The sequence below is a fragment of the Eretmochelys imbricata genome, chromosome 14 (assembly GCF_965152235.1).
Source record: "Eretmochelys imbricata isolate rEreImb1 chromosome 14, rEreImb1.hap1, whole genome shotgun sequence".
Lineage (NCBI taxonomy): Eukaryota > Metazoa > Chordata > Testudines > Cheloniidae > Eretmochelys > Eretmochelys imbricata.
Genome location: NC_135585.1, coordinates 47,559,474 through 47,701,341, shown reverse-complemented (window position 1 = coordinate 47,701,341; position 141,868 = coordinate 47,559,474). Strand labels below are relative to the sequence as shown.

General features: G+C 52.8%; 2 protein-coding genes across 4 annotated transcripts; both read right to left on the bottom strand.

Moving 5' to 3' along the window:
* Positions 1-28,327: 28,327 nt before the first annotated feature.
* On the bottom strand, positions 28,328-50,795 carry LOC144275043 (E3 ubiquitin-protein ligase TRIM39-like). Its single transcript, XM_077834143.1, has 6 exons — positions 50,375-50,795; positions 48,622-48,717; positions 44,865-45,095; positions 44,360-44,382; positions 44,157-44,260; positions 28,328-30,593 (listed from the first exon to the last, which is right to left on the bottom strand). Exons 1-6 carry the CDS (start codon positions 50,789-50,791, stop codon positions 30,034-30,036), a joined length of 1,431 nt encoding a protein of 476 aa, XP_077690269.1. The 5' UTR covers positions 50,792-50,795; the 3' UTR covers positions 28,328-30,033.
* A 34,965-nt stretch (positions 50,796-85,760) lies between these two features.
* LOC144275047 (E3 ubiquitin-protein ligase TRIM39-like) lies at positions 85,761-117,413 on the bottom strand. 3 transcript variants are annotated; one of them, XM_077834146.1, is made up of 6 exons: positions 116,982-117,413; positions 108,141-108,251; positions 105,063-105,293; positions 104,549-104,571; positions 104,346-104,449; positions 85,761-88,197 (listed from the first exon to the last, which is right to left on the bottom strand). In XM_077834146.1, the coding sequence occupies exons 1-6, from the start codon at positions 117,399-117,401 to the stop codon at positions 87,638-87,640; spliced, it is 1,449 nt and encodes a 482-aa protein (XP_077690272.1). In that variant the 5' UTR covers positions 117,402-117,413; the 3' UTR covers positions 85,761-87,637. The 3 variants fall into 3 exon arrangements, with proteins under 3 accessions (XP_077690272.1, XP_077690273.1, XP_077690274.1); XM_077834147.1 differs by having other exon boundaries at positions 108,141-108,236; XM_077834148.1 differs by lacking the exon at positions 108,141-108,251.
* Between the last annotated feature and the right edge of the window lie 24,455 nt (positions 117,414-141,868).

The following is a 141,868-nucleotide window of genomic DNA, read 5'->3' as shown; positions in this document are numbered from 1 at the left end:
GTTTAATTCCCTGCACCCTGTAGAAGCAGAGAAAGGAGGTGGGGTTTGCCCAATTCCATTGCCGGCCAGGAAGCAGAATGCCCCAACCTGGGAACCGGGTAGTGAGCTCCAGAGCCAATATGGACCACATGCGCCCCCCTCATGTCTGCAGACCTGGCCAGGGAATGGCAGAGTATCTGGACCTCAGGCACTGTTCCAAAGAAGCACATTGTCACTGAGCCAAGTTGCGGCTACTTGCTGCACAAGTAGAAAATCAAAGACACCCCCCCTGCCTCCGTCTCACAACTGTGGTGAGAATATCCAAACCTTCGAACACACTGTAACACAGTGCCCCCAGACTGGAGTCAAAGGTGAAATGGGTGATTTCCACAACATCACAGAGGAGGCCTTGGAATGGCTCCTGGATCGACAAGGGCATCTACAGAACGCTCCTCCACAGACGCCCCATGAGAGAGACTGTGTGAGCTTGTCCCGCCTCCCACAAGTTGAATTGCTGCAGCAGAAGAAAAGTCTCCGAGGAGCGAGGAGCGTCTGGGATGGGGCCTGGGCCATGAGTCTCCTTGTCCTTGTCAGGCTGCAGGTTGGATTCCATGTGAAGAAACCAAGGAGCTGCAGAGGCCATAGCCAGCAACTAGAGAAATCACTTAGCTGAGGGAAGAGACCTTTGGTCTGTCAGCTCCAACCCCCTCCCCCCACAACAGTACACGCACACTCCTCTAGCCGCTGAGGTGCAGGAGATCTCTCTGCTTGAACCAGGACAGGGTCCCCTGTCGTCTCTGTGCCCTGCACAGCAGAGTGGGCCTGCTCACACACATTAGAGATCCATTTCCAGCCCATCCTGGCCCCTGCCATAAATTGCCTTCCCGAAAGAGCCACTGGAGACTTTGGTCCCTCTGCATCTGCCACCTTTTAATAAAGGGGCTTCCCTGAGCCCTGGGACCCTGAAAGCCTCCTGGGGAATGAACTGCCTAGGCCACAGCAGCTCTCTTCCCCGCCCTTTGGGGCACTAGACGCCATTGTACTGCCAGGACTTGGAGGCTGGCTCTGGGCAATCTGCTCGAGCCTCATGTACTCTTGGTTTTAGGTCTTTGGAAAATTCTTCTCCGTCGGGCAGAGAAGATCCTTCGTGCAGACAGCATTGCTGGCCATCCACGACCCCCTGCTGCGTGTCAGCCAGGCTGGGCTGGTGCTGGTCTACTCCCTCCTGGGGGAAGCCCAGCAACTGATGGGGGACACGGTAAGCAGCTGCAATCGACTCAGAAGCTTGGGGTGGGGCCCAGGGCCTCCTTCCCATCCTCTCGCCATTCGCTGGCCTGGTAGCAAGGAGCCTAGTGGGGACTTCTGGCCTTCATGGACTTCGGTTCTTAGGATGTGGTGCTCTGCTATCACTCCTGGGAAGGACAGGAGAGTCCCCTAAGTGCCCTCTGGGAACCTTTCCTGCCCCACAGAGCTGCACCCATTTCCCCATGGCCTAGTGTCCATGTCACCGGAGCCAACATCAAGAGTTGCTCCCATCCCTGGCATCCTGGGAGGCCAAGGACTGACTGGTGATGGTGACTGACTGAGGCACATGGGCATGGAAAGCTGGTCTTGCTGCTGGTAGGGCTGGACCCGCTCTTGAGAGATTGGGAGGATTCAGTCGTCAGGGGCTGCTGACCTGCCCCATTCACCAGGGCTGCCATCCTGTGGTTTCAGCTTTTGTCACTGGGGTGTCTTGGGGAAAGGTATCAAGCTCTCCCCATCCCACTTCACTGCTGCCAGAATCCCTCCCTCCCCCCGCCACCCTTCTAGAGCCCCCTCCCTGCCCTACCTGGGTGGGGATGGAGGTAGAGGTGGAAGAGAGGGTTCTCCGAACTTGAGCCGTGTCCCCAGGTGGGTTGGAGGTGGAACAGCTGTCAGGGGCACTGATGGGGAAGTGGCAGGAGCTCACCCTACAAGGAGGGGGGTTGGCACTGAAGGTCACTAGAGAGGACAGCAAGCCTCCATCCTGGGGGTCAGGAGGGTGAATCTACCACTCAGACATGAGCAGCTGCTGGGTGGAAATGATGGTGCTGGTTCCAGGTGCCCTTAATCCTCCCTGATTCCTGGGGAGTGTCTCAGTCTCTGACATGTTCTCGTTCCCCTGCAGCATGAGGATGTCACAGCCAAGGTCATGGGCCAGCTTCACATAATTCGGCACTTGCACCAGATGCCCGAGGCACTGCAAGGGCTGTGGCTCATCTGATGCTCTTCAAGGTTCCCCTCCCTGTTCAGCAAGTCCCGCTCCCTGCTGCAGGTACTGCTGTGTCTCACTGTAAATGGGGGGCTAGTGGAAGCAGAAATGGAGGCCCCTGGCACGCACAGGAACTCTCTCCCCTCTCTGTGGAGCTGTGTCCTTCCCGCAGCCCCCCAGATACCTTCATCTGGGGCAGGAGCTCTTTCCCTCACACCCATATCCCTCCCCTCTTTCTTTGATCTCGCCCCCATCCCATTTCCCGTGCTCCCAGGCAGAGATCTTCCTGCCCCATATGGCGCAGAAAGACCTTTGCGTCAGGGCTACAGACTGTCTGCCCAACTGAAGCTCAGGAAGCTCCACATTTGAGGAGGTGAGGATGGGACAGAGGCTCCGGGCTAGCTTCATCTCCTGCCCTTTATTCTTCCTTTGGCCCTTCTCTGGGCTCTCAGAGTCTGACATGAAGAGGAGCCTCCTCCCCGCATGTCTTCTAGGCGCTGGCATGTGTGACAGCCTCCCAGATGGGTGCAGTCAGAAGCTGAAGCACCTCAGGGAGCAGTGGGGACAGGTCCCTTGTCCTAGGAAGCCAAGCAGTGGTAGTTCTCAAAGAGGCTGAGAGGGAAGAGCCCGCTCCCTCTTGGAGGTAAGAGCCATTGACTTCTTTGGGCAAAATGGGTTTCTTGGGGGAGAAATGGGATCCCTGCTGCATAGCCTGGCTGGGAGCTTCCCCCATCCCTGGGACAGAGACATCTTCATCAATGTGCCACCCTTGTTTTTTTCCAAGCAAGAGGCTCCCCAGAGAACTCCTCCTCAAACCTGTTCTCCTGGGAGCGTTTCTGGGGGGAGGCTCCCGTCCCTCAGTCTCCAACTCCATCATGCAGTCTCTTTCACCTAACATCTCCGCTCTCCAGCTCCACTTCCCGCAGCAGGACAAACGGACCTTCAGCTCTTGGAGAACAGACTCTGACCTCCTTCTGATCAGCAATGGGGTTTCACCATCCCCTCAGCAAACCTGTCAGCCGGGCTGGAGCGGATTTGAAGGAGGAGGGTATCTAACAGGGTAGCTTGGCCTATGGCTGCCTAGCCTGGGGCTAGGCCAAATTGATGACCAAGTGAGCCCCACCTGAGAGGAAACAAGGGAAAACAGCAGCAAAAGTCCAGAAGCAGAGCCAGCTGTTCAGTCGACGGCCTTGGGCCAAACCCTGGAGTCCAGGGTAGGACTGGCTTCTCTCACCATCCCTAAGGAAGGGGACATAGAAGACCATAGAAACCCAAGAAGGGCAGGCCGAACCGAAATCAGGCTGAGGAAGAACTCCCTACGAGGGTGGAAGGCCTTGTTTCTGTTCAAGACATTTTGGGACTTTGTTTGCAAGGAGCACGAGCCAGGAAGGAGTGGAGTAAAGGACAGTCACCTGGTTGGAGGGCTGAGTTCCCAGCCAACAAACTGCAAGAGTGAGTATGAGCGGGGTTGCTAGCCCAGCGAGAAAGCAATGACACGATGCCTGGCCAGCATCTAGCGGTGAGTGAACTCTGGTACACACCCAAATTGGCTGTGTCTAGAGCCCTGTGTAGGCTCTTCTGTGGGAAGTTCCCATGGGTCAATGGGGCCAGAATCTCTCCTGCTCCTTTGGTCTCATTGGGTTTCCCACGAGATGTCTCGTGAACTGCCCTTGGACTCTGGGCCCAGCACTGCTCAGAAATTATTCGCTACCTTCAGAGTGACAGGGCACAGCTCAGCCTGTTGGGTAGGCTGGAGACTCACACTTCACTCGAACACACAACACTGAGGTGGTTTGGGAAGCATAGTAACAAAGAAGAGATTTAAGTGATACTAAGCAAGAGAAGGAGACACATTTCAAAGAGACAAACAAAACACAACACACTTTGTAGTGACTAAAACTGAATCTTAACAAGTCACAATCTTTGCCTTAGCAGTTTCCAGACTAACATCTCAGCTTTCCTAAGAGACCTTCTTTGATGTCCCTGTAGGGTAGAAAATCTCTGTCGAATCCGCTGATTTGATTGCTTCGTCTTCTGGTTTCAGACCCTCTGTTCTCCTTCTGGGCTGCCGGGACCCTGATTGTAACATCTCTCTGGCCCAGCCTCTTACACAGATGTGTGCTGCAGCCAGCCCAGCGCAGGGAGCAATGGGGATAGATGATCTCCTCCTGTCAGACCAAGCAACAGGGGTCCCCTTGAGGCTTAGATGGAAGATCCCAGGCATCTCCTAGAGGTAAGAACCGTCCACTCTTCTGGACACTTGGGGCTGTTGCAAGAAAGAGGAGGCTCCTGTTCCATAGCCTATTTGTCTTCATGACTGTGTTTTTTTCTTCTCAGAGGATGCATCTGGGACCCTGGAGATTGTTTCGTGCAGGAGGTTTGAGCGGGGAGAGATCACTCACTGTCCTGACCCATGGGTCATTAACCCGGGTCTGCAGGGTTCCTGGGAGCAGCCACCCTCCAGCACGCCACCTGGAAGCCTACGAAAAACTGCTTATCTAGGACTGACGAAGTCCAGACCCAGTTTGAGGCTCCTATTGGCAGAGTCCCAGAGCAGCTAATCGGCCCCCGGGACCTCCTTAAACCAGCAGCAGGAAGAAGAAGCTGTCTGAACAGCTGAGCTCCTCCCCGGCTCTGGACCATGTGTTGGCTGTTCCTGCTCCCACTCCCCAGGCTTGATTTCCTGGCATCCTGACTCGGGGTGACTCACCTGACTTGAGGTTCTGAACACAATTTGGTCTTTTGCTTCTGCTCTTCCAGTGTCCTGACCCAGCTGACTCTCGACTCCTGTCTTGTGAGTGTGGACTCTGCCTCTGACCACTAGGTCTCGCTGCCCATGACCCGGCCATGACACTGACTTTTCTACAATTCCTCCAATGCCCTTTTCTGCTCTCCAGCTCTGCTCTCCCAGCAAGACACACCGATCCCTGGCTCCCAGAGTCCTGCTTGCCTGCTAGTCAAGGGCTCAGGGGGAGTGCTTGTCTTGCTCCCTCCCCCACCACAGCTGCTTGTCCTCGGGGACTCTCCCTAGCGCAGAGGAGAATCCGTCCTGGCAGCAATTCAGGAAGTCACAGAAGGGACGGTCTGCTCAGCTCCCTCTGCAATGCCACTGCCCGAGACCATTACGAGTGGGTCCCCAGTGACTGCGCCGGCAGCTCCTTGAGAGACTCCTGGGGCAGGGCAGTCGTGTTTCCCGGTGACCGCGGGAAGCCATGCAGAGAGTGCGGCATTGAGGAGACTCTCCTGCTGTCCCAAAGGGTTTCTGTTCTCCTGCACAGTCAGACCGTGGGGCCAGGCTACAGAATGGGGAAGAGCTGGTTGGTGATGAGTCGGAGGATTCACCATACAGGTGGCAGCAGCTGCAGATCCTGGAGTCCCTGTGGTCGGGTTACCATGCGTCCGGAGTTTCCCGGACATGTCTGGCTTTTTGGGTGTTAAATCGCCCTCCGGGAGGAATTTGTAAAATTCTGAAAAGGTCGAGGATTTCCCTCCCAATGCAGCACTCTGGGGGAGGAGGGGGAGCTGCGCACTCTGCGGGGGGTCACGGCACTGTGTCTGGCTCCGCACCCCAGACACACTGCTCTGAGCAGCAGGGTACATGGGCCGGGGGGCTGGAGAAGGGGCATGGGGTCCCAAGGGACAGTTAGGGGACAGGGAGCAGGAGGGGTTGGATGGGTGAGGGGTTCTGGGGGGAGCCTGTCAGGGGGTGGGCATATGAAGAGGGGTCGGGGGAGTCAAGGAAGAGAGAGCGGGGGGGGGTTGGATGGGACGGAAGTTCGGGGGGGGGAATCAGGGGCAGGGAACAGGGGGGATTAGATGGGATGGGGGTTCTGCGGGGGCAGTCAGGGGACAGGGAGTGGTTGGATGGGTGTGGGAGAGCCGGGGGTCTGTCAGGGGGCGGAGGTGCGGATAGGGGGCAGGGCAGTCAGGGGACAGGTAGGGGGTGGAGTTCTAGGGGGGCAGTTAGGGTGGAGGGGTCTAAGGAGGGGGCAGTTGGAGACAGGGAGAAGGAAGGCTTAGATAGAGGGCAGGGTCCTGGGAGGGGGCGATCAGGGGACAAGGAGCAGGGGGGGTTGGATTGGTTGGCGGTTCTGTGGGGGGCAGTCAGGGGGCAGGAAGTGGGAGGGAGTAGATAGGTGGCAGGGCTACCACTTCCTCCCCCCCTCGGAGTGTCCTCTTTTTTGAAAGTTCAAATATGGTAACCCTACCCTATAGGCCCAGCCTCCACCCCCGAGAGTTCAGGCGAACCTCCCCCTGTTCTCAGGGAGTCTTTGGCTTTGGCGGCTGGGCCTGCCTGCCGAGACAGAGGACTCAGTGTTTCCATCAGGCTGCTCAGCTGCAAATACAGCCACCCAAAGACGGGAAGAATGGAAGCGAAAGAGCAAAGCTGGACCCTTCGCTGAGCTCCTGTGATCAAGTGAGCCCAGCCTGGGAGAGAGGAGGGAAAGCTCCAAGGTGGCTGGTGGCTGCAGGGAGCCAGGGGAGGAGAAATAAATGGTTCACGATGAATCCTACGGGCTTTGTCTTGTGTGGTGAAGGGTTTCAAATGGGTCTAGTTACTACCACATTCAACTTTACAATCGCTGTGTCTGACTGAAGGGCAGGTCTAGAAAGGGCAGAGGTCACTCGAGGAGCTTCAAGTCTCCGATTCTGTCCCTATTGCCTGCTTTGACCAGCTGATCTCAACCCAAGACCTCCCTCAGGTGGTCGCAGTGGTGAGCTCTTTCCCTCTTTTTCTGGATTAGCCGCCAGCATGGGGACAGGATACATGTGGCCAAGGAAATGGAGAGGCATGGGGGTGACTTGCAGAGGCATGCAGATAACTTGCAGAGTTGCCTGTTCATGCAGTTCCTATGGGGGAAGCACGGTAGGGTACCGTGCACTCAGGGGCACCATTTCAAATTTTGGTGGTGGAGGGGAGGATAATTTCACCCTGATTCCAGGGGCTACTTAGGCACCTGAAAACTCTAGTGTTGTGACAGATAACTTAGCAATGAGCTGACAGGAACACTTGCCAGACTGCTTTCCGGGGAAGACAGCTATAAGAATGGATCCAGGGAATGGTTCTGTATCTCTGAGCTGTTTGGACACTTTCAGGGAACATTCCCGATGAGAGACAGAGATCCCCAAAGTTATCCTGGGTAACCCTGAGAGACTTATGGAAAACTAGCAGATCCCACATCTCTGCTGTCACTTTGCACTGACAAACTCGGACTGTCCGAACCTGTTCATGTATTTTACCTGCTTTAACTTCTCAAGAACTTTCACATATAAAAGAAAGAAAATTAAAGAAATGACATAGTTACACCAATATAGGGCTGTAGCATAAACCCGACCTCAGAGTTGTCGCATTGAAATGGAATTATTCACAGCAGTAATTAAAGTGAAACATGCACGTAAGTGTTTCCAGGCCCAAGTTTAAGGCCACAGTTTATGAGAGGTGCAGACGCAAGAAGAGAAGAGCTGTGCAAAAACTGAAATGCCACTGGGAACCTGGCCCAAACAATGCATCATGAAAAATAAACTCATCTTGTTATTCAGTAACAGAGCTGGTTCAAAAGTGTTTTACACTGACAATGCAACCTTTTAACTAAAAATGCCGCTTTGGATTACATTGATCATTTGAAAAAAGTTACCTCTTTAAAAAAAACATTTTGGATTTCTCTGCCCACTTCAGAGAGAACATGGAGTTTTTCCCACCAAAACGAAACAAAAATTTGATAAAATTAAAAACATTTCCAAATAAGTTTGAAGAATATGGGGGGGGAGTGGTTTCTTCTTCAATTTTCATGAACCTCTCCACCCTCGCTATTTTTGACCACTTCTAATTGTGAATAAATGTCTGTCTGTACATGAATGATAAATATGTCTGCTACTGAAACATTTACAAACAATGGCTCTGATGAGGAGCACTGAGGTCACATTACGCAGAGAAACACCCAGGCCTGCAGGGTTCATATTCTCAAAGACATAAATCGCCCCAGGACGGGAATGTCACACACAACACAGCGTGACTGGCCCGGGTTGGTTAGGTGCATGTTTTGCTGTTGCTGGCAAATTGTGCTGTTTTGAGGTGGGGGGGAGTTATATCTGAAAGGAGTTCTTCATCCTCTCCCACTCTCACCCAGGGGTCCCGGAACAGGGGAGACCAGGGCCCACCACTTTTTACTGGCCATAAGTGTGAGCGACTGGATGATGGGGGAGAGAAGGGAGTGGGGGGGCACTGTTTTGGGGGCAAGGGTTGGCTTGAAGTGGGAGCTCAGGGAGAAAGGCGGTGTGAGGGGGGGCCTCAGGGAAAGGGGCTGTTTGAGGGGGCAGGTCCTTGAGGAGAAGGGGTGGCACAGGGGCTGGGCAACAGTTTGGGTGCCAGCAGCCCCCACCACTTTTAGGAAGCTTTTGCCCATCCTTCCCTCATCCCAAATTAATTTGTTGCAGTAAGAAAACTTTGAGCAACAAGGAGACTTAGAGACCCACAATATAACAGCCAAAATCCTCACCTGCCCCTCGAGCTGGGCAAACAGAATTGTTTGGTTCCTGACAATTCCAAAAAAGAGATGGAAAAAAACGGTTTCAGGTTGAACAAAACTAACATTTTTCCAAATTTTTGATGAACTAAAAAGCTTTAAAAACAAACAAACAAAAAGACCCAGGAACATTTCAAGGGTTGTAACTTTTTGAATTTTTAAAATAAAATTGAAGGACATTTTTAAACAAAAAATTGTTTCAAACTGAAAAATCAAAATGGTTTGTTTGGAAAGCGTCTAAACGAAATGCTTCGACTTTTTAAGAACTGTGGGGAGGGTCTGGTCGTGAACAATTCAGCAGACCGGATACGAATTCGCAAACAGGTCTCCTTCATCTTTCTCCAGGGCGGGGTCTCGATTCCTGTTTCTGGTTCCCTGGGCCTGGTCCCCGTCCCTGTCACACACCACGGGGAGCTCAGATTCCTGGGAATCCTGCCGACTTCCAGGCTGCGGGGAGGGATGAGTCAGCAGCTTCCTGACGACGAGTCGCGAGTAGGCAAACACTTTCCCTCTACCTTTCCAAAACCCACATAGGTATAGTAAGATCAGCACCCCCACCGCTGCCACCACTCCACGCACCAGGAGACGATTCCAGGACGCTGGCTCTGAAACAAAAGAGAGAGAAAGGCCCCATGACTAAGGGACTTCGTTAAATCATCCCACTGCTGCCATGAGGATCCCAGAAGATGAAGACGTTCCTGGGATACAGGAAGAGCTGAGCTGGGTCGTGCACACATAGGCACCACTCAGAGCAGCGGGAATGAGATAATGAGATCCTTATAACCAAAACCATGAAGAGCCTGGCAATACATTGAGATCAACAGTCCACAGTGGAGAGTCCCAGCAGCCCTGACCCATGGGGCGCAGCTGGGACTCTCCATGTTAGGGCATGGGCAGGGTAGTGGGGGGATGGCAGTTGAGGGGTGCTGGGGGTATTAGGGGCCATTGCTAATGAGGCTGGGGCAGTGGGGAGGGGAGGGGAGGGGACATTTCTCCACTTGCTGCCCACTCCATCTGGGAGAAGCTGCGCCAGGGGCCAGTCCCAGTTCACACCCGTGCAGTGCGTCTGCACTCGGGGTTTGCAGTGGGGCACCGACATGGCTGAGACACTGCTGTGCCAGGGACCAGAGCCCCTCCCCTCACCGGGGTTATGGATCAATAATTACAGGGTCACTGGAGCAGGGGAGCTGGACTCTGGGCTCCCAGCAGGGGCCCAACCCACTGGTCTGCAGAGTCAGTCTCACTCCCACGCTCTGGCCCATGCCCATGGCAGTGTTTAGACATACAGGGTGTCTTCAGCAAGAGAGACTGAGGGAGCCCCACACCAGACACCTGGAGCCCAGTGGTTCCAGCCCTAACCTCGGGGGGGGACCCATATTTCAGTTCCTGCCCCACATCCCACGGGGGGATGGAACCAGGGGCTCCCCGCTGAGGGCCCAGCCACGGGGCTAAAGGCTGGAAGGGAAGCGGCGGCACCTTTCTGTTCATTGAAACTCGTCAGCAAACTCAACATGGATTCGCGAATCGTTTCTGTCGACCCAAAATATAATTTTGCAGCAAATAAACTATTTACCCCCCAAATTACATGCAGCTTGACTTCAACTTAAAAGCCGAAATCCCAGTGACTTGCAGTGAGTTACTGTCAACACCTCCAGAAATGCACAGTTACGGGCAGGGCAGGCTCAGGACATCAGCTATGAAACACTCCAGAGCTGCTGTTAAATTTGCCTTGGGTAGAAAAATTTCCCCACAGGCTCCCATAGCTCTTTTACTGAAGGCTGCGAGGAAAAAGATATGGCCAGTCATAATTAGTGACACTAACAAGGAACTAGTCTGAATGAAAGAGACCTTGGAAGAGACTAGCTGCAGAGTTATGTGAATTCAGGGGACATCTTTACCTGGTAGTTGTGGAGTATTTTTCCAGGTAGGTAGAAAGAGTGTACTTGAAAGACATAACAGACCAGAGTGTTACAGAGCAAGTGAAGTGCACTTTTGGGCATTTCGGGGTTCCAGAAGACCTTGTGACAGAGCATGGACCACAATTCATAGAAGTACAATTTTATTTATCTCAACAAAATATGATTTTCCTCATATTACTAGAAGCCCATATTACTCACAAGCAAATGGAGATGCTGAGAGCTGTACAGACAGCCAAGAATATCCTTCAGCAGGGAGATCCATTCTTTGCTCTACTGAGTTATAGATCAACCCCAACAGCAGCTACTGGATATAGTGCAGCACAACTCCTGATGGGAAGATGACTCAGAACTACCCTCCCAACTTCTCCAAAGTTGTCAGACACGTAGAGAATAGCCAAATCGAATAAAAAGGGGAAAAAAAGTTTACAAACACTTTTACAACAGATATCACTTTGAAAACTACCAGGCCTAGAACCTGGTGACCATGTTTGTGTCAAACTGGATGGAGAAAAAGAATGGAATACTCCAGCTGTTGTAAAGAAAAAGAATTCAACACACTGATTGTATGTGATCAAGACCGAGAGAGGAGAGTTCAACAGAAACTGTCAACATCTACAGTTTGTTCCTCAGAAAGAACAATCAACTGAGCAAACTCTGCAGATGGTGGATGCAGAACAAGAAGATGACTCAAGGATTCCAGACTGACCACAGTCAGTCAGTGGAACTAATGGACAGCCAGATGACCAAGCTGTTACCTGTTCGGGTCATGTAATTAGAAGACCAGTACCATTCAGAGACACCTACCAGACTGATCCACACTGAACTTCAAAGACAGTGCGATAATGTAAACATTATAAATGGTAGAAATGTAGAACTTAAAGGGGGAGATGTAATGGAACGCTAAACTGTATTATGCTGTTCAACCACTAGGTAGCGCTGGGTAAAAATACGATATTTAAGCTGACCTTAGCCATAGTTGGTAGAAAATTAAAGGATTTTGTGATGAACACTTCTGGTGTGTATCTGGCTGAGAGGGAAGCTCTGTAGCCAGCCCATATCTGCTACAGAACCACCACACCAATGATGAAAGCCCAGTGCTATCGACTACCTCTGCTATGGCCAACGAGTTCTTCTGAACTATGACATGCTGAAGACTATGGGGGATTTTACCCATGACATGTGCTACATAGAGACTTGGGGAATCAAACTCCTGGTTTCTTCATACTTCAGTGACGAGAATAAAATTATTGCCAAGGGCCTTGCAGATTTCCTTGTGGCAGCAGGGCAGGAAGTACCCCCCACCCCACCCCAGCTGCAGAACATGACCAAGTGTCAGCCATGGTCAAGCCGACCTTTGAATACAGGTTGGCTCTTGGGGGGAAGAGTGGGAATGTGTCAAGAGGGCTGGCCCTTGTACAGGAGTTAGGGAGAGGCTACCTCTGACAGGCTCCTGGAAGGGAGAACCAGCCAACCCAGACCAACCTGGAAGTAATTAAATCCCTAGGTGGCTAGTTGGCAGCTAAATAGCTAATGAGCCTGATAAAGGGTTACCAGGGCTCAGCTGAAGGAATCCGAGGGATAGGAAGCTGCTGAGGAGAGGAGCTCCCAGGAGAGTTCACCAGAGCAAGGAGCCCGGAAGGGGTGCTCCTAGAGTAGTGGTCCCCAAACTGTGGGTTGTGCCCCCCTAGAGGGTGTGGAAGAATATTTGGGGGGCATGGCAGGGCCTGGACCAGCCCCCATGGGTGGTGGGAAGGGAACGCCACCCAGCCCTGCTCTGCCCCCAGCTCTACTCTGGCCCCATCCTAAACCCCAGCTGCAGCTCCAGCCCCAACCGTGCTTCCACTCCCAGCTGAAGCCCGCGGCTCCTGGACCCAAATGCCGTTCCACTCCCAGCCGTGGCCCGCGGCTCCTGGCCCCAGTTGCAGCCCCGTTCCTGGCCCAACTCCTGACCTCAGCTCCCGACCGCAGCTCCTGGGGTGGGGGCACAAACCAGGTAAGGGAGGGCATGACCAAAAAAGTCTGGGAACCACTGTCCTAGACAGAGGAGCTCCCTTAAGAGGGAGGAGCTGCCAGAGATGACAATGACAGCAGCAGCTGTAGCAGGACAGAGCCCTGGAGAGCTGCCCCTGGCTGGAGAAAGTGGACTCAGAGAATAAAGGCACAGTCTGAAATCACCCCAGCTCCGGGAAGGAGGGCTGAGGACTCCTGTCTTGAGGACAGTGAGGAGCTTGAGTGAGAGCTGGAGGCTGGAGCAGAGTGAAGGAAAAGATTTTATTTTGGGGTTTACTTGGACTCAGAGCAGGCCCCAGGAGGGGATATTTCTCTCAGATCTTTTTGACTGTAAGACTTAATTTAAGGAGTACTGAAGATGGTAAACTGAGGCAAGATGCTTGCCAAGACACCCTGAAACAGCTGAGGGTGATACCTGAGGGCGCGTCCCCGTGATGAGTCTACAAAACTGGAAGCCATTTAACAGAACTGCTGCCCCTTCCCCATGCAGACAGAGCCTCGCTATCTTCAGTCTGTCTGGGTGGGCCCCTCACCCCAGGGTCTGACCCCAACAGATCCTGCATCACAGAGTGGGAACCTGGAGAGAACACAGCAAAGGGTTTTGGGCCACCCCCCTGGCTTCCACACTGAACTTCCACACCTGTCCCAGCTCCCAGGCTGCTCCCGCTTCCCCACAACTTCCAGCTCCCCTCATCCTCAGGCTGCCTCTGCCCTGTCCTGTTCCCTGGGGGGGTGACCCAGAGCCCAGTATGGAGCCATCAGGGTCACTACAATACTGTCTACCACACCCAGAAGAGAGGCACAGGGTGGGCTCAGGGAGTGGCTGGTCCCACAATGGGACCCCCGTCTCCCCACCTCCAATGTTTGCTGCTGCCCTTGCTGGGCCTTGTCTGCACTCAGACCAGGAGCCCTGTGGGGCTGGCAGCCCCTTGTTCTGTCTCTGCAGTGCCTGGCTTACTCGTGAGCACTATACGAATGAAAACACTCACTGCCCAGCCCCGAAGGGCTGCATGACAGCACGGGGCCTTCCCCATTGCACACGGGGACCCTGGGGCGCAGGGAGCCCTGGTTACTCTGCCCCACACATTCACCCAGCGACTCCCCTGAGCTGCCGGACCCGGGTCCCTGGGGTCAGAGCGCGGGCAGTCGAGTGGCACTGTCCGGCCGGGGCTGCTGGGGTGGGTGGCAGGAAAGGGTTAATCCCAGCTTGGTGGCGCTTTGCTGCCCGGCCCTGGCTGGTCTCTGCCCCCCGGCAGCTGGCTGGGGAGGAGAAGCCTTCAGGTGCAGACTGTATTTTCATGAACACACTGACTCTGCCTAGGTATCCAGCAGACAGGGCTGTGTTGCCAAAGTGATCAACTGTGGCTGGTGCTGGATTACAGATCACTTCAGTATTGAATGTGGGGGTAATGAAATTGTGTTATCTTTACTGTATGAGTAAAGGGCAGCAGAGTAGCACTTAGCCTGTTCTGATTGAGGGGGTCACCCTCCCCTGAAGTGAACATGCTAAGCAGGGGGCTTCAATGCCAGACCCCAGTGAAGGTGAAGGGGGGGTGGGCACAGGTGTGCTTGCTGGGCAGTGTGGACTTTACCCAAGAGTCCTAGGGCTTGGCTACACTTGTACGTTATACCGCAATAAAGCCGCCCAGTGCGCTCTACCTCACTCCCCATCCACACTGACAAGGCACGCCAGTGCGCTGTCAGCTCTCAGTGTGGACAGACTGCGGCGCGTTCCCTCGTGCACTCTCCGAAGGCTGGTTTAACCCAAAGCGCTCTACAGCTGCAAGTGTAGCCAAGCTCCTAGGCACGGTTTAACTTGCTGCTCTCCACTGTTCAAAGACAGAACTAACTAAGGCTCCAACTGGAGTCTTTTGTTTTGTTAAGTGACCAGTAGAGCTGAAATCACTTGTTGTGGGTCAGTGTTTCGGCCCAGCCTGCTTCAGCAAAGAAGTTCCCCCACTACGGGCTTGGCTACACTGGCAGATGTAGAGCGCTGGGAGTGAAACCAGCCTTCGGAGAGCGCGGCAGGGAAATGCTGCCGAGTGTTCACACTGGCGGCTGCAAGCGCACTGGCATGGCCACATTAGCAGCTCGTGCAACACCACAGAGAGCAGTGCATTGTGGGAGCTATCGCAGTGTGCAAGTGGCTGCAGCCTGCTTTTCAAATGGGGAGGGGTGGAGTGTGACAGGGAGTGTGTTGTGTGTATGTGGGGGGAGAGACAGTGTGTTCTGGGGGGCTGAGAGCTTGTCAGCAGGCTGTCTTCTCTGTTCAGACAGCAGCAGACCCCCGCCCCCGCCTCTGTCTCTCTCACACCCTCACAGCAGCAGCATTCCACACTCATGGTTTGCTTTGCCCCAGAGCAGAGGCAGCCGGCTGTCAGAAACGGAGCTTTGAAAGGAGATATCCACATGCCTGCAGCCGATTTCAAAACAATGACAAGAGTGGCCATTTGATTTCAGGGGATTATGGGATATTTCCGGAGGCCAATCACAGCGCAGTAATGCAACACCTAGTTCACACTGACACCTGGGCGTTTCAGCCGGGGCGCAGCGAGCGTTATGCTTCTGTGGAGGTGGATTACCAGGGGTGCTCCAGCTGCAGAATCCAGGTGCTCTACGTGCCTTGCCAGTGTGGACACCTCAGGAGTTAGGGCGCCCGGGGCTGCTTTAATGCTCTCTAACTTGCAAGTGTAGCCAAGCCCTAGGAGTTGAAAATCACTAAGAGCAGCGTAGAAGCTCAGGAGACTGATCTGCAGAGGTTATAGCAGAGAAGCAGGTGATGGCTGGCAGGGCGGCCGGTGGAGTGGGCCAGTGGGGTGTGCGGCAGGGTGGTGACACCAGAGCAAGTGCTTGGACAGCGGAGCAACCAAGGTGCCTTCTTCCTCCCCCTGCACTCCCCCAGGGTGGGAGGTGAGCTCACACAGATGCACCCCTGAACCCTGAGTCTTCACTGACCAAGGACAACCACTGTGAGTGGGGTGGGGTGAGGGAGCAGAGAGGGGCACAGCAAAGGAACTTTTGGTTGTAGAACTCCAGAACATGAGGCAGAAGACACTGACCAACGTACACTGGAGAGGGTGTTTTGCTCACGGTTTTATGTTTATGAATCCTGCGTGTGGCATTTTCCTTAGTCAATGCCGGGTGACTTCCCTCCTCTCATTTAAAGTTTCTTTTCTACCATCGACACCAACTCTGTGGGTGCTCCAGGGCTGGAGCAACCATGGAATAAAAATAGAGGGTGCTCAGCACCTACTGGCAGCCCCACCGATCAGCTCTGCCCCGACCCGCAATGCTTCCTGCCCACTGGTGGCCCGGAGACCAGCTCCTCCCCCATCCTCCCAGTGCCTCCCACCTGCCACAGATCAGCTGTTCAGAAGCTGTTCCCAGAAGCTGGGAATGGGTGACAGGGGATGGATCACTTGATGATCACCTTTTCTGTTCATTCCCTCTGGGGCACCTGGCATTGGCCACTGTTGGAAGACAGAATACTGGGCTAGATGGACCTTTGCTCCCACAGGGGATGCCTGTTCTTATGGTCTTAAGTTCTTGCTGCCCACTCCACCTGCCAGACGGGTTGCAGGTGCACAAAGAGCCGTCAGCCCTGTTCTCTCTATTACCTGTTGGAACTTGCAGTTTTGGAGCGAAAAAAGTTCGGATCTTTTCCCATTATCCACAACCCCCAGTGCTCATCCCCTCTGAAAACCAGGCCCTTTTCGTTTAGGTGCCTATCTTTAGGCAGCCAGGTGTGAATGTTTGTCCTTGTATTGATGGGGGATAAACCTGGTGTCCTTAAGGGGTTTAATTAAGCAAAGTCAACAGCATTTCTTACCTTGCATCCCTGGGCAGCCTCCTCAATGGGAACCACAGTGTGAGACTTGTGGTCCCGGGATTTCTCATGCACGCAGCAAATAGTTTCTCCATCATCCTCACAGAAGCGTTTGAGATGTTCCTCGTGTCTCTCACACAGATCCTCCTTTTGCCCTTTTCCTGGTTTTAACCCCAGTTGTTTGATCTTTTGTATGATGTTGTTCAACTGTGTGTTGATTTGGAACTCCCTTTTCTGGAACTGGGCTCTGCACTGGGGACAGGTCAGGGGTGTCCCCGTTCCCTTCTCCTCACTGTACCGGGTGACGCAGGCTCGGCAGAAGTTGTGCCCACACGCGATAGTCACCGGCTCCATCAGATATTCCAGGCAGATGGAGCAAATAGCTTCATCTTGTATTTCCCCTGCTGTAGCTGCAGTGGCCATGGCAGCTGGGTGAGCATCTGTTCTCTCTGCCCTTGGCTGTGCAGTGTGGGCTTGTGCTGACACTGGGAGGGGCCGCCTGCAAGTATCTGCTAGTCCCAGCCACAGAAGGAGAAGAAGAAAAAGGAGGAGCCAGGAGGGGGAGAAAACAGGAAAGTGAAACTGAAGGAGAGTAAAAGAGGGGGAAGGACAGGGAGAGGGCAGGAGAGAAGGAATGAATGGAGGTGAGGAGAAGGGATGGGAGAACAGGGGGCAATGGAGAGAGGGGGAAGAATATGAACCAATCTGATGTGTATTGCTGGAAGGCTGGAAGGGAGAGCATATCCCCTGCCCCACAGGCAGGAACTGTCTAACCCACCCCAACACTCCCTGGGGATTGAAGTGGGGACCTACAGCGCTTAGCACAAGTCTCTATAGCTGGAGCTAAAGAGTCAGTCTGTGAAGTTCAGAGCTGTAAAAACCCACAAAATAAGGTCTGGATGAAGCATGGTCTGAGGATGCTTCCCTCCCCCTCCCCCCCCCCCCCCCCGCCCAGAGACCAGGATGAAGCCCTAGCAGTTCGGTTTACTGGGCCCTGCCTCAGCTGGATGTGGTGATTTCTCCGGAGCCCTTCCAGCCCCACATTTCTATCCGTGAGCTCTGGCCTGTCTGAGACTCTCCGGGCCTTGGAGCCTGACCCGGCGCCCCTTGCAGTCAATGGTTAGATTCCCATTGGCCGTTGGATCTGGCCCTCGTGCACATCCCATCACCTGTGTATTGCACTCAGGGCCACTCAGGGCCACACTTTTGCGCCCTAAGAAACTTCCACCTTGTGCCCCCCCCCCCCCACTCCTTTCCCCTCCCCGCATACTGCTTCACTGCGGTACAAAGTGGCAATGACAATATCAATATGACAAATGTCAACAACACATGCATATCGGCACGTAAACAGACACACTCAAATACTGAACATACCCACACAATGGACACAACGTATTCGCGAAGTGATGCAGCAGCACTTGCCAGAGTCTGAGATCTGAAACAACTCCACAGACATCGTGAGCCTCAGTCGACAACCTCCGAAAACGAGTCAACGTAGCACGATAACCAGCCTGTCAGAACGGGTGACGGCCACGCGCAATGAGGAAAACGACATCCCACACACACACGCACACACACATGAACACACACACACAGAGCGGGAGGTTTCCATGTTTGGTAACTATGATGCCTCATGGTGCCCGCTTGTCTCTGCATTGACCAGCTGTGGCTCCAGGTGAGCACTTCCCATAGAAATCCTGAGACGGGTAAACTGCCCCAAGAAATTTGAAAATGTCCTGGGCCAAATGTAGAATGAGGGGGGCAGGCAGGGGTCTCCGAGGCTGCTCGCTATGGGGAGCTGGGGCACCAGCGGGAAGGCTGCGGGGGGCACACGGGGAGGCAGTGGCAGGTACCCAGGTACCCTCAGGCTTTGGGCAAGGAGTCCCGCTCCATCCCCCTAGCGCCTGCCTTCAGCTCCCATCTGGTCTCACCACAGCCCTGCTCCATGAACAGTCCCACCATAGGGGGACGAGCCTGTCCCACCTCATGGGCCCGTGGGGGCTGTGCTCTGCCCCAGAGCAGACTGGGCCCCGTGCTCTCTGCCCCGGAGGGGGATGGCCTGGCTCCCTCCAGGGCCGAATTAACTTTTTGTGGGCCTGGTGCCAAACATATTTGTGGGCCCCCCCGGGGAATGAAGAGGCCAGGGGCAAGAGCACAGCGGGCAGGGTACATTTGATTTAAATCATGACTTAAATCACTAGTTAGGAAGAATTGATTTAATCATGGGTTTCTACATAAAAGTGCATTCTTGTTGGTTGTTATAATCTTAATACATATTCTTCACAACTCAGAGGCAGATGTAGGTTTCATTTCTAGAAGGCACTCACTATACATTTGTAAACCGTGATTTATTTTGAAAACTTTTCAGATGAGTTTTACAGCTATATCAGAAAATGAATGATTGTTTGGTTATTTCATTTGTCAAGATAATTGAAGCAGTTATTTATGAAGTCATTGGAAGGTGAACTATCTCCAATTCAAGAGGTTAATCATGAATATTTGGAGGATTTTCTTGCCAGGCTGTATTAAGAGGAGAACACTACCAGACAGACATTTAAATCGTTTCATTTAACTAAAACAACAACGTTAAGTATTTTTTTCTTCAACAGCAAACATAATATTTTAATAAAAAAGCATATGTCCATCACTTCTCACATTTATTTCCAGACTTCTTCTCCTTTTCCAGATCTATTCTGCCCCCAACAATCTTCTATTCATTGAACTTTTTGAAACTTTTCACTTTTAAAGAGAGGTAAAGGGTTGACCCTGTGTACACAAATTTGCAGAGGGACAATAGAGTTGAGGTCTGTTATTTCTCACCGCTATACATTATTTATTTATTTAAAAACATGTTTGCTGTTAACAAGCATGTTACCTCTGGAGACACAAATCCACAGTTTGAGAACTGCAAAACTAAGCATCTCTGATGGTATCTTCCAGACTGAGCACTGAATCCCATTGGGTAGATAGAAAAATTAACTTAAAGAATCTATACAGAAGCCCCTGGAACCCCATAAGATTGGGTCCCTAATCCATGAACTATTAGAACTTATTTACAAAACTTTTCTTAAAGATTACAATTATATATTGTCTCATACTATAGAATTAGAATTTATAATCCCTATTCCATGATATAATGTATCTTAATTAAAACTATCTTTAGATAGTTTTTTCCCTCAAAAATCCAAGTTAAATTAAAATTAAAATTAAAATCTAATTTTTTTATTTTTTTCTTAAAGTCATTGATTTTTATCCACCCTGCCAGCTGGGCATGGTGGGGGGGAAGGATTGGTCCCCAGCTGGAGCGAGGCAGGGGCCAGGGGAAAGATGAGCACAGTGGGTCATGGTGGGAGAATTAGTCCCTGCTGACTGGAGCAAGGCATGGGCCGGAGGCAAAAGCACAGCGGGGTGGGAGCTAGGGTTGGTCCTTGGAGCAAGGGAGGGGCTGGGAGTAAACTGCAAGTGCAGCAGGGCTGGGGAGGGGGTAAACAGGATCCCTCCCTCACCCCTGCCCACATAGAGCTGGTATCTACCTTCTCCCTGGTTCTAGCCCATTCTCTTCATCTCTCTCTGCACCGAGCTGACGGTGGGGGTGCAGGGTCTGGGAGGGAGTTAGGGTGCAGGAGCAGGCTGGGGGTTGGGGTTCAGGGTCTGGCCAGCAGCTAGAATGAGGGAGGGGGCTCAGGGCTGGGGCTGGAGGTTGGTGTGTGGAGTGCTTACCTGGGGCAGCTCCCGTTCGGTGTGAGGGGTGCAGGTGGGTATGTGGGGGGCCGGGTTCAGGAGCTCCCATTTGGTGCTCAGGGTGGTGGCGGGGATGTGCAGGAGTCAGGGCATGAGGTGGGGGGGCTGGGTATATGTGGGGGTGCAGGAGTCAGGACTGGGGGCTGTGTGTGTGTGAGGGGGGTTCAGAAGTCAGGGCATGGGGTGTGGGGGGTGCAGGAGTCAGGGCAGAGGGCTGGGTGTGTGTGAGGAGGTGCATGAGTCAGGGATGGGCTCATGGGGGTGTGTGGGGGGTGCAGGGGTCGGGGCTCGGAGGTTTGGGGGGTGCAGGGGTCAGGGATGGGAGGTGTGGGGGGTGCAGGAGTCAGGACAGAGGACAGAGGACTCAGGGGTAGAGGAGTCAGGGCAGAGGGCTGGGGGTGTGGGCTTGGGTCTTGGGGATGCTCCCAGTCCCCTGCCCTGAGAGGCTCATGGCAGGGGGCTGGAGGGGATATGTCCCAATTCCACCCCTTTCCCCAAGGCCCCGCTCCTGCCTCTTCTCCGCTTCCTCCCTCTCCCTCTTGCAGGCAACAGCGGATGGGTGGCAGGGAGGGAGAGGGAGTGAGGGGGGAGGCGGGAACCCAGCACGCTGGGGAAGAGGCAGGGGACGGGGGAGCTTGGCGGCCGGCACAGCCTGCCCTGTTGAAGCAGGACAGAGCCCCGGGAGCCGCAGCACCAAGCTTCTGCCCCAGCAGGGGAGAGCAGGGGACGGAGAAGAGCGGCTGCTGGGGCCCCTTCGGAGTGGGGGCCTGGCGCATTAGCTGGCGCCATGGTAAATCTGCTACTGCCCGCGGTGCTGCCCCGCCCGCCGCAGTGAAAGCTGGACCCGCCCCGCCCCTCCCCGCCGGTCCGTCCCCCGGCTCCGTGCACTGCACAGTGGCCAGGCAGCGCCCCTGCTCCTCGGAGAGAAGACAAGTTAAAATGTAAAAAAAAATTGAGGGCCCCGCTTTTTGGTGCCCCCAAATCTTGGCGCCCTGGGCCATCGCCTAGTTCGCCTAAGGGTTGCACCGGCCCTGAGTGCACTGTGCGTCGTTAGGGGCCTAGCGACCCCCTGGGTTATTGTTACAGGGAGACACTGAGCTGAGCTCACAGAGTTCTGTCTTGTCCGTTAAATCTCCTCTGGGCTTCCGCCATCCTGCCCCTGAAAATGAAAATGTCAGAAAGTAACAACAGCCCTGGGGCTGCTCCGAGTGACTCTGCAGAGACCCTGCGAGTTCTCCCGCTCCCGAGGCTGAAGTGCAAACCCCAGCCCAAGCCAGGTCCCAGATAAGACGCAGGCTGCATCTCTCAGTCTGAATGTGGCACACCCCAGGTAACTGAAGAGGAAGGAGCAGAGGGAAACTAACAATGTGATTTTATCGGCTATTCTTTCATCTGGTCACATTATTTTTTTCCAAGAAAATAGGCTCAGTCCAGTGAGAACAAGGGAGAAAAATAGCATTTCAAAACGAAGGGGAACAGGTATCAAGACACCCTAGTTAATGTCTAGCTCTACCCACCATTCCCAGGGGATTCTAACCACACACTAACCCACAGAAAGCTTCCAACCAACACTACAAAAAGAAGGATTCTGCGTGGACTCCTCCTGAAGGTCGAAACAACAGACTGGACTTCTAGAGAGAGTGCTTCCACCGACATGCATGGGCTGAAATTGTGGAAAAGCAGCATCACTTGCCCCATGACCTCAGCCGTGCAGAACACAATGCCATCCACAGCCTCAGAAACAACTCTGACATAATCAAAAAGGCTGACAAAGGAGGTGCTGTCATCATGAATAGCTCAGAATATGAACGAGAGGCTGCCAGACAACTCTCTGACACCACATTCTACAGGCCATTACCTTCTGACGCCACTGAGGATTATTAAAAGAAACTACACAATCTGCTCAAGAAACTCCCTAAAGAAGCACAGGAACAAATCTACACTGACACACCCCTAGAGCCCCAACAAGGGGTATTCTGTCTGCCACCCAAAATCCATAATCCTGGGAATCCTGGACACCCCATCATCTCCAGCATTGGCACCCTGACAGCAGGATTGTCTGGCTATGTGGACTCTCTCCTCAGGCCCTGCGCTACCAGCACTCCCAGCTATCTTCAAGATACCACTGACTTCCTGAGGAAACTACAATCCTTTGGTGATCTTCCAGAAAACACCATCCTAGCCACTATGGACGTAGAAGCCCTCTACACCAACATTCCACACATAGATGGACTACAAGCCATCAGGAATAGCATCCCCAATACTATCACGGCAAACCTGGTGGCTGAACTTTGTGACTTTGTCCTCACCCACAGCTATTTCAGATTTGGGGACAATTTATACCTTCAAGTCAGTGGGATTGCTATGGGTAGCCGCATGGCCCCACAGTATGCCAGCATTTTTATGGCTGACTTAGAACAACGCTTCCTCAGCTTCGTCCCCTAATGCCCCTACTCCACTTGTGCTACACTGATGACATCTTCATCATCTGGACCCATAGAAAAGAAGCCCTTGAGGAATTCCTCCAGGATTTCAACAATTTCTACCCCACCATCAACCTCAGCCTGGACCAGTCCACACAAGAGGTCCACTTCCTAGACACTACAGTGTTAATAAGTGGTGGTCACATAAACACCACCTTACTGACTGCTATACTTACCTACATGCCTCCAGCTTTCATCCAGACCAAATCACATGATCCATTTTTTACAGCCAAGCTCTAAGATACAACCGCATTTTCTCCAATCCCTCAGACAGAGACAAACACCTACAGGATCTCTATCAAGCATTCTTAAAACTACAATACTCACCTGTTGAAGTGAAGAAACAGATTTACAGAGCCAGAAGGGTACCCAGAAGTCACCTACTACAAGACAGGCCCAACAAAGAAAGTAACAGAACGCCACTAGCCGTCACCTACAGCCCCCAACTAAAAGCTCGCCAGCACATCATCAATGATCTGCAACCTATCCTGAAGGACAATCCCTCACTCTCACAGACTTTGGGAGACAGGCCAGTCCTTACTTACAGACAGCCCCCCAGTCTAAAGCAAATACTCACCAGCAACTACACACCACACAACAAAAACACTAACCCAGCAACCAAACCCTGCAACACACCCCGGTGCCAACTCTGTCCACATATCGATTCAAGGGACACCATTATAGGACCTAACCACAGCAGCCACACCATCAAGGGCTCATTCACCTGCACATCTACCAATGTGATATATGCCATCATGTGCCAGCAATGCCCCTCAGCCGTGTACATTGGCCAAACCGGACAGCCTCTACGCAAAAGAATAAATGGACACAAAACTGACATCAGGAATTATAACATTAAAAAACCAGTAGGAGAACACTTCAATCTCCCTGGTCACTCAATAACAGACCTAAAAGTGGCAATTCTTCAACAAAAAAACTTCCAAAACAGTCTCCAACATGAAACTGCAGAATTGGAATTAATTTGCAAACTGGACACCATCACATTAGGCCTGAATAAAGACTGAATTAGGGCTGGTTGGGTCCTTACAAAACCTAAAACTAATTTGCCCCATACTAATTTCCCCCTACTATTACTCACACTTTCTTGTCAACTGTTTGAAACGGGCCACTCTCATTAACACTACAAAAGTGATGTTTCCTCCCTTTGTATCCTACTATTAGTTGAATTGTCTCGTTAGACTGACCTCACACTTGGCAGGCAACTCCCATCTTTTCATGTATTTATACCTGCTCCTGTATTTTCCACTCCATGCATCTGATGAAGTGGGTTCTAGCCCACGAAAGCTTATGCTCAAATAAATGTGTTAGTCTCTAAGGTGCCACAAGGACTCCTCGTTGTTTTTGCTGATACAGACTAACACGGCGACCACTCTGAAACCTCCCCTCCCTCATCGTTTATGATCCTGCTGAGATGACGACCTTGGGTAACAGCAGCAGAAAGGTGCAGGTGGCGAGCAGTGGGTACAAAGGGTAAGAGTTTATTGAGCTCCAGAGGGGAGCCTCTGAGGTCAGAGTCTCCTTTTTTATTGCACATCATTGAACTATTGTCTGACAGATGGGCCCTGAGCCAGGGCACCAGCGACGCGGAGCCTGTGTGCCCCAGAACACACTGACGGGAACAGTCATTAAACACCCCGCTGCCTGTGCTGACCGAGCTCAGGGGATCTGAGACGCTTCAGGTGCGGCTCTGAAGGGAGTTCCAGGGTGAGGTGCATAATTCCCTGCTCCGCTACAGACTCCCTGTGTGGCCTTAGGCAAGTCACTTAGGCCCAGAGTTTCCAAGGTGTTTTGATGTCTCAAGAATCAGATAGGCTCCAAGTGGAATTTTCAAAGATGCCTGGGCATCTTAGCTTCCAATGGGAGTTAGGCACCTAGGTGCTTTTGAAAATCCCACTAGATGCCTAACTACATCTTTAGTTGACTACGGACATTCAAAACTTTGCCCCTTAGTCTCTGTGCCAGATTTGCAAAGCTACTTATGCTCCTAAAGATGCAGACTGGAGCCTAGTGGGACTTTCAAAAGTGCCTGCGTGAGTTAGGTGCCTGACTCCCCGTGAATTCCCTTTAGCTCCTGCCCCTTCTGCATTCGTCCCATGCATATTCCATCGACGGCGCTTGCCAGCAGGAATGTCCATGCAAACAAAGGATTTCTACTAAATGTTATAAAATATTCCTGGGAAGCAATCTCTGAACATTTAGGCCCTGATGCAACAAGGCCCTTAAGTATGTGTATAACTTACAGCATGCAAGGAACCCCACCGAAGCATGAATCCCAAATATTTGCACCAAAAACCTGTTTCTAAGAGTTAAATTCAGCCAATCAAGAAACAGAAACAATCCCATGTGACCTGTGTGTCCAATCATAACTAAGCTCACAGAAATCAATGTATTTGACAAATGCATTTGAGGAAATAAATCTGAGTAAATTGTGATCAGCGTGTGGGCAGCTGACAAAGGGGAACAGAAGCTGAGCTCACTGGACACGTCACATTCTGCACATGATTTCCCCAGCTCTGCTTTCAGCCCTTCTGTTCTCCCCCGGCCCCTGCCCCACCCGGTCTGGGTCTCTTGCCTTTTATTTATGCCTTTGCTCTGCCTGGAGAATTACTGGTGTTACTATTATTCCGTATTATTTCTGTAGCCCCCTCAGTGCCCTGGGCATGTCGTATGGTCCCTGCCCTGGGTGCTCCCAAGCGGGGTTGGGCTCAGGGGCTCACTAATGGGTGTATGGAAGGAGAAGTCTGCAGGCCCAGGGCAATAGGTCAGGGTGGGCGTCCAGGCATGGAGGGCAGGTGCAAAGATAAAAAAATATGGGGTGGGGTATAGGCTAGGTGAGAGGCTGAGGTGGGGAGAGGGTTGAAGAGCTTCCTGGGCTCCCATGTCCCATTCACCCATCCTGGGCCCCTCGCTCACACAACCTTGGGGCTGGGTTCTCCCTCTCCTTCCCCTGGCCCAGCTACCGACTGCCCTTCCCCAGCTCTCCCCACTCCCCGTCCCCACCGCTCCCTCCATCGCGCTGGGACCAGTTTCCCTGACACAGCTAAGTTGGCAGCACAAAGCAGCCCGTACAGCAGGGCCTGGCGCTCTCACTCTTGGCCCCTGTGGCTGTTTCACTCCTCGCCATGGGCAATGAGTCCCTAGGGCAGTAAATGCCGGGACATTCCCTGTTGCTCACTGGCCCCATCGAACTCACTGGGATCCTGGGCTCAGCTTGTCTTTGGGAGTCAGACCATGCAGTTATTGGTCCTGAGGGGACCTGGGAATCCCCCCAAGCCAGGCCTGGAGCCGAGCCCACCAGGCTTCTCCGGGAGGCTGTGGGGGAGGCTTTAAAATGAGGGGACTTAGGTCTCCTCCCCTAGAACATTCTGAAATCCCGCTGCAATTTTCTGAATTTGACACAATAATAAAAAAGAAGTTGAGGTCAAACATTGTAAGTGCCCAAGTGGGACCCTGTGCGGGGGAAGCAGCCTGTGGTGAGCTGGCCGAGTCGTTTGGGGGAGTTTTCAAAGGTGCCTGGGCACCTCGCTCCCAATGGGAGTTAGGCACCTAAGTGCTTTTGACAATCCCACTAGATGCCAAGCTACATCTTTAGGTGTCTACAGACCTTCTGAAATCTGCCCCTTAGTCTCTGTGCCACATTTGCAAAGTTATTTAGGCTCCTAAAGATGCAGACAGGAGCCTAGTAGGACGTTCACACCTGCCTTGTAAGCCGATTTATATATTTTTAAAATTATGTAAAAGAGTGGACTGGAAACAGGAAGCGTTTAACAGTTTCCCTCTGTTCCACACTATCACCATCATAAGAAAAGTGTATTTATCTAAGAATATCAACTTTATTCATACTCTTTTGAATAGAGAAACAACCCAGAACTCTTGGATCAATAGCCCTCAAAAGCAAATACTTTCTAAAATTAAAAACAAAATGTCGCCCTTCTTTTGCGATGTTCTTCAGGAGGCAGCAAACACTTTTCGTCGTTGTCCAGTGTGGGATGGGGCTGCCCCTTGCCCAGCCTGGGGCAGGAGTGGTGACTGCGGAGGGCGGGGGAGGGCAGGGTGTCACAACACTCACCCAAGCCCCAGCTGCTCAGGTCCCTCACCTCCCTTGTGGTGGGTGACAGAAGCCGGGGGCGGGGGGAGGGGGGCTGCTGTCACGTGTGCACCTCCTTCCCTGCTGCTGCCCCTCACCATAGCATCACTGGGGGTGGGGGATGGGGCATCTCCTTGCCAAGCCTGGGGCAGGAGAGGTGACTGCGGCCGGGGGCACGAGTCCAACACAGACCCATGCCCCAGCTGCTCAGGTCCAGACTCCAGGAAGCCTCCTCGGAGTCGGAGTCGTCTCCCAGTAGGTGCCGGGGGGCTGGGGGCTGCCATCACATGTGCACCTCCTCCTCTCCCCCCTCCGCAGGCGCAGCGGCCACCTCAGCCTGCCGCCCGCGCCGGTCCCTGTGTTGTAGCCAGCAGCGGCCGGTGAGGGAGCACTGCGCGGAGCAGCTGGCGGGGCCGGGGGCGCTCCAGGGGAGGCCCATGGGGACAGCAGGTGGGGCTGGGGCAGAGACCTGGCCCCAAACATTGGTGGACCCAGGCTCCCAGGCCCTGAATATTGCTGGAGCACGAGCACCACGGGCCCCTATAACTCGCCGACCCTCCAAGGTGTGTTTATGCAAGTTCTCAGTTGCAGAAATTTGTCCTGTATTTATTTACTGCTGAAAAACACCATAAGTTAGATTCTGACTGTGTGGAGACATCAGCTATTACAGAAACCACATTATAATGTTTACTTTGCTTACTATAGATGGGATTATAATAAAAATGTCATAGGAAAGATCCAAATGAGAACTCTAGCCTGTGTTCTTGCACATAGGTTGTTAAACCCTGGGAATTGCTGAGAGCAGATTTAATCGGGCTCTATCCAGTATCCCAGAAGCGATACCAGTATGTACTGACAGCTACAGATGATTTTTCAAAATAGGTAGAAGAATTTCCACTTAGAACTATGAAAGCACATGAGGTGGAGAAGAAGACATGTGAAATGATATATTAACATGGCTGTCCAGAGCAGATACTGGCAGATCTAGGTTCAGAATTGAATAACGAGGTAACAGTTTACATTTGGTGTTATTTTCACTATATGGTCAATTACACAATCATGGCGGTGTGACACATCGCTTCAGCAGACCATGCCACCTAGACAGCAGCAGACTGGATAAAAACACAGATGAATCCATCACAAGATAATTTTAGGGTATTTATTTTCAAATAATCAGCGTAAGTTTAGGGCACTCTGCCATGGATGGCATATTGTGAATAAATCTTCAAAACTGAATTATGACATTGAAAATGTTCATAATGCATCACGTTTAAAACAAACAGTAGTCCTAGCAATGCCATGTGATGTGCCTCCCCTCACACGCTGCTCAGCCAGCTCTTCAAGAAATTAGGTTCAATCGCTAATATCAAGGAATTTGACCAATCGGTCACTATTTTTACAGAAAAAAGGAGTATACTGGAAAACACAGTGAGCATTTCCACTAAATGCATCCGATGAAGTGAGCTGTAGCTCACCGAAGCTCATGCTCAGATAAATTGGTTAGTCTCTAAGGTGCCACCAGTACTCCTCTTCTTTTTGCGAATACAGACTAACACGGCTGCTCCTCTGAAACCTATTTTTACAGAGCATTCCAGAAGGTGGTGGACAGAACCCAGAGGAATGGTGATGAATTTCCTGGAGCAACTTTCTTTTCTTTGTACTCTAAACCTCACATGACAACAAAAATAGCACCCTTTCGACTGATTTATGGCCGAGAAGAAAGGTCTCCCAATAAAACTTCACCAAATTTCATGTTTTGTGTCATTAAGTGCCAGCATATTAAGTTAATTTGTGATGATTCAGTAAAGGAATACAACCCTCTTCTCTATTTCTTTCTCAAACTACATTTGTTGTGTCCTTATAACCAAGAACGTGGAAAGCCTGGCAGTACTTTGAAATCAACAGTGCACACTCAAAGTACATTGCCTGCAAATAATATTTCTAAAGAAAAATAAATCAAAAAAATGAGATTGTAGAAGACATTTTTGTATTTCGCAGGGGTAGGCAACCTATGGCACGTGTGCCAAAGGCAGCATGCGAGCTGATTTTCAGTGGCACTCAGACTGCCCGGGTCCTGGCCACCGGTCCGGGGAGCTCTGCATTTTAATTTAATTGTAAATGAAGCTTCTGAAACATTTTAAAAACCTTATTTACTTTACATACAACAATAGTTTAGTTATATATTATTGACTTATAGAAAGAGACCTCCTAAAAATGTTAAAATATATTACTGGCACGTGAAACCTTAATTTAGAGTCACTAAATGAAGACTCGGCACACCACTTCTGAACAGTTACCGACCCCTGGTATCTAAGAAGACAGCATTTGAGGTTGGGGACCGCGTTTTGTGAGAAAAAGAAAGGAAGGGTCATATCTTGATTACCGATTATGTGCAGCTAGAAAGTGAATTAATGCTGACAGAACTTCAAAGAATATTATATAATCTTGTATGAGATAATTTAAATATATTGCTTCATTAATTCTATCATTTTTTCACCTATTAATTTTCAAAGGTGTAGTGCAGGAGGTGGGTGTATGTGCCCTGCCTTCCAGAGAGAACCAGTCAAGACAATAAAGAGGACCGGGGGGAGAGAGAGAGAGAGCAGCTGCACATGTGTGTAGTTGTGATGTTTATGACACATGTACATTGTAACTGAACAACCCCATCTGACAATTTAATAGTTTATTTTGTGAAGATAAATATTTTGGATTTCTTGAAATTCCACAGTTGAAATACAAATGACGTTATTTAGAGAAGTTAAACTTCAATACAGATTTGAGGGAAGAATCAGAAAATAAATGTAAATTATTCCATTTCTAAAAATATGTTTAGATGCTTGTTTCTGAAATACTGTTGAAATGTAAATTGAAATATTCTTGTATTTACACCTTGTTACAATAATATTTTCTAAATTAGAATAATCTTTTTTCTTTCCTATTTTAAATTGAGATTTCACAGGGGTAGAAAATTCTGGCAGGAGTGAATGACCCCATCCCCCACCATCTGCTGCCCCTGGGGCAGGGGACGGGGCAAGGTGAGGGCTGGGGGTTGCCAGGTGTCTGGTTTTCGACTGGACCCTCCAGTGGAAAAGGGAAACTGGCAGCGTCCGGTCAGCACAAAAACTCCAGTAGCTGCAGTAACTGCCCCCCCCACAGGGGAGCGGGAGGAGCAGCAGCGCTGGGGGGTCGGTCTGTGCCGCGGGGTCACTGTCAGGGACCGAGATTCCCCCCGGCCGGAGCCGGGACCGGGCAGATGATCAGGGGAGCCGCGTTTGTACCCCCAGCGTTGAGACCGGGACAGAAATAAGGGCGGAGCGTCCCGGAGAAGGTGTCAGTGAACGTGAAGAGATGGGACCCGTCAGTCACATTGTAAAACGAGACCTCGCCCGCCTCATAGTCCAGGAAAATCCCCACCCGGCCGGGCCGGACGCTCACAGGGAGAGGGGTCGAGGGGGAGGTGAGGGCTGTGAATTCCCCGTCCCTCAGCCACACGACCCAGAATCCATTCCCAGGTGAGAAAGAGCTCTCCCCCTTCCTGCTCACAGATTCTCTACAAACCCCCAGAGTCCATCTCGTCTTGTCTCCCACCCCCACCTCCCAGTAACGCCTCCCGCCCGCGAACCCCTCAGCACCCAGCACTTCAGGGAACGTATCAAATCTCTCAGGCTTGTCGGGCAGATCCTGGCGTGTGTCTCCGTGTCTCACACGTTTCTGATCCTCAGACAGGACGAGGTAGGGATGAGCCGTGTCTGGATCCAGAGTCACGTCCACTGGGGAGAGAGTCACAGAGTCAGGGCCGGGGGCAGGGGCTGGTCACTGGGATTCAGGGGAAATTAACCTGCGTCCCCGTTAATCGCTGGGGGGGGGGTTGTTGTCTGAGGGGAGTCAGGGCCCCTCTGCCTGTGAGGAGACAATGGTGGGAAGGGGCAGGAGGAGCGGGGGAGGGGTGGGGAGGGGTCAGTGGGGGCGGGGCAGGGGAGAGGCTGATGCTGGGAGAGGAAAGGGGAGGGGCAGGTGACAGGAGCAGAGGGGGAGGGGTAGAGGGGAGGGGCAGGTTACAGGAGTAGCGGGGGGAGGGGTAGAGGGGTGGGGCAGGTGACAGGAGCAGAGGGGGGAGGCGTAGAGGGGTGGGGCAGGCAGAAAGGCAATGAGGGGACAAGGGAAGGGGCAGGCACCATAAGAACAGAGGGGGGCGAAGGGCAGGATCCTGGGGGCTGCAGGGGGTGGGGGGAGGGGTGGGCTCCATGGGAGAAGAAGGGGATGGACCCCAGGGGGCTGGGGTGGGCAAGGGAAGGGGCGGGCACCAGGGGGCAGAGGGGTGTGAGGGAATGGGGGAGCTCCAATGGGGAAGGGGAAGTCAAGGGGAGGGTGAGCTGCCAGGGGGTGAGATGATGAGGAGTGGGGAGGTGGAACCATGGGGGGGGTAGCGAATGGGCAGGCACTGGTGGTGGGGGGCAGAATGGGGGGTGAGGGAGCAGGTGAGCAGAAGGGGGGCAGAGAGAGGGGTGTGGAGAAGGGTAGGACCTAGGGGGGCAGAGGAGTGTGAAGGGAGATGTGGGCACCAGGGGGGCAGAGGGAGGATGAAGAGAGGGGTGGGACCCAGAGATTAGGAGAGGGGGAGGAGAGGGACGGGGCAGTGCTGAGGTGAGGGGAAGGGCAGAGACCAGGGGTCCAAAGGGAGGCAAGGGAAGGGATTTGCACCAGGCGGGCAGAGGGGGCAAAGGAAATGGCAGGCACCAGGGAGGCAGATGGGGCAAGGGTAGAGCTGGGACTTGGGGCAGAGGAGGAGCTGGCGCCAGGGGACTAGAGGGGTGGTGAGGGGTGCAGGTGTCATGGAGCCAGAGGGCGAGGGGAGGGGCAGAGTGAGAAATAAAGAGAAGGTGGCATGGATGATGGTGGCAGAGGGGCGAGAGGAGAGTGGAGTCAGTGGGGCAGAGGGTGGTGAGGGGGGGCACCAGGGAGGAAGGGGACAAGGGGAGGGTCAGGTGTTGGGGGGCAGGGGGAAGGAGGGATGGGGTCGGCACCAGAAGGGTGCGGGGGGTAAGGGAAAGGGTAGGTGCCAGGGGGATTGAGGGGGTTGAGCAGAAGGGCAGACACAGGGAGGGCAGAGGAGAGGAGGGACAAGCACCAGGGGGCAGAGAGGGGCGAGGAGAGAGGCAGGGGCAGGTGGGTAGAGGGAGGTGTTAGGAGACAGCATTGGGGAGAGGCAGGTGCCACGGGGTCAGAGTGGGGTTAGAGGAGGGGTGGGCACAGGGGGGTGAGGGAAGGGTGTGTGCCAGGGGTCAGAGAGGGTGGGGAGAGAGGCAGGTGCCAGGAGGGCTGAGGGGAGTAAGAAGGGCAGAAGCCAGGACAGCAGAAGAGGGTGAGGGCTGGGACGGCCATCGGGGGCAGAGGGGGTGAGGGCAGTGGCAGGCACCAGGGAAGCAGATGGGAGTGAGGGATGGGGTGGGAGACATGGCAGCAGAGGAGGGAAAGGAGAGAGGTGGATGCCAGGACATAGCGGTGGTGTGAAGTGATGGGTGGGCTCCAGGGTGCAGAGGATGTTTGGGGGAGAGGGGAAGGTGCCAGGAGGGCAGGGGGGGAAGGGGGAGGTTTTCAGTAGGGCAGAGGTGGGTGGAAGGCAGGGCATATGGCAGGGAGGCAAAGTGGGGGGCAGAGGGGCCTAGGGAAGCAGAAAGTGGGTGGAAAGAAGGGGAGGGGCAAGGAGAAGGGTTCAGAATAGACGCAGGGTCCAGGTGGGCACAGGGGTGAGAAAAGGGTAAGGGAGGGGCAGGAGCCAGAGGGCTGAGGGAGAGGCAGGCCCCAGGGAATCTCTCTTGCTTTGGGGTCATGTGTGGTTGGTTTCTCGCTAAGAGCAGGTTGGTGCTGGCCCCACACACACTGGGGGTGCAGCCCTGCCCCAGGGGGCGCAGCTGGGACTCTCCATGCTGGCGGGCCCCACGGGGATCACCTTCCAGCCAGGCAAACCCCACAACCAGCCCCTCCCCTCTCCTGGCCCAGCCCGTCCGCCATGGGGCAGTGCTCTGGGTTGGGCTCACTGGGGCGGCAGTGCAGTGGAGGATTCTGGGGGGGTGTAAATGCGAACTAATAGGCTGTTGCTAATGAGGCCAGGGCAGTGGGGAGGGGAGGGGGCATTTCCCTACTTACTGCCCCCTCCATCTGGGGGAAGCTGCACCAGGCGCCAGTCCCAGTTCACATCCGCACAGCCAGTCTGCCCTGGGGGTTTGCATCCGTGCAAGGAAATCCCGGCAGACATGGCCTGAGACACTGGTGTGCCAGGGGCCGTAACCCTTCCCGCCACTGGGGTTATGGGTCAATAATTGCAGGGTGACTGGAGCAGGGGAGCTGGACTCTGGGTCTCCCAGGTCGGGGCCCGACACACTGGGCTGCAGAGTCAGACTCACTCCCACGCTCTGGCCCAGTGCCCAGGGCAGTGTTTAGACAAAGGGGGACGTCATCAGACCCCCAGAGCCCAGCAGCTCAAGCCCTCATGGCGTCCCACGGGGGGAATTGAACTTGGGGCTCCCCGCTGAGGGCCCAGCCACGGGGCTAAAGGCTGGAAGGGAAGCGGCGGCACCTTTCTGTTCATTGAAACTCGTCAGCAAACTCGACATGAATTCGCGAAGAGTTTCTGTCGACCCGAAATATAATTTTGCAGCAAATAAACTATTTGTCCAAAACATTTCACCCAGCTTCACTGTAAACCTGTCTGAGCAACTGAGGAGCCCAAATCCCAGTGACTTGCAGTGAGTGACTCTCAACATCCCCAGAAACACAAAGTTACGGGCAGGTCAGACTCAGGACATCAGCTGTGAAACACTCCAGAGCTGCTATTTAATTTGCCCTGGGTAAAAAAATTCCCCCCGAGCCCCTGATCTCGCCCCCAAAATCAGGCTGAAAATGGAGACGCCCACAAATCAGCCTGAACTCTGCCCAGAGCGATTGTCCCATGGGCGATGCTGGTGGCACAGACCCTCTGCAGCTGCACCTGGGCGTCTCCCAGAGCAGACAATGGTCACAGAGACCGTCCCAGAGCCCCAGCGCCCCCAGCCATTCAGTGCGATAACAGCGATGCTCACACCTGGTGACACCCCCAGTGCCCGCAGCGGGCAGGGCGAGGGCCTGTCCAAGGAACAATGGGTGCGAGCTGCAGGAAGGGAGACTGAGGCTGGAGATGAGGAAACACTTTCTACGTCTCAGGGCAGTGAAGCTCTGGACCTGGTCCAAGGGAGGCTGCGGGATCCCCGTCACTGGAGGTTTGTGAGAACAGATTGGACAAACACCTGCCAGAGATGGTCTAGGCCCTGCCCCAGCACCAGGGGCTGGGCTAGGTGACCTCTCGAGGTCCCTTCCAGCCCTGCAGTGCCATGAGTCTAGGTTACAGCTGTTCCTGGGACGTGGTGTGTGGCACGTGGCACAGTTAACACTGTTAGTGACCATAGCAGCTCAGCGTCCCTGCCGGGGGCCTGGACTGGCATGTGGATGCTTGTACCCAGCTCAGCAGAGTGTTACTGGGCCATGTGGACAGGACCTAGGGTTGATACTTGTCCACAAGATTGCCAGGCGTCCGTCCTTCACCACAGACCCCTCATCCCCAGCCCCACCCCAGAGCCTGCATCCCTCCCTCACTCTGAACCCCTCGGCCCCAGCCTGGAGCTCCTTCCTGCAACCCAAACCCCACATCCCTGGCCCCACCCCAGAGCCTGTACCCCCAGTGGAGTCCTCACCACCCCTGCACCCAACCCCCTGCCCTAGCCCAGAGCCCTCTCCCACACCCTGAACCCCTCATTTCTGGCCCCACCTGGAGCCCACATCCCCAGCCCAGAGCCCATACCCCCCTGCACCCCAATCCCTTGCCCCATCCTGGAGCCCTCTCCTGTACCCCAAACCCCTCATCCCTGGCCCCATCCCAGAGTCCGCACCGCCAGCCGGAGCCCTCATCCCCCTCCCACACCCCAAACCCCTGCCCCAGCCCGGTGAAAGTGAGTGAGGGTGGGGGAGAGTGAGTGAGGGAGGGAGGGGGGATGGAGGGAGCGAGAGTGAGGCCTCGAAGAAGGGGAAGGGCAGAGCCTCAGGGCAGGGGCGGGGCAGGGGTGTTCGGTTTTGTGAGATTAGAAAGTTGGCACCCGACCTGTCCAGGTTTTCCCAGGATTGTCCCTTTGTCCATGTCACTCTCCTGGGAAATCTGTGAGTCTGCCCAGGACGTGACAAGTCCCAGGTGTGTCAATGGCTGTAATGGGGGAGCTGCGGGGTGACCGTGCCTACGCAAAGGGAGCTCTGGGTCCAGAGTGCCTGGAGCTGCAGAGACGGGGCAGCTCGGAGCAGTGAGTGAGATCGGGAGCTCAGGGCCAGCAGGGCCCAGTCACCCCTGTGCAGGTACCAGCCGCGGGGGCCACTGCCGGGGGCAGCGGGGTAGATCTGGCGCCATGTCCTGCTCGGTGAGGTTGGTACTTGGGGCAGTCCAGGAGCAGGAGCCTGTGGTGGCTGGTGCCTTCTCCCGGGATTCGGATGGGGAGACGGTGCCTGGGTGAGGGGACAGGTGATGTCCATGAAGCAGGCAGATTTCCTGTTTTGTTGGACCTCAGAGGTGGCAACCCAAACAGGACCCCCAGCGGTGTTTGTGTAAATGCCCTGGATGCCCCCCTCCCTCCCAGCTCTGTGTGGTAGGATACCCCGGAGTGCATGGACCCTGGGCCAGTGGGGCTGCAATGTGTGTGCATGGCCCCTGGGCTCTCTGATCCCTGCTGGAGCGGCCCCGACTCCCCCAGCAGGCTCCAGGGCGCACACAGGGTCAGGCAGGAGGCTGGGAGCAAACGCACACACAGCTCAGCCCCGGCTGTGAGGCAGAAAAGCTGCCACGGGGGCACAATTGGTTGTAACTGGGTCAGGGGAGTGTCACAAGCTGGTTTTAAAACCTGTCTGCCCTGGCAGTGGGGACAGGGCCTTCCTCCCCCCAAATCCAGGGGGACACTGAATAGCTCCTGTCTGGGCATGTTCGGGGAGAAGGAAATTGTGGGGAAAAGGGCAGGAGGAGAGGGGGAGGGGTAGGAAGGTGTCAGTGGGGGCAGGGGAGGGGACAGGCTAATGCTGGGAGAGGACAGGGGAGGGGCAGATGACAAGAGTAGAGGTTGGAGGGGCAGAGGGGAGGGGCAGGCACAAGGGCACTGGGGGGTAAGAGGAGCGGGCACCAGGTGGACAGAGCGGGGTGAAGGGAGGGGCAGGTTCCCAGGGGCTGCAGGGGGTGAGGGGACAGGTAGGCACCAGGGCAGAAGAAGGGGATGGACCCCAGGGGGCACAGGGAAGGGCACCAAGGGGCAGAGGGATGTGAGGGAATAGGGGGCTCCATTGCAGCAGGGGGAATCAAGGGGAGGGACTGATGCCAGGGGGTGGGGGGGATGAGGAGTGGGGCAAGTTCCAGGACCTTGGTGGGGAGGGAATGGGCAGGCACCAGGGGGATGGAGTGACGCAGGATCCCGGGGGCAGAGGGTCTGGTTAGGGCAGGGACAGTCAGCAGTGGGTGGAGGAGGGCAAGAGGAGGGGCAGGTGCCATGGGGCTACGGGGGGAGGGTGAGCAGAGGAGCATGTGCCAGGGGAGAAAATGGGATGATGGGAGGGGCGGGCACTGGGGAAGGGGCTAAGGGGGAAGGGGAGGGACTTGCATCAGGGCTGTAGAGTGTGAGTGAGGGGCAGGACTGGTGCCAAGGGAAAGAGAGAGATGAGGGGAGGGGTGGGCACCAGGGGTCCAAAGGGTGGGATAGAGAAGGGGCGGGTGGCACTGGGGGATGGGGGGGAAGGGAAGGGGCTTGCACCAGGGGACACAAGGGGTGAACAGAGGGGCAGGCGCTAGGGAGGCAGAAGGGGAGTAGAAGGAGGGGCTGGCACCAGGGGAAAAGGAGGGGGTGGAAGAAGGCGCAGGTGACAAGGGGACAAAGAGGGGTGAGGGGTAGGACAGTTTTCAGAGGGGCATGCAGGGGCAAACGGTGGGGCAGACCCCAGGGGGCAACAGTGGAGTGAGGGAAAGGGCAATCATAAATGGGGAGAGGGGCATGAGGGGTGGGTGACAGGAAGACAGAGGTGGGACGAGGGAAGGGGTAGTCACCAGGACGGATGGGGGGGGGCGATGAGCAGAGGGGTAGATACAAGGAATGGAGAGAGGCGGGTACTGGGGGGCAGAAAGTGGGGTGTGGAGAAGGGCACGCCCTATGGGCAGCGGGGTGTGGAGATGTGGGCATGAGGGGGGAAGAGAGAGGGGGAGGGGAGGGGTGGGACCCAGAGGTTAGGAGATGGGGAGGGGAGGGGCAGACACCAGGGGGCCCAAAGGTGGGCAAGGGAAGGGGTTTGCACCAGGCAGGCAGAGGGGGCAAAGGAAGGGGCAGGCACCATGGAGGCAGATGGTAGCAATGGCAGAGATGGGCCTCAGGGGGGCAGAGGAGGAGTGAACAGAGGGGCTGGCACCAGGGGACTAGAGGGGGGTGAGGGGTGCCGGTTTTAGGGAGGCAGAGAGTGAGGGAAGGGAAGGGGGAAGAACTAAGCGGAAGGTGGCAGGGGAGGGGTTGCAAGGGAAGGGGCAGGCAACAGGGGGTGGGGGTGCAGGAAGTGGCTTGTACTGAGGGGAGAAGTGGGGGCAAGGGCGGGAGAAGGAAGGGGCAGGAACTGGGGGCATAGTGGCAGAGAGACAAATGCTGGGGGGTTGGGGGACAGTGGTGGGGCATGGGATGGGGAAGGCACCAGGGACAAATGGGCGGAGGTGGCGGTGAGGGAAAGTGTGGTCATCAGTGGGTAGTAGGGCAAGGGAAGGGGTGGGTGCTGGGGGGCACAGGAGGGTGAGCAGATGGGCAGGCAGCAATGGGACAGTGGGAGGGGCAGGTGCCAGGGGGACAGTGGTGAGGCATGGAAAAGGACAGGCACCAGGGACAACAAGGGGCAAGAGGCAGTATTGGGGGCAGAGAGGAGCAAGGGAAGAGGTGGGTGCCAGAGGGGCAGGGGAAGCGGGTAAAGGAAGGGGGCAGACAAAAAGGAGGGAAGGGGGTGGGGAGGAATGGGTGGCAGGAGATGGGGGGGTGAAAGGAGGGGTGGTCACAAGAAAGGCAGGGGGTGGGGCAAGTAAATGGGTGATGGGGGAAGAGGGGCATGAGGAGAGTGGAGTCAGGGGGCAGAGGGAGTGAGGGGGGTGGGCATCAGGGAGGAAGGGGGCAAGAGGAGGGGCAGGTACCGGGGGTCAGGGTGAGTGAGGGAAGGGGTCGGCACCAGGAGGGTGCAGGGGGGGAAGGGAAAGGGCAGGTGCCAGGGGGATTGAGGGGGTTGAGCAGAAGGGCAGACACAGGGAGGGCAGAGGAGGGAGGGATAGGCACCAGGAGGTAGAGAGGGGGGCGATGGGAGGGGTGTGCACGAGGGGCCAGAGCGGGGCGAGGAGAGAGGCAGGGCAGTACAGGGAGGTGTTAGGAGAGGGGATCGAGGAGGGGCAGGAGCCAGAAGGTGAGAGTGGGGCTAGAGGGGGGATGGGCACAGAGGGACGAGGGAAGGGAAGGGTGCCAGGGGTTAGAGAGGTTGGGGAGAGGGACGGGTAACAGGGGGGCTGAGGGTGGTGAGAAGGGCAGGAGCCAAGACAGCAGAGGAAGGTGATGGGTGGGGGGGCATGAAAGGGCAGAGGGGGTGAGGGCAGTGACAGGCACCAGGGGGGCAGGGGGGGCGAGGGGAGGGGAAGGAGACATGGCAGGAGAGGGGGAAAGGGGAGAGGTTCATTCCAGGAGGTAGCAGGGGGGTGAAGTGATGGTTGGGCTCCAGGGTGCAAAGGCTGTTTCGAGGAGAGGGGCAGGTGACAGGACGGCAGGGGGAGAAGGGAGGGGTGAGTTCCAGGGGGGCAGAGGTGGGTGGAGGGCAGGGGAACATGCCAGGGAGGCAAAGTGGGAGCAGAGGAGCAGGGGCCCAGGGGAGCAGAAAGGGGGTGAGAAGAAGGGGAGGGGTGAAGATAGAGGCAGGGGCCAGGTGGGCACAGGGGTAAGGGAGGAGCGGGAGCCAGGGGGCACAGGGGCATGAGGAGATTGGCAGGTGCCAGGGGACAGAGGTGGGTGGAGGGCAGGGGCAGATGACAGGGAGACAAAGGTGGGGAGAGGGGCAGGGTCCCAGGGGTAGCAGAGGGGGTTTGGGGTGAGGGGACAGGATAGAGGCAGGGGTCAGGTGGGCACAGGAATTGAGGGAAGGGTAAGGGAGGGGCAGGTGCCAGGGGGATAGAGGGAGGTGAAAGGGGGCAAGAGGGAAGGTGAAGGGGGCAGGTCCCAGGGAATCTCTGTTGCTTTGGGGCTGTGTGTGGCTGGTTTGTTGCAAAGACAAGGTTGGTGCCATCCCCACACACATTGGGGGTGGAGCCCTGACCCACGAGGCGCAGCTGGGACTCTCCATGCTAGGGCACGGGCAGGGTGTCTGGGCTCACTGGAAGGCGACAGGGTAGTGGGAGATAGGAGTTGAGGGGTGCTGGGGGGAACAGGGGCCATTGCTAATGAGGCTGGGGCAGTGGGGAGGGGAGGGAGCATTTCCCCACTTGCTGCTCACTCCATCTGGGAGAAGCTGCACCAGGGTCCAGGCCCAGTTCATACCAGGAAGATCAACAGGAAGATCCATTCTTTGCTCTACTGAGTTATAGATCAACCCCAACAGCAGCTACTGGATATAGTGCAGCACAACTCCCGGTGGGAAGAAGACTCAGAACTACCCTCCCAACTTTGGAAAAGAATCTATCTCCAAAGTTGTCAGACATGTAAAGAGTAGTCAAATTGAATAAAAAGGCAAAAAGAGCTTGCAAACACTTTTACAACAAACATCACTTAGAAAACTACCAGGCCTAGAACCCGGTGACCATGTTTTTGTCAAACTGGATGGAGAAAAATAATGGAATATTCCAGGTGTTGTAAAGAAAAAGAATTCAATACCCAGGCTGTATGTGATCAAGACCAAGAGAGGAGAGTTCAACAGAAACTGTCAACATCTACAATTTCTTCCTCAGAAAGAACAATCAACTGAGCAAACTCTGCAGATGACGGATGCAGAACAAGAAGATGACTCAAGGATTCCAGACTGACCATAGTCAGTCGTTGGAACTAATGGACAGCCAGATAACGAAGCTGTTAAGTGTTCGGGTTGTGTAATTAAAAGACCAGCACCATTCAGAGACACCTAACAGACTGATCTGGACTGAACTTCAAAGACAGTGAGATAATGTAAATATTATAAATGGTCGGAATGTAGAACTTAACGGGGGAGATGTAATGGAACGCTAAACTGTATTATGCTGTTCAACCACTAGTTAGCGCTGGGTGTAAAATACCATCTTTAAGCTAACCTCAGTCATACTTGGCGCAAAATTCAAGGATTTTGTGATGAACACATCTGGTATGTATCTGGCTGAGAGGGAAGCTCCGTAGCCAGCACATATCTGCTACAGGACCATCACACCAACGACGAAAGCCCAGGGTTATTGACTACCTCTGCTATGGCCAAAGAGTTGTTCTGAACTATGACATGCTGAAGACTATGGGGGATTTTACCCATGACATGAGCTACATAGAAAGTTGGGGAATCAAACTCCTGGTCTCTTCACACTTCGGTGACGAGAAGAAAATTATGGCCAAGGGCCTTGCAGATATCCTTGTGGCATCAGGGCAGGAAGTACCCCTCACCCCACTCCAGCTGCAGAACATAACCAAGTATCAGCCATGGTCAAGCCTACCTGTGAATACAGGTTGGCTCTGGGGGTGGGGGGAAATGTATGAAGAGGGCTGGCCCTTTTATGGGAGTTAGGGACCAGACTACCTGTGACAGGCTCCTGTAAGGGAGAATGAGACAACCCAGACCAACATGGAAGGAATTAAATCCCTATGTGGCTAGTTGGCAGCTAAATAGCTAATGAGCCTGAAAAAGGGTTACCAGGGCTCAGCTGAAGGAATCCTCGGGACAGGAAGCTGCCGAGAAGAGGAGCTCCCAGGCGAGCTCACCAGAGCAAGGAGCCTGGAAGGGGTGCTTCCAGAGCAGTGGTCCCCAGACTGGGGGTCGTGCCCCCCTAGAGGGTGTGGAGGAACATTTCGGGGCATGGACCAGCACCCAGGGGTGTCGGAAAGGGAACGCCAACCAGCCTTACTCTGCCCCCACCTCCATTCTGGTCCCACCCTAAGCCCCAGCTGCAGCTCCGGCCCCAGCCTCAGCCACCAACCCCTGGCCCTGCTCCAGGCTGCGACCCCAGCTGCAGCTCCAGCCCAACCGTGGTTCCGCCCCCGGCCAAAGCCCCCAGCTCCTGGCCCCAACTGCAGCCCCAGTTTCAGCTCAGGCTGCACCAACAGCTTTGCTCCCAGCTGAAGCCCGCGGTTCCCAGCCCCAACAGCGGGTCCACTTCCAGACACGGCCCCCAGCTCCTAGCCCCAATTGTAGCCCTGTTCCTGGCCCAGCTCCCGACCGCAGCTCCCGGGGTGGGGGCACAAACCAGGTAAGGGAGGGCATGACCAAAAACCTTTGGGAACCACTGTCCTAGACAGAGGAGCTCACCTAAGGGGGAGGCGCTGCCAGAGATGACAGCAGCAGCTGTAGAAGGACAGAGCCCTGGAGAGCTGCCACCAGCTGGAGAAAGTGGATGCAGAGAATAAAGGCACAGTCTGAAATGACCCCAGCTCCGGGAAGGAGGGCTGGAGTCATGTGATTCCAGAAGGGAAACTAATCCAAGCCCAGCTCCGGGAACGAGGACTGAGGACTCCTGACTTGAGGAAAGTGAGGAGCTTCAGTGAGAGCTGGAGGCCAGAGCAGAGTGAAGGAAAAGATTTTATTTTGGGGTTTACTTGGACTCAGAGCAGACCCCAGGAGGGGACTTTTCTCTCAGATCTTTTGGACTTTTTGACTGTAAGACTTAATTTAAGAAGTGCTGAAGAGGGTAAACTGAGGCAAGATGCTTGCCAAGACACCCTGAAATGACTGAGGGTGGTACGTGTGGGAGCCACCCCACGATAAGTCTACAAAACTGCAACCAATTTAACAGAACTGCTGCCCCTTCCCCATACAGACAGAGCCTTGCTCTCTTCAGTCTGTCTGAGTGGGCCCCTCACCACAGCATCTGACCCCAACAGAGCCTGCAGCACAGAGTGGGAACCTACAGCGAACACAGCACAGGGTTTTGGGCCACCCACCTGGCTTCCAGTGTCTCTTTCCCAGCTCCCAGGCTGCTCCCGCTCCCCCACAGCCTCCAGCTCCCCACAACCTCAGGCTGCCTCTGCCCTGCCCTGTTCCCTGGGGGGGTGACCCAGGGTCCAGCATGTAGCCATCAGCGTCACTACAATACTGTCTACCACACCCAGAAGACAGGCACAGGATGGGCTCAGTGAGTGGCTGGCCCCACAATGGGAACCCCGTTCCCCCTCCCCCAGTATTTGCTGCTGCCCTTGCTGGGCCTTGTCTGCACTCAGACCAGGAGCCCTGTGGGGCTGGCAGCCCCTTGTTCTGTCTCTGCAGTGCCTGGCTCACTCGTGGGCACTATACCAATAACAACACTCACTGCCCAGCCCCTAAGGGCTGCATTACAGTGCGGGGCCTTCCCCATTGCACACGGGGACACTGGGGCGCAGGGAGGCCTGGTTACTCTGCCCCACGCATTCACCCAGCGACAACCCCGAGCTGCCGGACCCGGGTCCCTGGGGTCAGAGCGCGGGCAGTCGAGCGGCAGTGACCGGCCGGGGCTGCTGCGGGGGTGGCAGGAAAGGGTTAATCCCAGCAGGGTGGCGCTTTGCTGCCCGGCCCTGGCTGGTCTCTGCCCTCTGGGGGCAGCACAGGGCGCGTGTCTCTGAGCAGGTCCCTGCCCACTCGCCCGGCCACTCGCCCCGACACAGAGAACCCAGGTGCCGGGGGAGGAGCAGCCCCAGCAGCGCCGCATTGGCCCTGGCATGGGCTGAGCCTGCGAGCGCAGCACCAGAGGCCGCGGCAGAGGGGGGGGGCTCAGCCATCGAGAGCAGCAGGGTCCCCCCCCACCTGCAGGGGAGGGGTCAGCGCTGGGACAACAGGCCGGGCTGGGCCAGGGGCTGGGAGCTCTGGCAGCCAGCGCGGGGCCGGCACCAAGGGCCCTGCTGGAGACCCTGGGCCTGGCCAGCCGGGAGCGGCCAGCGAGTGACTCAGGGCCTGGGGCCCTGCCCAGGACGGGGTTTCCGGGGGGGTGACAGGAGGCTCCCCAGGGGCTGCTGATCCCCTAGAAGGAGGCACGGAGGTGACTGGCTCAGGATCCCCACAGGCTCAGGGGCCAGGGCTGTGGAATGGCCCAGAGCCCAGCCGTGTTCAGGGTCCGGTGGGCACAGACTGGGCTGGGCTGGGGGCAGCGAGGGGGGAGGGGAGCAGGGATGTGCTGGCTCCAGCCAGCCCCAGAGAGGAAGCTGCTTCCCCCACAGCCTGGGGTTCCTGCTCCCCGGAGCCCTGAGATCCTGGCCCTGCAGCCGGCACCCACTGTGCAGCCTCCATCGGCCGGGACAGACACACCCAGCTTGGCCCCTTCGACTGCCCCCTACTGGGGGGTGGGTGGGAAGAGGAGAGGGCGGGGGTAGGGTGAAAGAGCCAGTTCAAGTATCACAGACCGAGCTCACTGAACCTTCCCACTCCCCCTCTCCTCTGCCTTAGCTTCTTCTCTGTCCTTCCTCGCTGTCAGGTTTCTGTCTTTGCCCCCAGTCTCCGCGCTGGGGTTGTGGGGAGGGGTTTGGATGGGGGCAGCTCATGCTCAGACACTGTGACAGGATCACACTCTTGTGTGTGAATCTCACTCACTGAGCAGCAAACCACTGACCCAACCTCACACTGGGCTGTGCTCAGAGCAGACAAGGGGGCTGTAGGATTCAGCTGGTTACCCAGTAACACACGGCCCAGGTCAGACCACAGCAGCCAGACCAGCCCCTCCTCCAGCTCAGAAAGCTCGGCCAGCCTTAGCTAATGGGGCCTGGAGCAGTGCTGAGCGGTGGCCACACAACGCAGCCCTCACCTGTCCCAGGAGAGAGGCACAGACACATCATCCGTTACCAGTCTGTGCAGCTCCCAGCACTATGGGCTCAGTCCAGGCCTCACAGCACCTGGCTCAGGGACACCCATTAACGCAGCCACGGAGGGGTCAGGATGTCACAGTGATGGGGCCTGGTCAGACACCTGGGCAAGTACCAGCAGGTGGCTGTAAGTAGCAGGTAAACTGCCCAGCAATGAGCACATCAGCCTCCAGCTATCACATAGCTCCAAGCCTGTCAGCGGGGTGCAAGCATGTCCTGGGGTCCCAGGCTATGTCCAGATCCCCAGGCACAATACAGCTGAATGTCCCAGGAGACACCACTCACCTCTGAATCTCTCCAGCGCTTCCCTCATGTCAAGGGAAATTTTATACACGTTCTTCAGGTCAGTAGAAACAGCTTCTGGTTCCTGGAGTTTCATATTCTCACTCCTATGAAGAAAACGTCCCATCATCACTCAGCTGCTCTGTACACTCGTCATCCCAGAACCACCACCAAGAATATAAGAGCAATGAACATAGGAAACACACCTGCTCAATGTGCTTTTCACATCCTGAAAGGAAAAAGAGAATTAATGTCCTGTATTAACACAATGTGCGTAAAACTGTATGAGTCTCACTCTGGGCATCAAACTTTCATCTTGAAAATAGATCAACCCTCCCAGGCTTCACAGTTTTGAACACTTGTTTCATATATATAGGGGAGACAGGAATTTAGCTAAAGGGTTCTCCCTTCTAGGGATACAACCCATCAGTATCTGTGTTTATCGACTGTGTTGGGTCCAATGTTCTGGGGTCAGAGCAGGGATGGGTTCAGCTCAGTATCATTTTGTATTATCCATTTAGTCTCCCACGGCCTCACTGGATCTCCATGAGGAGAATTCCCCTGTATCATGAACTGTGATATTTGGGAACTGATGGAGCCCTTAGCCTCATGTTCTGTTTGTCAGTAACACATTGACTCTAATTGTTGGAATCCAGACCCATGGAGCTGAGTTATAATTCTGGATGGTGGAGAATTTTGATGCCATCTCACCTTCAGCAGCTCCGCAACCGGTTGCTGACATTTCTCCTCTAGCTCTGTGATCAGCTGCTGCAGAGAGGAGCTTTGCCGGGAGAGTTTGGTGACATTTTCCTGTAGTCTCTGCAGAGTCTCCCTCTCCTCCTCCTCCAGGCTCTGCAGAAGCAGCTGCTCCTCCTCTTTCAGCAGTGTGTGCAGTTTGTTAAATTCACCTGAAACCATCTCTCTCTTATTCTTCACTTTCCCCTTGAGATAGAAAAATAGGAAAGGCATAGAGAAAATGTGAGCCAGATGTTGAGTTACACAGACTGGGCCTCTGTTCATGAAACAGGGGATATTAGATCACTATCAGTTTGGAAGGGAATTTACTTCACATGGCCAGTTCCGTAGTGGGGTTGTCTCGGGTGCTTTGTAAAGATTCAGTATGTTATTGCAGGTGGCATGGGATGGACAAAGTGGAGTGGGGAGAAACTGAGGGGACAGTAAAGATTTACAGGGGGCTATACAGGGCGTCCGTGGGAGGATTTGGTTGCCAAGTGCTGGGCACTCAGACACCCCAGGGACCCATCACAGCGGGATGTGGGCAATGCTCCTTCTTTGACAACCAGCTCCCAGGGCTGCAATGTTCAGGACCTAGGGCTGGTGCTAATAGTCCTTTGGGTGCCATGCTGGGGCTCACATGGGTGTTGGGCGCCCAGGGCATTGTCAGGGCTGGCTTTGTCCTCACCGAGCCTGGCCGAGTGCCCCATGCCCATGGGCCCAGTGCCCCTGGGATCGCAGTCTTTAGGGAGCCCTCCAGACTCACAGAGTAGCAGGTTGCTGATGCCAGCTGTGTCCCCACCTGGTCTCTGAAGGGAGCTGTGGGAACGATGCTGAGCCGGTGCTGATCCTGGCAGGGGGACGGGCTGGCTGCTCTGCACTGGCCTCTCTAGCTCCCCTGCAGCTCAGCCCAGAGCTGCTGGGTGACCCTGGGGTGAGCCTGCCCCCCAGTGTGACTCGGGCCACAGTGATGTTGGGAAAAGTCCCTCTTCCTCTCCCTGATATGCCAACATGGCCAGGGGCTTCAGCAGCTTCCCCAGCCCTTGTCCCCTGCCCCCAGAGCCCTCCTCCCTGAAACCCCAGTATGTGCGCCCCCAGCCCTTCCCCCCACCAGCCTGTGCCCTGTGCTGACCCCCCTCCCCTTCCCTATGCAGGGCTCTAACCCGTCTGTCTGTCCGGCTCACCTGTGTGGTGGGGGAGGGGCCGTGCCCAGTGTCTGAAGAGGCAGCTGCTTGAGCGCTGTAACGTCCACCTCATACCTCTGCCCCGGCTGACCCGAGCCCCCAGGGCAGCCCTCCAGTACCCCAGGGTCCCTCTGCCAATGGGCTTTGGACACCGACCCATCCCCCAGACCAACCCCCACCCCGCCCTTGGGAGCGCTGCAGCCACAGGGCACTCAGACAACTCGGGTACAGCCCTGACAAGCCCCAGCTCCCTCCGGAGCCCCTCCGGGCACCTGCCCGAGGCTTTGTGCATGTGGCCTGGACCCTGCAAAGGGCCGTGGGCCTGCAGCCTCCTTCCCCTCCTGCCCCCTGGGAGCTGTTGAGTTACAGCTAATTCGAGTGGTGCAGCGTTACCATATCCCCTAACATCTCCCCCCATCAGACATGGACAACGCATCCTTCATGGGGGCCTGTCACCTCCCGGGCCCTGCTCCCGCCCGTGGGGATACTCCCCACCTGGCTCAGGCCCATGACAGCCCCTCTCAGCGGGTGACTGGCCGCCCCTGCTGGGCCTCATCTCACAGTCGCTGGGGCTGCAGTTACTCTGCACCGAGTGACACTGATCATTGGGCTGTGACCTCTGGTGCTGTAGGACGTAACTCGCTCTCACTGGGCGATAATCAAGGGTTTCAGAAACACCCCAGTGACTGTCCCAAGGTGCAGCCGCCTCCATGGCACCGGCTGGGAACTTTGCCGGACACATTCAAACCTGGCTGTTAATTGTTATGCACCTAAATCTCTATTGTCTGAGGAACTGAGCACCAACTGTTTCCGGTGCGGGGAGTGGGAGCTGCTGCGGTTCTGTCCTCTGGAAACCAGCCCACTTCCGCCGGGCTCTAAATACGGCTTCAGATGCAGAACCAGAGGCACCCAGCTCTGAGCATTTCAGCTCTTGTAAATGGCCATTTTAATCTGAATAGTGGGACACCTGCTTCTCCTCTCCTCCCTGCTGCTGGCGTCTTCCTCACACCCCCCACGCTCTCTGCAGGGATTTCACTGGAAAAGGCAGGTGAACCGGAACAGACATTTTGTCCCATGGTTCATCACCTGGCTGCAGACGAGCACAGGAAAAGTCACAGTAACAGAGCCTGGGATGAAGTGGCGACGTGATGGCAAGAGAGGCTGTGAGGTGGCCAAGTGCTGCCTGGCTTTACGCTGACCTGCCCCTGGCTCTGCTCACTCAGGGGGTGTCCACACTGCAATGAAGGTCTGACAGCACCGTGTGTAGACACAACCCCGGCTAGCTTTGATCTAGCGAGCTCGGGCACTAGTAGCTATGAAGCTGCAGCAGCACGGGCTGTTCACACCCACCCAGACCCCTGGGTGTCACTCAGGGACTAGCCTGCAGCTAGCTGCTGGGGCTATGTAGATGCACCCTGGGGGTAGATTTTCCACAGAGCTCCACACCCACCAGTGGGTTCGATGCTCAGAGGAGCTCAGCTCCCAGTGTGCCCCCAGCCCAGCCAGCTGAGCGAATCTGAACCTCACCCATGGGGGCAAATCCTCCTCCCAGCTCCAGTGTCTGGCCCAGGCACTGGGCAGATTCATTGCAGGGACTGTGGGTGCAGGGAGAGAAGGAACAATCTGTTTCCTCCAGGCTGCAGAGAAGCTGCAGAGCTTTGTCATGGAGGCCACTGAAAACCGATGGCTGGAGCAGCCGACACACCCTCCCCACCTGCAGGAGGGAAACAGGATCCATGGAATAGTGAAAACACTGCACCCAGTATGGAGAATTTGCCCCATCAGAGATCTCAGGGGTGGGTCTGCACCACTGTACAAGGGCCAGGAACTGCCCCTCCTCCTCCGCCTACAGGAGCTGCTGCGCTGAGATCCCCACCAGAGACACAGCCTGATGCTGCCAGCACCCTGGATGGCAGGTACCACAGGCCAGGGGAGGCTGAGCCTCCCCAAACAGGATGCCGCGCCCCTCCCTTTGGAGACATGCTGCAGACCTGCCGCCTGTGGAGTCCTGCCTGCGCTCCGCCCGGAGCCCTCGCTCCCGCTCTTCCCCCGAACCCCGCAGCACCCGCCGCTTGCCGCCCGCCAGCTGTGTGGGGGGCCCCGCCACTTGCTCCTCTCTGCCCCTCCCCTGTCACACGCCCTTAAGGCAGGAGGGGGCAGAAAGGAGCAAGTGGCAGGCGAGGGGGCCTTGGGGGAGGGGTGGGAGACAGGAGAGAGCTGGAACGGTGAGCGGGGAGCCACTGGGGAGTGGTCTGAGCGGGTGTGGGGCATAGGGCAGAGCAGGAAGGGAGCGTGGGCGAGGCCTCGGGGAGAGGAGGCCAAATGGGAGTGGGCAGGGTGATAATCTGGGCAGCGGGGAGGTTCCGGCACTCATGCCCGGCCTCCCCAAACGCTGGAGGCATGCACCCCCCATGGCCAGCACCAAGTCTGTGCAACGGAGCAAACAACCAGAGCAGGTTCATAACGTCATCCTGGAGCTTCTCGGTCCCAGCATTCCTGGGAACGCTGCAGGGGAAAGGGCTCAGGGAGGAATAAACCCGTACACCCACCTGCCACTCTGTGGTTTTCTTCTTTTCTTTAGACATCAGAGCCAGGACCTCTTGCAGCTCCTTCCTCAGAGGGCCCAGGGCTCCCTGGAGTTTCACCTGCAGGGGCATCGTGTGCGAGAAACAGCCATTAGTCTGCCTGTCCGATGCGTGGACAGTACTATCCATATTGGCATTTCATACATAAACAGTAAAATACCCTGGAAGGAGACTCGGCTCTGCCAGCCCCAAAGGTCTCATGGGAGCGGAGATGCCAGTCTCAGACTGGGGGCTCTGCTTTGTGCAGACACTCAGGACTTCTCAAAGCCTGTGTTTTAGCTAAAGTTTCCCATCCCTGAGCACAGGCCAGAGGTGAAGCAGCTGGGAAGGTTCTGAACGATCCCTCCTGCCAGTGCGAGTGAAGAGGCTGGGACAGCACCTCCCTCCACTGTACCCCAGACCCAGGCCAGGAACAAGACCCCACTGTGCTCTCGTCTGTCCAGGCTCCCATGTGGCCTCCCTCAGGCAGCAGCTGAGCACCTGAGCCAGTGCAGTCCCGTTAACTGTACAAGGTGAAGCTGTGATGTGGCTGGAGTCAGTGAGGAACAGGGAACACACTCGGTCTGGGGGAATGGGCCACCCATAATTATAACTGCTCCAGAGCATAGGCGCCGACTCTGGGGGTGCTCCGGGGCTGGACCACACACGGAGAAAAATTGGTGGGTGCAGGCAGCTCTTCACCCCCCGCCCAGCTCACCTCCGACTCCACCTCTGCCTCCTTCGCAAGCGTGCCTGCTTTTCCCCCCCCGGGCTCCCAGCAGCGCGAAACAGCTGTTTGTCACAGCTGGGAGGGAGGGGGGAAGAAGGGGGAACGCAGCACACTCAGGGGAGGAGGCGGGGCTGGGATTTGGGGAAGGGGTCCAATAGCGGCAGGGATGGGGTGGAGCTGGGGCGGGGCCAGGGGGCGCGAGCACCCACCAGCGCTGGAGAAAGTTGGCGCCTATGCTCCAGAGCTGCAATAACCCAGGGCTCTCTTCCCCTTTGACAGCAGGTGATTCATTCACACAGCAGAGCAACGTGCTCCTGCCCTGTCAGCCCCGCTCTGTGCCACACCCCAGCAGCCCCCCAGAGCTCCCTCCTGAGCCCCTGCCAGAGATCTCCCCGTTTCACTCTCTCGCTTTTCTCTGATCCCTTGAGTTTTCTCCTCCTCTCTGCCCAAGGGCCCAGGGCTGCTGCTGCTGCTCAGAGATCCTGGGGCTGCTCGGCTGACACCCCTACAGTGCTGCTGCAGGGTAGCAGTGAGGGAGGGAGCCAGCAGGGGGCGGTGAGAGACATGGGGTGGAAAAGCAGCCTTTGCATCCAGCAAAACAGCTTCATAAATGAGCAGAGATCAGAAGGGAGGGCAGGGGAGAAGAGGGCCAAGTATGGCTTGATTCTTTGAAGCTCCACCCACAAAATAAGCTCCGCCCATGTGAATCACCAAAAGGAGACACCATGATCTGTTCATAGTCCCCTTCTTTCAGCAGCGGAAGCTGGGTTTGAAAAGCATTCAGAATCTCAGAGAAAAGTTTCCCACAGCCGATATCTTTTAAGACTTGATATTCTGATTCTGTGGCCACACTGCCAGATCATTCATTTTTTTATAGCATCTCCTGTACAGTGACGGCTTTACAGAGCTGAGTGATGCTTCACGCCTGTGACAGGCAGTTTTCAGTGAAATCAGCCTGTAATTAAAATCCAAAGTTATTACTCATTAAACTTGACAGCAATTCCCTACCTTGTACTCCTGGGCAGCCTCTTCTATGGGAACCACCGTGTGAGCTCTGTGAGTCCGGGACAGATGGCAAACCACACAGACAGAAGTTTGATCCTCTTCACAAAACAGTTTCAGAGTCTCCTGGTGTTCCCCACACACCCTCTCTCCTCCTGCCCCCTTCGCTGCCTGTAAACTCAGCCGCTTGGCGATTTCTAGGACATTTGCCAGCTGCCTGTTGGGCCTGAGGTTTCCCTGTTGCACAGTTTCTCTGCACTGAGGGCAGGAGGTGTCTGTATTCGATCCCTCCCAGCACTGGGCGATGCAGGCTCGGCAGAAATTGTGCCCACAGTCTATAATCACTGGGTCCTTAAAATACTCTAGACAGATGGGGCATGCAGCTTCCTCCTGGAGACTTTCCACGGGGTTGTCGGTGGCCATAGCTCCCTCCAGGCAGTGGAACAGGGTAAGTTTCTATTTCCTGAGCTCAGAGATATGCCCCGCCTGCAGCAGCAGCAACTGGGTGTTTCCCTTCCTGGAAGTGCTTTAGGCTGTTTGCTGAGCTGGAGCCAGATCACAGGTAACATTTCAGCATTGGAAGCTTTGGTGAGAAATGTCCCAATAAGGCTCCGATCCTGCAATCAGCCCCCTCTGCTGGTGTGTGTGTGTGTTTTGGGGGCGGTGTGGCAGGGCAGGGGTAAACCCCTTTAAGGCCCTACCAGAATGCTGGCTGCAGCCTACTCTCTGGCCAGGAGGCCAGGGCTAGAGACGCAGGTATTCAGCAGAGAGCCCAGCAGCAAGCCCTAAGAAGGGCTGGCTCTGAGGAGCATGCTGAGCTACGTGGTGACAGCTGGGCTGAGGCACCAGAGGGCTATAAAAGCCCTGGGCAAACCTCAGTGAGGAGACTAGCCCCAGAGAAGACAGGAGGGCAGCATCGCTGTCTCCTTACCAAGGAAGGAAGCCTCAAAGGCTAGGAGACCCTGGGGAGGGTCTGTGGGACACTAGCTGTTGGGGGATCTGGGAACTGCATGAACCCTGTAAATAAAGACACTTGGGTGAACCAACAAAAGAAGGCGTGAAGGACTCTATTATACTAGCCTAAGCACAGGCTCAAGAGGGAGAAAACCTGCACTGACCCTGTGACAGGAGGGTCACTGGGGATTCGCATGGAGATCAGCATCCCTCTGTCCTGATGAGCTTACAGAATTGCATGTCTAAGGAGTGATACTTAGGCTTGGCAGAATTCATTTGACTTAATATGTAATTTTGACAAATAAGATTAATATTTATTTGTAAGGGTTTTTTTGGTATTTATCTATTTAAACTTTCAAAGTTTGTTTTTATCAATATTATTGTTCATGGCTGTGGGAAATTGCGGGGGGGGATGTTCAGAAAATATTTTTGTCAGACAATAATTAGTTTGACAGTAGACACAGCTTGAAAAAATTAAAAAGTGTAACTGTTAAAACACAAATTGTCAACATCACATGTCAAAACATATGAAGTAAATCTCCTTAAATCAAACTCTACTAAGTTCTCAAGCAGCATTTTCCTTACTGTGGCTATTTGAAAATTTCACTTATCAATGGAAATGTTTCTCCATGGTTTGTGCGTACAGTGAAATCAACATTTACTGACATCTACTGATAACATCTAATCCTTCCAAGTCTAGGGATATTCAATTCACAGGCCAAAAACTTGGTTAAGCTGGAATCAACGTTTCAAAGGCCTGATTCTGACATATGCTAAGGCAACTCACCCTCAGTGTAAAGGAGACGCAGTGTCAAAAGTGTTGCCAGCATTCATGATATTATAACGAGTCTTATGAACATAAGAACGGCCAGACTGGGTCAGTCCAATAGTCCATCTAGCCCAGTATCCTGTCTTCTGACAGCGGCCAATGCCAGGTGCTTCAGAGGGAATGAACAGAACAGGTAATCATCCAGTGATCCATCCCCGTCACTCATTCCCAACAGAGGCTAGGGACACTTCAGAGCATGGTTTTGCCGGCTATTTGGTGTGTTGGTTAAAGCACCAGCTCCTGGAAGCATGTGATGAGGTGAGACTCTTGGCCTTTGTTTCCTAAACAAAGGAAGTTTCTAGCTTTCTTGATTGCAGAGAAAAACAATGTTTTCTGAATGCAACCTAAAAGTCTGAGAAGCCAGACAGCAAATAGAAAGAACCCAACATTTATTATTAACTATTATTTTGAAGTCTCATGGTTTTTAAGGCAATCATTGCAGGAGTTCTAATGATTTTTAAAAGTTTGCAGTTGGCAGTACTGGGAGAATTCAGGCCTTAAATGTAATGCCATCATTTATCTAAAACAGCACAGTCAATGGAAAGGGAAACAGAGAGGGCAAGGTGTGGGAATGCGCATAGGGCCAGGCTGTGGGCCAAGCCACAAATGAGCACAGGCCCCCTGGAGTAAGGGTGAAGTAAAGAGAGAAATTAGAATGTTCATTTTTATGTTTAGGTCATTAGAGCCTTTGCTGGAGAAGCCAGGCCTGAAAACACGAAGTGATCACTGCCAATGCAGTATTGCCAGCAGCACGTAATCAAAAATCTTGAGGTTGGCTGAAGAAAACAAGAGGGTTTTTCTTCTAAAAAATTACATTCTGGAGTGTTTGTTTGTTTCTGAGCGTTCATGATTCACTGTGGTCATGTTCTCAACTTTTTCTACTCAGCCATGAGAGCAAGAAACTGACCTTTGTTAAAGTGAGAGCTGAGATTGTCATGTAATCACAGGATTCCAGGAGCTGGGGCATAAAGAGAAACACCAGCTCGTGAAAGAGTCAGTGTGAAACAAGGAAAGTTTGTAACAACCATAATGTGATGTTTTTGTGATCTGATGCGACAGGAAACAGCTGCACTTCTAGCGCTTGCAGGTCCTTACCTGGCCCCCATCACTGCCCTGTCTGAGCACCTCACAAATGCCAATGTGCTTAGCCTCACCATACTACTGTGCAGAGACAGCCAATACCTGCTCATTGTTTTTTGGGGGGGGGGGGGGGGGGGAGAAGAGGAGAAAGGGAGGCAGGGTGAGGGGAGTGCCTTCAGCTGATGTTACTAAGCATGCTCAGTCTGTGTGAGCAGACTCAATACCAGCCAAGCAGCAAATCTGGGGGACACATGACCCCATGTGCCCCCTGCCCCCAGCCTCTGCTGCTGTGAGATGGGAATGGCTATTTCCCCCATTTTAAAAGAGGGGACATTCAGCCCCAGACAGAATAAATGACTTGCCTGAGTTCACACAGAGCAGGGAAACAAACCTGGGTCTGCTCAGGGTAACTTAGTGCCTTTGCTACTGGGCAAACTTTTTCCTCTGCAGTCAGAACCTGGGAGAAAAGAATAAGGAGACAGATGGACACGCACAGACACAGAGTTTCTCAGATAATCATCTCACTGACCCTCCCCCCAGACACTAGGCCAGTCTGTGCAGTCAGGTGCTAATGGTGATGTCACCAGTCCTTGATGTGGTCCTTCAGGGGATCTCTGCTTTCTTTAGTTACCCCTGATGAAGGCAGGTGATAGCCCCAGTATCTAATTAGGCCCAGCAGACAGTATCAGTGCCTTTGCACTGTGTTTCTAGAGACTCTCTAGTACAGCAGTGTTACCCCTTTGCAGTTCAAAGCCTTTCTACCCAAGTAACACTGTCTAAGCTCTCGCCTTTTATAGCGGGCCTTCCTTCCCTTATTGGTTGCAGCTGTGGGGGCCTGCCTCTGTGATTGGCAGTTGAGGCAGCTGCCCCTGGTTCACCCTCCCCCCCTTTCTGATACCACCTCTGCTGCCGCTCCCTTTCCTGCCCCATTTACTGCTAGGGGCTTTTCCACACTTGCCCCAACTGCCTGCCTCCCCTGCTTACTCTCCCGGGGGGTTGGAGCAGCAGGGGGGTGCATTTTTCCTTTTCTCCTTTGGCTTTGCCCTCATTCCCTGAGCTGTATTAGGCCAGTGGGCTCCTTTCCCCTCTGCCTTGCCCCCTGTCCTGCCCTTGCAGCTGTTTGTCCCCTTTCCCTTTGCTGCCTGCCCCGCCCACTCCCCTTCTAGCCACCCTGTTGGCTCCATTTTGCCCTGCTCTGTTTTTTGCGGGGTCTCTTTCTTGGTCCTTGGTTAGTTTGCTTGCCCTGCCCTTGTCCCACGGTGCAGGCGTTGTTGCCAGCCCCATTTCCCCTTTTTCAGTTTGGTTGCCCTTGAGCCCACCCTGTTTTCTGTTCCCGGCCTGTGGCATACTTGTCCCCGTCTCCCCCTTCATTCCGCTCCCTTCCTGTTTGCCCCCCCTCTCCCCGTTTACCCTTTTTGCCTGCGTGCCCCCGTTCCTTTTGTAGGCGCTTAGAATTCCCCTCCCTCCCTCAGTTATTCCCCTCACGGAGGCTCCCGTCCCCCACTTAGTGCAGCCAGGGGAGCTGGTTTCTTCCTCCTGAGCTGGGCGTTGTGTTCCTTGTTTCCTGTGTCCCTTTCTGTGGGTGCCCCCCCCACCCTGCTTTCAGCCGAGCGAGGGGGGTGTGGTCACCATTTCCCCCCCTTTCCCTCCATTCCCTTTGTTCCCTGCCCTAGTGGCTGTCCCGAGCCTCCCTTCCTGGGGTGGGCGATTCAGGGGGTGGGACGTCCCTGGAGGCCCCTGCTGTTCCCTCTCAGTCTCCCTTCCCCCCTCCCTGGCGCTGGCTGCCTCAACCGCCGCCACCGGCTCAACTGCCATCGCCACCACCAAAGCCAGACGATGGCGGCGGCCACGGATTCCGCTGCTGCTGCCGTGGCCTCCGCAGCCTCCATTCCCGAGCCCACTCCCTTGGCCGCGGGGCAGGGCTGGGGGAGGAAGAAGAGCAGGTCCCCGCCCAGAAGGCGAAATCTCCCGTGAGGGTGGTCCCCTTTCCTGCTTCGGCCCTGCTGACCGCCGTGGCCCTCCTTGTTGCTGACCCATGGTTCCCTCCACCGTCCCTGGAGATACTGATCCCTTGGCCCCCAGGGGGTACACCCAGGTAGCTGCAACCCCCTCTGCTCGCTGCCTTGCTGCCTGCTCCAGCCGCCCCTGTCCAACGGCCCTTATGTCCCTGTAACGTACGTCAGTCAGGGGGTTGGTCTAGTCACACCCCTGAGCAACATAAATTCTGCCGACTTCAGCTGTCGTGTGGACACAGCCTCAGGCACTTATCTTGGGGAGAGGAGCAGGGTTTAGGATACGCCCCTGTTGTTAGCATCTCCCATTGGCTAGTTTAGATGGCTCCCCACCTAGGGTGCTGGCTCTTGTGGGTGGCATTGTAAGGCACCTGCCTGTCTCCGTTCATCGTGGGGGGAGACTAGGCATCTAAGTCAGGCTGTGGGGGTCGCAGAGTTCTTCTTGTGATGTTCTAGGCACCTAAAACTTAGGAGCAGGTGATGCTCAGCAGTGTAACACCTGAGTCCCTTCATGGATCCCACCCCCAGTCACTTACATTAGAAGCTCACAGAAAGCAAAGACCCAGACCTGGCCAAAGGTTGGGTGTCTCCTTTTTCTCCCTTTAGATCCCATCTTTTAGCTCATGGCCACCCTAGGAGAAGGGGTAGGGGTTTTTTTTCAATGCAGTGGCAAACACAAGGCAGTGATCTCATTATACAGTCCCCGGGGAGATGAGGCAAGTGATGCTTTCACCTCAGTGTAGCTACTGAAGGTGATCGTTCACCCTCCCAAACACCCCTCAACCCACAGAATTTTTCTTGACCAGTTACACTGAGGTGAAACCACCACTTGCCTTGTCTACACCCAGATGGTACAATGAGAGAGAAAAACCTGCATCCTAGTGTAGACAAATCCCCAGAGACAGTCTCAGCAAAGGCTGATGGGCAGAAGAAATGCAAACAACATATTTCATATCTCTTTAGCCACCATTGAATAAATTCAACACCTCTGGAAATGAAGAGGAGAGTCAGCACCATGCATTCAGCCCCCTCTCCACTGAGCCCAGCTGAGGAATTCCTGATTGACACGGCTATAGCCTGCACAAGAGAGAGCACAGGCTGGATAGCAGCAAAACCCCAGTTTCCATTCCAGGGACATGCAGGTATTTTCCCTATTGGTGCTGGGGACACACAACCAACTAGGGAAGCAAATCCCACAACTCTACCCCCAACAATTACAGCTGGAAAATTCAAAAGGGACAAATCAGAATTGTCTTTCATGCTTTATTTACTGTAAATACCCATCAGAGTACAAAGGAGTTGAGAAGCAGCTTCAATAATCACAACAATGGAAAAGAGTCCCACAGGTTTTGGGAACAGTTTCTTTTGTTGCCATTTTAGTGTAATTAAAGTCAAGGAAGTAACATATGAAATTAATGAGTGACAGTCTCAACTTCAGTGACGCTTTATCAATCTCTGTCCCTCTTGTGTTCCCTTTTCTTCTCCCTTCTCCGTCATACTGTTCATTTTGACTCACCATTTTTCTAGCTCTCATTTCCCATCCCTGTTTATTTCTCTGTGTCTTCCACTCTCCTCTGATCCCTGTCACAACAGATCCTTCCTTTTCGTGTTCTCCATTCGTTCCCCGGAGTTTATCCCTTCAGCTCTCATTGCCTTTGGCTGTTCCCCTCTTCCCAGTGTTTTCCTTTCCTTGGTTTGATATCCCTTTCTCCAGGATTCTGTTTATTTTGTTTTACTTGATCTTTTCCTTTTGTTTTTTCTGTTCCCTCTGGTTCAGCCCAGCCTGCGCCCTCCCCAACCCGTGACACTCACAGTGTTGCCAACCCCAGAACTTAAAAATCATGAGTCAGAACCCAAAATCATGAAATTGACCCCCCCGCCCAAAAAAAAAAAACCATGAGGGCTCAAAATAATATATAACGTATCCTGGTTTATCTTCTGATTTTTGAACTCTCCCTGCCCATCCCCTGTGTGACAATTGCAGTGTTACTGGCTCTCCCATAGTTACAGGGGAAGGTGATTTGGGTCCTTGTGGCAGGAGCTCTGGCTGGGAGACCCCAGTGAGATCTAATCTCACAGATTGGTACAAAATGCTCCCTGCTGCTGCGGAGCTTCCTCCAACCCCCCAAACCCTGATTGAGTCATTCTGTGTCCCTGACACCCCCCCATCTGCCTGTCCCCAGCCCGGCTGTTAGTTCTGCCCCCTGCCCAGCCCCCACATCTGCCCCTCAGGGCCCCTCTGCCCCTTCTGCAGCCCCAGGGGTTCTTCCCCCCCTCCCACTCTTGGGGCTGCAGGGTGGGGAAGGAGCTTCCAGGGGTCAAAGAGATGAGGAGCCAGGGGCTGGGTCGATGGGAGTCCTCCAGAGTCATAGCGACTGGGCTGTGTGAGGCTAGAGATGCTAATTTCAGGGTCCCCGGTCTCAGGGACACGGTCTGAGCCAGGATTTGCACACCAGCCAGAGCCAGGGGCGGATTCTCTCCCCAGGGACGGAGCCTGCCTGCTCTGAAATGTCACAGCTTGGAGAGCAACAGGCCACACTGTACCAGGATTGAACATGCCCAGAATTTCACTACAAATCCCTGCAAGCTGCATGGAAACTTTTTAAAGACACCATAATAGAGGCTCACTTTAAATATATACCCCAAATTAAAAAACATAGTAAGAGAACCAAAAAAGAGCCACCATGGCTAAACAACAAAGGGAAGCAGTAAGAGGCAAAAAGGCATCCTTTAAAAAGTGGAAGTTAAATCCTAGTGAGGAAACTAGAAAGGAGCATAAACTCTGGCAGATGAAGTGCAGAAATATAATTAGGGAGGCCAAAAAAGAATTTGGAGAACAGCTAGCCAAAGACTCAAAAAGTAATCGCAATTTTTTTTTAAATGTACATCAGAAGCAGGAAGCCTGCTAAACAAACAGTGGGGCCACTGGATGATCAAGATGCCTAAAGGAGCACTCAAGGATGATAAGGCCATTGCAGAGAAACTAAATGAATTTTTTGCATCTGTCTTCACGGCTGAGAATGTGAGGGAAATTCCCAAACTTGAACCATTCTTTTTAGGTGACAAATCTGAGGAACTCTGCCAGATTGAGATGCCATTAGAGGAGGTTTTGGAACAAATTGATAAACTGAACAGTAATAAGTAACCAGGACCAGATGGTACTCACCCAAGAGTTCTTAAGGAATTCAAATGAGAAATTGCAGGACTACTAACTGTAGTCTGCAACCTATCATTTAAATCAGGTTCTGTACCAAATGACTGGAGGATAGATAATGTGATGCCAATTTTTAAAAAGGGCTCCAGAGGTGACCATGGCAATTACAGGCCAGTAAGCCTGACTTCAGTACTGGGCAAACTGGTTGAAAATATAGTAAAGAACAAAATTGTCAGACACATAGATGAATATAATTTGTTGGGGAAGAGTCAACATGGTTTTTGAAAAGGGAAATCATGCCTCACCAATCTACTAGAATTGTTTGAGGGGGTCAACAAGCATGTGGACAAGGGGGGTCCAGTGGATATAGTATATTTAGATTTTCAGAAAGCCTTTGACAAGGTCCCTCACCAAAGGCTCTTAAGGAAAGTAAGCAGTCATGAAATAAGAGCAAAGGTCTTCTCATGGATTGGTAACTGGGTAAAAGGGTAGGAATAAATTGTCAGTTTTCAGAATGGAGAGAGACAAATAGTGGTGTCCCCCACAAGTCTGTACTGGGACTAGTCCTATTCAATATATTCATAAATGATCTGGAAAAAGGGGTAAACAGGGAGGTGGCAAAATTTGCAGATGATACAAAACTACTCAAGATAGTTAAGTCCCAGACAGACTACGAAGAGCTACAAAAGGATCTCTCGGAACTGGGTGATTGGGCAACAAAATGGCAGATGAAATTCAACGTTGATAAATGCAAAGTAACGCACATTGGAAAACATAATCCCAACTATACACATAAAATGATGGGGTCTAAATTAGCTGTTACCACTCAGGAAAGATCTTGGAGTCATTGTGGATAGTTCTCTGAAAACATTCACTCAATGTGCAGCGGCAGTCAAAAAAAGTGAACAGGATGTTGGGAATCATGAAGAAAGGGATAGGTAATAAGAGAGAAAATATCATACGGCCTCTATATAAATCCATGGTACGCCCACATCTTGAATACTGTGTGCAGATGTGGTCGCCCCATCTCAAAAAAGATATATTGGAGTTGAAAAAGGTTCAGAAAAGGGCAACAAAAAGGATTAGGGCTATGGAACAGCTGCCACCTGAGGAGAGATTAATAAGACTGGGACTTTTCAGCGTGGAAAAGAGACGACTAAGGGGGGATATGATAGAGGTCTATAAAATCATGACTGGTGTGGATAAAATAAACAAGGAAGTATTATTTACTTCTTCTCATAACACAAGAACTAGGGGTAACCATATGAAATTAATAGGCAGCAGGTTTAAAACGAACAAAAGGAAGTATTTTTTCACACAACGCACAGTCAACCTGTGGAACTCCTTGCCAGAGGATGCTGTGAAGGCCAAGACTATAACAAAGTTTAAAAAAGAACTAGATAAATTAATTGGAGGATAGGTCCATCAATGGCTATTAGCCAGGATGGGCAGGGATGGTGTCCCTAGCGTCTGTTTGCCAGAAGCTGGGAATGGGCCACGGGATGGGTCACTTGATGATTACCTATTCTGTTCATTCTCTCTGGGGCACTTGGCATTGGCCGCTGTCAGAAGACAGGATATTGGGCTAGATGGACCTTTGGTCTGACCCAGTATGGCCGTTCTTATGAATATGCAAATTAAGGCTGAGAGATTGTTATTTCTACTCAATCTCCTTTTAAGGACATCAGACTAGAGGATCTGGTCATCCCTTCTGGACTTAAACTCTGTGACCCTATGACTCTTTTGCTTATAAATTTCTCACATTAGCTTCTGCTGTGAAATTCATCCAGTTTAGTCTTTCCCCGCATTTCTTAAAGTTACATTACAAAATGAATGCCTCTACACACCAAAAAGAATGGTAGCAATAATAAAGGAGCAAGCAAACAAAAGATTTCATACTGCATCAATTTAAAAAGTTACATTTGAAAACAAACACCTCCACCACAATTAAACAAACTCCCACATGAGGATCCAAACTGGTACAAAAAGTTTCTTATCAGAGGAAGGATAATTACACTTACTTATTTCTGTATCTCATTTGGCTAAAAAATAAAAGAGAAATAAATATATATATTTGTTAGGCATTTCCATTTTCTTATGTTTTATTTCTATTTTTCATCAATATGACAGTGAAGGCTGGGAGAAATCAGCCTCCTCTTCAGGACATCAGAGAAGAGGATCCAGGGGTCCCTTCTGGTCTTTAAGTCTGTAATTCTATTGCTTCTCAGTTTTTCAAATTAAATTTTAGTGTGAAATCTATTCAATTTAGTGTTTGCCCACATTTTATGAAGCTACACTAAACCCCCAACCAAAAAAACAATAATAACAAAAAGCAAGCACACAAACAAACCAAAGCAGGTTAAATATTGCAACAGAATTCTAAAAGTTAAATTTAAAAGGAAACAACTCCACAACAATTAAACAAGCTCCCACATGAGGATCCAATTTGGTACCCCCAAAAAAAAATTCGTGTCAGAAGGATAATGACACTTACCAATTTCTATATCTCGTTTATCTAAAAATTAAACTGAAATACACATACTGTTTGTTAGGAGTTTCACTTTTCTTATATTTTATTTCTCATTATCATCAATATGATAATTAATGCTTAGGAACTATTTCTATTCCATTTCCTCTTTAGGAGGTCAGACTAGATGATCTGGTCGTCCCTTCTGGTTGTAAACTCTGTGATTCTATTAGAATCATAGGACTGAAAGTCTAATCTCCTGCACTCGTGGCAGGACTAAGTATTATCTAGACCACCCCGACAGGTGTTTGTCTAACCTGCTCTTAAAAATCTCTAATGATGGAGATTCTACATCCTCCCTTTGTTGGATCATATTAAAGAAGTTCTGTATTAAAATCACAAATGAGTTTGATTCCCCATAGTTTAAATTCCAGGGTATTACTAATTAAGAGGTCTCTTGGTTTTTGGTACTGTTTCTCTCCCTCTATGTGTGAAACTTGCAAGCTGCTAATTGTGTTAGTACATTCTAAGACAGAGTCTGTTCTCAAAGCAATTCACACAGAGACAGACTCAAAGCAATACTCTGTAACAACAGAAACAGCACCCAGAGACTCCCCGCCCTTTTGTTGTATTAACAATTGTGATTAAAATAGAGATAGAGGATGTATGTGGATGGATGCTTGGTGTGGATAATAACTGAATGATCAGGGAGGTGCCAGCCTAAGAATCCAGTGTCCATCGGCTGAAGAAGGCGTCAAGTGGAAATAACCAGAGGACCCCCGGAGGGCAGACTGGAATCCACCCAACAGCCTCAAGAATGGGAGAACCAAAGAACAAGATAATATCTAGCAGCATGGAGCCGTCAGGAATGTGCCATCTGCTGATTGATTCAGCAACCACATGATGAAGCAATTCCCATAGACTGGCATAGGAAGAAATTCCTATAAAAATAGACTCTAAAAAGTGAGAACTTTGGGGTCTGATTCTGCAAACCAACTTCCAGGAGCATCAGATGAGCATCTGACGAGGCCCTGCTCCCTCCTCATGTCCAGGCCACCTGGCCAGTGGCTTGGCATGAGCAACTCTAAGGCTGGTAACTATGATAACAACCTTGCAGAACCTGTGTGTGTGTGTTTGTATGAATGAATGTGTGAATAAATATGAGATTGAATGGAATGCTATAGCTATAACTAACTGCTTACTATGATTCTTTCTGTATTCACAATAAATGTGGTATTTTGCCTTTTTCTCTTTAATAAGATCCTGCTGGTTTTTAATTTATTGGTATAACACCTTGGCAATTTATTCCATTGCTTAACTATCTTCCCTGTTAAGAAATTTTTCCAAATGGCCAAACTAAACCCCCCTTGCTGAAATTTAAGCCCATTGCTTCTTGTCCTTCTATCAGAGGTTAATGAGAACAATTTTTCTCTCTCCTCCTTGTAACAACATTTCAAATACTTGAAAACTGTTATCCTGTCCCTCGCTCTTCTCCAGACTAAACAAACCCAATTACTCTATTGCTTACCATTTAATCAAATTAGCTTTTTGTGTGAAATTTATCCAGGTTAGTTTTTCCCCACAATTTATAAAATTATACCCCCGCAATGAGAAAAATCATAAAAAAACAAACAAAAAGGTAAGCAAACAAACAAAAACATGTTTAATAAATAAATAAAAAGGGTAAATTTAAAGCAAACAACTCCACAACAATTAAACAATCTGCCTGTGATGGAATACACCAGTTTAAAACCATGCCCTTTGAACTTCATAGGGAGACTTCCACTTTCCATGGTGGGATGGGGTGGGGAGCTATGACCTTTGGTGGAAAAGTCCAAGCCCTAGTGGTGCGGGGGAGAGAATCAGACAACAATAATTTAATGACAGTAAATCTTGAGACTCAAAAAAAAAAAAAAAAGCTTTATAACCGCTAAAACACACATTACAAGATCACATGCCAAAATACACAAAGGAAGTATCCTTAAACAAAACTCCAATAAGTTCTCAAGCAACTTCCTTCTTTCTTTGCCTGTCTGTAAATTTCCATTATTGATGGAAATATTTTTTCCATCAGTTTGTGTGTGTCCGGTGAAATCGACCTTGACTGATAAAGATCTAATCCTTCCAAGCCTCTGTACTGGGTATTCCAGTCTCAATCTCAGCAAGGCCAACTCCGTACTACTCCCCTGTTTACACATCCAAGGCTCTCATTAGTAAGGCTAAGATTTTGTCAGTCATTTTTAGTAAAAGTTAGGGATAGGTCACGGGCTTCACGGGCTTCTATGACTTTTTGCTTATTGCCCGTGACCTCTCGGTGACTTTTACTAAAAATAACGATGTCACCATGGGGAGTGGGGGTCCAGCACACATGGCTGCTATTGCTCCAGGGTCCCCCGCCGCCGGATGCTGGGAGTACTGGGGCCCCCGCTGGCTGGCAGCTCCAGCCCAGCCGCCCCAGGCTGAAGCGGAAAAGGTCACAGAGGTCTCTGGAAGAAGTCATGGATTCCGTGACATCACGTCGCCTTAACTCCATAGTCCACAACAACAAAAGCCGGCAGAAGAATCTCTTCAAGCTCATTGCTGGGTCTGGGTGTCTCGGGCCACGGGAATGCTGGAGGCTGCTGGCCTGGAAGGGCCCTTAGAGCGCAGCCGGGTGGTGGCTGTTTCTTCCAGAGAAAACACTAATCTTGTCACGTGCCGCCGGTGTGACTTGACTTTTGCTTTCCATCGCGGGCTGCTCTGCCAGAGGGAAGCCCCGGGCTCTGCTCGGAGCCCAAAGATTTCTTCCCCAAAGGGCGAGGAAAAGCTGGGGAAACTGCAGCGATTTGGTAGCCAGGGAATCAGTCCTGCAATGTGATCAATTGAAAGAGTCACTGACAGTGGAAATCATCGCAACAAACCCCACGGAGTCTGATCCCACCCTGGAGATTGTAAAATGTCTCGGAAGGACCAATCAGGCAGGTTCATTTAGCTTCAGAATGATTCCTCACATCCCCTCATGTGTCCTGCTCATTGCCTGGCCGGATTGTTACTAACACAAAGATTAAATAATCCGAGGTCATTTATTTTATTCGTTATGTAAACACTATGTTCCAAGTACATTCACAGTGATTGACACTCCGATGTCTTTCAGATTCTTGTCCTAGCAGCGTAACTCAGGATTTGTGCGGCATGTTGGATTAATCATTTGCTTCTTTTGTGGGTATGTTTCATTCAAGAACACTGGGCCCGATCTTGTTCTCAGTGACGTCCCAGGGAGATTTGTAACAAATAACTTCCTGTATTGAGAATACCGGACGAGATTTACTGTGCCACACTCCCAACTGTTCTGTCCTTCTGCCTGTTAACGTGACAGTTTTCTACCTCTGCCTGTGGGGCTGAATCCTGTTGTTTCTGACACTTTCAAGGGAAAAAAGGAAAATTATTTCCACAATCAATCAAGACAGAAAATTGCATCCTGTTCTCCTTCTGAAGTGAGGGGGAATTAAGCATGTGCCTAAAGCAGACCATGAGCTCAAGTGTGCTGCTGAATAGGGGTTTCATGACATAATTTAAAAAGAGGCATATTTACACAGCAGTTGACAGAACAGTCATTGGAGGGGAGATTTCCTGAGGAAATCTAAAGGACTAACGGTAGTAAAAAAATTAATTGTAAAACACTATTTCACAACAATAATTCACTTTTGTTTTGTTTGAAATATTTTTAATTTCCATTTTTAATCAAATATCATTGAAACAAAATTATTTTCTTTTTTCAAACATTGTTATTCTTCTTTTATCAAGAATAGGGGAAGGGTCAGTAAAATGTTTGGATTTTATTAGCATTCTTCTTTTGAATCAATTTGAACTGTATATTCTCACTTAGCATCATTTCATTGAAAAATTAGAAACATTCAGATAATAGGAAAATTAATTTTTAAAGTTTTTTTCTAAAATCATTCTATTGAAAAAATAATTTTTGTTTAAACATTTTGGAGAGCTAGAGTGTTGTCAGCTCACATAAATTTTTTGTGAATGTTGGCGTTTTATTTTAAGTCTCACGCTATCTGCTAATTTTCCTAAAGCCCCAGATCTCTAGTATTATGATTATGTGAGAATCTCAGATATCATTTAAGTAAAAACTAAAGTTCTCACCCTCAAGGTTGCAGACAAAGTTTAGTAATATGATCTGAGTGCTCCCTCAGGGGTCAGAAACCAAAAGACAAAAAATGAGGACTTAAAATGGATTGTTATCATTAGAATTTTAAAGCTCATTATTTTTAAGTCAGTCTCATATCTGTTTTTTGGCTTGATGTGATTTTGTGTGTCTGTGATTATTTTTTTAATTGATTTTCATAAAAAAACAGACATTGGGAAATAGAAAAAAAGTAATTGAAGTACAGTTTACATCTTTTCCTGAATACCTCATTCTTCCTGGGTTGTCCTATGACATTGTACAGTTTTACAGTTTATTAAAGCTGCAAGACCAGACAACACAAAACCAGATAATACTACACAGACATAATATATTAGGGAGGGCATAACACTGACTTTTGAGTTTTGAATATTGGGGTTGGCAGTGCTGCAGCTCTGTTTTCAAAACAAACAAACAAATTTGAGATTTGTACAATAATTCATCCAATCTACACAAACCGAGGAATCACATTTATTAATTTCACCCCTCAAAGTGTTGTTTTTCTTTGGCAACGAAGGTCTAAAGGAAACATCAGACACTCAGGATGGATGAAATTCATTTCATTTTTAATTACAAATATTGTTTTATTTACATGGCTTTTTAACTTGGATTTTTTAATTAAAGATAAGATTTTTATTTTTTAAAATAAACCATTTCAAATTTAAATTTAAAATTGAAACAACCCATGTTCAATCCTAAACTCCTATAATCTATTAAAATAATTTGAATTAAATATACATAAAATAATATTCAAGCAGTACATGTTTGCGGCAGAAGTTTTAAAGACCGTCAAACCACTGAACTAGTAGAAGTTACTGGCTAAGCACCTGGAACCAGGGAGCTTGCTGAAGTACTAAACTAGTTTTTGACAGCAGTAGCCTCTTATGCAGGTTCAGAGAAACAGAGAAAATATTTTCTTAATTTCAGTGTATTCAGTTAGCTCAGTTCAATGACTAGTTCATTCAGAGCTGAGAAACTGTTTGAGTTGAAAAAGTAGGAAAGCTTTTTATCCTCTTCCAATCTATGAATAAAACGTAAGGTGTGGGAGGATGAGCTCTACCTGTTCTAAAATCTTGAAGGACATGGTGACCTTAAGAAATCAGTTCAATTCACTAACTACAGATAATAGTTCCTCTGTTAAAGAAATCAATTTTAAATGCAAAATTTGTTTTGGTCAACTTATTTTTTTCTTCAATATCCAGCACATTTGAGGAACTTTTATTTAACACATAAAAACAGTTTTAAAATGCTGGTTGTTTGGATGGTTTGTTTTGTTGTTTGTCAGTTTGCACAAGTAAAAAAAATATCGAGTAAATAAGAAGTGTGTCATTCACAATTGTTAACATAATTAAAATGTGAAAATGTAAGAATCGGAATACATGAATAAATGTGAATAAACGAATCTCAGTAAATGTATGGAGGTAAAGTGTAGCCTCCTGGTGAGCACAGAGAAGTACCAGATTTAGTGTAAATGTTATACAGCAGAATCTCAGAGTTACGAACACCAGAGTTATGAACTGGATGGTCAAACACACCTCTTGGAACCGGAAGTACACAACCAGACAGCATCAGGGCCAAAAAAAAATAACAACAAGGAAATACAGTACAGTGCTGTGTTAAATGTAAACTACTAAAAAAAATAAAGGGAAATGTCAAAAAAAAAAAAAAGATTTGCTAAGGTAAGGAAACTGTTTCTGTGCTTGTTTCATTTAAGTTAAGATGGTTAAAAGCAGCATTTTTCTTCTGCATAGCCCAGTTTCAAAGCTCTCTTGTCAATGTTCAGTTGTGAACTTTTAAAAAAAACAACCACAATGTTTTGTTCAGAGTTACAAACAACCTCCATTCCCGAGGTTCGACTGTATTTAGTTGCAAATCAGGATATTTTAATGAAAAGCAGTCTGTCTTTAGGAAATTCCCGGGGTGGGAATGCAAACCAGGTAAGGGAGGGCATGACCAAAAATGTTTGGGGACCACTGTCCTAGACAGAGGAGCTCCCCTAAGGGGGAGGAGCTGCCAGAGATGACAATGACAGCAGCAGCTGTAGCAGGACAGAGCCCTGGAGAGCTGCCCCCGGCTGGAGAAAGTGGACGCAGAGAATAAAGGCACAGTCTGAAATGACCCCAGCTCCGGGAAGGAGGGCGGGAGTCATCTGATTCCACGATGGAAACAAATCCAAGCCCAGCTCCAGGAAGGAGGACTGAGGGCTCCAGATTTGAGGATAAGGAGGAGCTTGAGTGAGAGCTGGAGGCTGGAGCAGAGTGAGGGAAAAGATTTTATTTTAGGGTTTACTTGGACTCAGAGCGGACCCCAGCAGGGGACTTTTTCTCTCGGATCTTTTAGATTGCTTCTTCGTTCTTCTGTCCCCGGCGGCAATTTGGCGGCGACGGTTTAACTGCTTGGGGCGGCAAAAACGGTAGAGCCGGCCCTGGTGGTATCACTTTGCTGCCCGGCCCTGGCTGGTCTCTGCCCTCTGGGGGCAGCACAGGGCGCGTGTCTCTGAGCAGGTCCCTGCCCACTCGCCCGGCCACTCGCCCCGACACAGAGAACCCAGGTGCCGGGGGAGGAGCAGCCCCAGCAGCGCCGCATTGGCCCTGGCATGGGCTGAGCCTGCGAGCGCAGCACCAGAGGCCGCGGCAGAGGGGGGGGCTCAGCCATTGAGAGCAGCAGGGTCCCCCCCCACCCGCAGGGGAGGGGTCAGCGCTAGGACAACAGGCCGGGCTGGGCCAGGGGCTGGGAGCTCTGGCAGCCAGCGCGGTGCCGGCACCAAGGGCCCTGCTGGAGACCCTGGGCCTGGCCAGCCGGGAGCAGCCAGCGAGTGACTCAGGGCCTGGGGCCCTGCCCAGGACGGGGTTTCCGGGGGGTGACAGGAGGCTCCCCAGGGGCTGCTGATCCCCTAGAAGGAGGCACGGAGGTGACTGGCTCCGGATCCCGACAGGCTCAGGGGCCAGGGCTGTGGAATGGCCCAGAGCCCAGCCGTGTTCAGGGTCCGGTGGGCACAGACTGGGCTGGGCTGGGGGCAGCGAGGGGGGAGGGGAGCAGGGATGTGCTGGCTCCAGCCAGCCCCAGAGAGGAAGCTGCTTCCCCCACAGCCTGGGGTTCCTGCTCCCCGGAGCCCTGAGATCCTGGCCCTGCAGCCGGCACCCACTGCGCAGCCTCCATCGGCCGGGACAGACACACCCAGCTTGGCCCCTTCGACTGGCCCCTGCTGGGGGTGGGGGTGGGAAGAGCGGAGGGCGGGGGTAGGTTGAAAGGGCCAGTTCAGCAATCACAGACTGATTTCAGAGTAGCAGCCGTGTTAGTCTGTATTCGCAAAAAGAAAAGGAGTACTTGTGGAACCTTAGAGACTAACCAATTTATTTGAGCATGAGCTTTCGTGAGCTACAGCTCACTTCATCGGATGCATACTGTCAGTAAATTGGTTAGTCTCTAAGGTGCCACAAGTACTCCTTTTCTTATCACAGACTGAGCTCACTGAACTTTCCTACTCCCCCTCTCCTCTGCCTTAGCTTCTTCTCTGTCCCTCCTTACGGTCAGGTTTCTTTCTTTGCCCCCGGTCTCCACACTGGGGTTGTGGGGAGGGGTTTGGATGGGGCAGCTCACGCCAGACACTGTGACAGGATCACACTGTTGTGTGGGAGTCTCACTCACTGAGCAGCAAACCACTGACCCAACCTCACACTGGGCTGTGCTCAGAGCAGACGAGGGGCCCATAGGATTCAGCTTCTTACCCAGTAACACACGGCCCAGGTCAGACCGCAGCAGCCAGACCAGCCCCTCCTCCAGCTCAGAAAGCTCGGCCAGCCTTGGCTAAAGGGGGCTGGGGCAGTGCTGAGCGTGGCCACACAACACAGCCCTCACATGTCCCAGGAGAGAGACACAGACGCATCATCCATTACCAGTCTGTGCAGCTCCCAGCACAATGGGCCCAGTCCAGGCCTCACAGCACCTGGCTCAGGGGCACCCATTAACTCAGCGATGAGGGGTCAGGATGTCACAGTGATGGGGCCTGGTCAGACACCTGGGCAAGTACCAGCAGGTGTCTGTAAGTAGGAGGGAAACTGCCCAGCACTCAGCGCATCAGCCTCCAGCTCTCACACAGCTCCAGGCCTGTCAGCTGGCTGCAAGTGTGTCCTGGAGTCCCAGGCTCTGTCCAGATCCCCAGCACAATACAGTTGAATGTCCCAGTAGACGCCACTCACCTCCAAATCTCTTCAGCGCTTCCCTCATATCAGGGGAAATTTTATACACGTTCTTCATATCAGTAGAAACAGCTTCTGGTTCCTGGAGTTTCACATTCTCAGTCCTACAAAGAAAACATCCCATCATCACTCAGCTGCTCTGTACACACAACATCCCAGAACCACCACCAAAAATATAAGAGCAATGAACATAGGAAACACACCTGCTCAATGTGCTTTTCACATCCTGAAAGGAAAAAGAGAATCAATGTTCTGTATTAACACAGTGCACATAAAACTGAGTGAGTTTAACTCTGGGCTTCAAAGTTTCACCCAGAAAATAGATCAGCCCTCCCAGGCTTCACTGTTTTGTGGTAATATCTCACACTCCATTTTGCATTAACACTTGTTTCATTTGTGTAGGGGAGACAGGAATTTAGCTAAACAGGGTTCTCCCTTCTCAGGACCCAACCCATCAGTATCTGTGTTTATCAACTGTGTTGGGTCCAGTTTTCTGGAGTCAGAGCAGGGATGGGTTTTGCTCAGTATCATTTTTGTATCATGCCAACATCTGGGTTCTTATCACCACCAGCTGCTTCCAACACCTGTAGCTTCACCACCCAGCCCTGTGACCCTTATCCACTGCACTCAACCCCCATCACCATGCATTTTAGCCATCCTGAAGGGCAGCACTCACTGCACAGCACTCCAGACATGAAGGCCGAGTATGAGAATAAGACATGCCCAGATCTGTGATTGTACCTTTCCCCACCCCACCCCCTTGCCCTTTCTGTTTCCCAAGAATTGTGTTTCTTTTCAATAAATGAATTTTCTCTTCAATAAATGGCTTTTTTGGTTTTGAAAACATTCTTTATTATTGTATTAAGTAAAAGATACCTTAGCCCAGAAAAGCAGCAGGCACTGCAAGTCAGTGTAGCAAACACAGATTCCTACTAACATTGGACCCACCGCACTTCACTCCCGTGCAGGGCACCAGACGTTACTGGTGGCTGTCAGCCTCAAATTGCTCCCTCAAGGCATCTCTCATCCTTGCAACCCCGCACTGGGCCCCTCTAATAGCCCTGCTGTCTGGCTGTTCAAATTCAGCATCCAGGTGTTGTACCTCTGAGGTCCATGCTTGAATGAATCTTTTAGCCTTCCCTTCACAAATGTTATGGAGGGTACAGCATGTGGATATAACCGCAGGGATGTTGTCATCAGCCAGGTCCAGCTTCCCATTCAGAGAGCACCAGCAGCCCTTTAAATGGCCAAAAGCACACTCCACAGTCATTCTGCACCGTCTCAGCCTGTTGTTGAACCGCTCCATGCTGCTGTCAAGGCTCCCTGTGTAGGGTTTCATGAGCCACGGCATTAAAGGGTAAGCGGGGTCTCCAAGGATCACAGTGGGCATTTTGACTTCCCCTTCAGTGATCTTCTGGTCTGGGAAGGAAGTCCCGGCTCACAGTTTCCTGAACAGGCCACTGTTCCAAAAGATGTGTGCGTCATGCACCCTTCCGGGCCAGCCTGTATTAATGTCAATGAAAGCCCCACGGTGATCCACAAGCACCTGGAGAACCACAGAGAAAAAACCCTTCCAATTAACATACTCGGTGGCTTGGTGGTCTGGTGCCAGAATTGGAAGATGCATACCATCGATCGCCCCTCTGCAGTTAGGGAAACCCATTTCTTCAAAGCCAGCCACAATCTCATGCACGTTACCCAGAGTCACGGTTCTTCTGAGCAAGATGCAATTAATGGCCCCGCAAACTTGCATCAACACGATTCCAACGGTCGACTTTCCCACTCCAAACGGGTTAGCGACCGATCGGTAGCTGTCTGGAGTTGCCAGCTTCCAGATTGCAATAGCCACCCACTTCTCCACTCTCAGGGCAGCTCTCAATCTCATGTCCTTGCACCACAGGGTGGGGACAAGCGCATCACACAGTCCCATGAAAGTGGCTTTTCTCATCTGAAAGTTCTGTAGTCACTGCTCGTCATCCCAGACTTGCATGACAATGTGATCCCGCCACTCAGTGCTTGTTTCCCAAGACCCAAAAGCTGTGTTCCACTGCGGTGAGCATGTCCGTGAATGCCACAAGCCATCTCATGTCGTATGCGTTCTGCGAGTCAACATCATCGTCGGACTCCTCACTGTCGGTTTATAGCTTAAGGAATAACTCGAATGCCAAATGTGACGTGCTGGCGAGACTCGTCAGCATGTTCCTCAGCACTTCGGGATCCATTCCCGCAGACGGAAAGGGAAGACAGAGCGCGCAATACAAAAAACATTGAAAGATGGCACCAAATGTGGATGGAAGCACAGGGATTGCTGGGATGCGAAGTGATGCATCGCAGGGCATTGGGACAGGACTCGGAATGCCCCGCACCCTGCAAAGGGCCGTGGGCCCGCAGCCTCCTTCCCCACCTCCTGCTGGGAGCTGTTGAGTTACAGCTAATTCGAGTGGTGCAGCGTTATTGTATCTCCTAACATCTCCCCTCACCAGACATGGACAGCGCATCCTTCATGGGGGCCTGTCTCCTCCCTGGCCCTGCTCCCGCCCGTGGGGATACTCCCCACCTGGCTCAGGCCCATGACAGCCCCTCTCAGTGGGTGAGTGGCCACCCCTGCTGGGGCTTGTCTCTCAGTTGCTGGGGCTGCAGTTACTCTGCACCAAATGACACTGATCATTGGGCCATGACCTCTGGTGATGTAGGGTGTAACTCGCTCTCACTGGGCGATAATCAAGGGTTTCAGAACCACCCCAGTGACTGTCCCAAGGTGCAGCTGTCTCCATAGAGCTGGCTGGGCACTTTCTCTGACATATTCAAACCTGGCTGTTAATTGTTATGAACCTAAGTCCCTATTGTCTGAGGAACTGAGCACTAACTGCTTTCGGTGCAGGCCATGGGATCTGCTGTGGTTCTGTCCTCTGGAAACCAGCCCACTTCCTCTGGGTTCTAAATACGACGTCAGATGCAGAACCAGAGGCACCCAGCTCTGAGCATTTCAGACAATTATAATACCCTGGTGTGTACATCCTGGTGTATAATACAGGCTATTACCCTCTGACCCCACTGCGGATTACCAAAAGAAACTACACCATCTACTCAAGAAACTCCCTAAAGAAGCATAGGAACAAATCTACAATGACACACCCCTAGAGCCCCGACCAGGAGTATTCTATCTGCTACCCAAAATCCATAATCCTGGGAATCCTGGATGCCCCATCATCTCAGGCATTGGCACTGTGACAGCAGGATTGTCTGGCTATGTAGTCTCTCTCCTCAGGCCCTATGCTACCAACACTCCCAGCTATTTTCGAGACACCACTGACTTCCTGAGGAAACTACAATCCTTTGGTGATCTTCCAGAGAACACCATCCTAGCCACGATGGATGTAGAAGCCCTCTACACCAACATTCCACACATAGATGGACTACAAGCCGTCAGGAATAGCATCCCCGACACTATCACAGCAAACCTGGTGGCTGAACTTTGTGACTTTGTCCTCATCCACCACTATTTCAGATTTGGGGACAATTTATACCTTCAAGTCAGCGGGATTGCTATGGGTACCCGCATGGCCCCACAGTATGTCCACAGTTTTATGGCTGACTTAGAACAACGCTTCCTCAGCTTTCGTCCCCTAATGCCCCTACTGCACTTGTGCTACACTGATGGCATCTTCATCACCTGGACCCATGGGAAGGAGGCCCTTGAGGAATTCCAACAGGATTTCAACAATTTCCATCTCACCGTCAACCTCAGCCTGGACCAGTCCACACAAGAGGTCCACTTCCTGGACACAACAGTGTTAATAAGCGATGGTCACATAAACACCACCCTACTGACTGCTATACTTTCCTACATGCCTCCAGCTTTCATCCAGACCAAATCACAAGGTCCATTTTCTACAGCCAAGCTCTAAGATACAACCGCATTTTCTCCAATCCCTCAGACAGAGACAAACACCTACAGGATCTCTATCAAGCATTCTTAAAACTACAATACTCACCTGTTGAAGCGAAGAAACAGATTGACAGAGCCAGAAGGGTACTAAGAAGTTACCTACTACAAGACAGGCCCAACAAAGAAAGTAACAGAACGCCACTAGCCATCACCTACAGCCCCCAACTAAAAGCTCTCCAGTACATCATCAATGATCTGCAACCTATCCTGAAGGACGATCCCTCACTCTCACAGACTTTGGGAGACAGGCCAGTCCTCACTTACAGACAGCCCCCTCAGCCTAAAGCAAATACTCACCAGCAACTACACACCACACAACAAAAACATTAACCCAGGAACCAAACCCTGCAACACACCCCGGTGCCAACTCTGTCCACATATCTATTCAAGGGACACCATTATAGGACCTAACCACAGCAGCCACACCATCAAGGGCTTGTTCACCTGCACATCTACCAATGTGATATATGCCATCATGTGTCAGCAATGCCCCTCGGCCATGTACATTGGCCAAACCGGACAGCCTCTACGCAAAAGAATAAATGGACACAAATCTGACATCAGGAATTATAACATTCAAAAAACAGTAGGAGAACACTTCAATCTCCCTGGTCCCTCAATAACAGACTTAAAAGTGGCAATTCTTCAACAAAAAAACTTCCAAAACAGATTCCAACGTGAAACTGCAGAACTGGAATTAATTTGCAAACTGGACACCATCACATTAGGCCTGTATAAAGACTGAATTAGGGCTGGTTGGGTCATTACAAAACCTAAACCTAATTTCCTACATACTAATTTCCCCCTTCTGTTACTCACACTTTCTTGTCAACTGTTTGAAATGGGCCACTCTCATTAACACTACAAAAGTTATTTTTCTTCCCTTTGTATCCTACTGTTAGTTGAATTGTCTCGTTAGACTGACCTCACACTTGGCAGGCAAGTCCCATCTTTTCATGTATTTATACCTGCTCCTCTATTTTCCACTCCATGCATCTGATGAAGTGGGTTCTAGCCCATGAAAGCTTATGCTCAAATAAATTTGTTAGTGTCTAACGTGCCATAAGGACTCCTCGTTGTTTTTGCTGATACAGACTAACATGGCTACCACTCTGAAACCTCCCCTCCCTCATCATTCATGATCCTGCTGAGATGACGACCTTTGGTAACAGCAGCAGAAAGGTGCAGGTGGCGAGCAGAGGGTAAAAAGGGTAACAGTTTATTGAGCTGCAGAGGGGAGCCTCTGAGGTCAGAGTCTCCTTTTTTATTGCACATCATTGAACTATTATCTGACAGACGGGCCCTGAGTCAGGGCACCAGTGACGCTGAGCCTGTGTGCCCCAGAACACACTGACAGGAAACAGTAATTAAACACCCCGCTGCCTGTGCTGACCGAGCTCAGGGGATCTGAGACGCTTCAGGTGCGGCTCTGAAGGGAGTTCCAGGGTAAGGTGCATAATTCCCTGCTCTGCTACAGACTCCCTGTGTGGCCTTAGGCAAGTCACTTAGGCCCAGAGTTTCCAAGGTGTTCTGATGTCTCAAGATGCAGATAAGCACCTAGTGGAATTTTCAAAGATGCCTGGGCACTTAGCTTCCAATGGGAGTTAGGCACCTAGGTGCTTTTGAAAATCCCACTAGATGCCTAACTACATCTTTAGGTGACTATGGATATTCAAAACTTTGCCCTTTAGTCTCTGTGCCAGATTTGCAAAGTTACTTATGCTCCTAAAGATGCAGACTGGAGCCTAGTGGGACTTTCAAAAGTGCCTGCGTGAGTTAGGTGCCTGACTCCCCGTGAATTCCCTTTAGCTCCTGCCCCTTCTGCATTCGTCCCATGCATATTCCATCGACGGCGCTTGCCGGCAGGAATGTCCATGCAAACAAAGGATTTCTACTAAATGTTATAAAATATTCCTGGGAAGCAATGTCTGAACATTTAGGTCCTGACACAACAAGGTCCTTAAGTATGTGTATAATTTTCAGCATGCAGGTGTTGTACCAATAAAATAAAAACCAGCAGGATCTTATTAAAGGGAAAAAGGCAAAATACCACATTTATTGTGAATACAGAAAGAATCATAGTAAGCAGTTAGTTATAGCTATTACATTCCATTCAATCTCATATTTATTCACACATTCATTCATACAAACACACACACACAGGTTCTGCAAGGTTGTTATCATAGTTACCAGCCTTAGAGTTGCTCATGCCAAGCCACTGGCCAGGTGGCCTGGACATGAGGAGGGAGCAGGGCCTCGTCAGATGCTCATCTGATGCTCCTGGAAGTTGGTTTGCAGAATCAGACCCCAAAGTTCTCACTTTTTAGAGTCTATTTTTATAGGAATTTCTTCCTATGCCAGTCTATGGGAATTGCTTCATCATGCGGTTGCTGAATCAATCAGCAGATAGCACATTCCTGATGGCTCCGAGCTGCTAGATGTTATCTTGTTCTTTGGTTCTCCCATTCTTGAGGCTGTTGAGTGGATTCCAGTCTGCCCTCCGGGGGGGGGGGGGGCGGATTAGGGTCCTCTGGTTATTTCCACTTGACGCCTTCTTCAGCCGATGGACACTGCATTCTTAGGCTGGCACCTCCCTGATCATTCAGTTATTATCCACACCAAGCATCCATCCACATACATCCTCTATCTCTATTTTAATCACAATTGTTAATACAACAAAAGGGCGGGGAGTCTCTGGGTGCTGTTTCTGTTGTTAGAGTATTGCTTTGAGTCTCTCTCTCTGTGAATTGCTTTGAGAACAGACTCTGTCTTAGAATGTACTAACGCAATTAGCAGCTTGCAAGTTTCACACATAGAGGGAGAGAAACAGTACCAAAAACCAAGAGACCTCTTAATTAATAATACCCTGGAATTTAAACTATGGGGAATCAAACTCATTTGTGATTTTAATACAGAACTTCTTTAATATGATCCAACATAAGGAACCCCACCAAAGCATTAATCACACATATTTGCACCAAAAACCTGTTTCTAAGAGTTAAATTCAGCCAATCAAGAAACAGAAACAATCCCATGTGACCTGTGTGTCCAATCATAACTAACCCCACAGAAATCAATGTATTTGACAAATGTATTTGAACAAATAAATCTGAGAAAATTGTGATCAGCTTGTGGGCAGCTGACAAAGGGGAACAGAAGCTGAGCTCACTGGACATGTCACATTCTGCACATGATTTCCCCAGCGCTTCTTTCAGCCCTTCTGTTCTCCCCCGGGCCCTGCCCCACCCGGTCTTGGTCTCTTGCCTTTTATTTATGCCTTTGCTCTGCCTGGAGAATTACTGGTGTTACTGTTGGGAAAAAGGATGTATAAAAGTCTGTGTAATTTCCTGCTTTGTTGTACAGGATTTGAGATTCAAATCTCCCTGTACCTTTCTGAAGCTTCAAATAAACTTTTTCTGCTTCTCCACCCCGTTGTGATTATTGGGTGCAGCACACCGGGTAACGAACCACTCAAGCTGTTGTTCAGCCTCTCGGCACTGGGTGCCGGCAACAGCTTTTGGCGTCCCTGGGTGGGCGACGAGGCTGCAATTTAGCCTTGCCCGGACCCCTCCTGGAGGTCAAGGATTGCGGCGAGAACCGACGCCCAGCGCGCACCGGTGAGTTCATCGGGGGCCTCGGAGGAGACGCGATTTGATCGACCCCGGAGGGCACAACGGTGCAACGCACTCATATAGTGGAGAAGCAGTTGTGGACGGCGGTGAAGAACCGGTCCCTTAGACGTGGGGGAGGAGCAGCTGCAGGCCACGGTGAAGAACCGGTCCCTTGGATAAGGTAGGAACCTTTTGAAATCCGGATTATATGCTCTGTTGGAACCTGGGGACGCCCAGAGTTACCCTGTAGGAATGGGACAGGGACAGAGCTCAGAGGTTAGGGCACGGTGTACGCCCCTAGAGTGCATTCTAGCAAACTGGAAGGTATTTGGTGCGGATCCGATGACTAAGAGCCAATTAAAACGATTCTGTACAGTTGACTGGCCTCAATATCAACTAGAGGACCAGGAGTGGTGGCCACCAGGAGGGTCAATTAATTACAACACTATCCTTCAGTTACTCCTGTTCTGTCAGAGAACAAGGAAATGGAATGAACATATGTATGCGCATTTGTTTCTGACTTTATGTACTCGACCAGATATTTTACAGCGCTGTAATCTGACTCCGACTGGTTCGGTAGCAGCTAATGTTAGTCCCCAGACCCCCACCCACACTGTAATGGCAGAGCCGGTGTCCCCTTCGGCCCCTACACCCACATCTTGTAAGTCCCCAATGGTTGGCCTATACCCCTTAATCACCGAAACTAAAGTCGCCCGGTCTGGATCAGACAGGCGTCCTGCCACAACTATGCAGGTTTATACTCATGTGCCCTTTAATCCTGTGGATTTGGCTGCTTTCAAAGCACAGGCAGGAGAGTTTTCCACCAACCCAAGCAGGTTTATATCAGTCTTTGAGGGGTGCCTCAGTAGTCACAAGCCGGACTGGGATGATTGTAACGTCCTCCTGCGAACCCTATTGTCTGAGGTTGAAAGACAACAGGTTGTGTCCAAGGCAAGGGAGGAGGCGCAGAGACGGTACGACCGGGATCGTATTAATGTCCCTGACCCGGATGCACAAGTCCCCCGAGCAGACCCCAGGTGGGATCCAAATGATCATGGGGATATGACGCGCCTTACCTCCTATAAGGAGTTGCTTTTACATGGACTCCGTCACTCGGCTGTCCGACATAATAATTGGGCAAAGCCATATGAAGTAATGCAGGATTTAAAAGAAAGCCCAGGGGCCTTTCTACAGCGTATTCGGGACACCATTCGACAGAACACTAATGCAGACCCCGATGATCAGGCAACTGAGTCAATTATTAAGGGAATTTTTACGAGCAGAGCAGCCCCTGATATTAAGAGAAAGTTACAAAAAAAGGAGGATTTAATGGGTATGACCATGGCACAAATTTTAGAGACTGCAAACCGAGCTTATAGTCTGAGAGAGACAGAGAAGGAGAGAAAGCAAGTGAGATTGATGGTAACAGCGGTACAGGCCGGCACTAAGAGAAGTGGCCGGGGAGGAAGGGGCCGTGGACGCGACCGTCCAGGCCTGCAGGAGAGACGACTGGGTCGCAACCAGTGTGCCCTGTGTCAACAGGAGGGACACTGGAAAAATGAGTGCCCAAAGAGGAAAGAAAAGGGAGGTGTCCCTATGATGGCGATGGTGGAGCAGGAATAGGGGTGTCAGGGTAGATGGACCACCCTACCCCCGGAACCCCGAGTAAAGATGCGGGTGGGAAGCTCAGAAATAGATTTTTTAGTGGACTCTGGAGCGGCCCGAACTGCCGTAAATCAGCCTCTTCAGTTGCCAGTAGCAGATTCCCTTACCGTGGTGGGAGCCACAGGCAGGGACACCAAGTGCCCAGTGTATGCCCCAGCGGAATGTGCTTTGGGAGACAGGACTATATCCCACAAGCTGGTATACCTCCCTGAGTGTCCAACACCTCTGCTGGGACGGGATCTACTTTGTCGCCTCGGTGCCACCCTGCATTTTACTGAGGACGAAATAACCCTTACCTTACCCCCTGAGAATGCCTGGATCATGACCCTTGCAGTTGAGCCCTCAGCCATGCAAGCCCCAGAATGGAGTCCGTGGGAAGACCAGGTGTACCCCCTCGTGTGGGCATCAGGGATTCCAGGAAAGGCCACCCACCAGACCCCTATTACTATTCAGCTCATACCAGGGAAAGGCCCAGTGCAAGTAAAACAGTATCCAATCAAGAGGGAAGCCAGAGAAGGTTTACAGGAAACTATAGATCGATTCCTAATGTATGGTATTCTCCGGGAATGTCAGTCAGCCTGGAACACTCCCATTCTACCCGTGCAGAAGCCTGATGGCACGTATCGGCTGGTACAGGACCTAAGGGCAGTCAATGAACGGGTTAAGACTCTGCACCCTCTTGTCCCTAACCCGTACACCTTATTGGCTTCTATAGGGGGACAGTATACCCATTTTTCAGTCCTTGATCTGAAAGATGCTTTCTTTACCATCCCAGTTGCCACCCCATCACAGGAGATCTTCTCCTTCGAGTGGGAGGACCGAAAAAGGGTTAAAAAACAACTTTGCTGGACAGTGTTGGCCCAGGGATTTAAAAACTCTCCCACCCTTTTTGGCCAGGCTCTGGCCAGGGACCTACAGGAGTGGGATAATGAGGAGGCTCTCCTTCTGCAGTATGTAGATGATTTGTTAATTGCCACTGTGGGCCAAAAACCCTGCCTTAAAGCCACCGTGAGCCTCCTGAATTTTATTGGACTCCGGGGATATCGTGTAGCACGGAGAAAGGCTCAAATTGCCCTCCCAGAGGTACGGTACCTCGGGTTTCACATACGGCAAGGGGAGCGTCAGCTTTCAAGCGAAAGAAAGGAAGCTATCTGTCAAGTTCCTACCCCAAGTAACCGTAAGCGGCTCAGGGCATTTCTGGGTATGGCAGGCTTTTGCAGGATATGGATCCCAGAGTTTGGACTGTGGGCTAAACCCCTGTACGACTGTGTAAAAGGAGCAGATCATGACCCCTTCTATTGGACCCCAGAGGCTGACAGGGCATTTAAAATCCTGAAAAGAAAATTGATGGAAGCCCCGGCTCTGGGCCTGCCGGATCTCTCTAAGCCGTTTCAGTTGTATGTACATGAACGAAGGGGGGTGGCCCTAGGAGTGCTTACACAGCTGTTAGGAGCATGGAAGCGTCCTGTGGCTTATTTTTCTAAGCAATTGGATCAGGTTGCAAAGGGTTGGCTGGCATGTTTACGGGCGGTCGCAGCTACTGCCCTATTGCTTGAGGAAGCTGAGAAGCTAACATTGGGAGGGGTTATGCAAATCTATACTCCCCATATGGTCCGAGCCTTATTGGATGCAAAGGGAGGGCTTTGGCTCACCCAGGCTCGGATTGCTCGGTACCAGGCTAAGCTGTTAGAGAACTCTGAAGTCACCTTACAGCCTTGCCCCTCCCTTAACCCAGCCACCCTCTTGCCAGAAACAGAGGAACAGAAACATGACTGTTTAGAGATCATAGATGTCCAGTACTCCAGCCGTCTGGATTTAAAGGATGTACCTCTCCCAAATGCAGATTATGAGTGGTACACTGATGGTAGCAGTACTGTAATAGATGGACAAAGGAAGGCGGGTTATGCTGTTGTGACCCTCCATGACACTGTGGAAGCTGAAGGTTTGCCTGCTGGGACCTCTGCCCAGCTTGCCGAACTGATAGCCCTGACCCGTGCACTTGAACTGTCAAAAGGAAAGCGGGTCAACATTTTTACTGATTCAAAGTATGCTTTTGGTGTGCTGCATGCTCATGCTGGCCTATGGAAGCAAAGGGGAATGCTGACAGCCCAAGGCTCCCCAGTCAAGTACGGGCCCCAAATCCTCCGGCTCCTAGAAGCTGTACAACTCCCCTCAGAAGTGGCAGTGGTACACTGTAAAGCCCATCAAAGGGAGGATCAAGATGTGGCCAGAGGTAACGCCCGAGCAGATAGAGAGGCTAAGCATGCTGCCACCCTGCCATCCCCTCAGGCTGAGAATGCCCATATGCATGCCCTTATCCCATCAGTAGGGGAACTTCCAACTCCTCAGTACTCTGGGGAGGAAAGACAGCTAACTGACAAACTCGATCTCCGGGAAAAGGAGGGATGGCTCCATTCCTCAGAAGGGAAGGTCCTCTTACCAAAGGGCCTAATCCGGCCAGTGCTGCAGAAACTACATCAAACTACTCATGCTGGCAGGGAAGCACTTATCCAACTAATGGGAAAATACTTTATCACTTCTGGACTCCGACCCCTGGCTGCCCAGGTACAAGCGGACTGCTTAGTCTGCCAAAAGAATAACCCCCGACCGGGACATCCTGTGCCACCAGCTGCCCTAGAACCCACTCCGGGCCCTGGACAAGTGTGGCAAATAGACTTTACTGAGTTTCCCCGGACCCAAGGGTTCAAATATCTCCTTGTTATAGTGGATCGGTTCAGCGGATGGCCGGAAGCCTTCCCATGCCGTAACTGCACTGCCAGGACAGTGGCCCTCAAGTTTGTTAAGGAGCTCATTCCTCGCTTTGGACTCCCCCTGTGGATGGAATCTGACAATGGGACACACTTCACGTCAAAAATCATTCAAAGCATCTCACATGCCTTACAGATCCCCTGGAAACTCCATACGCCCTGGAGACCGCAAGCCAGTGGTGTAGTGGAGCGTACCAATCAGACCCTTAAACGGCATCTCTCAAAAGTGTGCCAAGAAGCCTCACTGCGATGGCCTGATGCTTTGCCCCTCGTCCTACTCCGTATCCGCGTTCTCCCAAAGGGTAGATTAGGGCTCAGTCCCTTTGAAATTATGTTTGGAAGGGCATGGCCTATGAATGGCACCCCGGTTCTGTCAGGGGAATGGGAGTTGGGTAATGGTTTTTTGTTACAGTATATGTGTTCCCTGTCTGCTGTTCTCTTGTCTCTTCACAGGTATACCAAGGATTCCCAGCCTCTCCCCTTGGACTCTCCCGTCCACTCCTTACAGCCCGGCGACTCTGTGCTTGTTCGCACCTGGAAAGACGAGCCTCTCCAGGAAAAGTGGAAAGGACCCTATACCGTCCTGCTGATCTCCCATACAGCGGCAAAGATCGAGGGACACAAGAACTGGATCCATCACTCTCGTCTGAAGGCAGTACCTGCCCCCTCGTCAGCAGAACAGTGGACCGTCCAACCTGCTGACTCCTCATCTAGTGACGATCTCGGGCTAAAGCTACTGTTTAAAAGACACAAATAGCGGGCACCTTAATGCTAAAATGGGCCCACCCAGGTACTGGAGACCCTGGGTTGGGAAGACTCTGGTGATAATTAATTGGGTAACATTGTTATTCTCTGTATTGGTATTTCCAAACTGTGCATATCGGGAGCATAACTCCTTTGTTTCGCTTGCGCACCATGTTGCTAATTTAACGAACCAGACTGATTGCTGGGTGCAGTTATGAGATCTATAAAAAGGTGGTACAGGCTGAGGCCCATGCCCGAGCCGGAGCACAGGTTGCCTATACTGCCCCAGAGAACGATTGGTTGCAAACCTTGTTTTCAGGCTGGGGTTTGTCGTCTTGGCTTGGTGGTTTATTTAGCCTGCTATTGAAAATTCTCTTTCCTGTATTGCTTGTATTACTGGTATTATGCTGTGCAGTATCATGTGTTAGGGTCCTTTTGCAAAAGTTAATAAGTCATTCTCTTCAGGGCTATCACAAAGTGCTTATGCAAAGTCATATTGTAAAGAAATAAGTAGCCCAAGTGAGAAAACTCAGAGCCAAGGCTGTTGAGTGTTCTCAAAGGGGGGAGTTGTTGGGAACACTGGGGCATGGCCACTAGGTAACTCGAGGGGATGGAAGACCACGAGTGTCGATGAAGCCCCCTTGCGCTAGGCCCCAGTGTCCTTGGCCCCCCTCCTGCCTGGAGGCACTCGCAGCAGCTCTGCGTGCTAGGCCCAAGTGTCCTTGGCCCCCCCGCCTGGAGGCACACACAGCAGTTATGCTGAGAATCTGCAACAGTATGTTGCAGAGTCAGACTGCCTGAAACTAAGCAAGGCCAAACAGGGGAGATATGGAAGAACAATGCTGAATAAAGCAGCTTTATGTATAGTTTAACAAATGATACAGAGAATCAGGGAACTAGCTGGGAACTGGATTGGCTGGCTATATGGATACTTGGAGCAGCTTGCTATTGGATAAGTATGCTGGGAAAAAGGATGTATAAAAGTCTGTGTAATTTCCTGCTTTGTTGTACAGGATTTGAGATTCAAATCTCCCTGTACCTTTTTGAAGCTTCAAATAAACTTTTTCTGCTTCTCCACCCCGTTGTGATTATTGGGTGCAGCACACCGGGTAACGAACCACTCAAGCTGTTGTTCAGCCTCTCGGCACTGGGTGCCGGCAACATTACTATTATTCCATATTATTTCTGTAGCCCCCTCAGTGCCCTGGGCATGTTGTATGGTCCCTGCCCTGGATGCTCCCAAGCAGGGCTGGGCTCAGGGGCTCACTAATGTGTGTATGGAAGGAGAAGTCTGCAGGCCCAGGGCAATAGGTCAGGGTGAGCGTCCAGGCATGGAGGCAGGTGCAAAGATAAAAGAATATGGGGTGGGGTATAGGCTAGGTGAGAGGCTGAGGTGGGGAGAAGGTTGAAGAGCTCCCAGGTCCCATTCGCCCATCCTGGGCCCCTCGCTCACACAACCCTGGGGCTGGGCTCTACCTCCCCTTCCCCTGGCCCAGCTACCGACTTCCCTTCCCCAGCTCTCCCCACTCCCCGTCCCCACCGCTCCATCGCGCTGGGACCAGTTTCCCTGACACAGCTAAGTTGGCAGCACAAAGCAGCCTGTACAGCAGGGCCTGGCGCTCTCACTCTTGGCCCCTATGGCTGTTTCACTCCTCGCCATGGACAATGAGTCCCTTGGGCAGTAAATGCCGGGACATTCCCTGTTGCTCACTGGCCTCATCGCACGCACTGGGATCCTGGGCTCGGCTTGTCTTTGGGAGTCAGACCATGCAGTTATTGGTCCGAAGGGGACCTGGGAATCCCCCCAAGCCAGGCCTGGAGCCGACCCCACTGGGCTTCTCCGGGAGGCTGTGGGGGAGGCTTTAGAATGTGGGGACTTAGGTCTCCTCCCCTAGAACATTCTGAAATCCCACTGCAATTTTCTGAATTTGACACAATAATAAAAAAAAGTTGAGGCCAAAAATTGTAAGTGCCCATGTGGGACCCTGTGCGGGGGAAGCAGCCTGTGGCGAGCTGGCCGAGTCGTTCTGGGAGAATTTACAAAGGTGCCTGGGCACCTCGCTTCCAATGGGAGTTAGGCACCTAAGTGCTTTTGAAAATCCCGGGAGATGCCAAGCTACATCTTTAGGTGTTTACAGACCTTCTAAAATCTGCCCCTTAGTCTCTGTGCCACATTTGCAAAGTTATTTAGGCTCTTAAAGATGCAGACAGGAGCCTAGTGGGACGTTCACACCTGCCTTGTAAGCTGATTTATATATTTTTTAAATTATGTAAAAGTGGACTGGAAACAGGAAGCATTTAACAGTTTCCCTCTATTCCACAATATCACCATCATAAGAAAAATGTATTTAGCTAAGAATATCAACTTTATTAATACGCTTTTGAATACAGAAACAACCCAGCACTCTTGGATCAATAGCCCTCAAAAGCAAATACTTTCTAAAATTAAAACAAAATGTCGCCCCTTCTTCTGCGATGTCCTTCAGGAGGCATCAAACACTTTTCATCGGTGTCCAGTGGGGGATGGGGCTGCCCCTTGCCCAGCCTGGGGCAGGAGTGGTAACTGCGGAGGGCGGGGAGGGCAGAGTGTCACGACACTCACCCAAGCCCCAGCTGCTCAGGTCCAGGAAGGCCCCTCGCCTCCCTTGTGGTGGGTGACAGAAGCCGGGGGCGGGGGGAGGGGGGCTGCTGTCACGTGTGCACCTCCTCCCCTGCTGCTGCCTGTCACCATAGCATCACTGGGGGTGGGGGATGGGGCATCTCCTTGCCAAGCCTGGGGCAGGAGAGGTGACTGCGGGCACGGGCACGAGTCCAACACAGACCCATGCCCCAGCTGCTCAGGTCCAGACTCCAGGAAGCCTCCTCGGAGTTGGAGTCGTCTCCCAGTAGGTGCCGGGGGGGGGCTGCCATCACATGTGCACCTCCTCCTCTCCCCCCTCCGTAGGCGCAGCGGCCACCTCAGCCTGCCGCCCGCGCCGGTCCCTGTGTTGTAGCCAGCGGCGGCCGGTGAGGGAGCACTGCGCGGAGCAGCTGGCGGGGCCGGGGGCGCTCCAGGGGAGGCCCATGGGGGCAGCAGGTGGGGCCGGGGCAGAGACCCGGCCCCAAACATTGGTGGACCCAGGCTCCCAGGCCCTGAATATTGCTGGAGCACGAGCACCACGGGACCATATAACTCGCCGACCCTGCAAGGTGTATTTATGCAAGTTCTCAGTTGCAGAAATTTGTCCTGTATTTATTTACTTCTGAAAAACACCAAAAGTTAGATTCTGACTGTGTGGAGACATCAACTGTTATAGAAACCACATTATAATGTTTACTTTGCTTCCTATAGATGGGATTATAATAAAAATGTCATAGGAAAGATCCAAATGAGAACTCTAGCCTGTGTTCTTGCACGTAGGTTGTTAAAACTTGGGAATTGCTGAGAGCAGATTTAATCGGGCTCTATCCAGTATCACAGAAGCGATACCAGTATGTACTGAGAGCTACAGATGATTTTTCAAAATGGGTAGAAGAATTTCCACTTAGAACTATGAAAGCACATTAGGTGGAAGAAGACATGTGAAATGATATATTAACATGGCTGTCCAGAGCAGATACTGGCAGATCTAGGTTCTGAATTGAATAACGAGGTAACAGTTTACATTTGGTGATATTTCACTATATGGTCAAATACACAATCATGGCCGGGTGACACATTGCTTCAGCAGACCATGCCACCTAGACAGCAGCAGACTTGATAAAAACACAGATGAATCCATCACAAGATAACATGAGGGTATTTATTTTCAAATAATCAACGTAGGTTTAGGGCCCTCTGCCATGGATGGCGTATTGTGAATAAATCTTCAAAACTGAACACAGTGAGCATTTCCACTAAATGCATCCGATGAAGTGAGCTGTAGCTCACCAAAGCTTATGCTGAAATAAATTGGTTCATCTCTAGGGTGCCACCAGTACTCCTCTTCTTTTTGCGAATACAGACTAACACGGCTGCTCCTCTGAAACTTATTTTTACAGAGCATTCCAGAAGGTGGTGGACAGAACCCAGAGGAATGGTGATGAATTTCCTGGAGCAACTTTCTTTTCTTTGTACTCTAAACCTCACATGACAGCAAAAATAGCACCCTTTCGACTGATTTATGGCCGAGAAGAAAGGTCTCCCAATAAAACTTCACCAAATTTCATGTTAGGTGTCATTAAGTGCCAGCATATTAAGTTAATTTGTGATGATTCAGTAAAGGAATACAACCCCTTCTCTATTTCTTTATCAAACTACATTTGTTGTGTCCTTATAACCAAGAACATGGAAAGCCTGGCAGTACTTTGAAATCAACAGTGCACACTCAAAGTACATTGCCTGCAAATAATATTTCTAAAGAAAAATAAACCAAAAAAATGAGATTGTAGAAGACATTTTTGTATATAGCAGGGGTAGGCAACCTATGGCACATGTGCCAAAGGCGGCATGTGAGCTGATTTTCAGTAGCACTCAGACTGCCCGGGTCCTGGCCACCAGTCCGGGGAGCTCTGCATTTTAATTTAATTTTAAATGAAGCTTCTTAAACATTTTAAAAACTTTATTTACTTTACATACAACAATAGTTTAGTTATATATTATTGACTTATAGAAAGAGACCTCCTAAAAATGTTAAAATGTATGACTGGCATGCAAAACCTTACATTAGAGTGACTAAATGAAGACTCGGCACACCACTTCTGAAGGGTTGACGACCCCTGGTATCTAAGAATACAGCATTTGAGGTTGGGGCCGTGTTTTGTGAGAAAAAGCAAGGAAGGGTCATATCTTGATTACCAATTATATGCAGCTAGAAAGTGAATTAATGCTGACAGAACTTCAAAGAATATTATATAATCTTGTATGAGATAATTTAAATATATTGCTTCATTAATTCTATAATTTTTAAGCTATTAATTTTCAAAGGGGTAGTGCAGGAGGTGGGTGTATGTGCCCTGCCTTCCAGAGAGAACCAGTCAAGACAATAAAGCGGGGCGTGTGGGGGGGTGGGGGGAGAGAGGGAGAGATAGAGAGAGAGCAGCTGCACATGTGTGTAGTTGTGATGTTTATGACACACGTACATTGTAACTGAACAACCCCATCCGACAATTTAATAATTTATTTTGTCAAGATAAATATTTTGGATTTCTTGAAATTCCGCAGTTGAAATAGAAATGACGTTATTTAGAGAAGTTAAACTTCAATACAGATTTGAGGGAAGACTCAAAAAATAAATGTAAATAATTCCATTTCTAAAAATGTTGAGATGCTTGATTTTGAAATACTGTTGAAATGTAAATTGAAATATTCTTGTATTTACACCTTGTTACAATAATATTTTCTAAATTAGAATAATCTTTTTTCTTTCCTATTTTACATTGAGATTTCACAGGACTAGAAAATGCTGACAGGAGTGAATGACCCCATCCCCCACCATCTGCTACCCCCGGGGCAGGGGACGGGGCAAGGTGAGGGCTGGGGGTTGCCAGGTGTCTGGTTTTTGACTGGACCCTCCAGTGGAAAAGGGAAACTGGCAGCGTCCGGGCAGCACAAAAACTCCAGTAGCTGCAGTAACCGGCCCCACCACAGGGGAGCGGGAGGAGCAGCAGCGCTGGGGGGGCCAGTCTGAGCTGCGGGGTCACTGTCAGGGACCGAGATTCCCCCCGGCCGGAGCCGGGACTGGGCAGATGATCAGGGGAGCCGCGTTTGTACCCCCAGCGTTGAGACCAGGATTGAAATAAGGGCGGAGCGTCCCGGAGAAGGTGTCAGTGAACGTGAAGAGATGGGACCCGTCAGTCACATTGTAAAACGAGACCTCGCCCGCCTCATAGTCCAGGAAAATCCCCACCTGTCTGGGCCGGACGCTCACGGGGAGGGGGGTCGAGGGGGAGGTGAAGGCCTTGTATCCCCCGTCCTCCAGCCGCACGACCCAGAATCCATTTCCAGGTGTGAGTGTGACCTTCCCCTTCCTGCTCACAGATTCCCGACAAACCCCCAGAGTCCATTTCGTCTTGTCTCCCACCCCCACCTCCCAGTAACGCCTCCCGCCCGCGAACCTCTCAGCGCCCAGGACAAAGGCATAATTATCAAATCTCTCAGGCTTGTCGGGCAGATCCTGGCGTGTGTCTCCGCGTCTCACATGTTTCTGATCCTCAGACAGGACGAGCCAGGCACTTGCCGTGTCTGGATCCAGAGTCACGTCCACTGGGGAGAGAGTCACAGAGTCAGGGCCGGGGGCAGGGGCTGGTCACTGGGATCGAAGGGAAATTAACCTGCGTCCCCGTTAATCGCTGGGGGGGTTGTTGCCTGAGGGGAGTCAGGGCCCCTCTGCCTGTGAGGAGACAATGGGGGGAAAGGGCAGGAGGAGCAGGGGAGGGGTGGGAAGGTGTCAGTGGGGGCGGGGGAGGGGAGGGGGGAGGATGATGCTGGGAGAGGAAAGGGGAGGGGCAGGTTACAGGAGTAGAGGGGGAGGGGTAGAGGGGAGGGGCAGGTGACAGGAGCAGAGGGGGGAGGGGTAGAGGGGAGGGGCAGGTGACAGGAGTAGCGGGGGGAGGGGTAGAGGGGAGGGGCAGGTGACAGGAGCAGAGGGGGGAGGGGGAGGGGGAGGGGGAGGTTACAGGAGTAGAGGGGGAGGGGTAGAGGGGAGGGGCAGGTGACAGGAGCAGAGGGGGGAGGGGTAGAGGGGAGGGGCAGGTGACAGGAGTAGGGGGGAGGCGTAGAGGGGTGGGGCAGGCACAAAGGCAATGAGGGGACAAGGGAAGGGGCAGGCACCATAAGAACAGATGGGGGGTGAAGGGCAGGATCCTGGGGGCTGCAGGGGATGGGGGGAGGGGTGGGCTCCATGGGAGAAGAAGGGGATGGACCCCAGGGGGCTGCGGGGCCAAGGGAAGGGGCAGACACCAGGGGGCAGAGGGGTGTGAGGGAATGGGGGAGCTCCAATGGGGCAGAGGAAATCAAGGGGAGGGTGAGCTGCCAGGGGGTGAGATGATGAGGAGTGGGGAGGTGGAACCATGGGGGGTAGCGAATGGGCAGGCACTGGTGGTGGGGGGCAGAATGGGGGGTGAGGGAGCAGGTGAGCAGAAGGGGGGCAGAGAGAGGGGTGTGGAGAAGGGTAGGACCTAGGGGGGCAGAGGAGTGTGAAGGGAGATGTGGGCACCAGGGGGGCAGAGGGAGGATGAAGGGAGGGGTGGGACCCAGAGATTAGGAGAGGGGGAGGGGAGGGGCGGGCCAGTGCTGAGGTGAGGGGAAGGGCAGAGACCAGGGGTCCAAAGGGGGGCGAGGGAAGGGACTTGCACCAGGCGGGCAGAGGGGGCAAAGGAAATGGCAGGCACCAGGGAGGCAGATGGGGCAAGGGTAGAGCTGGGACTTGGGGCAGAGGAGGAGCTGGCACCAGGGGACTAGAGGGGCGGTGAGGGGTGCAGGTGTCATGGAGCCAGAGGGCGAGGGGAGGGGCAGAGGTGAGAAATAAAGAGAAGGTGGCATGGATGATGGTGGCAGAGGGGGGAGAGGAGAGTGGGGTCAGTGGATAGAGGGTGGTGAGGGGGTAGGCACCAGGGAGGAAGGGGACAAGGGGAGGGTTAGGTGTTTGGGGCGGCAGGGGGAAGGAGGGAAGGGGTCAGCACCAGAAGGGTGCGGGGGGTAAGGGAAAGGGTAGGTGCCAGGGGGATTGAGGGGGTTAAGCAGAAGGGCAGACACAGGGAGGGCAGAGGAGGGGAGGGACAAGCACCAGGGGGCAGAGACGGGCGAGGAGAGAGGCAGGGACAGGTGGGTAGAGGCAGTGTTAGGAGACGGCATTGGGGAGAGGCAGGTGCCAGGGGGTCAGAGTGGGGTTAGAGGAGGGGTGGGCACAGGGGGGGTGAGGGAAGGGGTGCGTGCCAGGGGTCAGAGAGGTTGGGGAGAGAGGCAGTGCTAGGAGGGCTGAGGGGAGTAAGAAGGGCAGAAGCCAGGACAGCAGAAGAGGGTGAGGGGTGGGACGGCCATCAGGGGGCAGAGGGGGTGAGGGAAGAGGTGGGAGACATGGCAGCAGAGGAGGGAAAGGGGAGAGGTGGATGCCAGGACATAGCGGGGGTGTGAAGTGATGGGTGGGCTCCAGGGTGCAAAGGATGTTTGGGGGAGAGGGGAAGGTGCCAGGAGGACAGGGGGGGGAGTGGGGCAGAGGTGGGTGGAAGGCAGGGGCACATGCCAGGGAGGCAAAGTGTGGGGTAGAGGGGCCTAGGGAAGCAGAAAGTGGATGGGAAGAAGGGGAGGGGTGAGGAGGAGGGGTCAGAATAGAGCAGGGTCCACGTGGGCACAGGGGGGAGGAAAGGGTAAAGGAGGGGCAGGAGCTAGAGGGGTGAGGGAGAGGCAGGCCCCAGGGAATCTCTCTTGCTTTGGGGTCATGTGTGGTCGGTTTCTCACTAAGAGCAGGTTGGTTCTGGCCCCACACACTCTGGGGGTGCAGCCCTGTCCCAGGGGACGCAGCTGGGACTCTCCATGCTGGCGGGCCCTACGGGGACCACCTACCAGCCAGGCAAACCCCACAGCCTGCCCCTTCACTCTCCTGGCCCAGCCCGTCCGCCGTGGGGCAGTGGTCTGGGTTGGGCTCACTGGGGCGGCTGTGCAGTGGAGGATTCGGGGGGTGTGGGGGGGTGCGTAAATGCGTACTAATAGGCTGTTGCTAATGAGGCCAGGGCAGTGGGGAGGGGAGGGGGCATTTCCCCACTTACTGCCCCCTCCATCTGGGAGAAGCTACACCAGGCGCCAGTCCCAGTTCACATCTTCACAGCCAGTCTGCCCTGGGGGTTTGCACCGGTGCAAGGAAATCCCGGCAGACATGGCCTGAGACACTGGTGTGCCAGGGGCCGTAACCCCTCCCGTCACTGGGGTTATGGATCAATAATTACAGGGTGACTGGAGCAGGGGAGCTGGACTCTGGGTCTCCCAGGTCGGGGCCCGACACACTGGGCTGCAGAGTCAGACTCACTCCCACGCTCTGGCCCAGTGCCCAGGGCAGTGTTTAGACACAGGGGGACGTCATCAGACCCCCAGAGCCCAGCAGCTCAAGCCCTCATGGCGTCCCACGGGGGGATTGAACCGGAGGCTCCCCGCTGGGGGCCCAGCCACTGGGCTAAAGGCTGGAAGGGAAGCGGCGGCACCTTTCTGTTGATTGAAACTCGTCAGCAAACTCGACAGGGGTTCGCGAATAGTTTCTGTTGACCCGAAATATAATTTTGCAGCAAATAAACTATTTGTCCAAAACATTTCACCCAGCTCCATTTCAAACGTGTCCCAGCAACTGAGGAGCCCAAATCCCAGTGACTTGCAGTGAGTGACTCTCAACATCCCCAGAAACGCAAAGTTACGGGCAGGTCAGACTCAGGACATCAGCTATGAAACACTCCAGAGCTGCTATTTAATTTGCCCTGGGTAAAAAAATTCCCCCTGAGCCCCTGATCTTGCCCCCAAAATCAGGCTGAAAATGGAGACCCCCACAAATCAGCCTGAACTCTGCCCAGAGCGAGTGTCCCATGGGCGATGCTGGTGGCACAGACCCTCTGCAGCTGCACCTGGGCATCTCCCAGAGCAGACAATGGTCACAGAGACCGTCCCAGAGCCCCAGGGGCCCCGGTGTCTCCATCTAACGACTGCGCCAGCCACCCCCCTCGCTCTCCTTAACCAGCCCTGGGTCAGACGCGCCGGGAACTTTCAGACCCAGACTCTGGACACACTCTGGGTTCATGTACACAGCCCGCGGCAGCGAGTCTCCGAACGGGGTGGACAGATTCAGGCTTGTGGGGCTCCCTCTTTGGCACTAAAAATAGCCACATAGACGTTCACGCTCAGGCTGGAGCTCAGGCTCTGAAGCCCAGCGTGGAGCCAGGTCTGCCCCTCACAGCGCAAGCGGGCAGATTGTCTGTGTCCACATCCCCTTAACCCCATTCCTGGGACAGGGAACAGCAGCCCCAGGGCCCCTCCCTTCACCCGCAGCACAGGGGAGCGAGAGCCCTTGGCCTCCTGGGCAGTGGGGCCTCCCAGCACCCACTCCTGGGTCAGTGAGAAAGTGTCTCCACCTGGAGAGCTCTGTGCACCCGGCAAATACACAGATGTGCCCGTGGATCAGGATCCGGGACGGTCCTCTCCCCAGGAGTGATGGAAGCTCCCTAAAAGTAGAGGGGCCTCCGGTGCCTGAACCATGGCCCCGCCCTCCCATGTGGGTCCTTCTCCTGGAGCTCCTGCCCCCGCACCACCCCTTCTCCCCGAACCCCTGCCCTCACACAGCCCCTTCTCCCTGAGCCACGGCCCTCACACTGCCCCTTCTCAAGACCCCACCCCCACACCGCCCCTTCTCCCCAAGACTCCACCCCCTCACCACCTCTTCCCCCCCCACACCCGGCCCCCGTGGTAGCTCCTCTCTGCCCCCTCCCGCCCCCCATTGCTCAACCTTACAGCCGGTAAAAAGTGGGAGACCTAGCCCTCCTATCAGTAAAAGTGATGGGGCCATGGTCTCCTGGCCCCTCTCTTCCAGTGCCATTCATTCTCCAGCACCCCCAACCCCGGGAGGAGAGGGGGCCTCGGGGCAGTGTCAGTGAGTTCAGTGCTGGGGGTACGAGTGAGGTTTACACCCCACTTGCTGGAGCTCTGGATATCAAGGGTACGAGGACGTCACAGTGGCCGTGTGAGCCCCGCACTGTCCTGCCAACATGGCTCAGCCCTGACACCTGCTAGAGTCTCTCCCTGGGGAGGAACCGTCCCTGCGGCCCCTTCAGGCCTTGGCCTCCCTGCGGAGGTGGCCGGTCAGGCTGCCGTCAACGAGAATTACGACATGAGCTCCTGTTCACTGGGAGCCGGACTCTGAGCCTGGGCTGAGATCGGTGACTGGGGAGTGAAAGGCCCCAGCTCCCTCACTGCCCCCCTGAGACAGCCCAGCGCCCCCAGCCATTCAGTGCGATAACAGCGATGCTCACACCTGGTGACACCCCCAGTGCCCGCAGCGGGCAGGGCGAGGGCCTGTCCAAGGAACAATGGGTGCAAGCTGCAGCAAGGGAGACTGAGGCTGGAGATGAGGAAACACTTTCTAAGTCTCAGGGCAGCGAAGCTCTGGACCTGGTCCAAGGGAGGCTGCGGGATCCCCGTCACTGGAGGTTTGTAAGAACAGATTGGACAAATCCCTGCCAGAGATGGTCTAGGCCCTGCCCCAGCACCAGGGGCTGGGCTAGGTGACCTTTCCAGGTCCCTTCCAGCCCTGCAGTGCCATGAGTCTAGGTTACAGCTGTTTCTGGGGCGTGGTGTGTGGCACGTGGCAGAGTTAACACTGTTAGTGACCATAACAGCTCAGCGTCCCTGCCAGGGGCCTGGGCTGGCATGTGGCTGCCTGTACCAAGCTCAGCAGGGTGTTACTGGGCCGTGTGGACAGGACCTAGAGTTGGCACCTGTCCATAGGGTTGTCAGGCCTCCGTCCTTCACCACAAACCCCTCATCCCCAGCCCCACCCCGGAGCCCGCACCCCTCCCTCACTCTGAACCCCTCGGCCCCAGCCCGGAGCCCCTTTCTGCAACCCAAACCCCTCATCCCCGGCCCCACCCCAGAGTCCGCACCCCCAGCTGGAGTCCTCACCACCCCTGCACCCAACCCCCTGCCCCAGCCCGGAGCCCTCTCCCACACCCTGAACCCCTCATTTCTGGCCCCACCTGGAGCCCACACCCCCAGCCCAGAGCCCATCCCCCCCCGCACCCCAATCCCCTGCCCCATCCTGGAGCCCTCTCCTCTATCCCAAACCCCTCATCCCTGGCCCCACCCCAGAGTCCGCACCGCCAGCCGGAGCCCTCATCCCCCTCACACACCCCAAACCCCTGCCCCAGCCTGGTGAAAATGAGGGAGGGTGGGGGACAGTGAGCAACGGAGGGAGGGGGGATGGAGTGAGCGAGGGCGGGGCCCCGGAGAGGGGGAAGGGCAGAGCCTCAGGGCCAGGGCAGGGAAGGGGTGTTTGGTTTTGTGAGATGAGAAAGTTGGCACCCGACCTGTCCAGGTTTTCCCAGGATTGTCCCTTTGTCCATGTCACTCTCCTGGGAAATCTGTGAGTCTGCCCAGGACGTGACAAGTCCCAGGTGTGTCAGTGGCTGTAATGGGGGAGCTGCGGGGTGACCGTGCCTACGCAAAGGGAGCTCTGGGTCCAGAGTGCCTGGAGCTGCAGAGACGGGGCAGCTCGGAGCAGTGAGTGAGATCGGGAGCTCAGGGCCAGCAGGGCCCAGTCACCCCTGTGCAGGTACCAGCTGCGGGGGCCACTGCCGGGGGCAGCGGGGTAGATCTGGCGCCATGTCCTGCTCGGTGAGGTTGGTACTTGGGGCAGTCCAGGAGCAGGAGCCTGTGGTGGCTGGTGCCTTCTCCTGGGATTCGGATGGGGAGACGGTGCCCGGGTGAGGGGACAGGTGATGTCCATGAAGCAGGCAGATTTCCTGTTTTGTTGTACCTCAGAGGTGGCAACCCTAACAGGACCCCAGCGGTGTTTGTGTAAATGCCCTGGATGCCCCCCTCCCTCCCAGCTCTGTGTGGTAGGATACCCCGGAGTGCATGGACCCCTGGGCCAGTGGGGCTGCAATGTGTGTGCATGGCCCCTGGGCTCTCTGATCCCTGCTGGAGCGGCCCCGACTCCCCCAGCAGGCACCAGGGCACACACAGGGTCAGGCAGGAGGCTGGGAGCAAACGCACACACAGCTCAGCCCCGGCTGTGAGGCAGAAAAGCTGCCACGTGGGCACAATTGGTTGTAACTGGGTCAGGGGAGTGTCACAAGCTGGTTATAAAAACCTGTCTGCCCTGGCAGTGGGGACAGGGCCTTCCTCCCCCCAAATCCAGGGGGACACTGAACAGCTCCTGTCTGGGCATGTTCGGGGAGAAGGAAATTGTGGGGAAAAGGGCAGGAGGAACGGGGGAGGGGTGGGAAAGTGTCAGTGGGGGCGAGGGAGGGGACAGGCTGATGCTGGGAGAGGACAGGGGAGGGGCAGATGACGAGAGTAGAGGTTGGAGGGGCAGAGGGGAGGGGCAGGCACAAGGGCACTGGGGGGGGTAAGAGGAGCGGGCACCAGGAGGACAGAGGGGGGTGAAGGGAGGGGCAGGTTCCCAGGGGCTGCAGAGGGTGAGTGGACAGGTGGGCACCAGGGCAGAAGAAGGGGATGGACCCCAGGGGGCACAGGCAAGCAAGGGAAGGAGCGGGCACCAGGAGGAGAGGGATGTGAGGGAATGGGGGGGCTCCATTGGGGCAGGGGGAATCAAGGGGAGGGACTGATGCCAGGGGGTGGGGGGGATGAGGAGTGGGGCAGGTTCCAGGACCTTGGTGGGGAGGAAATGGGCAGGCACCAGGGGGACGGAGCGATGCAGGAGCCTGGGAGCAGAGGGTCTGGCTAGGGCAGGGACAGTCAGCAGTGGGTGGAGGAGGGCAAGAGGAGGGGCAGGTACCAGGAGGCTATGGGGGGAGGGTGAGCAGAGGAGCATGTGCCAGGGGAGAAAATGGGATGATGGGAGGGGCGGGCACTGGGGGGGGGAATAAGGGAGAAGGGGAGGGACTTGCATCAGGGCCATAGAGTGTGAGTGAGGGGCAGGACTGGTGCCAAGGGAAAGAGAAAGATGAGGGGAGGGGTGGGCACCAGGGGTCCAAAGGGTGGGATAGAGAAGGGGCGGGTGGCACTGGGGGATGGGGGGGAAGGGAAGGGGCTTGCACCAGGGGACACAAGGCGTGAACAGAGGGGCAGGCGCTAGGGAGGCAGAGGGGGAGTAGAAGGAGGGGCTGGCACCAGGGGAAAAGGAGGGGGTGGAAGAAGGCGCAGGTGACAAGGGGACAAAGAGGGGTGAGGGGTAGGACAGGTTTCAGAGGGACATGCAGGGGCAAGCGGTGGGGCAGACCCCAGGGGGCAACAGTGGAGCAAGGGAAAGGGCAATCATAAAGGGGGAGAAGGGCATGAGGGGTGGGTGACAGGAAGACAGAGGTGGGAGGAGGGAAGGGGTCGTCACCAGGATGGATGGGGGGCATGAGCAGAGGGGTAGATACAAGGAATGGAGAGAGGAGAGGGGCGGGCACTGGGGGGCAGAAAGTGGGGTGTGGAGAAGGGCACGCCCTATGGACAGAGGGGTGTGGAAATGTGGGCATGAGGGGGGAAGAGAGAGGGGGAGGGGAGGGGTGTGATCCAGAGGTTAGGAGAGCGGGAGGGGAGGGGCAGACACCAGGGGGCCCAAAGGCGGGCAAGGGAAGGGGTTTGCACCAGGCAGGCAGAGGGGGCAAAGGAAGGGGCAGGCACCATGGAGGCAGATGGTAGCAATGGCAGAGATGGGCCTCAGGGGGGCAGAGGAGGAGTGAACAGAGGTGTTGGCACCAGGGGACTAGAGGGGGGTGAGGGGTGCCAGTTTTAGGGAGGCAGAGGGTGAGGAAAGGGAAGGGGGAAGAACTAAGCAGAAGGTGGCAGGGGAGGGGGTGCAAGGGAAAGGGCAGGCAACAGGGGGTGGCGGCGAGGGAAGTGGCTTGTACTGAGGGGAGAAGTGGGGGCCAGGGCGGGAGAAGGAAGGGGCAGGAACCGGGGCCAGAGTGGGGGAGAGACAAACACTGGGGGATTGGGGAACAGTGGTGGGGCATGGGATGGGGAAGGCACCAGGGGAAATGGGCGGGACAGTGAGGGAAAGTGTGATCGTCAGTGGGTAGGAGGGCAAGGGAAGGGGTGGGTGCCAGGAGACTAGAGGGGTACGAGGGGAGGGGTGAAAGCCGGGGGGCACAGGAGGGTGAGCAGATGGGCAGGCAGCAGTGGGACAGTGGGAGGGGCAGGCGCCAGGGGGACAGTGGTGAGGCATGGAGTGGGGCAGGCACCAGGGACAACAAGGGGCAAGAGGCGGTATTGGGGGCAGAAGGGGGCAAGGGAAGAGGTGGGTGCCAGAGGGGCAGGGGAAGGGGCAGGTGCCGGGGGACAGAAGGGGGTAAAGGAAGGGGGCAGATAAAAAGGAGGGAAGGGGGTGGGGAGGAGTGGGTGCTAGGAGATGGGGGGTGAAAGGAGGGGTGGTCACGAGAAAGGCAGGGGGTGGGGCAAGTCATGGGTGATGGGGGAAGAGGGGTGTGAGGAGAGTGGAGTCAGGGGGCAGAGGGAGTGAGGGGGGTGGGCATCAGGGAGGAAGGGGGCAAGAAGAGGGACAGGTACCAGGAGGGTAGGGTGAGTGAGGGAAGGGGTCGGCACCAGGAGGGTGCAGGGGGGGGAAGGGAAAGGGCAGGTACCAGGGGGATTGAGGGGGTTGAGCAGAAGGGCAGACACAGGGAGGGCAGAGGAGGGAGGGATAGGCACCAGGAGGTAGAGAGGGGGGCGATGGGAGGGGTGTGCACGAGGGGCTAGAGGGGGCGAGGAGAGAGGCAGGGCAGGTGGGTACAGGGAGGTGTTAGGAGAGGGGAATGGGGAGGGGCAGGATCCAGAAGGTGAGAGTGGGGCTAGAGGGGGAATGGGCACAGAGGGACGAGGGAAGGGAAGGGTGCCAGGGGTCAGAGAGGGTGGGGAGAGGGACGGGTAACAGGCGGGGCTGAGGGGGGTGAGAAGAGCAGGAGCCAAGACAGCAGAGGAGGGTGATGGGTGGGGGGGCATGAAAGGGCAGAGGGGGTGAGGGCAGTGACAGGAACCAGAGGGGCGGGGGGGGCAATGGGAGGGTAAGGAGACATGGCAGGAGAGGGGGGAAAGGGGAGAGGTTCATTTCAGGAGGTAGCAGTGGGGTGAAGTGATGGGTGGGCTCCAGGGTGCAAAGGATGTTTCGGGGAGAGGGGCAGGTGACAGGACAGCAGGGGGAGAAGGGAGGGGTGAGTTCCAGGGGGGCAGAGGTGGGTGGAGGGCAGGGGCACATGCCAGGGAGGGAAAGTGGGGGCAGAGTTAGAGGGGAGCAGAAAGGGGGTGAGAAGAAGGGGAGGGGTGAGGATAGAGGCAGGGGCCAGGTGGGCACAGGGGTAAGGGAGGAGCGGGAGCCAGGGGGCACAGGGGCATGAGGAGATTGGCAGGTGCCAGGGGACAGAGGTGGGTGGAGGGCAGGGGCAGATGCCAGGGAGACAAAGGTGGGGAGAGGGGCAGGGTCCCAGGGGAGCAGCAGGAGTTTGGGGTGAGGGTAAGGGGACAGGATCAGGTGAGGAGGCAGGGGTCAGGTGGGCACAGGAATTGAGGGAAGGGTAAGGGGGGGCAGGTGCCAAGGGTATAGAGGAAGGTGAAGGGGGCAGGCCCCAGGGAATCTCTCTTGATTTGGGGCTGTGTGTGGCTCGTTTGTTGCTAAGAGCAGGTTGGTGCCATCCCCACACACGCTGGGGGTACAGCCCTGACCCACAGGGCGCAGCTGGGACTCTCCATGCTAGGGCACGGGCAGGGTGTCTGGGCTCGCTGGAAGGGGAAAGGGTAGTGGGAGATAGGAGTTGAGGGGTGCTGGGGGGAACAGGGGCCATTGCTAATGAGGCTGGGGCAGTGGGGAGGGGAGGGGGCATTTCCCCACTTGCTGCCCACTCCATCTGGGAGAAGCTGCACCAGGGCCAAGGCCCAGTTCACACCAGTGCAGCGCATCTGCACTCGGGGTTTTCAGTGGGGCACCGACATGGCTGAGACACTGCTGTGCCAGGGGCCAGAACCCCTCCCCTCACTGGGGTTATTGATCAGTATTTTTACAGGGTCACTGGACCAGGGGAGCTGGACTCTGGGCTGCCAGGTGCAGCCCGACCCACTGGCCTGCAGAGTCAGTCTCGCTCCCACACTCTGGCCCAGTGCCCATGGCAGTGTTTAGACACAGGGGGACGTCTTCAGCAGGAGAGATTGTGGGAGCCCCACATCAGACACCCGGAGCCCAGCAGTTCCAGCCCTAACCTGGATTCCCACATTCCAATCCCTCCCCCACATCCCACGGGGGGATTGAACCGGGGGCTCCCCGCTGAGGGCCCAGCCACGGGGTAAAGGCTGGAAGGGAAGCAGTGCCACCTTTTTCTGTTCATTGAAACTACTGAGCAAACTCGACATGGATTCAGGAATAGTTTCTGTCGACCCAAAATACAATTTTTCAGCAAATAAACTATTTACCCCCAAAATTACACCCAGCTCTATTTCAAACGTGTCCCAGCAACTTAGGAGCCCAAATCCCAGTGACTTGCAGTGAGTGACTATTAACATCCCCAGAACCACACAGGTACGGGCAGGGCAGGCTCAGGACATCAGCTATGAAACACTCCAGAGCTGCTGTTAAATTTGCCCTTGGTAGAAACATTTCCCCACGGGCTCCCATAGCTCTTTTACTGAAGGCTGCAGGGAAAAAGATACGGCCAGCAGTAATTAGTGACACTCACAAGGAGCTAGTCTGAATGAAAGAGACCTTGGAAGAAACTAGCTGCAGATTTATATGAATTCAGGGGACATCTTTACCTGGTAGTCGTGGACTATTTTTCCAGGTATATAGAAAGAGTGTACTTGAAAGATGTAACAGACCAGAGTGTTATAGAGCAACTGAAGTGCACTTTTGGTCATTTCAGGGTTCCAGAAGAACTTGTGACAGAGCATGGACCACAATTCACTGGCGTAGAATTTAATTTATCCAAACAAAATATGATCTTCCTCATGTTACGAGAAGCCCATATTACTCACAAGCGAATGGAGAGGCTGAGAGAGCTGCACAGACAGTGAAGAATATCCTTCAGCAGGAAGATCTATTCTTTGCTCTACTGAGTTATAGATCAACACCAATAGCAGCTACTGGATATAGTGCAGCACAACTCCTGATGGGAAGACAACTCAGAACTACCCTCCCAACTTTGGAAAAGAATCTATCTCCAAAGTTGTCAGACATGGAAACAGTAGTCAAATTGAATAAAAAGGCAAAAAGAGCTTGCAAACACTTTTACAACAGACATCACTCAGAAAACTACCAGGCCTAGAACCCGGTGACCATGTTTGTGTCAAACTGGATGGAGAAAAATAATGGAATATACCAGGTGTTGTAAAGAAAAAGAATTCAACACCCAGGTTGTATGTGATCAAGACCAAGAGAGGAGAGTTCAACAGAAACTGTCAACATCTACAATTTCTTCCTCAGAAAGAACAATCAACTGAGCAAACTCTGCAGATGACGGATGCAGAACAAGAAGATGACTCAAGGATTCCAGACTGACCATAGTCAGTCGTTGGAACTAATGGACAGCCAGATAACGAAGCTGTTAAGTGTTCGGGTTGTGTAATTAAAAGACCAGCACCATTAAGAGACACCTAACAGACTGATCTGGACTGAACTTCAAAGACAGTGAGATAATGTAAATATTATAAATGGTCGGAATGTAGAACTTAACGGGGGAGATGTAATGGAACGCTAAACTGTATTATGCTGTTCAACCACTAGGTAGCGCTGGGTGTAAAATACCATATTTAAGCTGACCTCAGACATACTTGGCAGAAAATTCAAGGATTTTGTGATGAACACTTCTGGTGTGTATCTGGCTGAGAGGGAAGCTCCGTAGCTAGCCCATATCTGCGACAGGACCATCACACCAATGATGAAAGCCCAGGGTTATTGACTACCTCTGCTATTGCCAAAGAGTTCTTCTGAACTATGACATGCTGAAGACAATGGGGGATTTGACCCATGACATGAGCTACATAGAAAGTTAGGGAATCAATCTCCTGGTCTCTTCACACTTCGGTGACGACAATTAAATTATGGCCAAGGGCCCTGCAGATTTCCTTGTGACAGCAGGGCAGGAGATACCCCCCACCCCACCCCAGCTGCAGAACATAATCAAGTATCAGCCCTGGTCAAGCCTACCTTTGAATACAGGTTGGCTCTGGGGGTGGGGGGAAATGTATGAAGAGAGCTGGTCCTTTTATGGGAGTTAGGGACCAGACTACCTGTGACAGGCTCCTGTAAGGGAGAATGAGACAACCCAGACCGACCTGGAAGTAATTAAATCCCTAGGTGGCTAGTTGGCAGCTAAATAGCTAATGAGCCTGAAAAAGGGTTACCAGGGCTCAGCTGAAGGAATCCTAGGGTCAGGAAGCTGCTGAGAAGAGGAGCTCCCAGGAGAGCTCACCAGAGCAAGGAGCCTGGAAGGGGTGCTTCCAGAGCAGTGGTCCCCAAACTGTGGGTCGTGCCCCCCTAGAGGGTGTGGAGGAACATTTGGGGGCATGGCAGGGCATGGACCAGCCCCCATGGGTGGCGGGAAAGGAACGCCAACCAGCTTTACTCTGCCCCCACCTCCACTCTGGCCCCACCCTAAGCCCCAGCTGCGGCCCCAGCCTCACCAAAGGACTCCTGGCCCTGCTCCAGGCTGCGACCCCAGCTGCAGCTCCAGCCCCAACCGTGGTTCCGCCCCTGGCCAAAGCCCCCAGCTCCTGGCCCCAATTGCAGCCCCAGTTTCAGCTCAGGCTGCACCAGCGGCTTCGCTCCCAGCTGAAGACTGTGGCTCCCGGCCCCAACAGCGGGTCCACTTCCAGACACGGCCCCCAGCTCCTAGCCCCAGTTGCAGCCCTGTTCCTGGCCCAGCTCCCGACCGCAGCTCCCGGGGTGGGGGCACAAACCAGGTAAGGGAGGGCATGACCAAAAACGTTTGGGAACCACTGCCCTAGACAGAGGAGCTCCTGCCAGAGCTGACAATGACAGCAGCAGCTGGAGGAGGATAGAGCCCTGGAGAGCTGCCACTGGCTGGAGAAAGTGGATGCAGGGAATAAAGGCACAGTCTGAAATGACCCCAGCGCCGGGAAGGAGGGCTGGAGTCATGCGATTCCACAATGGAAACTATTCCAAGCCCAGCTCTGGGAAGGAGGATTAAGGACTCCTGACTTGAGGACAGTGAGGAGCTTGAGTGAGAGCTGGAGGCTGGAGCAGAGTGAAGGAAAAGATTTTATTTTGGGGTTTACTTGGACTCAGAGCGGACCCCAGGAGGGGACTTTTCTCTCAGATCTTTTGGACTGTGAGGCATAATTTAAGAAGTGCTGAAGAGGGTAAACTGAGGCAAGATGCTTGCCAAGACACCCTGAAATGACTGAGGGTGGTACGTGAGGGGGCCACCCCACGATGAGTCTACAAAACTAGAACCAATTTAACAGAACTGCTGCCCCTTCCCCATGCAGACAGAGGCTTGCTCTCTTCAGTCTCTCTGGGTGGGCCCCTCACCACAGCATCTGACCCCAACAGAGCCTGCAGCACAGAGTGGAAACCTGGAGCAAACACAGCACAGGGTTTTGGGCTACCCCCCTGGCATCCAGTGTCCCTGTCCCAGGTCCCAGGCTGCTCCCGCTCCCCCACAGCCTCCAGCTCCCCCGACCTCAGGCTGCCTCAGCCCTGCCCTGTTCCCTGGCGGTGACCCAGAGCCCAGTATGGAGCCATCAGGGTCACTACAATACTGTCTACCACACCCAGAAGACAGGCACAGGATGGGCTCAGGGAGTGGCTGGCCCCACAATGGGACCCACGTGTCCCCACCCCCAGTGTTTGCTGCTGCCCTTGCTGGGCCTTGTCTGCACTCAGAGCAGGAGCCCTGTGGGGCTGGCAGCCCCTTGTTCTGTCTCCAGTGCCTGGCTCACTCGTGAGCGCAATACCAATAATAACACTCACTGCCCAGCCCCTAAGGGCTGCATGACAGTGCGGGGCCTTCCCCATTGCACACGGGGACACTGGGGTGCAGGGAGCCCTGGTTACTCTGCCCCACACATTCACCCAGCGACTCCCCCGAGCTGCCGGACCCGGGTCCCTGGGGTCAGAGCGCGGGCAGTCGAGTGGCAGTGACCGGCCGGGGCTGCTGGGGGGGTGGCAGGAAAGGGTTAATCCCAGCGCGGTGGCGCTTTGCTGCCCGGCCCTGGCTGGTCTCTGCCCTCTGGGGGCAGCACAGGGCGCGTGTCTCTGAGCAGGTCCCTGCCCACTCGCCCGGCCACTTGCCCAGACCCAGAGAACCCAGGTGCCGGGGGAGGAGCAGCCCCAGCAGCGCCGCATTGGCCCTGGCACGGGCTGAGCCTGCGAGCGCAGCACCAGAGGCCGCGGCGGGGGGGGGGGGCTCAGCCATCGAGAGCAGCAGGGTCCCCCCCACCCGCAGGGGAGGGGTCAGCGCTGGGACAACAGGCCGGGCTGGGCCAGGGGCTGGGAGCTCTGGCAGCCAGTGCGGGGCCGGCACCAAGGGCCCTGCTGGAGACCCTGGGCCTGGCCAGCCGGGAGCAGCCAGCGAGTGACTCAGGGCCTGGGGCCCTGCCCAGGACGGGGTTTCCGGGGGGTGACAGGAGGCTCCCCAGGGGCTGCTGATCCCCTAGAAGGAGGCACGGAGGTGACTGGCTCAGGATCCCCACAGGCTCAGGGGCCAGGGCTGTGGAATGGCCCAGAGCCCAGCCGTGTTCAGGGTCCGGTGGGCACAGACTGGGCTGGGCTGGGGGCAGCGAGGGGGGAGGGGAGCAGGGATGTGCTGGCTCCAGCCAGCCACAGAGAGGAAGCTGCTTCCCCCACAGCCTGGGGTTCCTGCTCCCCGGAGCCCTGAGATCCTGGCCCTGCAGCCGGCACCCACTGCGCAGCCTCCATCGGCCGGGACAGACACACCCAGCTTGGCCCCTTCGACTGCCCCCTGCTGGGGGCGGGGGTGGGAAGAGAGGAGGGCGGGGGTAGGATGAAAGGGCCAGTTCGACTATCAGAGACTGAGCTCACTGAACCTTCCCATTCCCCCTCTCCTCTGCCTTAGCTTCTTCTCTGTCCCTCCTCGTGGTCAGGTTTGTGCCTTTGCTCCCGGTCTCCACGCTGGGGATGTGGGGAGGGGTTTGGATGGGGGCAGCTCACGCTCAGCCGTTGTGACATGGTCACATTCTTGTGAGTGAATCTCACTCATGAGCAGCAAACCACTGACCCAACCTCACATTGGGCTGTGCTCAGAGCAGACGAGGGGCCCGTAGGGTTCAGCTTGTTACCCACACGGCCCAGATCAGACTGCAGTAGCCAGACCGGCCCCTCCTCCAGCTCAGAAAGCTCGGCCAGCCTTGGCTAATGGGGCCTGGGGCAGTGCAGAGAGGTGGCCACACAATGCAGCCCTCACATGTCCCAGGAGAGAGGCACAGACACGTCATCCGTTACCAGTCTGTGCAGCTCCCAGCACAATGGGCCCAGTCCAGGCCTCACAGCACCTGGCTCAGGGACACCCATTAACTCAGCCACAGAGTGGTCAGGATGTCACAGTGATGGGCCTGGTCAGACACCTGGGCAAGTACCAGCAGGTGGCTGTAAGTAGCAGGCAAACTGCCCAGCACTCAGCGCATCAGCCTCCAGCTCGCACACAGCTCCAAGCCTGTAAACTGGGTGCAAGCGTGTCCTGGGGTCCCAGGCTCTGTCCAGATCCCCAGGCACAATACAGCTCCATGTCCCAGTAGATGCCACTCACCTCCAAATCTCTTCAGTGCTTCCCTCATGTCAAGGGAAATTTTATACACATTCTTCAGGTCAGTAGAAACAGCTTCTGGTTCCTGGAGTTTCACATTCTCACTCCTATGAAGAAAACGTCCCATCATCACTCAGCTGCTCTGTACACACGTCATCCCAGAACCACCACCAAGAATATAAGAGCAATGAACATAGGAAACATACCTGCTCAATGTGCTTGTCACATCCTGAAAGGAAAAAGAGAATCAATGTCCTGTATTAACACAATGTGCATAAAATTGAGTGAGTCTCACTCTGGGCATCAAACTTGCATCTAGAAAATAGATCAACCCTCCCAGGCTTCACTATTTTGAACACTTGTTTCATCCATATAGGGGAGACAGAAATTTAGCTAAAGGGTTCTCCCTTCTAGGGACACAACCCATCAGTATCTGTGTTTATCGACTGTTGGGTCCAATGTCCTGGGGTCAGAGCAGGGATGGCTTTAGCTCAGTATCATTTTTGTATTATCCATTTAATCTCCCATGGCCTCACTGGGTCTTCATGAGGAGAATTCCCCTGTATCATGAACTGCGATATTTGGGAACTGATGGAGCCCTTAGCCTGATGTTCTGTTTGTCAGTAAACCACAGAACACATTGACTCTAATTGTTGGAATCCAGATCCATGGATCTCAGTTATAATTCTGGATGGGTGGAGAATTTTGATGCCATCTCACCTTCAGCAGCTCTGCAACCGGTTGCTGACACTTCTCCTCTATCTCTGTGATCAGCTGCTGCAGAGAGGAGCTTTGCCGGGAGAGTTTGGTGACATTTTCCTGTAGTCTCTGCAGAGTCTCCCTCTCCTTCTCCTCCAGGCTCTGCAGAAGCAGCTGCTCCTCCTCTCTCAGCAGTGTGTGCAGTTTGTTAAATTCACCTGAAATCATCTCTCTCTTATTCTTCACTTTGCCCTTGAGATAGAAAAATAGGAAAGGCACAGAGAAAACGTGAGCCAGATGTTGAGTTACACAGACTGGGCCTCTGTCCAGGAAGCAGGTGATATTCGACCAGTATCAGTTTTTAAGGGTATTTACTTCATATGGCCAGTTCCGTAGTGGGGTTGTCTCGGGTGCTTTGTAAAGACGCAGTATGTTATTGCAGATGGCATGGGATGGACAAAGTGGAGTGGGGAGAAATCGAGGGGACAGTAAAGATTTACAGGGGGCTGCACAGGGCGTCCGTGGGGGGATTTGGGTGCCAAGTGCTGGGCACTCAGACACCCCGGGGACCCGTCACAGTGGGATGTGGGCAATGCTCCTTCTTTGACAACCAGCTCCCAGGGCTGCAATGTTCAGGACCTAGGGCTGGTGCTTATAGTCCTTTTGGTGCCATCCTGGAGCTCACATGGGTGTTGGGCACCCAGGGCATTGTCAGGGCTGGCTTTGGCCTCACCCAGCCTGGCCGAGTGCCCCATGCCCATGTGCCCAGTGCCCCTGGGATCGCAGCCTTTAGGGAGCCCTCTAGGCTCACAGAGCAGCGGGTTGATGATGCCAGCTGTGTCCCCACCTGCTCTCTGAAAGGAGCCGTGGGAATGATGCTGAGCCGCTGCTGATCCTGGCAGGGGGAGGGGCTGGCTGCTCTGCACTGGCCTCTCTAGCTCCCCTGCAGCTCAGCCCAGAGGTGCTGGCTGACCCTGGGGTGAACTTTCCCCCCAGTGTGACTCGGGCCACAGTGATATTGGGAAAAGACCCTCTTCCTCTCCCTGAGATGCCAACAGGGCCAGGGGCTTCAGCAGCTTCCCCAGCCCCTGCACCCTGACCCCAGAGCCCTCCTCCCTGAAACCCCAGTATGTGAGTCCCCAGCCCTTCCCCCCACCAGTCTGTGCCCTGTGCTGACCCCCCTCCCCTTCCGTCTGCAGGGCTCTAACCCGTCTGTCTGTCCGGCTCACCTGTGTGGTGGGGGAGGGGCCATGCCCAGTGTCTCTGTCTGAAGAGGCAGCTGCTTGAGCGCTGTAACGTCCACCTCCTACCTCTGCCCCGGCTGACCCGAGCCCCCAGGGCAGCCCTCCAGCACCCCTGGGGCCCTCTGCCAATGGGCTTTGGACACCCACCCATCCCCCAGACGACCCCCACCCTGCCCCTGGGAGTGCTGCAGCCACAGGGCACTCAGACAACTCGGGTACAGCCCTGACAAACCCCAGCCCCCTCAGGAGACCCTCCTGGCACCTGCCCGAGGCTTTGTGCATGTGGCCTGGACCCTGCAAAGGGCCGTGGGCCTGCAGCCTCCTTCCCCTCCCGCCCCCTGGGAGCTGTTGAGTTACAGCTAATTCGAGTCGTGCAGTATTATGATATCCCCTAACGTCTCCCCCCATCAGACACAGACAGCGCATCCTTCATGGGGGCCTGTCACCTCCCGGGCCCTGCTCCCGCCCGTGGGGATACTCCCCACCTGGCTCAGGCCCATGACGGCCCCTCTCAGCGGGTGACTGGCCGCCCCTGCTGGGCCTCATCTCACAGTCGCTGGGGCTGCAGTTACTCTGCACCGAGTGACACTGATCATTGGGCTGTGACCTCTGGTGCTGTAGGACGTAACTCGCTCTCTCTGGGAAATAATCAAGGGTTTCAGAACCACCCCAGTGACTGTCCCAAGGTGCAGCCGCCTCCATGGCGCCCGCTGGGAACTTTGCCGGACACATTCAACAGAGCTGTTAATTGTTATGCATCTAAATCCCTATTGTCTGAGGAACTGAGCACCAACTGCTTCCAGTGCGGGGAGTGGGAGCTGCTGCGGTTCTGTCCTCTGGAAACCAGCCCACTTCCGCCGGGCTCTAAATATGGCTTCAAATGCAGAACCAGGGGCACCCAGATCTGAGCATTTCAGCTCTTGTAAATGGCCATTTTTATCTGACTAGTGGGACACCTGCTTCTCCTCTCCTCCCTGATGCTGGCGTCTTCCTCACGCCCCCCATGCTCTCTGCAGGGATTTCACTGTAATAGGTAGGTGAACCGGAACAGACATTTTGTCCCATGGGTTCATCACCTGGCTACAGACAAGCACAGGTGAAGTCACAGTAACAGTAGCGGGTGCCTGGGATGAAGTGGCCACGTGATGGCAAGAGAGGCTGCGAGGTGGCCGAGCGCTGCCTGGCTTTACACTGACCTGCCCCTGGCGCTGCTCACTCAGGGTTTGTCCACACGGACCTGAGTCTCCCCAAGCAGGATGCAGCGCCCCTCCCTTTGGAGGCAGGCTGCAGACCTGCCATCTGTGGAGTCCTGCCTGCTCTCCGCCCAGAGCCCTCGCTCCCGCTCTTCCCCCGAACCCCGCAGCACCCGCCGCTTGCCGCCCATCAACTCCCTGCCACTTGCTCCTCTCTGCCCCTCCCCCGTCACTCGCCCTTAAGGCAGGAGGGGGCAGAAAGGAGCAAGTGACAGGCGAGGGGGCCTTGGGGGAGGGGGTGGGAGAGAGGAGCGAGCTGCAACAGTGAACGGGGAGCCCCTGGGGAGGGGGCTGGAAGGGAGCGGGGCCGGGCATGGGGCAGAGCAGGAAGGGAGCATGGTCGGGGCCGCGGGTAGAGGAGGCCAAATGGGGGTGGAGCAGTAGGCAGGGCGACGATCTGGGTACCGGGGAGGTTCCGGCACTCATGCCCAGCGTCCCCAAATGCCGGAGGCATGAGCTGCCCGTGGCCGGCACCAAGCCTGTGCAATGGAGTAAACAACCAGAGTAGGTTCATAGCCTCATCCTGGAGCTTTAGGGGCCCCGGCATTCCTGGGAACGCTGCAGGGGGAAGGGCTCAGGGAGGAATAAACCCAGACACCCACCTGCCACTCTGTAGTTTTCTTTTTCTCTTTAGACCTCAGAGCCAGGACCTCTTCCAGCTCCTTCCTCAGAGGGTCCAGGGCTCCCTGGAGTTTCACCTGCAAGGGCATTGTCTGCGATAAACGGCCATTAGTCTGCCTGTCCGATGGACAGCACTATCCATGTTGGCATTTCATACAGGAGCAGTAAAATACCCTGGAAGCGAGCAGCAGACTCGGCTCTGCCGGCCCCAAAGGCCTCATGGGAGCTGAGATGCCAGTCTCAGAGCGGGGGCTCTGCTTCGTACAGACACTCAGGACTTCTCAAGTCCTGTGTTTTAGCTAAAGTTTCCCATCCCTGAGCACAGGCCAGAGGGGAAATAGCTGGGAAGGTTCTGAACGATCCCTCCTGCCAGTGCGAGTGAAGAGGCTGGGACAGCACCTTGCTCCACTGTACCCCAGATCCAGGCCAGGAACAAGACCCCACTGTGCTCTCGTCTGTCCAGGCGCCCATGTGGCCTCCCACGGGAAGCAGCTGAGCACCTGAGCCAGTGCAGTCCCGTTAACTGTGCAGGGTGAAGCTGTGATGTGGCAGGAGGTCAGTGAGGAACAGGGAACACACTCGGTCTGGGGGAACATGTCACCCATAATTATAACGGCTCCAGAGCTGTAATAACCCAGGGCTCTCTTCCCCTTTGACAGCGTGTGATTCATTCACACAGCACAGCAACGTGCTCCTGCCCTGTCAGCCCTGCTCTGTGCAACACCCCTGGCAGTGCCCTAGAGTCCCCTCCTGAGCCCCCCGCCAGAGATCTCCCCATTTCACTCTCTTTTCACAGAGCCCTGGAGTTCTCTCCTCCTCCCTGACAAGGGCCCAGGCTGCAGCTGGTGCCCAGAGCTCCTGAGGTGCTGTTCAGCTGACACCCCTGGGGTGCTGCTGCAGGGAAGCAGCGAGGGAGGGAGCCAACAGGGGCTAGTGAGAGACAGGAGGCAGAAAAGCAGCCTTTGCATCCAGCAAAACAGCTTCATAAATGAGCAGGGATCAGAACTGGGGCTGGGGGCGGGTGGGGGGGGGGGGGGAGTGTGGCTGGATTCTTTGAAACTCCACCCACAAAAGAAGCTCCACCCATGTGAGTCACCAAAAGGAGACACCATGATCTGTTCACAGTCGATGGTGCAATGTTCAGAACAGGATGGAGTTGCTGATGGGCTCCAAGGGCTCCTGGGGCCTGGCTCCCCTCATGGGGCTAGAATATACCCCTGAGCTCTGCTGGACTCTCTGGGCAGGGTCCTCCTTTACTGGGGGGAACATAAGAGGTGGCATCTCCCAAACATCACCCACTTGTGACACCGGAAGGAGGCGTCACTGGCAGTAAATGGTGCCGAGCTGCAATTCTCCCTCTCCTCTCTCACATGGGGAATGAAATAATTAACAGTGATGATATTTAAATGATCATCCCTAAGCTCACCCCTCACTGAGGCAATGGGGCCGTTCACACCTCTCAGAGCCGCTGTGCCCAGCTCTCTGCATCCCCTACATCTGGGTCACAGTTTTGAGGTTTTCTTCACAACCAAAACAGCTGGAGACTCAGTTTAAAGCAAAGTGAAAGCTGAGATCCCGGAGAACACGGCAGGTGCTTCGCGGGAGAAGTGCCAGCACTTCCCGGCTGTCCCTGAGCCCTGTCAGTGAGCACAGAGGCTTGGGCCTGATCTTAACATAACACTTCAGTCTCCCTGGCTTCTTTGCTGCCGGGCTGTAGCTGTGCTGCTGAAGCCCCTGCAGTGTTGACGTGGCCTGCGAGTTCCTGGGGCAGAGAAGCAGCTCAATGAAGAAGGGACTTGGAGCAGAAATTTCAAACAGTTCAGGCCAAACTGAGTGTGTCAGTGAGTCTGGTCCCTGCGGGGAGGGAATTCAGGCCATTTCCCTCCCTTCCTTCTGCAACCCTGGGCAGGGCCCTAACATCAGCCCATGTCCTCCCCTCTCTCCTGGGATGTGGGCAGGGAACCTCAGCAGCGTCTCCTCCCTGGCCTCCCACTCCCCAGCCCAGACACAGCCCCAGATGGGTTGGGAGCAATGACATGTTTCTTTAATGTGGTTCCAGAACCGTGTTGTCCACCCACGCTGTCAAAACCCAACCATGTCAGGACACAGGTGGCCCCAACTTTGTCAGACAATTATAATACCCTGGTGTGTACATCCATGGTGTACCTAAGCTGTAAGACCCCCCCTCATCCTACTAATGTTATCTGGGCTAATGGCTGCAGGAGTCAATATGAGTGGAGAAGGGCTGCTGGAAGGGGAAGAGCTGAAGGAGGAGAGAAGAACAGGACATGGGGAAAGAAAGAAAGAAAGAAGAGCAGGACACAGGTACCAGCTGTGGCTTTCTGTGCCACTGACATGCAGGGATGAGTCAGGGTCCAGATTGTTTCGTGTGCAAGCAGGGTCTGAATGAGCTCTCCCCTGACAGCTGGCTGGGGAGGGGAAAAGGCTTCAGGTGCAGACTGTATTTACATGAACACACCGACTCTGCCTAGGTATCCAGCAGACAGGGCCGTGTTGCCAAAGTGATCAACTGTGGCTGGTGCTGGATTACAGATCACTTCAGTATGGAATGTGGGGGTAATGAAATAGGGTTCTCTTTACTGTGTGAGGAAAGGGCAGCAGAGAAGCATTTAGCCCAGGGGTGGCCACCCTGTGGCTCCGGAGCCACATGCAGATCTTCAGAAGTTAATATGCGGTTCCTTGTATAGGCACCGACTCTGGGGCTGGAACTGCAGACACCAGCCTTCCAAGGTGCCGGGGGGTGCTCACTGCTCAACCCCTGGCTCTGCCATGGGCCCTGCCCCCACTTCACCCCTTCCCGCCCCTTCCCCTGAGCCCGCCGTGCCCTCACTCCTCCCCCCCAGACCCTCCTGCACTCCACAGAACAGCTGATCGGGAGGTGCAGGGAGGAGGGGGAGGCTCTGACCGGCAGGGCTGCTGGTGGGTGGGAGGCACGGGAGCGGGACAGGGGAGCTGATCGGGGGTTGCTGACATATTACTGTGGCTCTTTGGCAATGTACATTGGTAAATTCTGGCTCCTTCTCAGGCTCAGGTTGGCCACCCCTGGCTTAGCCTGTCCCGATTGAGGGGGTCACCCTCCACTGAACTGAACTCGCTAAGCAGGGGGCTTGGATGCCAGACCCCTGTGAAGTTTAAGAGGAGGTGGGGACAGTGTGCTTGCTGGGCAGTGTGGACTTTACCCAAGAGTCCTAGGCATGGTTTAACTTGCTCCTCTCCACTGTTCACAGACAGAACTAATTAAGGCTCCATTCAGAGTCTTTTGTTTTGTTAAGTGATCACTAGAGCTGAAATCACTTGATGTGGGACAGCTTTTCTGCCCAGCCTGCTTCAGCAAGGACGTTCATAGAATCATAGAATCATAGAATATCAGGGTTGGAAGGGACCCCTGAAGGTCATCTAGTCCAACCCCCTGCTCGAAGCAGGACCAATTCCCAGTTAAATCATCCCAGCCAGGGCTTTGTCAAGCCTGACCTTAAAAACCTCTAAGGAAGGAGATTCTACCACCTCCCTAGGTAACGCATTCCAGTGTTTCACCACCCTCTTAGTGAAAAGGTTTTCCTAATATCCAATCTAAACCTCCCCCACTGCAACTTGAGACCATTACTCCTCGTTCTGTCATCTGCTACCATTGAGAACAGTCTAGAGCCATTGTCTTTGGAACCCCCTTTCAGGTAGTTGAAAGCAGCTATCAAATCCCCCCTCATTCTTCTCTTCTGCAGGCTAAACAATCCCAGCTCCCTCAGCCTCTCCTCATAAGTCATGTGTTCTAGACCCCTAATCATTTTTGTTGCCCTTCGCTGGACTCTCTCCAATTTATCCACATCCTTCTTGTATTGTGGGGCCCAAAACTGGACACAGTACTCCAGATGAGGCCTCACCAATGTCGAATAGAGGGGAACGATCACGTCCCTCGATCTCCTCGCTATGCCCCTACTTATACATCCCAAAATGCCATTGGCCTTCTTGGCAACAAGGGCACACTGTTGACTCATATCCAGCTTCTCGTCCACTGTCACCCCTAGGTCCTTTTCCGCAGAACTGCTGCCTAGCCATTCGGTCCCTAGTCTGTAGCGGTGCATTGGATTCTTCCATCCTAAGTGCAGGACCCTGCACTTATCCTTATTGAACCTCATCAGATTTCTTTTGGCCCAATCCTCCAATTTGTCTAGGTCCTTCTGTATCCTATCCCTCCCCTCCAGCGTATCTACCACTCCTCCCAGTTTAGTATCATCCGCAAATTTGCTGAGAGTGCAATCCACACCATCCTCCAGATCATTTATGAAGATATTGAACAAAACCGGCCCCAGGACCGACCCTTGGGGCACTCCACTTGATACCGGCTGCCAACTAGACATGGAGCCATTGATCACTACCCATTGAGCCCGACAATCTAGCCAGCTTTCTACCCACCTTATAGTGCATTCATCCAGCCCATACTTCCTTAACTTGCTGACAAGAATACTGTGGGAGACCGTGTCAAAAGCTTTGCTAAAGTCAAGAAACAATACATCCACTGCTTTCCCTTCATCCACAGAACCAGTAATCTCATCATAAAAGGCGATTAGATTAGTCAGGCATGACCTTCCCTTGGTGAATCCATGTTGGCTGTTCCTGATCACTTTCCTCTCATGCAAGTGCTTCAGGATTGATTCTTTGAGGACCTGCTCCATGATTTTTCCAGGGACTGAGGTAAGGCTGACTGGCCTGTAGTTCCCAGGATCCTCCTTCTTCCCTTTTTTAAAGATTGGCACTACATTAGCCTTTTTCCAGTCATCCGGGACTTCCCCCATTCGCCACAAGTTTTCAAAGATAATGGCCAATAGCTCTGCAATCACAGCCACCAATTCCTTCAGCACTCTCGGATGCAACTCGTCCGGCCCCATGGACTTGTGCACGTCCAGCTTTTCTAAATAGTCCCTAACCACCTCTATCTCCACAGAGGGCTGGCCATCTCTTCCCCATTTTGTGATGCCCAGCGCAGCAGTCTGGGAGCTGACCTTGTTAGTGAAAACAGAGGCAAAAAAAGCATTGAGTACATTAGCTTTTTCCACATCCTCTGTCACTAGGTTGCCTCCCTCATTCAGTAAGGGGCCCACACTTTCCTTGGCTTTCTTCTTGTTGCCAACATACCTGAAGAAACCCTTCTTGTTACTCTTGACATCTCTCGCTAGCTGCAGCTCCAGGTGCGATTTGGCCCTCCTGATTTCATTCCTACATGCCCGAGCAATATTTTTATACTCTTCCCTGGTCATATGTCCAACCTTCCACTTCTTGTAAGCTTCTTTTTTATGTTTAAGATCCGCTAGGATTTCACCATTAAGCCAAGCTGGTCGCCTTCCATATTTACTATTCTTTCGACTCATTGGGATGGTTTGTCCCTGTAACCTCAACAGGGATTCCTTGAAATACAGCCAGCTCTCCTGGACTCCTTTCCCCTTCAAGTTAGTCCCCCAGGGGATCCTGGCCATCCGTTCCCTGAAGGAGTCGAAGTCTGCTTTCCTGAAGTCCAGGGTCCGTATTCTGCTGCTCTCCTTTCTTCCCTGTGTCAGGATCCTGAACTCAACCAACTCATGGTCACTGCCTCCCAGATTCCCATCCACTTTTGCTTCCCCCACTAATTCTACCCGGTTTGTGAGCAGCAGGTCAAGAAAAGCGCCCCCCCTAGTTGGCTCCTCTAGCACTTGCACCAGGAAATTGTCCCCTACGCTTTCCAAAAACTTCCTGGATTGTCTATGCACCGCTGTATTGCTCTCCCAGCAGATATCAGGAAAATTAAAGTCACCCATGAGAATCAGGGTATGCGATCTAGTAGCTTCCGTGAGCTGCCGGAAGAAAGCCTCATCTACCTCATCCCCCTGGTCCGGTGGTCTATAGCAGACTCCCACCTCTACATCACTCTTGTTGCTCACACTTCTAAACTTAATCCAGAGACACTCAGGTTTTTCTGCAGTTTCGTACCGGAGCTCTGAGCAGTCATACTGCTCCCTTACATACAGTGCTACTCCCCCACCTTTTCTGCCCTGCCTGTCCTTCCTGAACAGTTTATAACCATCCATGACAGTACTCCAGTCATGTGAGTTATCCCACCAAGTCTCTGTTATTCCAATCACGTCATAGTTCCTTGACATCACCAGGACCTCCAGTTCTCCCTGCTTGTTTCCAAGGCTTTGTGCATTCGTATATAAGCACTTGAGATAACCTGTTGATCGCCCCTCATTCCCAGTATGAGGCAGGAGCCCTCCCGTCACAGACATTCCTGCCTGTGCTTCCTCCCGGTATCCCGCTTTCCCACTTACCTCAGGGCTTTGGTCTCCTTCCCCCGGTGAACCTAGTTTAAAGCCCTCCTCACTAGGTTAGCCAGCCTGCTGGCAAAGATGCTCTTCCCTCTCTTCGTAAGATGGAGCCCGTCTCTGCCCAGCACTCCTCCTTCATGGAACACCGTCCCATGGTCAAAGAATCCAAAGCCTTCTCTCCGACACCACCTGCGTAGCCATTCGTTGACTTCCACGATTCGACGGTCCCTACCCAGGCCTTTTCCTTCCACGGGGAGGATGGACGAGAACACCACTTGCGCCTCCAACTCCTTTATCCTTCTTCCCAGAGCCACGTAGTCCGCAGTGATCCGCTCAAGGTCATTCTTGGCAGTATCATTGGTGCCCACGTGGAGAAGCAGGAAGGGGTAGCGATCCGAGGGCTTGATGAGTCTCGGCAGTCTCTCCGTCACATCGCGAATCTTAGCCCCTGGCAAGCAGCAGACTTCTCGGTTTTTCCGGTCAGGGCGGCAGATAGATGACTCAGTCCCCCGGAGGAGAGAGTCCCCGACCACCACCACCCGCCTTCTCCTCTTGGGAGTGGTGGTCGTGGAACCCCCAACCTCAGGACATCGCATCTCATGCCTTCCAACCAGTGGAGTCTCCTTCTGCTTTCTCGCCCCAGACATATCATCTGGTCCACTCTCCGCAATGGTACCCCCACTAAGAGTTGAAAATCACTAAGAGCAGCGTAGAAACTCGAGAGGCTAGGTTTTTGCACAAGAAGGGGACTTCTTCTGCTTTAAATTGCAAGTGTAGACATGCCCTGATCTGCAGAGGTTACAGCAGAGAAGCAGGTGATGGCTGGCAGGGCGGCCGGTGGAGTGGGACAGTGGGGTGTGTGGTAGGGTGGTGACACTAGAGCTAGTACTTGGACCAGGGCCGTCCCTAGCCATTTGGGGGCCCTACGCAGCCCCCCGTGTGTGGGGGGCTGTGTGGGGCCCCAGGCCATGCCCCCCCCAGGGTATGGATGGCAGGAGCTGTGGAGGGCCACTTTTGGGGGCCCCACAGGCCCAGAGTGGCCCGGGGGATTAGCGGGGGGCCGGGAGGAGCCTGCCCCGCTTCCCTTGCCCCGGCCCCAGCCATGTCGCTCGGGTTGGGGAAAGGATCGCCTCCCACTCTCACCGGCGGCGGGAAGCGGAGCGCCGTGGCTGGGATCTGGCGGAGTAGATCAGGCTGGGGCCCGTCTGCTCCACTTCCCGCCGCTGCTGGTGAGTGCGGGGTTGCTGGGGGAAGAGGTGGAATGGGGGCGGGCCGGGGGCAGAGCAGGGGGGAAGGGTAAGAGGCAGGGTGGAGGGAGTGTCCGGAGCCCCACACCCCCGTAGGAACGGCCCTGCCCCTTGCAGTGGGCGCAGCCCGCGGGGGGCTGGCTGAGGGAAAGGGCTGGTTGCCGGGGCTGGTGCTGCCACGTATGCAGCATGCAGCTGCCTAGGGCACCATTAAATTTGGGGCAATTTGGTGCCCCAAATTTCATGGTGCCCTATGCAGCTGCGTATGCCTAAGGACGGCCCTGGCTTGGACACTGGAGCAAGCAAGGTGCCATCTTCGTCCTCCCCCCACAACCAGGGTGGGAGGTGAGCTCACACAGATGCATCTCTGAACCCTGAGTCTTCACTGACCAAGGACAGCCACTGTGAGTGGGGTGGGGTGAGGGAGCAGAGAGGGGCAGAGCAAAGGAACTTTTGGTTATGGAACTCCAGAACATGAGGCAGAAGACACTGACCAACGTACACTGGAGAGGGTGTTTTGCTCACGGTTTTATGTTTATGAATCCTGCGTGTGGCATTTTCCTTAATCAATGCCGGGTGACTTCCCTCCTCTCATTTAAAGTTTCTTTTTTACCATCGGCACCAACTCTGTGGGTGCTCCAGGGCTGGAGCAACCATGGAATAAAAATAGTGGGTGCTCAGCACCTACTGGCAGCCCCGCCGATCAGCTCTTCCCCTGCCCCACAACGTCTCCTGCCTACTGGAGACACTGAGATCAGCTCCTGCCCTGTCCTCCCAGCACCTCCCACCTGCCACAGATCAGCTGTTCAGAAGCTGTTCCCAGAAGCTGGGAATGGGCGACAGGGGATGGATCACTTGATGATCACCTGTTCTGTTCATTCCCTCTGGGGCACCTGGCATTGGCCACTGTCAGAAGACAGGATACTGGGCTAGATGGACCTTTGGTCCGACAGGGGATGGCTGGTCTTATGTTCTTATGTTCTTGCTGCCCACTCCACCTGGCAGATGGGTTGCAGGTGCACAAAGAGCCGTCAGCCCTGTTCTATTACGTGTTGGAACTTGCAGTGTTGGAGAAAAAAAAGTTTGGATATTTTCCCATTATCCACAACTCCCAGTGCTCATCCCCTCTGAAAACCAGGCCCCTTTCATTTAGGTGCCTAACCATAGGCAGCCAGGGGTGAATGTTTGTTCTTGTATTGATGGTGGATAAACCTGGTGTCCTTAAGGGGTATAATTAAGCAAAGTCAACAGCATTTCCTACCTTGTACTCCTGGGCAGCCTCCTCAATGGGAACCACAGTGTGAGACTTGTGGTCCCGGGATTTCTCACACACCAAGCAAATAGTTTCTCCATCCTCCGCACAGAAGAGTTTGAGACGTTCCTCGTGTCTCTCACACAGATCCTCCTTTTGCCCTTTTCCTGGTTTTAACCCCAGTTGTTTGATCCTTTGTATGATGTTGTTCAGCTGGGTGTTGGGCTTGAACTCCCCTTTTTGGAACCGGGCTCTGCACTGGGGACAGGTCAGGGGTGTCCCCGTTCCCTTCTCCTCACTGTACCGGGTGACGCAGGCTCGGCAGAAGTTGTGCCCACACGCGATAGTCACCGGCTCCGTCAGATACCCCAGGCAGACGGAGCAAATAGCTTCATCTTGTATTTCCCCTGCTGTAGCTGCAGCGGCCATGGCAGCTGGGTGAGTATCTGTTCTCTCTGCCCTTGGCTGTGCAGTGTGGGCTTGTGCTGACACTGGGAGGGGCCGCCTGCAAGTATCTGCTAGTCCCAGCCACAGAAGGAGAAGAAGAAAAAGGAGGAGCCAGGAGGGGGAGGGGGAGAAAACAGGAAAGTGAAACTGAAGGAGAGTAAAAGAGGGGGAAGGACAGGGAGAGGGCAGGAGAGAAGGAGTGGATGGAGGTGGGGAGAAGGGATGGGAGAACATGGGGTAATGGAGAGAGGGGGAAGAATATGAACCAATCTGATGTGTATTGCTGGAAGGCTGGAAGGGAGAGCATATCCTCTGCCCCACAGGCAGGAACTGTCTAACCGACCCCAACGCTCACTGGGGATTGAAGTGGGGACCTACAGCGTTTAGCACAAGTCTCTACAGCTGGAACTAAAGAGTCAGTTTGTGAAGTTCAGAGCTGTAAAAACCCATAAACCCTGTGGGTCAGCCATCAAGGGCGGTGTGAATGGCACACACTCCCCAGAGGGTTACAAATGCACTGAGGGATTTTTCGGCTCCCTCAGGAGAGGAGGGGGTGTCACAAAGCTCAGGTAGAAAGTCACGGTTATGGATGCTCTGGAAATTTCTATAAATATAAATGCTACAGGACACTAAGGATTCAAAGCCCCTGTCATTTTGAACCTCACTTTGCTTTGTGTGGCAAGCTTTGGCCAAATTCTCCTGTCCTTTAGACAGTGGAAACCGAAGACCATTTAGGTTATGTCTACACTGCGCATCTGTTCACGACAAGGCTGTGTCGACAAAGCGCCGTTTACACTTGCACTTGCCGGGGCAAAACTTTTGTTGTTCAATTGCAAGTGTAGCCTAAGCTACAGCCCCTGAACTCTGCCTTGCCCGCAGTGAGGGCACTCTGCAGGCAGGCCGTACAGCGCAGGCTGGCACTGCCTGATGGCACAGCTGATATTCAATTCCATGCAGAGAACGACATTAAAAAAAAGTTCCGGTGGCGAAGTCAAGCATGTAAACACTGTGAAATGCCAGAATTAAGGTGCCTGAACAGCCAGATCACCAGCATCAAGAGTCGACAGCTCAGGTTAGAGCATCAGAGGCAGGATTTTTAGTGCAGTCACAGTAGCTTTATTTCTCTGTGGGCTCCATGGGAGTGTTGACATTGACTCCGATAGAAGCAAGATCAAGCCTAATATAGGCAACCTGGGGGCTTGGGGCCAACTGCGAGAAAGGTCCAGGTGCTGCACCTTGGTTTCTGCTGCATTGTTTTCCCAGAAGCCATTGGTGTCCAGACTTTTTGGCTTACTCTGACAAGCTAGAGTTGATCTCATTTTGAAGGTACATTTTGAAGGTACAGCCTGAGTGTCTCCGTTTTGATGGCACAGTCTGGGGACACACATTGTCAGGCTGTAGGAGGATTCGGGTTTTATCTTTGACCCCTGCCCCTTGTAGTTTATGCAGCTGTAGCCATGGATCTCAGCATGCTCAGAGCTGCACACCTCAGGGGGGCCTGGGAAGGAAATGGCTTGGGGACGTTCCCCTTTGGGAGCCCCATGACCCGCTCCTGGGGGCACGCAGATCCCAGAGCTCTTCGGCTTGGTTGGAGGAATTTATAGTATCTGCCATGACTCGGAAAGCTGCACATCTCTTCAGATACCTGCTAAGAGCATCCCGACTGCAAACAGCAAACTGTTGCTGATGTCTGGTTCACAGGCCAGAGAGCCCATCTAGTGGGTTATAAAGAATGAGACGTGGGAGGAGCACAGACATGAGGAGAAGTTCATACCAGGGTGGTTTGAGCAGGGGTTCACGGGTGCACTGACACCCCAAAAAACTCTGCAGTGGTGTCTTCTGTCCCACAGGGCTGGGCCTGGCTCCCTGCTGTGGGTGTTGTGACCTGGGGGCTCTGACCACTTGCAGCAGCACCTTCCACCTCTGCACTGTGACCCTAAACCCAACCTGGTGCAAAGGGGCAATGGGGGGAGCGGCTGTAGAGTGAGCCTGTCCCTCACTCAGCCTGCAATGGGGAGCCAGGCACAGCCCCATGGGACAGGACACAACACTGCAGGATGTGTGTGGGCTGGGCTCACTCTCCAGCCCCCTGCCCTCTGGCCTCCCCTCGGCACTTGGTAGGGATTGGGGCTGCGGTGCTGAGGCAGCGGGTGCTGCTGTGGCTGGTCTGTGCCCCCTCAGTGGGCTGAGGAGGAGGAGGAAGGGGCAGTGGCAGGGGAGCTCACCCATTGAATCGGGAGGCTCCCTCCACCACTGGCTCACACAGACAAATGTTTCCCTGGGACTCCACAGCTCCAAACTGATGGGGGTCCTTTAACTTCCTTGGTACACACTGTGCAAGCAGAAGGGGGCGGGGGCGTGACTCCACGTTCTCCAACCTACTTCAAGCCGCTGCTTGATACGGGATCCTCGCAGGGAGCAGGGCCGGCACTCCCCAGTGGGGCTGGCCAGAGTCTGACTCCGAGCTCTTCAGCTGTAAGACTCAGAACTGACCCATGCAGAATTTGCACTTTCAGAAGTGGGACAAAGAACTAAAGTGAGGTACCCACGTTACAGACAAAGGAGGCTTCAAATTGCAAGTGAGATGGAATCTGCCCCTTGGTGAATCCGAGGTGCTCTCGACCTTCAGCTCCTTAGTGCCCGATGGTGACCAGCCACTGCACAGGGGTGAAGAGTGGAGGGAAGGTTTCAGAGCCTTTCCCACCACCTGACACCTTCTGTGCAGGGGCCAGTCACATGAGCGTTCCTGGTGCTCAGGCAAGCACACAAGCTGAAACCCCATGGCAGTGGGGAGGACTTGGGGCCACAGCAATTGTTGCACTGCAGAGCTGGCTGGCCATGATGGCGGTGGGTGGGAGGGGGGGCACACTGCAGCATCTCAGACACTTCTGTGACTGGGGGAGATCCAGGAGGCAATATCTCCTGCAGCCCCCATGGGCTGGTGCGGCTGTGCACCACCCCCAGGACAGCCATTGATTCACTGCTACTGTTGTCTCTTAGTGCGCCCAAGAGGACTCCAGCCTTAGGAAGAGGGCACCAGGGAATCCAGGGTTATTTCAGATCATTCAAGAGAGCTGGAGCTGAATGAAAGAAGTCTCTGTCATATCCCTGCTTAAAGATTACCTACTATTTTATCATTTCCCTTTCATTTTCTCTTATTACAGAGCTAATTTTTCTTGGAAACTAGCTGTGATCACATGAAAGACCTGACAGAAACCATTTCTGGCTCTGTGAGTTGAGTTTGCCACAATTAAAACTGAAATCACCACCTGCCAACCGGGAATGGGATAGGCCGTGAACATTTGACTCTCAAGTAATAAAGCAGGGAAGTTTTACCATAAAGTCACTCTTATCAGTTCCAGTTGCATTGCTCACTATTTACTTGCTGACATTTTCATTTCCACGGTGAAACAGGTGAATTTACTTAGCTGGTCCTTTTCCCAGAAATACCAATGCAAACTAGACAGAACTGGTCTCTAAGATTGCAGGCAATAGGATACCCTAAAGGCTACATGGCATTGTGGTTGTTACAGGCCAGCCCAGTGAGCCGTTGTACAGTCACTCATCTGTTGTGAGTGAACTGAATTACTGGGTCTCCTATACTTCTGAGCCAATTGGCTCTGGGCAGAGTCTAGTCACTATATCCAGCCCTGGGACTCTAGGGCTCACTCCTGGGCTCAGACCATTTATCTACTGTCCTCCCTCAGGATGTGGGGGATCTGTCAGCATCTTCCTAAGTCTCTGAAACCAGCGTCTGAGCCCCTCTAGCCTCCAAGTCAATTACACTCATGCCCTCAGAACTCCCCCTAGGCTGTGGGCACCCCGGACTTACACGTTAACCATTTCAGAAACAATGTGGAGGGGAAGCAAGGCACACAGGCTTAGCAAAGGAATTTCTTAACCACGGAGTCTTTACTCATAAAGCACAGTTGAGTAATATAACAAGTCCAGAGATGCGCCCTCCTGTAGTCTGAGTTCACCCCTTCTTGTACGTCGGTGGTTTGTCAGTGTTTCACGCTGGCCAATGTTGCCCCTGCCCTCCTTCTCCTTCTTTCATGTGGCAATGGTCAGCCCCCTTGCAGAGGAGGCCCCCCACCCCTGAATAGGGCCATTGTGTCTGTGCAATGTGCTTGATCTCCCCACCAGGGCCATCCTTAGGATTTATGGGCCCTATGCAATATTATTAAACTGGTGCCCCTAAACCGGCACATTCGGCTCTGTGAATACGGCCCCGGCCTTCTGCCTCGGAAGGAGACTGCCGCGTGCACTGGGTGTGCAGGACCAGACCCGCTCTTGCCTGCTGTCCCGGTCATAGGCGCGGACTCCAGGGCTGGAGCATCCACAGGGAAATTTTAGTGGGTGTGGAGCACCCACCAGCGCAAAGCTCCCCCCTTCTGCCTCCCTTCCCCAACACCTCTTGCGTGCTGGCAGCCCCACACTGACCAACTCCTCCCCCCCATCCCCCAATGTTTCCAGAGCACCGTGAACAGCTGATTCACATGTTCAAGCTCTGTGAGGGAGGGGGGAGGAGGCGGGGCGGGGGTGGAGGAGGGGCAGGGGTTTGGGGGAAGGAGTGGAGGGGGGAGGGGCCTGGAGTGGAGTGGGGGGGTCAAGCATCCCCTGGCAAGATGAGAAGTCAGCCCCTATGGTCCTAGTGGTGCCCCAAATTTGCAGGTGCCCTACACAGCCGCGTATGCTGCATATGCCTAAGGATGGCCCTGCTCCCCACTGGTCAATCTGTGTACTTCCTAACAGCCACTCATGCTTGTCCCCCAGCTTCTGTATAGAAATTCTTCTACTCCATAGAGATGGGTCAGTAGCTTTGAGTCATCCAAAGTTGATGGCCCCAGACTGCAGCCTTGATTGATCTCAGCGATGGTCCTTCAATGCAGTATCAAATGCCTTTCCCAGGCAGGGTAGCCTTCTGGAAGGCAGCACTATAAACTGCCCCAGGAAAGTCCAAACTAGTAGAGTTTGAAAGTTAACCCTTCAGCACACAGTGATCTTTCTGTAGTTAATAAATCAGTTTTATATTTTATCTAAAACAGTGTGTTTTGGTTGAAGTGCTTGGGAAATCTCAGGTCAGTTTACAAAGGCTAGTTAGTGTGTGTCCTGTCCACATCGAGGGAGGGGCGGACTGGGTGAAATGAACTGACTCTGGCCAGGCTTCTGTGCAAGATGGTAAAGTTCTGGGGTGCAAAGCTGAGGAGCTGGGGGGAATCGGCTGGAGCCTCTCTATTGTTGGTTCATGAGTGGCTAATAAAAGCATTCATGTAACTCAGTTGGATGAGTCCCTGCCGGTGGATGGCGGAGTAAGGGCAGCACCTGCCAGAGCTTTGTAGCTTCTCATCAGCATCACAGTGTGAGGGGAAGCTCAGGTTGGTGGGACAGAGGGCTCAGCAGTCCCACAGTCTGGGGACCCTGTCACAGTGATTAACATGCCCGTCTGAGTGGTGGGAGACACAGGGTTCAAATACTTCCTGGTAGGGAGGTGGGACTGAATTTGGGTTCCCCATATTCCAGCGCAGTGCTTTAACCACTGGGATAGACGTTATAAGGTGGGCACCACTATCTCTTCCATTGGACAACTGCTTGAACGGGACCCAATCTGGTAGGCATGCTGGGAGGATCAGGCCCCATATGCGAAATCGGCAGCTGAATGCCAATCTTCCCCGGTCCATGACTCACTTGGGGGCTTAGGTGGGAGATAGGCATCTCACACTCCTAGAATGGGGCAGCCGTGCACACGGCCAGAGGCAGAAACATAGGTGCCAAGGGAACTTGTACCCTGAAAACAGGACATGCATCTTCCCCTTTCTGAACCCCAGCGCCTGCACCCTGTCCCTGATTTCGCCCATCTGCCCCTCTCCTTCCCCTCCCTCGTGCTCCCTGTTTCACTCTCCTCTGGACTCCTTTTGGCTCCTACACAAATTCTGCCCATCCCACCCCTCTCATTTTCCTGTGTTAGCCCCCTTTTATTGCAGGAAGCAGATTTTTGTCTCAAATGAAGGCAGAGTGAGGGCAGTGGCTTCAGGGGATGATTTATTATTATTATTCAAAGATTTTTATTCAATTAATCTTGAAAAGACTTTGGATTCTTAAAGGTTCAATCGTGATCATAGGTGCTTCTCAGCTTCTAGGACAGTGATGGAGTCATAACAGAGGATTCCTCTTAGGGTGTGCATGGGAAGGCTGCTCCCTGGACAATGACAGACCACATATAGCAAGGGAGGGAGATAGAGCCTGTATCTGCACTGCCAGATTCTGTTTCCTACTGGTCCCTTGATGTTCAAGCTCCCACCCCCCACTATCCCGGGGTCCCACATTCTTACAAGGAACCCCTTGGGTTAGATGTTAACAGATGTTTTGCTGTGTGTGTGTTCCCTTCGTATGCTGCCCCAGCCTTGTGCAGACAGCTAGCACGGCAGACGTTGAGCGAACCACCCAATGACCACAAATTCCGTTAAGGGACGAAGGAACCAGGCTAGGTTTATTGTCGACAAAGCACAGTAATAGCACCTGGCAGCCTCTATGAGGATACTATGACTTGTATGCCCACCACTATGGATGCAGCTCAGTAAGTGGCGGGACTTTCCACTGCCACCTAGGCCGGCCAAAGATACTCCCTCTGAGACACAGCTTTATACAGTACCGGATTTACCATAGTGCCGGGCCCAAGCTCAGAAGGGGCCCCATGACATTTACTTCCTCCCCTCTCACAGCGCTGCAGAAGCGGAACCTCAGGGCAGCAGAGATCTAGCATGGGAGCTGAGAACCCACAGGGCCCTGGGAACTGTAGTTGCTTGGCCAGCTCCCTGCCAATAGAGCCGGCCCTGGAGCAGGGAAGGAACTACATTTCCCAGCTATCCCTTGGCAGCTATCAACAGGTACGGGAGGGCGGAAGCTGAGACCCCATGCACTGCAGCTGATTGTGAATGGAGAGCTGGCTGCTAGAAGGGGGTGGCACTTTGAATGGGGTACAAGTATGCCCAAGGAGTCGAAGGCTTTTGGCCCAGATATCACTTCCCCAGACTGGATTAGCGATGCTTGTGTGACCTCGCCTGGCAGCCCCCAAAGAAGGAACTGGGTGGACTAAATGGACAGTGCACCTCTCCGTCAGAAGCCTAGCAGGGGAGGTATGTGGATCCCACCAGGAGAAGTTAAAATGAAAAGGGAGGGAGGGGAGGCTCTACTAGAAGACCTGGGCAGCTTTAGATACAGCAAAGGAGGATTTCTACGTCTGAGCCATGAAAGCAGAAATTGACTTTTCCTTTCCAGATTCATCTAATAGTGAGAAAAGTAATCTTGCACATGCTTTCCAGATTTGAACACCCTCAAAATTCAGGACTGCTCAAGCTCAATTTTGGCCGCTGTCACTTCATTTCTCCCAAATCAAACATGCTGATCCACTGTAATTTGCTGTAGGAAGAGTAGGATAAAATTGAGCAACAAATGCTGGGGTCTTCCCAGTGCTAACTAGGACTGGAGTTGCTATTTTCAACAGCCATTGCCATTTTTCTTAGTTTTATTTGTTTAAAAAGAAGACCGTGATATTGCATTGGCAAATTCCCCACAGAAATGAAGAGTGGAAGAAAAGAATAACAAAGGCACCTCAACTTTTCCTCATTTATGTAGGACAGTATATGGATCAGCTATCCTCCAGTCACACAAGCTGAAAATTGTTCCACTTGACTGCAGTTCTGCAACCACGCGGGAACCCATCCTTTCTGTGTTCTGGACACATCCAGAATTCCTGCTGAATTCAGAAGTCCTTGCTTTTGTGACCACATGGGCTGACATTTTCAGCCCTGGTAAGCGAAGCAGGTTTACACTTAGTAATTGGGCGGGAGGCCTCTCAGAAAAAGTTAGGTGCTGTAGGAGGTGTTGCTTATTCACTAGGTCACGTGAGACCTTCCTGTTACCATAGTAAACCAGTGCAGCACAGAATGCACCTTGCTCCTGGAGTCTAGAACGGGGTCCTTTGCTTCTATACACAGCCCATTAAAGACAATAAAAAGACTCCCACTCACTTCAACAGGCTTTGGACAGAACTGGTTATACACAGGGTTACTCCACTGTCTTCACAGGGTCCTGGTCCTACAGTGGAGGGGGGCCCTGTGAGTTTGTTGCAGAGCTGCTGCTCAGGGATGGGAACCTCCTGGCACCCCAGCCTCCAAAATCATTCAGGCTGCGCTTTCTGCATGACTATGTGCTAGCTGAGGGGTGCATGGGCATTGGTGGCCTCTGCTGCAGGTGATGGGCATCTCAGTTCCTTAAAGCCATGGCCTAGAGGAAGGAAGCGCCTAACTCCAGAGTCTGCAGCTGCCTAGGGCCAGTGCTGAGGATTTAGAGTCCATAGTGCAGCCATTGCAAGGGTCAAGCATGCTCAGCCTTGGAATTGCCACCCCTCCCTTGCTAGCAGCTGCAACTGTCTAAGGCTGACCTCTGGCGATTGGCCCCATGGCTGTAGCCAGAGAAGCTGCAGGTGGCTCTGTGACTACTGGGGGCCATTAAGCTAGGAGCGGATAAAGAAACTGGAGTTAACCTCAAGGAGCAGAGGTCACCTGTAGGAAAGGAATGTCCAGGGGAGCAGGGAAAGAGGAAGCAGATCAGGCTTGCAGGGGAGAATAGCTCCAGCCCAGCTGGCTAGGGAGCATGTCCAAGGTAGAAGGGAAACAAGCATGGGGCAAGGTGGTGGTGGCCAGGCAGTAGACTAGCATGTAGATGGGAGCGGAGGGAGAAAGGCTGGTGACTTGAGGTTCCCAGGGGCTAAGTCCTCACTTTGGGGAAATGATGTTTGCAAGTGGCTTCCTCAAATGGCAGGATGGGCGCTAAGGGAGGGATTTGTCAGAATTGATCAGGTATCTGCTGGCTGTGAAACTTTATTGAGCTGAGCCCAGAACCACACACAGTGACTGGTGACATGGGGTGGTCCTGCAGACATGGCGATAGAAGGTCTGAATGAGGAAGGAGTCAAGGAGCTACATCTGTGGGGAGTTTCCCCTGATCACTATGAAAGTTCTGCTCACTGTGGACACCGGTAAACCCACCTGGGGACAGCTCAGTGAGAAGAACTGGGGGCTGAGGGAGCTGTGTATGGCAATGCAGATAGCCAGGTAGAGGTGTGTGATCAAAATGAAAAACGTCTCTGAGATTCAGCGCCGGCTGCCTGTCACAGGGCGTACTAGGGCAGCAAGGGCACTGCACAGCAGGCCCACACTCGGAGCCCACGACGACGACATGGGGGCCCACAAATATGTTTGGCGCCAGGGCCCACAAGAGGTTAATCCAGCCCTGTCTTTATACCCCAACACAAACACGTTAGTGCGGCCCCCTGACGTCGCCTTGTACATGTTGGTTCCATTAAAATATTGATTGTATATTGTGATCCTGACCTTAGCTTTTAGGAGAGCTCAGGGTGTTCCTGTTGTCCTTGGGGAATGTTTTTGTACCATTCTTGATGTCCGAATGTTTTGGCACTACTTGACATCGGGGTGTGTTTGCGTGAGTGCTCTGTGACTAGCACTTCTTAGTCGGATTCTGTGAACAGCTTCTGCCTCCTCTCAGGCCTCGAATACAAGGGCTTATGTCTCGGGATCTCTTCTTACTGCAGGGTGTAAGCGAGCAGTGCGTGGGCAGGAACCCCTCAAATGACCAGAGTCATCACGCAGAGGATATTTCCTATTTTCAGAGGTAGAAACAGTGTATAATCCAGAGGCGCCAACTTTTGGTTTTCCCAGGAGGTGCTCCATCCCTGCTCCGCCCCCAGGCCCCGTTCCCGCTACATCCTCTCCCCCAAGGCCGCACCCTTTCTCCCCATCTTCCCACCCCCACTCCGCCCCTCCCCCAGGTCTTGGCCTCACTCTGCCTCTTCTCATCCATGCTCTGCCCCCTCCCCGAGGCCGCTCCCACCCGCCGCTTGCTGATCTCTGCCCTCCCCCAAGCCTCTACCAGAGCCCCCCAAACTGGTAAGCATCATTTTTTCCCCATGACAACTGAGACAGAGCTATCCTAAAACCTGCTGGCCAGCCTGAAGTAGCCTTGAGAAAATGCCTGAGGGGACATTGTAGCTGAACGTAAGGTCTAAGGCAGGAGCGTTCGTCACTGGGAGGTGTTGTAGGCTAAGGGTTAGAAAATTACTCTGTGCAACATGTGCATTAACAAGAGCTGTGAAATATCAGTCACAGAAGAAAAAGTTGAAAAATGAGCCAGCACGACATTAGTTGCTTGGTTTTCTTCAGCTTGACCCTGCTCTGATTGAAAAGTTAACACAAACACAAGATAATTTTTTCTCGATAGTATAAGGTTGTTCCCAATTAAATGCTGACCTGTGAAAGTGGCCTGACTTAAGGGAAAAATCCCCTCCCACAGCGCTGGGGCGATTATACCTGTTGAATTCCTTGAGCTCTTTGTAGAGCACAATCATCCGACAGAGAGAAGTTTTCCTTACAGATGTAGATTTTAGACGTCTCCTTTGGATTGTTTATAACGTGATGGGTCTCAGCCTTGGACGTTTGGTCCTTTCAAGAAATGCTGTTCCACATTCAGCACACTGGACTATGTTGAATAACAGCAAAGTAGCAAATTCTGATGGGAAGCAGATTCTGATCCAGAGGAATTGCCTGTGAGCAGCAGCCCAGCGCCTCTGTTCTGCCCCCTGCCTGCAACACCCAGCCTGGGAAGGGGGAGAGGGGACCACACTGCAATCCTCCAGGGTCCAGGCTGGGGAATGGGGGTGAAGGACACAGACACACTGGGGGTGGCAGGGGGAGTTCAGACATCAAACGACTGAAGAACACAATATAAATCTTAAAAGAGAACAAACCATGATGTTGGGGCTAATTTAATGATTTCTTTTGGGGCAGGGCAGAAGCTGACTCATGAAAAGCCCCACAGGGGCCACTGAAACAGGGGAGCAACTTTGGCTCAATCTCAGGACTTCAACAGCCTGTGCCAAGGTCTGCACCAGCCCCTGCAGCCACTGAACAGGGGAGTCCCAAACTGCCTCTCCTCTATCCCTTTGCCAGCACAAGTGTGAATCTGGCCCATTGAGCCAACCAGCTCCTGCCTCAGTTTCCACATCTATAAAATAGTTATTTGTATTCCTATTACAGTCTATGGAGGAAGAGGGCCCCATTGTGCTGAGCTCTGCACAAACACTGAGTAAATAGCCTCAAAGAGCTCACGGTATAGGGCCCTGATCCTGCCAGGAGTCAAAGTTTCAATCACGGCAAAGGATCCAATGTGTGTAAAGATACTTTGCACCAGAGTCTTGGCAGGTTCTGGATCTAGGTTAGGAGAAGCTGCAATGGGAGGATGAGAAAAACAAACTGGGGTTGGAGGGGCAGGGGAGCACGAGGTAACAGGAAATCTCTCCTACAGAGGGTCTTTCTTAAGATGGCTGTGAGGTTTAGTAGCTGAATGAAAAAGGATATAGAAGTGCAAGGGCTCAGATTAATTTGCATCTCGCTTCGTGTGGATGGACTACAAGCTACACCAATATTCCACAATACACCAATATTCCACACGAGGATGGGCTACAAGCTGTCAGGAACAGTATCCCTGATGAGGCCACAGCACACCTGGTGGCTGAGCTTTGTGACTTTGTCCTTACCCACAACCATTTCAGATTTGGGGACAACTTATACCTTCAAGTCAGCGGCACTGCTATGGGTACCCGCATGGCCCCACAGCATGCCAACATTTTAATGGCTGACTTAGAACAACGCTTCCTCAGCTCTCATCCCCTAGTGCCCCTCCTCTGCTTGGGCTACATTGATGACATCTTCATCATATGGAACCACGGGAAGGAGGCCCTTGAAGAATTCCACCTGGATTTCAACAATTTCCACCCCACAACAACCTCAGCTTGGACCAAGAGATTCACTTTCTGGACACTACAGTGCAAATAAGTGATGGTCTCATAAACACGACCCTATACCAGAAACCTTTTGACTGCTATACTTACCTATATGCCACCAGCTTCCATCCAGGACACATCACACAATCCATTTGTGACGTGTTGGATCACAGAAACCCCCTTGGGAGCTGCCACCTGATGTGCCAAGACTATTTCTGCCCCTGCTTTCCTGCCCTAGCAGCTTAGGACTTCAGTGCCCTGCCTGGTTTGAGCCAGACCCGCTAGCCTGCTGCAAACCCAGGTCTGAACCATGTCCTCTAACAGCTGTAGGCTAAACTGAAAGCAGCTTACAGAAGTGTTCCTGTCTTTGACACTCAGATGCCCAACTCCCAATGGGGTCCAAACCCTAAATAAATCTGTATTACCCCATATAAAGCTTATACAGGGTAAACTCATATATTCTTCGCCCTCTATAACACTGATAGAGAGATATACACAGCTGTTTGCCCCCCCCCCCGCCCCAGGTATTAATACATACTCTGGGTTAGTTACTAAGTAAAAAGTGATTTTATTAAATCAGAATGTAGGATTTAAGTGGTTCCAAATAGTATCAGACAGAACAAAGTGAATTACCAAGTAAAATAAAATAAAACACACAAATCTAAACCTAATACAGTAATACAACTGAATAGAGGTAAAATCTCACCCTTAGAGATGTTTCAATAAGTTTCTTTCTCAGACTGGACGCCTTCCTAGTCTGGGCACAATCCTTTCTCCTGGTCCAGCCCTTGTTCCAGCTCAGGTGGTAGCTAGGGGATTCCTCATGGTGGCTGCCTGTAGCCAGACAGCCAGCCCCCCCCCCCCCCCAGCATTGCTGGAAACACAGGAGGAAGCCGGAACAGGGCACTTAACATATATTCCAGCACAGCCTTTGAAGCTGTGAAAGCACAGGTGTGCCTCTGGGGGCAGATACAACGATTAAGCTCACAGCAGGCAGAGGCCCTGTGACAGACATGGCTTTTAGCCCCTACTAAATAGCGTGATGCACACACACCAACATCCTAGTTGGGAAAATATTTACCCTGATAAAAGAAATGTCCAGTAGTCAACACTTATTGTTTCTCTCCCTTGCAAGTGTAAACTACTCTTGCGAAAGCTGGCGTCACCCAGACAGACCAGCCTCAATTTGGCATAAGAAAGGAGAAAGAGAATAAAGGAGTACAGAGGTATAAGTAGGGGACCTATAGCACCATGATTTTTGAGTGCTTTTCACTATCTATCTGCTGGTCAGATAAGTGACAGCCTCCCAAGGCTTCTGCAGCTAAGAGGGTCCCTATGCCTTGTCCCTTATTCGTCTTTCCGCGGAATTGAGTGACCGATCCTGGCTTGGCACCGCTGGAATCGAGAGATGCAAGGAGGGTAAGAAGCACCCACACCTGATCTCCTATCTTTAGTGTACACATATTTTGAAATAGAGCTCTATACTTTGTTTTCTTTCTTTGGGATTGTGGCTTCAGTTTTGTAACTTGTTTGTGTGTGTAACATCTCTACATTTAAATAAGTAGGCACTAGCAATTTTGTAACCACATGATTAGAATCTAGCTTAATAAATTTTGGTAACCATTTATGCATAAGCCTGACTTGTTTTCTCTGGTTTACTGTAAAGCAGCCAACACAATTAAAGAACCTCAGCCGTTTTGGCTCTAAAGCCTGGCCATTAGGTGAGAGTACTAAGAGCCTAGCGTTGAGTTGTGCCGCCTCCACGGGGCAAACTCTTGGGGCACCTGTCAGTCAATCCTGGCTGCCCGCTGCGAAGGAGCTGTGAGCTCTAGCAGTTAAAGTCACGGGTGTGGAGAGGCTCTTAGTGCTGCCATTGGGGCACCTGTCAGTCAGTATTGACTGCCCGCTGCAAAGGAGCTCTGAGCTCTAGCAGTTAAAGTCACGGGTGGTTAGGACCTTGGGGCATCCGTCAGCCTAGCCCGGGCTGCCCGCCGCGAAGGGACAGTGCGTCCTAGCGGTTAAAGTCACGGATGGTATAAACGGGCATAGCTGGCACCTCACCAAACATCCTTGGCCGTCGGCTAACAGAAATTGGCGTCACGAACAGGATTGTGATATAGGCTGCACTACAGTAACACAATGAAACCAGTCATGATAAACACCACAGAATTCCCTGAGCTAGAGAAAAGTTTGACCCAAGAGGGATGGGGAAATCCTCTGTGGAGCAAAGAACTGCTGGAGAAATATTGGGGAAAACCAGCAGAGATCTGGCAGCATTTCTGTAACTGGAGAACTGCCTGCAAGATGAAGAAAGGGAAAGGAAAAGGTGCTTGTATATGGCTGCTTACTAACATTTGGCAAGCTGCCTGTAAGGATTATCATAGTCTGGCAATAGAATTTAATAGGCTACAACAGGAAAGGGACACACTGCACAAGGAATGCCAGAATTTAGATACCAGAGTAAGAACACTGAATAGGGATATGGAACATCTTCAGAAAAGATTACTTCCCTTAATTGAGAAAGAAGGGATAGAACGAAGGGAAAAGCTGGAGACTAAAACACGCAGTATCAACCGGGCTAAAGTTGAGACTGCTCTCTGGCTAGACCCTGAGGAATGGGATGGAGACATTTGGGATTCAGCAGATGAGTCCCCCTCCTCTGAGGAGGAAGGTCCCTCTGTAAAATTAAGACCAGCTATCACACATCACAAATCAGAAGAACATGAGGAAAATTTGAGTGGGGCAGAGCTGGATGAAGAAGGGGATGACAATTATCCATCCACCTCTTCAAAAACAAAGAAGGGAGGTAAAAAGGGAAAAGGGAGTAAAGCTCCAACACACTTTACCAAAATTACCACCCGCCAATATACTCCCTTGGAGTTAAAAACAATCCAGGGAGATTTTGCTAAAAAGCCTGCGGAAGGTATAATAGAGTGGCTGGTCCGCCTCTGGGACACTGGGGGTGGATATATACGCCTGACAGCCCAAGAAACTGAGCGCCTTAACTTAGGTGCAGGAATATTCCTGGAACATTCAGAGGGGAACACCCCTAAAACACTTTGGTCTCTGGCTTGTCGATGGGCAAGAGGAATTTACCCAGCAGACCGAGATGAACCCACAGTAATGCACTGGACCAACATAGATGAGGTAAAAACAGCTCTATTAACTGTGGCTGTTATTAGCATGCTTGGCCAAAACCCTCAAGAGTTAGCCTATGAAAGCCCATGGGAGGGTCAGGTAGATGTAGATGATCTCAGACCCCTGCTTAAGGGAGTTCCAAGTAACCACAGGGCTATGGCACTGTCCCTTAGATCAGAAGCTGCAGCACATAACAGTACCTTTCGGGCACTGCTAAACCGTCTGGTGTCATACTTTAGAGAATTCGGAGACATCAGAGCACTGACAGGCAAAGCTAAGATACGTTCCCTTCAGGGAAACAAGGGGGCACCATCTAAAGGACATAAAAACAAGCGAGAGCCAACCCAAGAGGAAAAGGAGCTTAGAGCCAAGTTGTGGAGACAATGTCTGGCTTTAGGTTATCCCAGAGATGTGATAAATGGACTGCCCACAGAGCGGCTAAAATTATTCACCACCTTTAAAAGAGCTGACTGGGAGACAACTAATGCTACTCCCAGTGCACCTCTGCAGCTCTCTCCTCTTTCCCCACCTGCAGACACCCGGTATACTCCATTGCTGCGGCAACTGCAAGAGTTACCAGAGCAGGGAAACTAGCTTGCGGGGGTCAGTCTCCTCTCCTAATAAACCAGCTTAAATCCAAAGAGGAGAAAACAACAGCAAAAGACCCCCGGATACATGTAACTGTAAATGACAAACACATTATTCCTTTCTTAATGGACACAGGGGCTCAAAGGTCCATGATTCAGCGAGAAAGTTTTCAGGGCTCGCCACCTACTGGCGGAAAGCAGGTACTTGTTACAGGAGTAAATGGCAGTACCATAACTTACCCATTAGTTAAGATAAAACTGGATATCCCCTTGCAACCCCACCACCAGCCCCGAAAATATGAGGTGATTTTAGGCAATGCCAACATACTGGGCATGGACGTTTTAAGAGGAAAGAAGGGAAGGATTAATGGGGAAAGATGGGCTTTTGGAGTCAGTTCTTTTCCTCATGCCACCCACCTGGAAGAGGAAAGCCCTCCCCACTATTCTGTAAACTTACTTAGCAGCGCGCCTGCTCTCCCGCCCTCAACAGTAACAAACATAAAGCAGTATAATGTCCCAGCTGAGGCCATAAGCCCTGTTACTGACCTGATCAAAGATTTGGAACAGCGAGGAATTTTAATTCGTACCCACCCTCGCTTTAATTCTCCTGTGTGGCCCATCAAGAAACCAAATGGCAAATGGAGACTCACTATAGACTATAGGAAGCTAAACAGTAACACTGGACCATTAACTGCAGCAGTCCCTAGCATAACAGATATTGTAAACACCATACAAACCTGGGATAAACCCTGGCTAGCAGTATTAGATGTAAAGGACATGTTCTTCATGGTCCCTTTGCAACCAGCTGACCAGGAAAGATTTGCTTTTACTTGGAAAGGTGTACAATACACTTTTACCCTAATGCCACAAGGGTTTAAACACTCACCCACTATTTGCCATGGGGCACTGGCAAAGGTCCTAGATGACCTAATATTGCCACCCAATGTACAAACTGTGCAATACATTGATGACATCTTAATAGGTGGGAAAACCTCAGAAGAGGTACAGGAGACTATGAATCAAATCAAAGGAGCACTAGAAGCCCTTAATTTAGAGTTACCAGCTGAGAAATGCCAAGGTCCCTCCCAAGAGATAAAATTCTTAGGTACTGTATGGATGGGAGGTAGGAGGTCTGTGCCTAATGACACTGTACAAGAGCTAAATCAGGCACCCTCCCCCGAAAGTAAAGATCAATTGAGACAGATTTTGGGAACCCTGGGGTTTTGGAGAAAACATGTACCTGGCTTTGCCATTATAGCCAGACCATTGTACAATTTGTTAAAGAAAAGTGCTGCCTGGGAATGGGCTCCTGCCCATGAGGAAGCCCTCAGGCAACTGATAGGGGAGATACACACCTATCAGGCTCTGGGTCCCATACATCCTGAAGCCCCATTCCATTTGTACCTAACTGTGGGAGCCACTGGAATGTCTTATGCTCTCTGGCAAGAAAGTGACACTGCTCCCAGACGACCAATTCAGTTTGGTTCCAAGTCATGGCAAGGGTCACAGGCTAACTACGCGCCTTATGAGAAGGTGCTTCTGGCAGCTTACACAGCCTTGAGAGAAACTGAGGAATTAACTCAGGATAAGGACATCACAATTCACACTCCTCTTCCAATCATTAAACCTATATTGGAAGGGAAAGAGTTACCACCTGGTGTAGCGCAAAAGATGACTATCCAAAGATGGGCACTTTACATACACCACCGGGTAGGTAGTGCAGACACTGCACAAAACCCCACTATGATTCAGGAATCCCTATGGAAAGTAGGAATGCCTGATGAATACCGCCTACCTCCACAGCAGTCTCCCATTAGGGATGCTGCCCCATTTGATCCTTCTAAGCCTGAGGGAGTATGGTTCACTGATGGCAGTGCCAGGCTGGTCAAAGGAAAATGGAAGGGAAAAGCTGCAGCAGTGCCTGCAGACACCTCTGCAGCACCCCTAACTGCTGAAATTGATGGGTCAGCACAACTTGCAGAATTGGCTGCAATTAAACTGGCCTGTGAAGCAGGAGCCACCGCAGTATATACGGACTCCTATGCGGTCTGGGCAGGTGCCACTCAGTGGATCACTAACTGGAAAAATAACCACTGGGAAATAGGAGGTAAACCAGTCTGGGGACTGGAATACTGGAAGTGGTTATATCAGCATGCCCTGCAACAACCCCTGTCTATAGGACATGTCTCAGCTCATCAGAGGAATAATACCCCAGCTGCACAGTTAAACAATTTAGCCGATGCAGCTGCCCAGCTCTTTACCACACAAGTAGAATGGGAACGCTTATATTCATGGTTACATGATAATTTAGGACACACAGGAAGTGATGAGTTAGTGCGGCAAGCACATATCAGGGGGTGGCCTATCACCCACAGACAGGCTAGAGACCTGGTGCAAGCCTGCACTATTTGTGCTGAGACTAGAAAACATATAGCAGAAGGACAACAGTTTGCCAGGCTAAGAGATGGAAAAACACTATGGGCAACCTGGCAGGTCGACTATGTCGGACCACTGCCCACTACAAGGCAGAGGTGGAAATACATCTTGACTGGGGTAGAAATTGTTTCAGGGATTGGTTTTGCATATCCAACCCGATTGGCAACAGGGTTGTCCACAGTTATGGGACTAAACCGCTTAACAGCAATTGTCCCAATGCCTCAAGAAATCCAATCAGATAATGGTTCGCATTTTAAGAATAAACTTGTAAGGGAATGGACCCTTAAACATGGAGTCCAATGGACCTTCCACCTTCCATATCGACCTCAATCTAATGGCATGGTCGAGCGCTGGAATGGGTTGCTAAAGAATCACTTGAAGCCTACTGATGGCACATGGGGAGACAGACTGGACGAAGTGGTGCAGAGATTAAACAACAGACAGACTCCTACAGGAAGTCCAATCAGCAGGGGATTCTTCCCTACAGGGAAAGCTATCTCCCCTGCCAGAACACCACTGCACAGTTCCAAGTATGCTCCCGGAGACACTGTTGTGATTAAACACCCAGCCCTGGGAACCTTTACCTGCGTTTTGCATGCCTATAAAGAGAAAGGTGTATGGAGTGCTTTAAATGCTGATAAAAGGCTAATAACCATTACAGAGGCTTGGATCGCATCCAAGACCGGCTGACCATGTGATTTATTGCAGGAATGGTCCCACGGTTCCGAGCAACCTGCCAGCTAACCTGTCAGCAAAATGGACCATGCAGCAGACCTGTTTGATCACTAGAGACTACTATGGACTGTTGATATATTTGCCATTACTTATAATAGCAGGTGTAATTTTTGCTTTTGGTTTTAAAATAAGTTTTTTAGCTAGAACACGACCCACAAGAGATATGTTCCTGCAAGCCCTCATGATCCTTCTGTTGGCTCCAGTCACCTTGGCAATACCAGAACATCCTCTTCAGGGAGCAATCCAAACCATCGCCTCAGCTGCTGGTGCTACAAATTGCTGGATGTGCACCTTGCTAGATTCAACCAATGGACTGGGAATTGAATTTGTACCACTACATGCAGTGGCTGAGAATGGACAAACCTCATGGATGCAATGGTTAGCTCAACACTTGGGATTTTCCCTCTCCCCGTTTTTACATTCGGTTGTGAATACTGTTTTAACCATTTTAATTATTGTAATTGTTTTTTTGTGTAACTTTATGTATTATGAAGCGTTTGATTCAAACTGCTCTTTCCTCCACGCAAATCAGATACCTAGAGCTAAAAAGGGATCCTAACCAATTCCGCGAACCCTCATCCTCTAATTTGGTTGTTGGGTATTTCTAGATTTCCCCAAGGAGGGCAAGAGGTGCTGGCATCACCGCCACCTTGCAATCTGGGATGTAGTGTGGTGCATCAGGGGGTGGAATGTAGCCAGACAGCCAGCCCCCCCCCCCCCCCCCTCAGACCAGCATTGCTGGAAACACAGGAGGAAGCCGGAACAGGGCACTTAACATATATTCCAGCACAGCCTTTGAAGCTGTGAAAGCACAGGTGTGCTGCTACAATGTGCCTCTGGGGGCAGATACAACGATTAAGCTCACAGCAGGCAGAGGCCTTGTGACAGACATGGCTTTTAGCCCCTACTAAATAGCGTGATGCACACACACCAACATCCTAGTTGGGAAAATATTTACCCTGATAAAAGAAATGTCCAGTAGTCAACACTTATTGTTTCTCTCCCTTGCAAGTGTAAACTACTCTTGCGAAAGCTGGCGTCACCCAGACAGACCAGCCTCAATTTGGCATAAGAAAGGAGAAAGAGAATAAAGGAGTACAGAGGTATAAGTAGGGGACCTACAGCACCATGATTTTTGAGTGCTTTTCACTATCTATCTGCTGGTCAGATAAGTGACAGCCTCCCAAGGCTTCTGCAGCTAAGAGGGTCCCTACGCCTTGTCTCTTATTCGTCTTTCCGCGGAATTGAGTGACCGATCCTGGCTTGGCACCGCTGGAATCGAGAGATGCAAGGAGGGTAAGAAGCACCCACACCTGATCTCCTATCTTTAGTGTACACATATTTTGAAATAGAGCTCTATACTTTGTTTTCTTCCTTTGGGATTGTGGCTTCAGTTTTGTAACTTGTTTGTGTGTGTAACATCTCTACATTTAAATAAGTAGGCACTAGCAATTTTGTAACCATACGATTAGAATCTAGCTTAATAAATTTTGGTAACCATTTGTGCATAAGCCTGACTTGTTTTCTCTGGTTTACTGTAAAGCAGCCGACACAATTAAAGAACCTCAGCCGTTTTGGCTCTAAAGCCTGGCCATTAGGTGAGAGTACTAAGAGCCTAGCGTTGAGTTGTGCCGCCTCCACGGGGCAAACTCTTGGGGCACCTGTCAGTCAATCCTGGCTGCCCGCTGCGAAGGAGCTCTGAGCTCTAGCAGTTAAAGTCACGGGTGTGGAGAGGCTCTTAGTGCTGCCATTGGGGCACCTGTCAGTCAGTATTGACTGCCCGCTGCGAAGGAGCTCTGAGCTCTAGCAGTTAAAGTCACGGGTGGTTAGGACCTTGGGGCATCCGTCAGCCTAGCCCGGGCTGCCCGCCGCGAAGGGACAGTGCGTCCTAGCGGTTAAAGTCACGGATGGTATAGACGGGCATAGCTGGCACCTCACCAAACATCCTTGGCCATCGGCTAACAGGGTGTATGGAAGGAGAAGTCTGCAGGCCCAGGGCAATAGGTCAGGGTGGGCATGCAGGCATGGAGGCAGGTGCAAAGATAAAAGAATATAGGGTGGGGTATAGGCTAGGTGAGAGGCTGAGGTGGGGAGAGGGTTGAAGAGCTTCCTGGGCTCCCAGGTCCCATTCACCCATCCTGGGCCCCTCGCTCACACAACCTTGGGGCTGGGTTCTCCCTCCCCTTCCCCTGGCCCAGCTACCGACTGCCCTTCCCCAGCTCTCCCCACTCCCCGTCCCCACCACTCCCTCCATCGCGCTGGGACCAGTTTCCCTGACACAGCTAAGTTGGCAGCACAAAGCAGCCCGTACAGCAGGGCCTGGCGCTCTCACTCTTGGCCCCTGTGGCTGTTTCACTCCTCGCCATGGGCAATGAGTCCCTAGGGCAGTAAATGCCGGGACATTCCCTGTTGCTCACTGGCCCCATCGCACTCACTGGGATCCTGGGCTCAGCTTGTCTTTGGGAGTCAGACCATGCAGTTATTGGTCCTGAGGGGACCTGGGAATCCCCCCAAGCCAGGCCTGGAGCCGAGCCCACCAGGCTTCTCCGGGAGGCTGTGGGGGAGGCTTTAAAATGAGGGGACTTAGGTCTCCTCCCCTAGAACATTCTGAAATCCCGCTGCAATTTTCTGAATTTGACACAATAATAAAAAAGAAGTTGAGGTCAAACATTGTAAGTGCCCAAGTGGGACCCTGTGCAGGGGAAGCAGCCTGTGGTGAGCTGGCCGAGTCGTTCGGGGGAGTTTTCAAAGGTGCCTGGGCACCTCGCTCCCAATGGGAGTTAGGCACCTAAGTGCTTTTGACAATCCCACTAGATGCCAAGCTACATCTTTAGGTGTCTACAGACCTTCTGAAATCTGCCCCTTAGTCTCTGTGCCACATTTGCAAAGTTATTTAGGCTCCTAAAGATGCAGACAGGAGCCTAGTAGGACGTTCACACCTGCCTTGTAAGCCGATTTATATATTTTTAAAATTATGTAAAAGAGTGGACTGGAAACAGGAAGCGTTTAACAGTTTCCCTCTGTTCCACACTATCACCATCATAAGAAAAGTGTATTTATCTAAGAATATCAACTTTATTCATACTCTTTTGAATAGAGAAACAACCCAGAACTCTTGGATCAATAGCCCTCAAAAGCAAAGACTTTCTAAAATTAAAAACAAAATGTCGCCCTTCTTTTGCGATGTTCTTCAGGAGGCAGCAAACACTTTTCGTCGTTGTCCAGTGTGGGATGGGGCTGCCCCTTGCCCAGCCTGGGGCAGGAGTGGTGACTGCGGAGGGCGGGGGGAGGGCAGGGTGTCACAACACTCACCCAAGCCCCAGCTGCTCAGGTCCCTCACCTCCCTTGTGGTGGGTGACAGAAGGCGGCGGGGGGGGGGGGGGGGGCTGCTGTCACGTGTGCACCTCCTTCCCTGCTGCTGCCCCTCACCATAGCATCACTGGGGGTGGGGGATGGGGCATCTCCTTGCCAAGCGTGGGGCAGGAGGTGACTGCGGCCGGGGGCACGAGTCCAACACAGACCCATGCCCCAGCTGCTCAGGTCCAGACTCCAGGAAGCCTCCTCGGAGTCGGAGTCGTCTCCCAGTAGGTGCCGGGGGGCTGGGGGCTGCCATCACATGTGCACCTCCTCCTCTCCCCCCTCCGCAGGCGCAGCGGTCACCTCAGCCTGCCGCCCGCGCCGGTCCCTGTGTTGTAGCCAGCAGCGGCCGGTGAGGGAGCACTGCGCGGAGCAGCTGGCGGGGCCGGGGGCGCTCCAGGGGAGGCCCATGGGGACAGCAGGTGGGGCTGGGGCAGAGACCTGGCCCCAAACATTGGTGGACCCAGGCTCCCAGGCCCTGAATATTGCTGGAGCACGAGCACCACGGGACCATATAACTCGCCGACCCTGCAAGGTGTGTTTATGCAAGTTCTCAGTTGCAGAAATTTGTCCTGTATTTATTTACTTCTGAAAAACACCAAAAGTTAGATTCTGACTGTGTGGAGACATCAGCTATTACAGAAACCACATTATAATGTTTACTTTGCTTACTATAGATGGGATTATAATAAAAATGTCATAGGAAAGATCCAAATGAGAACTCTAGCCTGTGTTCTTGCACATAGGTTGTTAAACCCTGGGAATTGCTGAGAGCAGATTTAATCGGGCTCTATCCAGTATCCCAGAAGCGATACCAGTATGTACTGACAGCTACAGATGATTTTTCAAAATAGGTAGAAGAATTTCCACTTAGAACTATGAAAGCACATGAGGTGGAGAAGAAGACATGTGAAATGATATATTAACATGGCTGTCCAGAGCAGATACTGGCAGATCTAGGTTCAGAATTGAATAACGAGGTAACAGCTTACATTTGGTGTTATTTTCACTATATGGTCAATTACACAATCATGGCGGTGTGACACATCGCTTCAGCAGACCATGCCACCTAGACAGCAGCAGACTGGATAAAAACACAGATGAATCCATCACAAGATAATTTTAGGGTATTTATTTTCAAATAATCAGCGTGAGTTTAGGGCACTCTGCCATGGATGGCATATTGTGAGTAAATCTTCAAAACTGAATTATGACATTGAAAATGTTCATAATGCATCACGTTTAAAACAAACAGTAGTCCTAGCAATGCCATGTGATGTGCCTCCCCTCACACGCTGCTCAGCCAGCTCTTCAAGAAATTAGGTTCAATCGCTAATATCAAGGAATTGGACCAATCGGTCACTATTTTTACAGAAAAAAGGAGTACTGGTGTCACCTTAGAGACTAACCAATTTATTTGAGCATAAGCTTTGGTGAGCTACAGCTCACTTCATCGGATGCATTTAGTGGAAAACACAGTGAGCATTTCCACTAAATGCATCCGATGAAGTGAGCTGTAGCTCACCGAAGCTCATGCTCAAATAAATTGGTTAGTCTCTAAGGTGCCACCAGTACTCCTCTTCTTTTTGCGAATACAGACTAACACGGCTGCTCCTCTGAAACCTATTTTTACAGAGCATTCCAGAAGGTGGTGGACAGAACCCAGAGGAATGGTGATGAATTTCCTGGAGCAACTTTCTTTTCTTTGTACTCTAAACCTCACATGACAACAAAAATAGCACCCTTTCGACTGATTTATGGCCGAGAAGAAAGGTCTCCCAATAAAACTTCACCAAATTTCATGTTTTGTGTCATTAAGTGCCAGTATATTAAGTTAATTTGTGATGATTCAGTAAAGGAATACAACCCCTTCTCTCTTTCTTTATCAAACTACATTTGTTGTGTCCTTATAACCAAGAACGTGGAAAGCCTGGCAGTACTTTGAAATCAACAGTGCACACTCAAAGTACATTGCCTGCAAATAATATTTCTAAAGAAAAATAAATAAAAAAAATGAGATTGTAGAAGACATTATTGTATATAGCAGGGGTAGGCAACCTATGGCACGTGTGCCAAAGGCAGCATGCGAGCTGATTTTCAGTGGCACTCAGACTGCCCGGGTCCTGGCCACCGGTCCGGGGAGCTCTGTATTTTAATTTAATTTTAAATGAAGCTTCTTAAACATTTTAAAAACCTTATTTACTTTACATACAACAATAGTTTAGTTATATATTATTGACTTATAGAAAGAGACCTCCTAAAAATGTTAAAATATATTACTGGCACGTGAAACCTTAAATTAGAGTCACTAAATGAAGACTCGGCACACCACTTCT

Excerpts from the sequence above, each read along its gene's own strand:
- LOC144275043 (XM_077834143.1), bottom strand. The coding sequence starts at position 50,791 with ATGGCCACCGACAACCCCGTGGAAAGTCTCCAGGAGGAAGCTGCATGC. Across the intron at positions 44,383-44,864 it reads CGGTTGCGGAGCTGCTGAAG|GATGTGAAAAGCACATTGAG; the intron begins GTGAGATGGCAT and ends TTTTCCTTTCAG. Across the intron at positions 30,594-44,156 it reads AGCGCTGGAGAGATTCAGAG|TGGACGTGACTCTGGATCCA; the intron begins GTGAGTGGTGTC and ends CTCTCTCCCCAG.
- LOC144275047 (XM_077834146.1), bottom strand. The coding sequence starts at position 117,401 with ATGGCCGCTGCAGCTACAGCAGGGGAAATACAAGATGAAGCTATTTGC. Across the intron at positions 104,572-105,062 it reads CGGTTGCAGAGCTGCTGAAG|GATGTGACAAGCACATTGAG; the intron begins GTGAGATGGCAT and ends TTTTCCTTTCAG. Across the intron at positions 88,198-104,345 it reads AGCACTGAAGAGATTTGGAG|TGGACGTGACTCTGGATCCA; the intron begins GTGAGTGGCATC and ends CTCTCTCCCCAG.